Source organism: Rhinopithecus roxellana, chromosome 8 (genome assembly GCF_007565055.1).
Source record: "Rhinopithecus roxellana isolate Shanxi Qingling chromosome 8, ASM756505v1, whole genome shotgun sequence".
In the NCBI taxonomy this organism is placed as follows: Eukaryota; Metazoa; Chordata; class Mammalia; order Primates; family Cercopithecidae; genus Rhinopithecus; species Rhinopithecus roxellana.
This window is the reverse complement of record NC_044556.1, coordinates 139,295,240-139,439,418: the sequence shown is the minus strand read 5'-3', so window position 1 is coordinate 139,439,418 and position 144,179 is coordinate 139,295,240. Positions and strand designations below refer to the sequence as shown.

The 144,179-nt window shown below is 33.9% G+C and overlaps 1 non-coding gene across 1 annotated transcript; it reads left to right on the top strand.

Moving 5' to 3' along the window:
• Positions 1-68,578: 68,578 nt before the first annotated feature.
• On the top strand, positions 68,579-68,685 carry LOC115899379. Its single transcript, XR_004059102.1, has one exon. It is a non-coding gene; the product is annotated as a U6 spliceosomal RNA (small nuclear RNA).
• Positions 68,686-144,179: the final 75,494 nt, after the last annotated feature.

Below are 144,179 nucleotides of genomic sequence, written 5' to 3'. Positions count from 1 at the left end.
TTCATATGGTCTCTGTCATACTTCTGCTGGTATAGTGCAAAAGCAGCCACAGACAATACGTAAATGAGTGGCCATGCCTGTATTTTAATGAAAGTTTATTTGTAAAGATATGTGTTGAGCCAGATTTAGGTCACAAGTATAACTTTTCACCTTTATGCTGTATATCCAGATTGCATCCTAAACTATAGTTGCAAGAAAGTCTGAGAAATATCATTTTCAGTTTTTTTAATGCTCCAAATAGAAGGTGAGAGCCAACAGAAGTACCAAACCCCTCTACTAATTTTTATTTTTTTGTGAAAATTTCCACGTTCTTAGTAAAAGAAAAAATATTCACAATAAATGATTAAACATAGAAAAGAAAAATAAAAGAGTTTAGGAAATAGAATACTTTTCATGCCCTGCTATCCAGTTATAAAGGACGCATTACAACTTGAGTTTTGTATGCTCCTTTAGTGCAAGTTAGGAAGAGATGAATTAGTTAATTAACCAGTCACATGTCCAGTTAATTCCATTAAGGTGGTTCTGAACTTAACAGACGTGTGAGAGCACTTCACCTTTGTAGCGTATTAACTACATTGTGCTGCTTTGGGATAAACCTAAATATTACCAAATAAGTTATAGAACTTTTGTAAACAATGTCTTCTTTAATTAAATCAGCTTAAATATAATAAATCAATTTTCAAGAAAAAACTAATCGCAATACTTGAATAAACAATTCAAAACAGTCACATATGGCAGGGAAATGGAGTAGGAGAGTAGAAAGGTAAAGCAAATATAAAATTAGCAACATTTTAAATAGTCACATCAATTTCCTTCTCAATATTTTGCTATAGCATAAATATGCCAGGATAGCAAAATAAATTTTACAATAAAAACCAATTACTATTAATAACTGGGAAAGCATTTATATGAGTTTACTGACTTACTTGGAATCAAGGAGATTTAAATAAATAAAAATTAAAAATAATGACAACTAATCATTGCAGAAGGCAAAAATCACAAAATAATTATTTCTTATCTTTATTGAGTTTAAATTATTAAAATGAAAATAATGGTAAAATAGTATAATATCCATGTTACATAATTACATAATGTACAATAAAGTAATGAAACACTAAAAGTAAAAGATTGCAATCACTGTATGCAACTTATCATTACAAAGAAGTCAGCCTCATAATTTTTCATTCAAATTTAACAGTAAGACAATGTTAGCACAGATATTTCAATGATATTCAATCTCTGTAATTTAATTTGAGAGTTTTATTAAAATATCTAATATTTGAATTCATATTTTAAATAAGTATACTATTAAATCAAATGAGATTATATTTCATCTCATTCTTAAAATATACTTATTAATAAGCTCCTTTCAAATTTTTCCACTTAGAAGTCACTATGCAAATTTAGTGAAAAATTGGTGGCTGCTTATTTTTCTTAAGAAATATATTTAAAAATAGGCCAAGTGCAGTGGCTCATGCTTATAATCCCAGCACTTTGGGAGACCAAGGGAGTTGGACTGCTTGAGCTCATGAATTTGAGACCAGCCTGGGCAACATGGAGAAAAACAGTCTCTATACAAAATATAGAAATTAGTCAGGCAGATGTGCAGTGGTACATGTTTGTAGTCCCAGCTACTCAGTAGGCTGAGGTGGGAGGATCACTTGAGCCTGGAAGGCAGAAGATGAAGTAAGCTGAGATCGTACCCTTAAACTCCAGCCTGGGCAACAGAGTCAGACCTTGTTTTACCCAATGCTCCCACAAAATACATTTAAAAATAAAGACAATGTCCATTATATGCACTCTTTATGTTGATTTTATTAGAAGTGTGGTATAAGCTGAATATAATTATGTTTAAAATGATGTATTTAGTTTTATTTTCATACACACACACGTGCACACATACACATACATACAAAGATAATCGTGGAAGACTAAATTAGCACTCAAAATTTCTGTTTCCTTAATTATTTTACAAACATACACATATGCAATAATTGATTCATCCTGACTATATTGACCAATTTCATATTTCAGTCAGTATCCTTGATCTTAATCCTCACTGCCTGCACAGTATCTCCTTTAGATTACCCATTAGGGGCTCGATTTTTATAAGTCCCAAAAGGTACGGTCTTGGTTCTCCTTCAATGCCTCTCGTCCTGTAACCCTCCAAGTCTCCTCTTCCCATTTTTCAGTCTTTCCATAAGTTGGTGCCACCACTTATGCAGTAGCCCTAATAAAAGTTGAAGATTCTTTGATTTATTTCTTTTACAACACCTCTGAAATAACCAGCAGCAAAATAATACTATCTTCAAACTATATTCTAAATTCAACTACTCCTTCCCTGCCACACTAACCCAGGGATAAACTTTTATTTGAAAGTATGTCGGAATATTATAACCTACCCAGGTAATTTCTTTATGTCCACTTTAGTGCTTCTTTAAATTCATTTCTAAGAATTAGCTAGATAACTCTTTTACAACCATAAATTAAAGTATATCAGGCTCTTGCTGAAAGCTCTCATTGCTGACTATTTTCATTGGGAGAATATCCAAATTGTTGAGTGTGGGTTAAAAGAGTCACCCAATTTGTCCACTTGATATTCAGGGAAAAATACAATTTTTTTCCTTTTTCTTTTGCTTCTTTTTTTTTTTTTTTTTTTTGAGGCAGAGTCTTGCTCTGTCACCCAGGCTGGAGTACAGTGGTGTGATCTCGGCTCCCGGGTTCAAGCAGTTCTCCTGCCTCAGCCTCCCGAGTAGCTGGGACTACAGGCGCGTGACATCACGCCTAGCTAAGTTTTTGTATTTTTAGTAGATACGGGGTTTCACCGTGTTAGCCAGGATGGTCTCAAACTCCTGACTGCGTGATCCGCCATCTTGGCTTCCCAAAGAGCTGGGATTACAGGCGTGAGCCACCGTGCCCAGCCTCCCTTTTCATTATGCTTCCATCACAGTGCCCTTCTATTTTTGTTCTCAAATAGCCAATGTCTCTTTTTGCCGAACATGCTACATATTAGTTTCCTCTGCCTGGAATCTGCCATCGCATATTTGGAATACCTTGCCCCCATTAATATTGATAATTTACATTTACATAAGTAAATACTTTCTATATAGGGCTTTATTTCAGGCCAATTTGTATCTTCCTTACAGTGCTAAAACAAGAGAAATGAATTTTATGAGCAGCTCTTCTTCATAAAGTAAAACTGCCATCATTTTAAAGCAGAATTTTATTTTCCACTTGCTTCATGCCAAGTGAAGTTCTTGGAAAAGTTTATTAGCTTCATTTTTCTATACTCTGCCAAGTAATGAGACTCAAATAACTATATAAATTCATTAATCTCATAAAGCAATTAGTGTAAAACTCAATGGCTGTTAAATTATTTCAAAATGAATTAGTTAAAACATAACATTCAATTTTCATGAAAACCCTCATTTATTTACACAATATGATAATTCTGATTAAATAAATGCAAAGATGTAATATATTAAACGGAGCAGCCAAAAGCTTGTTCATCTCTTGTAAAAGTGCCTTCTATGACCTATGACTAAGTGAATTAATATATAGGAGAGATGTAGTACACAGGCAGACAGTAGTAAATCAAGAAATGTGCATTCCTCCTTTCTTTATCCACTGTAGAGAGGCAACATGGTTTAAGAATGAATTGAAATTGTATTCTGATGTACTCTAGAGATGTCTCATTTCATGAAACTCTGGAGAAAAAAAAAACTGAAGAAATTTCTCTAATTTTTTAACCTTACTCCCTTTGCTAGTGTACTTTTATAATATACATACCACTCTAGGATTTAAAATCATGTTGCTGGGTAAAAGGAAGGCATTCATATTTGTATAAGATGTGGAGTAATACAAAATGGATACAAAATTTCCTGAATAATTTGAGACAATTTTACATGTCTTAAATCAATGAAAATATTTATTAAGCATTTCTACTCTTATTTACAATGATATAGCACTTCAGACTCTAGAAAAACTATGATAACAATGTATGGAAAATGTAGGGAAAGAACAACATACATTCAAAGAGAAAACTGGATATAAGCTTCAGCTTTATCACTTATCTAAGTAATTTACAATTTTATGACTAAATTCCTCCTAATATAAATTATGAGAAAAATGATGAAAGTGATAATGACATTCTTAAATTGTATCTAGTGGCTATGATTTATAACTAACATAATTATTATAAAAACCTAATAATTATAAAAATCTAACATACGTGGGCAGGGCGCCGTGGCTCACACCTGTAATCCCAGCACTTTGGGAGGCAGAGGCGGGTGGATCACAAGGTCAGGAGATCGAGACCATCCTGACTAACATGGTGAAACTCCGTCTCTACCAAAAATACAAAAAAAAAAAAAAAAAAAAAAAAAAAAAAAAAAAATTAGCTGGGCGTGGTGGTGGGCGCCTGTAGTTCCAGCTACTCTGGGAGGCTGAGGCAGGAGAATGGCGTGAACCCGGGAGGCGGAGCTTGCAGTGAGCCGAGATGGCGCCACTACACTCCAGCCTGGGTAACAGAGTGAGACTCCGTCAAAAAAAAAAAAAAAAAAAACTAACATTTGTGAATGCACTTTGTAATCCATAGAGTAGTTCATATGGTAATTATGAATATTGGTTTGCTATTTTTAAGAAACTACCGTTTAGTTCCTTAAACTAAATCTTGAAAAAATAAATTAGAGAAGTTTTTATTTTTGCGTGGGGCTATTTTTTATTGGTGTTATTAAAAATGGCCAGAGAAAGTGGATGGTGGATGGTAGAATAGATAAGACAAAAATGGGATGTTTTTTCAAATTCTTTTTACGAATAAATGCATTATTTAAACGTTATCCATAGTTCTGTTTCTCACCATGATGAAGTAAAGAGTATTATCCATACTGTTCTCCTGTAAGCAGCTATAAAAGTGGAGAATACAGAAGCTATGTTAAAACATTGAAGGGCTTATAGCACAGGACAGATTCTTGAAAGAAGGGAAATACTTAGGGTAAGCTCTACATTCACCCCAGATTTCTGTCTAGGGGAAATTTCCAAACCACAGAACAGGAAAATACACCAAATAAGGGAATAGCAGTTTTGATTGGTAGATGAAAGAGAAATAAAAGCTCAGGGTGGATGGGGCAGTTGGAATTTTCAAGAATGGGTACTATAGAAAGTGAATTTGAAAAAAAAAGAAAATAAGATATATGGATAGAGGTCTTCTTGGATTTTCAGTTGAATACTAAGCTGCATATGCTGAGGTCTGTGAGTTCTGATTGAAAACGGCTACTAGTAATAGCCTGTGAGCTGAGTGGAGATGCAAGAAGATTAATGCAGCTAAGAGAAGTTAGAATTTTGATTCTAACTGAAATGAAAAGACCCCTTGAAACACACCAAGCATTTCATTGAAACACAAGGAAGACCATACCTTAGAAGTAAGCTTACCCTAACCTTTGAACAGTGGTTCCCAAATGGGGAATATTATGTTTACCAGTGACATTTGGAAATGTATTAGAGACATTTTTGTGGTGTCACAGTTTGGGAAGTACTATTGACATCTAGTGAGTAGCAGCCTAGGATGCTACTAAATACGATGAGTAGGGCAACCTCCAAACCAAAGAATCTTCCAGAGCAAACTTAATTTTAAGGCTGAGAAATTTTAAGCCCTAGTAGAAGCGCTACTCTAGACACAATCAACAAAGTAGCAAAATTCAGACTTCTAACAATATATCATCCCAAAGTTCTTATACAATTGAAATACTGGACATGAAAGGAGGCAGGAAAATGCAACCTACTCAATTAGAAAGGACTGACTCTCAGATGATTAAAGAGAATTAACAGATAGACATGTTAAAACTGATGTTATATAAGTAGAATATAGAATAGTGGTTACTAGAGGCTAGGAAGGTTCTGGGGGTTAGGAAGAGGTTAGTCAATGGATACAAAATTACATCTAGGTAGAATAAATAAGTTCTAGTGCTCTATAGCACTATAATTATGGTAAATAATAATTGATTGTGTATTTTCCAATAGCTAAGTTATTTTGAAAATTGCCAAGACAAGGAATAAATGTTTGAAATGATGGCTATGTTAATTATCTGATTTTCATTATTCATTGGATGCATATATAAAACTATCACACTGTAACCCATAAGTATGTACAATTATGCATGTAAATATGTGTTAATTTAAAAAACACTGCTGCTATAAATATGGTTTAAATTGTAAAGGTAAGGATGAACACAATGAATGATTAATTGGGGAAACTCAGAATTGAAATAAATATTACGTAAAAAAAGAAAGATAAGTATTAAAATTGGAAAAAATTCATTGTTTGGTAAGACAAGTTCACTGGATCAGGTTAATCAGACCTGTGGTCAGGTCAACAGACTGAAGCAAAGAGACAAAAAAAACCTGAAGAACAAAAATATAAATAATGGCACGACAGGCACCTTTGGGATAATATCAGTTTACCCAAGATGAGTGTAATTGTAAATTCAACATGGAAGAAAAGTAAAAATAAAAATCATAAATTTGTTTGCAAGAATGAATAAATAAAATTTATTTTGTATGAATATATAAGTATAACAAATGTAAAAGTAAGTAACATCAAAATTGAAAGCTAAAAATGATATATGAATTCCAATAGTTTATAGATATTTGATTATAAAAAGGAAATGTCATTAGTGAATAATTAAAGTTTATTTTTTTCTTTCAATTTATAAATTTTGTTTTCTATATTGTCTTTTATACTTGTTAAAATCTCCAAAACAATATGAAATAGAGATGATGATACAGAGAATTAGCATCTTCCTAAATCCAGGGGTAAACTTTTCAATAATTCAACTTTTAGAGTAATTTTAGTAATATGAACTATTGGATATAAATCAGCTTGATGAAGCTGTTACTCATGTTACTTAAGTAACATGTCTTGACTTACTTTGCATTCTTATTCTGTTATTCTGCATATTTTTTTAATTTGCTTCATATATTTGTTAATTTTTCTTTAAATATTTGAAGCTATGCTGTAATGTTAGGTGCATACAAATACAGATTTCTTATACATTCTCATTATTGGCCTCCTATTATTATAATTTTTTTAACTTTTGTATATTTAATCCTTTTATAATGATATTTTAAATGTGATAGTAGCCCACCAAATTTATTTAATGATATTTTCACATTATACCTTTATTCATTTTTTGACTTTGAACTTTCAATGCACATTATAACTTTTTTATCCAAGATTTAGAACTCTTATATTTCATTAGAACATTATCTTGCTAATGGCATGGTTTTGATCAGATTGTGTTAACTCCTGACTCTATCATAAATGAGTAGAGCAGCAGAATGGTAGTTAGTGGTTTAAAATAATGCTGTACATTTTTCTAATGTAAGTAGAACAAAATAAAATGACGACAAGAAAATTAAGCATTAAAACTGAAAGGTTAAAGGCCAAGTTTGGAACTCAGTACTTTCAGATAAGGAAAAGAGTATGATTTAGAAAAGTAGCAAAGAGTATGTACTTGTTACCTTTCCAGAGATATAAATTAGATATAAGGAGTATGAAGGCTCAAAGTTGCAAAGAAGGAAGTTATATAAAGGTAGACAGACCTGAATGAGAATTAAAAAGTATCAAACTGTTTAGCAAAAAACCGAACAGTGAAGAAGGCTTAAATTTTAGAGAAGTTAGCTCACTTTAGAAAACCAAGAAATCCAAGGGTTTAAAGGAATGCACTTTATTCAGGAATTGGTGAATTGCTTGAAAAAGCCAGTGAAGTTGCAACAGGTTATAGTCCATTGAGCATAAAATGGGTTTAATGGGTATAGTACAGGTGATAAGAAATATACATTCATTGAAAGACATAAGTCTCATATATAAGAATTATAAAAAAATAAGATGGTTGTATGAATTAGAGTATGAATGCATTAAATTCTAAACAAATTTAGACACTTAAATTTTTTGTCATTCAATTTATTTGGTCAATATAGGGGTACAACCACACCCTCTCTAAATATAAATATTGTTGACTGGAAACAGTTTTTAAAACATTACTTGGCAAAAGCTGAATACTCATATATATTCAGGAATATGAACATTGATACTCTGTTGAAATTTTTGCCTAATTATTAAATAAGAAATAAAATACTATAATTTTAAAATAGTATTTTTTGAATTTTTATGATGTTCATTATGCTTTAATATAAATAAGTACAGTCCCATTAGACAATAAGGCTCATTCAGATGGTAATTATTAATTAATATTATTTGTCCTTCACCATACTTTCTCAAGCAGGGGTTCAATAATCAGGAAATGATATGATGGGGCAAAGCATTATCTTCAATTTTTACCTAAATATATAATATCATCTAGTGTTGATAATTGAATTAGATAATGTAATTAAGTGAAGGAGGCTTAATTGAGGTTTTCTTCTTCTTTGCCCTTGACTTTAAAGCCTAAATTTGTGAAGCAAAGTTCAACTTAACAAGATGATCTCATTGCAGATGGAAGTGAAGTTGTATGTAAGAATTGAATTGTGGGACATTTGATGTACTTTCAGATAAGGAAAAGAGTATGATTTAGAAAAGTAGCAAAGAGTATGTACTTTATTATCTGGAGCAGAAATAATATAAGGAAATCTAGATGATCTTTTTCTGTAGCATTTAACCCTGGTTGCTGGGATAGCAGGACTCTACCCAGTTCCAAATGATCACTCATCAGATTATAAAGTACTGCTCCTATTGTAGATGCTGGTAAGGGAAGTAAACAATGACCATAGTAGTGCTGGTGGGGACAGCGTCTTATCTAACAGCAATAATGTAAAAGGAGAAAACATTATTTTCACATCAAGAATACTTATTCTCTCTCTATATGTATATGTGTGAGAGATCAATAATGTCCATAGTTATATTAGGCTGAGAGACTCTTGTTTAAACTTTTATTTTAGGTTAAATGGTACCTATGCAGTTTGTTATGTAGGGAAATTTGTGTCACGGAGGTTTTATGTATGAATTATTTCATCATCCAGGTAGTAAGCTTAATACCCAGTAGTTACTTTTTCTGCTCCTCTGCCTCCTCTCCTTCCTCGCAACCTCCACTTTCTAGTAGGCACCAGTGCCTGTTGTTCCCCTCTTTGTGTCTATGTGTTCTCATCATTTAACTCCTACCTAAAAGTGATTTAACATGTCTGTACACAGTGGCTCATGCTTGTAATCCCAGCACTTTGAAAGGCCAAGGTGAGCGGATCACTTGAGGCCAGAGTTCAAGACCAGCCTGGTCAACATGGTGAAACTCATCTCTACTGATACAAAAATTAGCTGCCTGTGGTGGCGGGCACATGCAATCCCAGCTACTCAGGAGGCTGAGATAGGAGAATTGCTTGAACCTGGGAGGCAGGTGTTGCAGTAAGCCAAGATCGCACCACTGCGTTCCAGCCTGGGCCATAGAGCAAGACTCTGTCTCAAAACAAAAACAACAACAAAAACAACAACAAATTATAACGTGTAGTGTTTGGTTTTCTATTTCCTACCCTTAGCAATCAGGATAATGGCCTCTAGCTTGATCAATGTTCCTGCAAAGGACGTAACTTCAATTATGTTTATGACTACATAGTATTCCATAATGTATATGCACTATATTTTCTGTAACTAGTCTTCCACTGATGGACGTTTAGGTTGATTACATGTCTCTGCTATTGTGAATAGTGCTGCAATGAACATAAACAAGCACGTAACTTTACAACAGAAAAATTTGTGTTCCTTTGGGTATATATAATGGGATTGTTAGGTTGAATGTTAATTCTGTTTTTTGCTCTTAGAGAAATTACTACACTGTTTTCCATAACAGTTGAAGTAATTTACATCCCTACCAACAGTGTTTAAGTGTTTCCTTTTCTCCACAACTTCACTAGTATCCGTTATTACATTTTTTTGAGTTTTTAATAACAGCTATTCTGACTGGTGTAAGATGGTATCTCATTGTGGTTTTGAATTACATTTCCCCAATAATCAGTGATATGGAGATCTTTTACATATGTTTGTTGGCCATATGTATGTCTTCTTTTAAAAAGTGTTTGTTCATGTCCTTTGTCCACCTTTTTTTTTGAGATGAAGTCTTGCTCTGTCGCCCACGCTGGAGTGCAGTGGCACAATCTGGCTCACCACAACCTCTGCTTCCTGGGTTCAAGTAATTCTCCTTTCTCAACCTCCTGAGTAGCTGAGATTACAGGTGCCCACCACCTTGCCCGGCTAATTTTTGTATTTTTAGTAGAGGCAAGGTTTCACCATGTTGGCCAGGCTAGCCTTGAACTCCTAACCTCAGGTGGTTCAACCCCCTCGACTCCTAAAGTGCTGGGATTACATGTGTGAGCCACCGCGCCTGGCCCCTTTGCCCACTTTTTAATGGGATTTTTTTTTTAATTTGTCTAAATTTCTTATAGATATTGGATATTAAACCTTTGTTGGATGCATAGTTTGCAAATATTTTCCCCCATTCTTTAGCTTGTCCATTTACTCTGTTGGCAGTTAGTTGCTCTACAGAAGTTTTTTAGTTTACTGAGATCTAATTTGTCAATTTTTGCTTTTGTTGCAATTGCTTTTGGTATTTTCATCATGAAATATTTGCCCACGCCTGTGTCCTGAATGTTATTGCCTAAATTTTCTTCTAGGATTTTAATAGTTTTTGGTTTTACATTTAAGTCTTTAATCAATCTTGAGTTAATTTTTATCTTTTTATCTTTTAATCTTCTGCATGTGGCTAGCCAGCACTATTGAATAGGAAATTATTTTCCCATTGCTTGTTTTTGTCAGGTTTATCAAAGATCTGACAGTTTTAAGTGTGCAGTCTTATTTCTGGGTTCTCTATTCTGTTCTATTGGTCTCTGTGTCTGTTCTTGTAAAAGTACCATGCTGTTTTGGTTACTGTAGCACTGTAATATATTAATAGTTTGAAGTTGGGTGGTGTGAGGCCTCCAGCTTAGTTCTTTTTGCTTAGGATTGCCATGTCTATTCAGGCTCATTTTATTTCCATATATATTTTAAAATGTTTTTTCTAGTTATTTGAAAAATGTAAGTGATAGTTTAATGGGAATAGCATTGAATCTATAAATTGATAAATGGCAGTAAGGTCATTTTATGATATTGGTTCTTCCTATCCAGAAGCATAAAATATTTCTTCATTTGTTTGTGTCATCTCTGATTTCTTTGAGTAGTGTTTTGTAGTTCTCGTTGTGGAGATCTTTCACCTCTGCTTAGCTGTATTCTTAGGTGTTTTATTCTTTTTGTGGCAATTGTGAATAGAATTATGTTCTTAATTTGGCTCTTGGCTTGGCTGCTCTTGGTATATAGGAATGCTAGTAATTTTTGTACCTTGATTTTGTATCCTGAAACTTAGCTGAAGTTGTTTTTCAGCTTATGGAGCTTTTGCATGGAGACTATGGGGTTTTCTAGCTATAGAATTATGTCGTCTGCAACAGAGGATAGTTTGACTTCTTCTCTTCCAATGTGGATGCTGTGTTAGTTCATTCTCACATTGCTGTAAGGAAATAACTGAGACTAGTTAACTTATAAAAAATAAGTTTAATTGGCTCACAGTTCTGCACGCTATATATGAAGCATGGCTAGGAAGCCATCAGGAAATACTTACAATCATGGCAGAAGGTGAAGGGGAAGCAGGCACTTCTAATGTGGTTGGAGCTGGAGGAAGATAGAGAGGGGAGCACGTGCTACACACTTTTAATCAACCAGATCTTGTGAATATTCTATTATGAACACAGCACTATGGGAATAGTGCTAAACCATTAAAAACTTCCCCCATGATACAATCACCTCCTACCAGGCCTTACCTTCAACACTGGCAATTACAATTCGACATGAGATTTGGGTGGGGTCAAAGATCGAAACCGTATCAGATTCCCTGTATTGTTTTCTCATGCCTGATTACTCTGGCCAGGACTTACAGTACTATGTCAACTAGGAGTGGTGAGAGAGAACATCCTTGTCTTGTGCTAGTTTTCAAGGGGAATGCTTCCAGGCATTGCCCATTGAATTTATTCTTGGCTGTGGGTTTGTCCTGGAGAGCACTTTTTATTTTGAGGTTAAGTTCCTTTAATGCCTAGTTTGTTGAGAGTTTGTTTTTGTTTTTGTTTTCTGGTATCTATTGAGATGATCATGTAGTTTTTGTCTTTACTTAATGAATCACATTTATTGATTTGTGTATGTTGAACCAACTTTTTATCCCAGGGATAAGGCCTGCTTTTTGATGTGCTGGATGAAGGGGGCCAGCCCCTCCACACCTGTGGATATTTCTTGTCAGGGGGAACAAGAGACTGAGAAAAGAAATAAGACAGAGACAAAGCATAGAGAAAGAACAGTGAGCCCAGGGGACCGGTGCTCAGCATACAGAGGACCCGCACCAGCAGCGGGCTCTGAGTTCCCTTAGTATTTGTTGATTACTATTTTCACTATCTCAGCAAGGGGAATGCAACAGGAGAACAGGGTGATAGTGGGGAGAAGGCCAACAAGAAAACGTGTGAACAAAGGAATCTGTGTCACAAATAAGTTCAAGGGAAGGTACTATGCCTGGATGTGCATGTAGGTCAGATTTATGCTTCTCTCCACCCAAACATCTCAGTGTGGTGAAGAATAACAGAGCAGCATTGCCACCAGCATATCTCCCCTCCAGCCACAGGGCGGTTTTCTCCTATCTCAGAAAAGAGCAAATGTACAATCATGTTTTATACTGAGACATTTCATTTCCAGGGGCATACAGGAGACAGAGGCCTTCCTCTTATCTCAACCGCAAGAGGCCTTCCTCTTTTACTAATTCTCCTCAGCACAGACCTTTCAGGGGTGTCAGGCTGGGGGACGGTCAGGTCTTTCCTGTCCCACGAGGTCATATCTCAGGCTGTCCCAGTTGGGAGAAACCTTGGACAATATCCAGGTTTCCTGGGCAGAGGTCCCTGCGGCTTTCCGCAGTGCATTGTGCCCTGGTTAATCGAAAATGGAGAATGGCAATGACATTTACCAAGCATATTGCCTGTAAACATATTGTTAACGAGGCACATCCTGCACAGCCCTAGATCCCTTAAACCTTGATTCTATACAACGCATGTTTCTGTGAGCACAGGGTTGGGGCTAAAGTTACAGATTAACAGGATCTCAAGGCAAAACAATTGTTCAGGGTACAGATGAAAATGGAGTTGCTTATGTCTTCCTTTTCTACGTAGACACAGTAACAGTCTGATCTCTCTTTCTTTTCCCTACAGCTGCTCAATTCACTTTGTTAGTATTCTGTTGAGGATATTTTCATTTATGTTCATCAAGATTATTGCCCTGAAATTCTCTTTTTTTTTGTTATGCTTCTTCCAGGCTTTGGTATCAGAATAATGCTGGTTTCATAGAATGAGGTTGGAAGGAGTCCTTTCTCCTCAATTTTATAGGATAGTTTCATTAGAAATAGTACTAGCTCTTCTTTATACATTTGGTATAATTCTACTCTGAATCCATCTTGTCTAGAGTTTTTTTTGTTTGTTTGTTTGTTTTTTCCATTAGTAGGCTATTTATTACTGATTCAATTCAATTTTGGGACACATTGGTCTGTTCAGGGAATCAATTTCTTCCTGGTTCAGTCTTGAGAAGGTGTGTGTGTTCAGGAATTTACATATTTCTTCTAAATTTTCTAGTTTGTGTGTATAGAGATCTTTGTTATAGTCTCTGAGGGTTTTGTGTGTGTGTGTATCTCTATGGCATCAATGTTCATGTTCCTTTAGTCATTTCTGATTATGTCCATTTGAATATTATCTTTGTTTTTCTTTCTTAATCTAGCTAGCCATCTATCATTCTTATTTATTCTTTCAAAGAACAAACTTTTGGTTTCCCTGATCTTTTGAATCTCAGTTTCATTCAATTCAGCTCTGATTTTGGTTATTTATTTTCTTCTGCTTGCTTTGGGGTTGATTTGCTCCTTTTTTCTTTTTAATTCCTGTATGTTTGAAGTTAGGTTGTGAAATTGACATCTTTCTGATTTCTTGATATTGGTGTTTTGTGCTATAAATTTTTCTTTTAACTTTGGTTTAGTTATATATCAGAGATTCTACAATGTTGTGTCTTTGTCTTTATTAGTTTCATATAATTTTTTGATATCTGCCTTAATTTCATTGTTTGCTCAAATGTGGTTCAGGAGTGGGTTGTTTAATTTTCATGTAATTGTCTGGTTTTTAGAAATCTTGTTCGTACATTTTTTTTTTGTTCATTTGTTTTTCTGTAATCTGACAGTGTGGGTGGTACTTTTTTTTTTTTAATTTGTTGAAAATTATTTTATGATTGAGAATGTAGTCAATCTTGAAATATGTGCCATGGGCACGTGAGAAGAATGCATATTCTGTTGTTGGGTGGAGTATTCTGTTAAACAGACTTTAGGTCTATTTGGTCAAGTATTAAGTTTAGGTCCCAAATATCTTTTTTAGGAGAACTGGGTTATTTTAATGTAATCAGCAAGTTATGGTGGATTTCAACATCCTTCACAAAGGATGTTGGTTTCAAAATACTTCATAAAAGAAAAACTTATATGAACCTTAAAAACATGTCTCCAGCAAGATTACAGCAGGCCTGGTGTGTTTTCTTCCCTTCCCTTTATTTTTTCATTTTTTTCCACTGATATGTTAAAAAGAACAGCCTCAATTTACCTAATAAATCTAAATTGTTTGAAATATTATAAACTCATTCCTGTAAATTATGGAATTATCTAACTCAAACATCTTAGAGTCTACTATGATTAAAGTTGGATTTATATATTAATTAATTTAACTAAGTAAATGTTAAATACCAGGAAAACTGGTTTCATATTATTCCATCCAAAACCACTATAGGAGGTAAAGCAGAGGTGTTAGCACACAATGTGTCAACAATGAAAAGAACATATAAATATTATTATGCAAATATCTAGTTATTTATTTGAATCATAAATTTTATTTGAATATAATGTGTTGGAGTTATATATTTTTGTTTCTATGAATAGTGCACTCTATTTCTTAAACATTATACTTTCATAAGCTTAATATTGATGGTTCATAATAATTAATTTCAGTATCCTTATCACATTTTAATATACTTAATATAATGTGAGAATCTATTAGATAACTATATGCTGAGTATTTTATGGGAGCATGAAAGAGGATAATTAGCCCTAGCCTGTTAGTGCAAGAAAATCTTTCTGAAAGCAATAATGATAAGGTTGGGTATTGAAAAATTAGTAAGATGTTATCAGAAAAAAGAAAATTTATTAGAGGTAGTAGAGAGCTTATGAAATTAATTTCAATCTTTAAATAATATTGGAACATTTAATGGGTAGTAAACCACCTCCAAATTCAGTACTTAAAACAGCAATTTATTTTGCTCTCAATTTTGTTGCCCAGTTTAGACTAGGCTCAGCTGGAATGGCTTCTGTTTGGTCCAGGTAATGATAGCTAGAACTTCCCTTTGTGTTTGCTCCAGGTCTAGGATGGGTGCTATAGCTGGGGCCTCTACTCATGTGCTTAGTTTTACTCACGTAGCTATTCTGGGCTGTGGCACATGGCAAAAAGTCTCCCCAACAGAAAGAACAAGCAAATACTAATTCATGAGAATTTTACTAGCCTTTGCTGGTATTACATTTACAAAAGTCAGAAAGCCAGGATCTATGCAGAAAACTTTATATGGGCATGGATACTTGGAGACATGAAACATTAGAGACAATTATAGCAATCTACATACGGTTTGACAAAATAAGGGATTAGAAGGATTGTTGTGTAGAGACTAAGGCATGTGGAATCTTGAGTGTTAGTCTTTAATATAAAGGGATTTAATATAACCCTTTATGTTATAAAGGATAATATAATATTCTAGTATAAGTGGCTTTAATATAAACCTTTAATATAAGGGGCTTGGGTTTTTTACTCTAATAAACTGAAAGTCATTGAAATATTTAGGCAGAGGTAGAGGTGTGTGTGTGTGTGTGTGTGTGTGTGTGTGCATGTGTGTGTGTGTTATCTGCAGTGTGTATATAATGGGTTAAAAAACATGAGATAGTTTATTTATCAATTCGTTTGTATTAATTATTCAAAAACCTACTATGTGCCTCTAAGAAATAATTGTATCTCTTCTAATTGTCAAAGGAAACAACACTTAGTGCCATTATTATAGATTTAATATGTGTAGGGATTAAGAAAATTTAGAATGACAATCTTAACAGCAAACTGCTGATGCCAATCCTACCAAAAAAAAACTGCTGATGCTAAGCAATAAATTAATTTAGTATAAAGCTTTAGACAAAAACCACTAATTGGAGCAGGGTGTGGAGAGTCACCCTCACAAAAACAGCCATTTGAAATCCAAAAATAAAAGAGAATGCCTAGGAATATCATCCTGTGTGTAGAGATAAATGGATAGTCCTATGAGAGAAAACAGTAGAAAAAGTGAGAAGCAGATGGAAGAATCAGGAGATGGTAGCATCAACTGAGCCAGGGGAATCATTTTAGAAAATGAGAAATCATGCCTTCAACATAGCAGAAAGCACCAACAATAAAGACTCTCCCAGTTGACTATTATAAAGAGAGGTTATGAACATTGAGTCATCTATTTTTTTTAAAGTAGAAATTATGTTAATCCTTTTGTTCAATATAATAATACAGGTTTGCTCTTGATAGTTTCTCACATTACACAGTTTCCAGATTCTATTTTTCTAGCATTGTTATATTTTGAAATTAATGGGTTTACAATACCATTATTCTCATGGTTTCGGTAAAGTTTATTAGTAACTTCTTTTTGTCTGTGCACATGCTCTATTTTGAGTAGTCTGAATTGTTCGACATATTCAATATGTGAGTTTTATGCATATAGGAATAGATCATAATAACATTAGTTTTAAAATATGTTGACACAGGAATGAGTAGATTCCCACTTACTATCTTTTAATTCCCTTTCCTGTCAGCACAGCTGGAGCCCATCATCTCTTTTACTGGCCAGCTGTCTGCCTAGTCATTTCCCATGCTGATTTTTGACTAGCAAGTAACAGCCAAGGAGGAAGAACAATAGACATGACTCAAGGACACTTACAATTCATTTATCCTTGCAGCTACATTGAGAAATTTTCAAAAAAAAATCAAGTTTTTCTTTTTTTGAATTTGGAAACTTTTCCATATGAAAAGATATTCTTACTCAAAAATTATTTGACCTAAATTTGAGTGATAAAAATATTAGAACATTAATGTTCTAATCAAGTGTCTTTCCAATGAGTAGTTCAAGGTAACTATTAATAACAAGGACAAAGTATTCATTTTTTTAGAGTGTGCGTTAATAAATGCTTTGAAATCTAAGCACTATCTATTCCAAATCATGTATTTCCCTTTATATATACATGCTAAATAAAATATGTTAATTTTTAATTATTAAATATAAATGCTTTTCAAGATTTGGTGGTATACTTATGCATTATATATTATTAATTTGCAGTCATGAGCTATTTTGTTATTTTCTTTGTGCGTGTGTGTGTGTGTGTGTGTGAGCAAAAAGGCTGTTTATTTCACCTGGGTGCAGGCAGGCTGAGTCCAAAGAGAGAGCCAGCAAAGGGTGTTGGATTATCATTAGTTCTTATAGGTTTTGGGATAGGCGGCGGAGTTAGGAGCAATGTTTTGTGGGCAGAGGGTGGATCTCACAAAGTACATTCTCAAGGGTGGGGAGAATTACAAAGAACCTTCTTAAGGGTAGGGGAGAGTACAAAGTACATTGATCAGTTAGGGTGGGGCAGAAACAAATCACAATGGTGGAAAGTCATCAGTTAAGGCTATTTTCACTTCTTTTGTGGATCTTCAGTTGTTTCAGGCCATCTGGATGTATATGTGCAGGTCACAGGGGATATGATGGCTTAGCTTGGGCTCAGAGGCCTGACATTCCTGTCTTCTTATATTAATAAGAAAAATAACACAAAATAGTGGTAAAGTGTTGGGGTGGCAAAAATTTTGGGGAGTGGTATGGAGAGATAATGGGTAATGTTTCTCTGAGCTGCTTCAAGTGGGATTGGGGGCGGTGTGGGAACCTACAGTGGGAGAGATTCAACTGAAGAAAGATTTTGGGGTAAGGGGTGATATTGTGGGGTTGTTAGAAGGAGCATTTGTTGTATAGAATTATTGGTAATGGCCTGGATGCGGTTTTGTATGAACTGAGAAACTAAACGAAAGACAAAAGGTCCGAATAAAAGAAGGAGAAAAACAGGTATTAAAAGGCTAAGAATTGGGAGTACCCAGGTGTCCAATTAGAGTGTCCAAGGGGGTCCAACATTATTGTTTGCTTGGTTGGTGAGTTTTTGGGCTCTATCCTTGAGTTTTTTTATGTTGTCATATACCAGGCCAGATTGATTTTGGTAAAAACAACACTCTTCATTTAAAAATATCCAGAGTCCTCCTTTTTCAGCTCTGAGTAAGTCAGGGCCTCAGTGATTTTGGAGGAAAGAGAAATGCAAAGCCAGCAATTGTTTGTTAAAGAAGGATTAGAAATGGCTGGGCGAGAGAGTTTGATAGTGTGGTGGAGACAGCTGGAGAGAGGTAGAGGGCGGCATAAGAATGAGAACCAGAATAAGAGTCAGTATAAAAGTAAAGAATAGGACTTCATCAGGGTGAAAGTATTGGAGTATACTTTGCCACTGAAGATCTTCTATCCACTTAAAGAGAGACTTAAGGGTGGCAGTTTGAAGTAAAACCAGGCGCCACTGAATAACAAAACCATGAGAAACTGCTTGGGTGATTTAACTAGTAAAGCCAGTCCATTATCAGACTGTATAGAATAACAAAACCAAGGAATTATGTCTGACAGAAGGGAAAAAATGACCATGGTGGCCTTCTCAGATCCTGTGGGAAAGGCCTCTACCCACACAGCGAAAGTGTCTACCCAGACCAAGAGGTATTTTAGTTTTCTGACTCAAGACATGTGAGTAAAGTCAATTTGCCAGTCCTGGGTGGAGGCAAATCCCCGAACTTGATGTGTAGGGAAGGGAGGGGGCCTGAACAATCCCTGAGGAGTAGTAGAATAGCAGGTGGAACACTGAGAAGTGATTTCCTTAAGGATAGATTTCCACGATGGAAAGGAAATGAGAGCTTCTAAGAGGGGGGCTAGAGGCTTGTAACCTACATGAAAGAGGTTATGAAATGACGATAGAATAGAATGGGTCTGTGAGGCTGGAAGGAGATGTTTTCCTTTGTCCAAGAACCATTTGCCTTGTGTGGGAAGAGATTGATAGGTGGAAGTTTCAATGGGGGAGTAGGTGGGAGTGACCGGATGAGAAAGAGAAAAACTGCCATGAGGGACAGAAGTTGGAACGTTAGCTGATGTTTTAGCTAACTATCAGCATAAGCATTGTCCTGAGTGATGAGATCTGATACCTTTTGATGGCCCTTGCAGTGAATGACTCCAGCTTCCTTTGGAAGTAAAGTGGTCCTGAGAAGAGGTTTTATTAAAGAGGCATTAATGATGGAGGACCTTTGTGTTTGGATGAACGGAGGCAAGATGGCTCACTTCCAGGTTCTTCATCCCCCCAACTTTTCCCGCGCGCGCGAAAATCCAGCCGGCGACCCGGGAAGGTGCAGACCAACTAGGCATGCGCCAGGTGATGTCAATCTGAAGAGACCAAGATTTACCTGGTCGCACCTGCGGAACGCCCCCGGACACGCCCGTGCCCCGCCTATCGCCCTCCCACTCCTAGAAAAGCCGCTCCAGAGGATCGCCACGCGCGGACTTCCCAGCTTCCCCACTGCGGTCGGTTCCCCACTGCAGTCGGGACTGTTGGAACTCCGTCCGAGAGCTGTACGGACGACTCTGGGGGCCCCTTTTGTCGGGGGGGCAACAGACCTCTCCCTACCCACCTTCTTCCCTTGAAACTAGGTGACCAAAATAAACTTGCAGTTTTGCTCCTACCCTTGCCTAGTCGCTGGTTCTTTTGTACCCGCTCTGGTGGTCTTAGAAAAACAAATCACTTTGCATAGTAAGGAAACCTCTTTCTGCCTATATAACACCATGGTGGTACAGGATATGGAAGGCATATTTAGAGTCAGTATAAATATTGACGCGTAGTCCCTTTGCAAGAGTGAGGGCTCGAGTTAAGGCAATGAGTTCGGCTTGCTGAGAGGTAGTGGAGGGAGGCAGAAAGTATATGCATCAGGTGTGAGGAAGAAAATAGATTTTGGAAGTTATGAGAACTTTAGAGAGTGAATTGAGCATACTTTGTGATTTTGAGGGCCTCTGAAAGTGTTAAGGCAGCAGCAGCTGCTGCATGCAGACATGAGGGCTAGGCTAAAACAGTAAGGACAAGTTGTTTGGACAGAAAGGCTACAGGGTGTGGTCCTGGCTTTTGTGTAAGAATTCTGACCACATTAACTATGCCTGGGAAGGAAAGAAGTTGTCATTCTGTAGAAGGGATTGGGGTTTGGGAGATTAGCCAGACCTGATCAGCAGGGAGAGCACGTGTGTTTTCATGAGAATTATGCCAAGATAGATAACTGATGAGGAAGAAATTTGGGCTTGACTGAAGTAATGGAGGCTGTCTGTGAAGCTGTGTGGCAGTACAACCCAGGCAATTTGCTGAGCCTGATGGGTGTCAGGGTCAGTCCAAGTAAAAATGAAGAGAGGCTGGGATGAAGGGTGCAAGGGAATAGTAAAGAAAGCACGTTTGAGATCTAGAACAGAAAAATGGGTTGTGGAGGAAGGTATTTAGGAGAGTATAAGGGTTTGGCACCACGGGGTGATTAGGCAAAACAATTTGGTTGATAAGACACAGATCCTGAACTAACCTGTAGGATTTGTCCGGTTTTTGGACAGGTAAAATGGGGGAATTGTAAGGGGAGTTTATAGACTTTAAACAGCCATGCTGTAACAGGCAAGTGATAACAAGCTTTAATCTTTTTAAAGCACACTGTGGGATAGGATACTCGTGTTGAGCAGGGTAAGGGTGATTAGGTTTTAATGGGATGGTAAGGGGTGCATCATTTCTCACCAAGGAGGGAGTAGAGGTATCCTATACTTGTGGATTAAGGTGGGGAGATACAAGGAGAGGATGTGAAGGAGGCTTTGAACTGAGGCAAAAGGTAGCAATGAGGTGTGGCTGTAGCCCAGGGATAGTCAGGGAAGCAGATAATTTAGTTAAAATGTCTCGACCTAATAAGGGAGTTGGGCAGGTGGGGATAACTAAAAAAGAGTGCATAAAAAAATGTTGTCAAAGTTGGCACCAGAGTGGGGGAGTTTTAAGGGGTTTTGAAGCCTGACCGTCAATATCCATTACAGTTATGGAAGCAAAGGAAACAGGCCCTTGAAAAGAAGGTAATGTGGAGTGGGTAGCCTCTGTATTGATTAAGAAGGGTATGGACTTACTCTCCACTGTAAGAGTTATCCAAAGCGTCTGTGATGGTCCAGGAGGCTTCTGAGGCGACCAGGCAGCGTCAGTCTTCAGCTGCTAAGCTGAGAAGATCTGGGAAGGAGTCAGTCAGAGCCTTGGGCCAGTTGGACAGTCCAATTTCCAGTGGGGTCCCTCACAGATGGGACATGGTTTGAGAGGAATCCCAGGTTGCGGGCATTCCTTGGCCCAGTGGCCAGATTTCTGGCTCTTGAAGCAAGATCCTGAGGGAGGAAGTCCTGAAGGAACGCCTGACTGCTGTGGCTTAGGCGTTTTGAAGTTTTTGTGTGCTGGAGATATGGCTGGGATTTCTCTCACAGCTGAGTCAAGTAATTGAAACTCTTCTCTATTATTGTACACCTTGAAGGCGAGGTTAATTAAGTGCTGTTGTGGGTTTGAGGGCTGGATTCCAATTTTTGAAGCTTTTTTCTAATGTCAGGAGCTGACTGGGTGATAAAATGCATATTAAGAGTAAGGCAGCCTTCTGGCCCCTCTGGGTCTAGGGTGGTAAAATGTCTAAGTATTGCTGCTAAGTGGGCCATGAACTGGGCTGGGTTTTCATCTTAACTTTGGGTAGTTTCTTTAAGTTTGTCATAATTAACAGCTTTTTAAGCTGCCTTTTAAAGCCCTTCAACTAGGCAGGAAACCATGTAATCTTGCCTTGTTATACCTGGGGAATCTGCCTGATAGCTCCATTGGGGATCCTCTTGGGGAACTGCTCTAATGCCTTCCTGGAGATCTGACTCGTGGAGCTGGTGGTTGTCAGCGTGAGATTGGGCTAGAGAAAAAACTATTTTTCTTATAGTCTGGATACACAGCAAAATTTCACCTGAATGGAACTTAAAACGTTGATATTTGTTTCATTATTAATTAGTTATTTTATATTTTAAATTTTAAAGTTTGCCAACATTTTGATGTTAAAAAAGACACAAAACTTATGTCTTTTTTCATGTAGATTTAGACAACTTGTGTCCAGCAACTATTGTTGGCATATAAGCCTTTAATGTAAGTAAGGCATGGTTATACATAATTATTTTTAGTAGCTGTTTAGTATTTTCATCTAAACTCAAGCTTAACAACAGCAGAAGAAAATGGTAAAAGGAAGTCAAACTCAATAAAATGACATTAAATTATATTTCATCTATAATAATATGTTTCTAGTTACATGGTAAGAATGTTTCTCTTCCCCTCTTTTAATTTATTGATTTTTTGGCTAGTAAAATGTCACTTTCATTCAGAAAGTCCTTTAGGCACCTTGGTAAGAATTCATATTACTTTTCACTCTACAATGTGATGCCCCAGAGAGTGGAAGCATCAACAGCTGAGTTCCAGAGGGAGAATAACTTACAGCACACGACAACCTCTCATTTATAATCCTACTTGGATATGCAGTGTGAACAAAACTCAGATCATCATAGTTTCAAGCCACAGGAGTTTTTAGAATGTTCAAAATTACAGCATATAGTCAGCATCTTCAAGAAAAAATAGAGACATATTATTAAATTTAACACTTTATTTTGAAGAAAGTGATTTCTAAACTTTTTTCCTGTATTATTAAATGCAGTGAATAATCTTGTATATAATAAACATTAATTTACTCAGAAATATTTATTGAACAACTTTTATATCACAGTTATCTTTTAGGTTCCTGGAATACTTTATAGTCTAGCAGAAAGAAAGTAAAATATCTCCAACCCGTAAAGCATATTATCAGTAGTGAGAGGTGGACAATTAATAGTAAACTATTACAAATATGAAATACGTATTTTTAAATTATGCAGTATGTCAGAAATACCAGTGTTAGCGCAGATAGTTGTGGGAGCCAATTTGATTAGATTAGAGATAGAAATTAGGAGAGATTAATAGGACATGAGGTGAAGATATAATGGCAGGAGTTAGGGAGAACTATAAGAACTTAGGGGCAATTATAAGGACTTTGGCTTTAATTATGAGTAAATTGGATTATCATGGTAGTTTTATATAAGAAGTTTTATATTAATCTAACTGCTGTTTTTAAAAAGATCAACCACTTTTATATTAAAAATAGACAAGAGGGGAGAGGTAGGTGGAAACAGGAAGAATGGGCAGGGAGCTATTTTAGCATCTCAGAGAAAGATCATAATGGTTGAAGTCCAGATGCTAGCAGTAAAATTTGTTAAATATGCTGAGATTTTAAATATACTTTGAAGAAAAACTCAAAGAAATGTGTGTAACAGATTGGTTGTATGACCTAAAAGGAAGAGATAATTAATTACCACAATTTTGCTGAGTGACTGGAAGGATTGAGTTGTCATCATCTATCAGAAAAACAACTTGATTATCTCGATATCTACCCAGCTATTTTTCTCAGTATTCCAAACTATGATTGTCCACATTTAAACTCTATATGTTCATGATCCCACTAAAGCCATTCTTCTTTCTCTATTCTGTCTCATTTAAAGATACTCTGATTACCCCAGCAACTCCATTCAGACTTCTAGATGTCATTTTTAACAGCTTATTCTACTGAACTCTTACATTCAAAAAGTTCCTACAACCACTTACATCTACTCTCTAAAATCTTCTGGAACATTTCTAATTTTGTCAATCACAGCTGTCATGTTGTAAATGCCATCATTATCATCCGGTACTAGAATAACTATATTTTAGATACATGAAGTCGTATTTAAGCTTTCCATTCTGCATGAAGGTTGTATGGTTAAAGAAAAAAATCCAACAATACACCAATCCCAGTTATCACTTCTAGATGCATTAAATACCTAAATGTAAATCAAAAGGCTATTTGCTTAAAAGATAATAAAGGGAAATAACTTTGTCACTTTTATGGCAAGGTAAAATTTGCAAAACATAGAAATTTCAAATATGAAAGAAATATATGTAAATTACATTAAATTAAAATAAAAACATATGTTCTTCAAAAGAAAATGCAAGTGTACAAACAAAAGCTAGAAAATTAGATGCAGAATCTATGTATGTATATCTCAAAAGTAGCAGCTTTCACAGTACATAAAATACATCTAAGGATTAATTAGTAAAAAAATGTGGTTTTAATGAAAATGAGGATAAATGAAGAGAAAATTTATAGAAGTAATTCAAATGGCCAAAATACATAAGTAAAGATGTTCCACACCATTTATTACCAGTAAAATACAGTTTAATGGAAAATGTAATACCCTGGAACATCCACCTCATTGTCAAATTCTGATGATACCCAAGGCTGGCAAGGACATAGAGTAACTGGAACTCTCATCCACTGCTGATGGGAAATTAAATTGGAAAACATTTTAGTCTTACCTAATACATTTGATATGCATAGTAATTCTACTATTAATTTTAAACCCAGAGTGATGATGTTTCGGTAACAACATTATTGGCATTTGGGGCTGGGTGATTCTTTCTTGTTGGGGGAGTGGCCATCCTATACATACTAGGATGCTTACCCACATTCCTCGTGGTTTGTACCAGCTTAGATGGCAATATTAACCCCTAACTCAAATTGTAACAACCTTAAAACCTTTTTATATGTTTCCAAATATATTCTTTTAGGAAGAGCACAATTATCCTCAATGGAGAACCACTGCCTTAGAGAATCTTTCACACATGTGCTTCTGGATATGTGCAAAATATGATCAGAACAACTTTGTTTGTAATAGCAAAAACTATTACAGTATCTAAAGTATCTAAATGACCATCAAAAGTAGATGTAATAAATAAACCATGGTAATCTAATGTAATGAAAACCAATAAAGTCATATAAATGAATTACTAACAAACATAGATGAGTTTCAAAAGACATAGAATAAGAAACTAAACCAAAGAGAAAAAAAAAAACCTCCGATATTTTGACATTGTACAAGGTAAAAATTAGTGAAAAAAGTTAATTAAAAGTTAATTAAAAGGAAAAAAGTTAATTAAAAGGAAAAAATAATAACATAAAACTATGATGTATTATTAATGATTGATACATTAAATTTTTGCAAATTGTCTAGCTTTAAATATTTATTTGAGATAAAATCAAAATAAACTATTATTTAAAATGAATAATTGAATATGTACCTAACATGCCCAATAAATATTAAACTACAAATATCAGGAGACTTTCGTGAAGATAGACATTTCTGTGATTTCCATAAAAGTTGTACAAAATTTTTATTGGCTCTCTCCTGAGCTTTTCAAGGAAAAAAATAGAAAGGAAAATAGACATAAATACACATTGTGTTTAAATCTATTGTAAGTAGATAAAAATATTATTTAGCATGTCTTCTATTTTGATTTCTGAAAAATGTAATCTGTAAGTTAGGGCACACATTAATTGTTTAAGAGTTTAGCCTTTTCTAATATTGAATTATATGACCACCCGTTTCTTGCCTGTATCCATGCAAGCTCACGCCATATCCTTCTTGAAAATGTGTGCAAATTTCTTTATAAATAAGTAATAGCATCATATTATAGAAAAACCTATGAACTTTATTATATTATTCCTATTGATATCAAATAATACCATCTGATTAGTAGAGCTAAACATTTCAAAAGCTAAGTAATTTTGTACACTGTATAGTCAAAGTTATAAAATATATTTTAATTTTTACTTGTTATTTACTGAGATCAACATTTTTTCAGTTAATGCTATATAAAATATATGGAATAACTGAGAGAAAAATAAGTTTCTGAGCTAAGCAGAGGCATCTCCACTCTTTTATTTTTCCCACCTACAGTACATTTTCAGTGACTCCATATATGATTCCATGCACTGTTGAAGGAGGAGACCAGGATGATAACAGATGTGTGGAGAATACTGACAAGCAGATGAAGAGTGAACAACCAGATGTGGTGTCCAAACAGGCAATATAAAAACATATGCATCTGTTTATCATAAATGATCACCAACAGATTGAGGAGAAACATTGTGCACTTTACTATAAAAATATAGGTACTGCAAATTTCTATTGACTTGGAATTCAGAAGTAACTAATTATAATTACAAATATAATTAATTAATTATAATTACTCATATATCTACTTGGACTTACTTTATCATATATTGGTAAGACAAAATAATTTAAATTATCTCTTTTTTCTCCTGTAGTGTTTTGTAAGAGTATTTACTTATTCTCTCACTTTAAATAACCAGAAATTTGGACACTAAAATACAAAACAATAATTTTCAGATGTTACAAAAATAAGTACACCATTATGATTATTAGGAGAAAGAAATCATTGTTCTGGACTTCCAGGAATGGGAAGATAAAGAGAGCCTGGCTGTTTTATTGAAGTAAAGACAAAGTTTAGGCTATCATGGAGTCTAAAAGGCTAAAGTGTGTGGGGTAGAGTACCATCAAAAAGGAACAGTTCAGAAGAACTATCCAAAAATCTATGCCGGGGTCCACTAGAGGCTTTGTCTGATTAATAATCCGTGAATATGTAGCAAGTAATTCCGAAATGTAAGGCACAAATGAACTTCCAGTTAAGTAACAATTACCTAAGAGCTGAAAAATTCTCATAACTCAAAAACGACCAGAAATTGTTGGAGATGTTAAAGCCAAAGTACATAGACATGGTTGAATACATGGGATATTTAATAAAAATATCAGAAGAGTCACATCACAGTAACAATGCTAAACCAGCCACAAAATCAATGCTTCTTTGATCTATCCAAAATGAAAAAAAAGAAATCTCTCAAAATGTGAAAAGTTATGTTCAAATAACTGCCTCACAATAAAATTGCAACTTTTCTTAAAAGAATTCAAAAAAATCTAACATTCAGTAACACAAAATTCACAATATCAGGCATGAAATGAAAGTATCAGAGATGTGAGGGAGGAAAAAAAGCATGACACATAGCAGGAAAGGACCCAGACAATAGAAATGGAAATAATAGGAATAACTGAAAAGAATGTTAAAAAGTTATTACAAAGTTATTAGAGGGTAAGATACCAGAATAATCAGTCACCTGTTTATATTCTCTAAGAACAACAATTCTGCACTCATCCATGGGGGGGCGGGGGGAGAAAAGAAAAGTATTTCTATGCTTTGGTGAGATCCTTGGGATTCAGGTAGGAGGTTGTGAAACCCTGGTGGAGCCTAAGACCATGGAGCAGAGTCTTTTTGAAAGTGAAAACACACATGCAGATGGCAGACCCACAGATTGTGCTTCTAGGTTCAGACAGGGAAATGGCCATGTTCCCTGAAGTGTTTGGCTGCCTCCCCATTTGGTTATGTGCCTGTTATCAAGACTATCCACCAAATGGTCTGGGAGGCATCATGTCTACTAGTGCCTTAGCAGAAAGGCTAGGCGGCCTGCTAACACAAGTCTCAGGAGTGAACTCAAATATCAAGCAGTTTTTTTTTTTTTTTTTTCCTTTTTTTGGGGGGACAGAGTATCTGTTGCCCAGGCTGGAGTGCAGTGGCACAATTTCTGCTCACTGCAAACTCCGCCTCCCAGGTTCAAGCAATTCTGCCTCCGTCTCCCAAGTAGCTGGGATAACAGCCGTGCATCACCTTGCCTGCTAATTTTTGTCTTTTTAGTCGAGATAGAATTTTGCCATATTGACCAGGCTGTTCCTGAACTCCTGTCCTCAAGTGATCCGACCACCCTGGCCTCCCAAAGTGCTGGGATTACAGCCATGAGTCACCACCTCTAGCCTTATTTTTGATGATAATAGAATACAGCTAATAAACAGTAACAAAATAAATTTGGAAAAGTTTACAAATACATGGAAGTTAAATGATATGCTTCTGAACAAGTAATAGGTCAAAAAAGAAATCAAAAGACACAATTTAAAATATATTGAGATGAATAAAAATAAAAACAACATATCAAAACACACATGACACACATACACCCCAGCTAGTAGCCAATACTGAATTGCTATATGCCGTTAATCAGTAATATAGTATTCCTTAATTGTTCATTATTATTCCCTTGCTGTTTTCAAACTAAACATTTTTAATAAGCTCATTTTATACCTTGGCCTTTGATGGAATCCATATTTTGAATTAAACTAGCAACAATTAAATGAAGATGTGACACTGAGAATTCAGAGACAAAACTTAAAATGTGCTTTCCTTTCTAAATTCTCTACCAAACTCTCCACTTTGGTTTTAAATCATTATCCATCTGAATTAGGACAATTATTTTCAGCTTTTGACTAAGCATTTTTAACGTATTTATTAAATACATTGATATATAGTTTCAATATATAGACATATTCCAGATTACAGTCAATGGAGTTTAATGAAATAAATTAAATCTTCCCATAAAAGTATTTCTCTTTTGTTGTTTTCTTGTTTGCTTGTTTGTTTTGTTTGTTTCACTCAAGTCTGGAATATACCATATAGAATTTAAGACTTGTGATTTTGAGTTGGGTTCTGAAGTCTAGTAATGGTCTCTTTGTGATATTAAAAAACAAAAAGGCATTTCACTACAAAGGCAAATTTTTGCAGACATTTCTATTCTATTGTCTTCATCTTCTTGTCATATACTTATGTGTTATCAAGGTAAATCTTAGTTGTTCTCTTAAGAGGGGTTTGAATTTGGTGATCAATTGCTTTAAAATTTGCTGTAATTTGGGACTTGAAATCATTTATGCATAGGACTTACCATAGGCTATTGCTAACTATTCATAGCATATTGCCAGCTTAAATCTCTGTCCTGAGCTTCACCTAAATATGTGGTACTAGATGTTCTAGAGGTTCCCCAAATATAGTATGCTAGGTGGAAAATTCTGTCTATCCCATTCCACTAACTTTCTCTTCTTCCTTTCATCCTTACCTTAGTCATTGAAACAAACATATACTGGGTTTTCAGAACTGAAAATCAGAACATGCTACTTGATTCTGATCACCATATTCTTTACTTCAATCATATTTCCACATACATAGAACTTTCTGTTATGAATATCATTCAAGTCTATTACATTTCTTTCTTTTTGTTTTAGACGGAGTCTTGCACTGTCGCCCAGGCTGGAGTGCAGTAGTGCATTCTCGGCCCACTGCAACCTCTGCCTCCTGGGTGTCCCGAGCCATGAGGCCCGGAATTAGCTGACCTCTGTTGCTTGATCTCCGCAAAGCGGAGACAAGACGGCACATTTCCGGGTTCTTTATTACAAACCTTTCCCGCGCGCACCTAAACCCTTCCCACGCGCGCCTAAACCCTTCCAGCGCGCGCCTAATCCTTTCCCGCGCGCGCGCTAACTTTTCCCGCGCGCGCGCAAACATTTTTCCCGCCCAGGAAGATATGCAGCCTACGGCGCAGGCGCGATCCCGCGCCCGGGAAAATTACAAACCCACGGTGCATGCGCAATTGTAATTTGAGTAAGCCCAGCCTCCTGTCACCGCCCTGGCCCAACCTCTTCCTCTGCCAGCCTATATAAGGCATTGCACAGCCACCATTAAACGAGACTTGATCAGGCTATTTGTCTTGTCTCCATTTCTCCTGTTTTCTTGTCTCCTCCATTCCCACTCCCCCTTCCAGGGTCTGTTCGACTGTCCTGCAGGTCGGGACACCTGGGTTCAAGGAATTCTTCTGCCTCAGCCTCCCAAGTAGCTGGGATTACAGTTGCCCACCACCATGCCCAGCTAATTTTTTTGTATTTTTAGTAGAGACAGGGTTTCACTATGTCAGCCAGGCTGGTCTCAAACTCCTGACTTTGTGATCCACTCACCTCAGCCTCGCAAAGTGCTGGGATTACAGGTGTGAGCCACTGCACCCAGCCTCCATTACATTTCTTGACATCCTTTATTCCCCCTTGATTAAGTTTGGCATTACCTTTCATTAAAATTACTATAAGTCTATTAATTACTCTCTGCTCCCAGTTTTATCTCTCACAAAAGTATTCTCCACCTTGCATCAGAGTAATTTTTTTAATTCAAATTTGATTATGTTACTCTTATATTTAAACTTCTTCAGAAGTTACCTGTGAATCACAGGAAAATGGCCATACTGTTTAGCACAATATAAAGCCCTTCGCTACCTGTTTCTCAATCTTCTACATTTGCTTTCTCTACCCTAAAAATATGATGATCCCTCTTCCTCAACTTTCAACTCTCACTTTCCATGATCTGTACTCCAATCACACACAATTTCTTGGAATTCCAAAGATTAGTCATATTTTATCTTGCTTTCAATACTGTATGCATGCTATTCTGTTTTCTTCAAAACCATTTTTCTGAATGACTCTAATATATACCTTTATTAATAATTTGGTCAATGTTTCTATGTGTTCCTAGATATAGGTTATTTTCCAGCCTATGTATTTCAATAGCATCACACTTATTGTTGTATTCTTTACTCTGATTTATATTTACCTAGCTATTTGTCTATCTACCACTCTACATGTTAATTTACTTAAAAACAAAGACAATGTATTATTTATCATGTATTAGGTATTTCTATATCTAGCTCCTACTTTCATTGATAAACAGATACCAGAAAGAAAACAAACAAATCACTGCTATCAATTTTCTTAACACCTGGAAGAACATCCTTATCTTTTTAGTATCTTATTCCATAATGAAAAGTTGTATGCAGTTGAACTGCATAATAAATGCTGTTCAATTTAACCATAACATACAGTTACAACTATGTAATGGAAATACATGTTCTAAGCTCAAGGAAAAAATTATACTAAAATTAAAACATAGTTAAACCAGTATCAACAATAAAAACTCAGATACACTATTTTCTTTTATGGTAAGTATATTCCTCTGAACTATATGCCTGCTATATCTTGTCAGTTCAGAAGAGATCTCTTGACAGCAGAAAAAAGCTGCAAAACAAGTTGGAGAAATATGTACACTGTAACTGTTTACATTGGCATGGATTATCCATCATTTTGAGAATCTAGTGTACTGAGCAGATGTTTACACATAAAATAATACTGAATACCAACAGAAATTGGATAAAAGTGGCTTCAACCCTTTTATTGTATGTAATAGAGGGCAAGTGTCTTGAACACTGTGAGCTGCAGTTTACTCATCTCAAAATTAAGAATGACATACAACCCATCCCACATGATTTTAATGAGGATTCAGTTAAGAAAAAAAAAAGAAAATAATATGAGTAAAATTTAGCTATTGTATTTACTCAAAAATATTTGTGTTTGTGGTGTTTTGATGTTTAGGATGATAAAATTATTTATTTCCTTTTGACTCTATACCTAACAATTTACCTTTTAACTTTTATTGAACTATCACAAAATTTCATACTTGGTGTGATTTTTTTCTCCGTATTTCAAAATAACTTGTGATAATGTGCATGAACCAAATATAAGTTTGAAAAAAGGAACGTGGGCATAATATGAGCATCTTTGCATTAGCACACATTTTAGACATCATATAGTACATGATAAATATATGAAATGTATATTTGTTAATTTCAATTATTAAAAATTTGAAAATGCTGACTTTAACACCTTGGTGGTACTTAAATATCCAGCTAGTTTATTTGACATGCATTTTTCTTACTATTGAAAGTAGATTTCTTACTATTTTTTAGGAAATAATTTAAAATTAGATATTGTTTCTTCTATACTAGAACTAATAATGATTTGCTATGGATAGTGACATATGATATGGTTATTACGAAATAGCTGAATGGAATAAATAATAAACCAAGAAAAACAATAACCTTTTAAAATGATTACTCCTGCTGAACTTAAAAAACAATATATAAAATGGTTACTGAGGACAATATGTGCTTGCCATGTGTCATCACTTTCCACCATTTTCCTCAAATTAAAAATCAATACTGTATCTGTCAGTGCTCAGTAATATCTTGTTGCTACTTATATCTGGAAGTCATGAGAAAGAAAAAAAAAGATAGATAACTCTGGCTAATGTTAATAGCAACTGATGGATGATTATTTTTCTCAATTTCTCAGTGTTCCTGCTGTTAAGATATCTAATTTGAACTGATATAAAATATCAGGCTTACAGTTTAGAGGAAAACATTTTGCCAGTTATGGTCAGAGAACATCTCTAGTTTGTCTTCTTCTCTGTAAACTCTCCAACACCTAGAACTGTACCTAGCCATAGTGGACACTCAAAAACAATTTGTTGAATGAATGGTAAATGCAGACAAACTAAACAAATGTGAGCAGGTAAAAAAATTATTATTTGATAATATGAAGAACAACAGCAGAAAAAAAGAACATTTCTTTTTTTAGAGTTTTCAAAAATAGGTAAATGTTTATTGCAAAAATTGTGGACTGCATTTTTGAATGTCATTTTTGCCTAGTAGAAAACAAGGGTATCTTTAAGCTATTAATGTAAATTACACATACATTTATATCTAAATTATAGACTGTTGGTGAAAATATCAATTACTTCAACCTTTACAAAAAACAATATGGACATACCTCAAATAACTAAAAATAGAACTCCTGTTTGACCCAAAAATCCCACTACTGGGTATCTACCCAAAGGAAAAGAAATCTTTATATTTAAAAAGACATTTGCACACCATATATTTGTTGCAATGCTATTCATAATTTCAGAGTCATGGATTCAATCTAAGTGTCCACCAATAACGGACTGGATATAGAAAATGTGGTTTATATACACAATGGAATATTACCCAGCAATAAAGAAGAATGAAATAATGTCCTTTACAGCTACATAAATGAAGCTTTTTAGGTTATTGTAAGAGAACTAATTCAGAAACCAAAACATCAAATATCTCATGTTCTCACTTGTAAGTGGGAGTTAAACAATGAGTACACATATAAAGATGGAGACAATAGACTCTGGGGACTCCAAAAGGAGGGAGGTAGGAGGAGGGTCCAGAGTTGAAAATGTGTCTATAGTGTACAATGTTGAATATTTAGGTGACGGAGATACTAGAAGCCCAACCTCCTCCATTATGCATGTAATTCCCATATAACAAACAAGCACATGTAACCCCTGAGTCTAAAATAATATTAACAAAATAAATAAATAAAACAAATGGCAGAAATACTTGACATTGTATAGAGATGGTTTTAAAATTTAAGATCAAATTAAAATGGATTTTCAATCAGTTTCTTTTTGACCACATTTAGATAGTCCTCTTTTTTTAATGGACACAACTCACCTTTCTAAAGTCAAAAGAGTAAAAAGTGCTACAATTTGATAATTTTGTAAATTGTGATACATTGTAATGCAAAATGCTAAGAAATATAACATCTTGTCCCAAACTTATTTTTTCAAATGCATCAGCCATTAAATTGAATTCATGATGTACTGTCAGTTATTTTAAAAGTAACAGGTAGGACACTAAACATTCAAAAATGTTATTGTATTTGACATGTAAATAAAGATGTAGTCATTGTTAGGACTACACTAAAAGGCAATTTGATATTCTTGCATAAGTTAGAAAAATATATCGTAATCTAACAGGCCTGGCTCACTACTGAGGAGTCTGGCTCTTGGTAAAAAACCTGCATGATTTTTCAGACCCGGCCACAGGCAATTGCAGAGGCTTTACCTGACAGTCCTCAAGGAAGATAGCCACCCTCTCTGGAACAGACTTGGTGCACAGTCAGCGCTTTGCAGTCTCTAAAGGGAGTTGCAGTCAAGGACTCAGGAGATCTGGCAGGTGACACTCTTTGCATATTTAAACTCCTATCTCCAGCACCTCCATTTCTTTTCTTTTCTTTTCTTTTTTTTAACCACGACTCTTTTTTTACTCTTTCAAAGAAACAAAATATAAAAAGAATCATGTAGCCATAACTTAGATTGAGCCATTGTTAATCTTTTTGCCATAGTTTATATTTTTTTCTGAAATAAAGTAAAGTACTTTATAATATTTTATCTCTAAACATTTCCTATGTTGGAAATAAGGACATTTCTCAAAAAACTGCACTATTAGTGAGAGGTGACAACGTGCTAGCAGCCCTCCCTCACTCTCGGCGCCTCCTCCGACTCGGTGTCAGCTCTGACCAGGCTAGAGGAGCCCTTCAGCCTGCCACTGCGCTGTGGGGGCCACTCTCTGGGTCTGGCTGAGGCCAGAGCCAGCGCTCTTTGCTGGGGGGGTGGTGGGGGGGCGGTGGCGGGAGGAGGTGTGGAGGGAGAGGCCCAGGCGGGAGCTTTGTTCTTTTGCTCTTTGCAATAAATCTTCCTGCTGCTCACTCTTTGGGTCTGTGCTGCCTTTATGAGCTGTAACACTCACTGCAAAGGTCTGTAGCGTCACTTCTGAAGCCAGCGAGACCTCGAACTCACCAGGAGGAACAAACAACTCCAGACCGGCAGGCTTTGAGAGCTGTAACCCTCACCACTAAGGTCTGCAGCTTCATTTCTGAAATCAGCAAGGTCACGAACCCGCCAGAAGGAAGAAATTCTGGACACATGTCAACATCTGAAGGAACAAACTCTGGAGACACCATCTTTAAGAACTGTAACGCTCACAACGAGGATCCGCGGCTTCATTATTGAAGTCAGCGAGACCAAGAACCCACCAATTCCAGACACGTTAGTATCACATCTAACAAAATTGACATAACCTTCTGATATTATCTGATACTCAGTCCCAGAAAAGTTTTCTACGCTATTCAAAATGAGATCCACTAAAGAATCAATCACTGAGTTAGCTATTATGTCTCTCAAATTTCTTTTCAACTAGAATAGAATGAACACAGTTCCTTTTTTTTTTTTTCCCCCGGACATTATCTTGTTGAAAAGACGTGTCCTGTAGAATATTCGACTTTCCGAGTTTGTCTAATGATTTCTTCATGGTGTCATTTATATTTTCCTTTATCTCCTGTGTTTTCTATCAAGGGAATGTTAGCCTATGAAATATCCCAGCAGCTTCATTTCTAGAGTTTCTTTGAGGCCCAGCAGGAGTCTCTTCAGATGTCTCTGCTGAGGCCTCCATATGGGTGGAGGAGGGAGAAAACAAAGTTGATTTTCTCCACTCTGGTTCAGCACCCAGCAGATTTCCACCCCTAGGCCCTGCTCTGTCACATACCTCTCTTCAGAGTCCCTCCTCGTGGTCCAATGGTTATATCAGTCCACAATCCATAGGTAAAAATGGAACAGAAGGAATCGGCGTTTCTTTGGACCCTTACTTACACCATCAAGGTAAGCACTTAAAGGATTCTCTTTCATTTTTGACTTGTGGCTTTAATTGCTACTCTGATACCTGGTAGGTCAACCTTCTTCCAGCTGAGCTGAGTTTCTGACACCTACCAAAACAAAAACAAATTCAGAGATATACACCTTTTCACAGTTTGTATTGAAATACTATTACTTCTATTAGTAACAACGTGTAAAGGAAACAATGTATATTACTTCATTAATATGCCCATGAAAAACTTCATTGCAGACACAATTGATTTTGTAAAATTCAATGACATTTTTGAAACAAATGGGATGTTAAAATTACATACTGAAATGAGAAAGGTTTTCTTTTCCCCCTAGCAGGACGTCCAATGGAGGTGTCACTCACTTCTTCAGTGCCCTGCTCCTCAAACCTCTAGGGGAGCATACAGGCAGGAAGGCTGTGTGGCTCCAACCCCAAGGCAGGGTCTAGGGATGAATGTTTACAGCTCCTGAAGGCCCAGCGGGTGTACGTTACAGGGTGCTCTCTTAGTTTACCATCTATAGGCAACTTGTATTCACCAACTCAATTAAACCCCCTTCCTTATCACAAGGACAGAGGGATTTCTGTATCCCGGGGTTTCTTGCCTTGGTGTACCTGAAGAATCAGGTCACATACAGGCTTGGAGAATGAGTGCAAGGCTCTCCGCTAATGGGGGAGCCTGAAGGGAGATGGTTTTCCCCTGGAGTTGGGCCAGCTCTCCTCCAGTAGCCCCGGTAAACTCTGCCTCATCCCACCTGTGGATGGCCTGCCAGTGTGCAGGTGTGCTCTTCAGCTGGAGTGCTCTTAACAACCAGCAACTTGAGTCTTCTGCCGCCAATGTGTTCCTCATGACGTCCAGCCACTTATGTGTCTTCCTGCTAGGGTCTTGGGTTTTTATAGGCCCAGGATGAGGGCATGGTGGGCCAGGGTGGTCTTGGAAAATGCAACATTTGGGCAGGAAATGCCTGTCCTCACCTAGGTCCCTGAAGGTGGAGCCCTAGCCGGGGACCATGCCCTCCTCTGCTCTGCATTTCCGTTCCCGGTTTCCATATCATTTAAAGGGACCACACTCTTCCCTTCCCATTCACTTCCATATGAATACCATTCTGGCTTAAAGTTAATATATTCATTTGAATGTTTTTGAAGAATCACCTATATTGGAAATATAAATATGTTTCAGTTTTTTAAAAGGGAAATGCTTCCTTATTGAGAGCCACATCTATGATCCTCACCCACTTGCTTTTTTATTTATTCAATAAATTTATATTCACTATCTAAAATTTGCCAGTTGCTGGACTGATTATCAGATACATAGCCATGTGGAAAGACAGAAAATATCCCTTATCTCATAGGTTTTATATTTAAGTGGCGTATAGAACACAGTTTGTCAAAATTCAGAAAAACCATGTTTTATCAATCCAGGCAGTCACAAGTGTGTTCAAATTCTAGGGTAAGAAACAAACTCTTTATCTGCATGGAATAAATGAATAATAATTTACACCTATATTTTTGTTTGCTTAATTTATTATCATAGTCTTACTAAGGAAGTTAAAAATAGCAAATTACGGCCGGGCGCGGTGGCTCAAGCCTGTAATCCCAGCACTTTGGGAGGCCGAGACGGGCGGATCACGAGGTCAGGAGATCGAGACCATCCTGGCTAACATGGTGAAACCCCGTCTCTACTAAAAAATACAAAAAACTAGCCGGGCGAGGTGGCGGGCGCCTGTAGTCCCAGCTACTTGGGAGGCTGAGGCTGGAGAATGGCGTAAACCCGGGAGGCAGAACTTGCAGTGAGCTGAGATCCGGCCACTGCACTCCAGCCCAGGCGACAGAGCGAGACTCCGTCTCAAAAAAAAAAAAAAAAAGTAGCAAATTACAAGATTTAAAAAAACATTTTTGTTAGAATATTTTGGAAAATACTTATTTATAACTAGGCACCAGATATGAACATTTTTCTTCCTGTAATATTTTTCTTAAATTTCCCACTTCAGAGGGATCTGTAAAAACAGGGGAATGGGATTATATACAGTATGAGTGTTAACGTTTTCCTGCCCCATCTATACCAGGGCTTGATCAGTTGTCTCATTAATAAAGCTGCATTGTGGCTGGGATATAGGCTATGGACAGACACAAAAAGATGGACGTATTGCCACTTTAAAACACATTTTTGTGTACCTTTATAAAAGCAGTGAATCCCATTGATTAAAGGATATATATAGACATATACATATGGATTAAGATGTATATATTAAGATGTGTATATGTATAAGGATTAAAGGATTATCTGATTATCTTCCATTTTTAGGCTTGTCGCTTTAATTGGTTACTCTGACAGTAGCCAACTCTCTGGTGGCTCAACTCTTTTCCAGCTGAGCTGAGTTCCTGACACCCACCAAAACAAAAACAAAGTCAGAGGTATATACCCGTTCATACTTTGCATTGAAATAAAATTACTTCAAACAACATGTAACCTAAACAGTGTATATTCCTTCATTAATAATTCTGTGAAGAACATTATTCTAGATACCATAGATTTTTTTTAATTCGATGATATTTTGCAAAGGAATAGAATGATAAAATCCAATTGCACTCTACCGTGCAATATTTTCTGTAGCTCTTGCAATAAACTGTGAGGTAGGTATTACAGCCATACCCATTTTCCAAATGAGGGAACTGAACCTCAAGGGGAGAAGACGATGGTGCAGATAAGAGCACTAACTTTTAAATTATATATGTGTGTATATATATATGATATATATGATGATATATATCATATATATGATGACACTTGTGTGTATTCATACTTCTTATTACAAAAATATATTTGGATAACTGATTGGCACTTTTACCAGCATCTGATTATGATTTCCTCAGTCAAGGCAGTAAAAGTAGTCAGCAAAAATGTCTGTTTATTTTCTGTAACAATACACATAATTTAATCACCTGATGTTGACTCAATTGATCAAAATAATTTCTATTTCTAAATTATTTTTTATTTAGATATGTTATCTTTGGTTTGCATAAATTATACAAATTAGTTAACATTATATATATATACCCAAATAATTATATTTAGTATTTTGGATGAAAACTCAATTGGTATTATGATAATTATAGTATCTTCTCATCACAAAATAACACATAGGGGGAGTTTTACTTTTCTTACAAATTTTTTTTTTTTTTTCTAATCACAGGTACTCCTACTAGGGACACATATATTAACTCATTTTTATCTCTGCAGTTATATTTTTCTGATATTACTTTTCTACAAAACATAAACACTTTTAGAACATATGTTAGAAAGTTAAAATAAGCATTTCTAAGATTAAAACATTCTTAACTTCAAGTTTATTTGTGTAAAGGGTTAAGGTTGTATGACTGTCATCTTTTTATGAAGTAACAAACTCTAGTTTCATTACTAATTCCCTTCTGTGTAGAATCAAACACTGCATATGGCTATAACATTGATTTCTAATTTTATGAAAATTGCCCTACCAACAGCTGGTCCCTTGAACAAATGAATATGTCAATGGCTGATTACAGATTAATGATATAGCTATTCTTCAAAGGTATAGCAATTCACATTCAAATTTGGTCTCATTGTAGTTTAGAATGCTTAGTTAAACCAAAAACTCTTTAGTTTATGCAATTAAATACCTTTATTTATATAAAATTGAATGCCTTTGATAGACACAGCTTAGAATAAAGAAAAAGATTGAAAAATTTAAATTTAGGTTTACTGAAAAGCACATCTGCTTTCAATGTGATGATTTATCAAGATCAGAATGAAGTAACTGCTAATCAAATTTGCCTTAAAGCATCAGACAATATTACGTTATCTGACACCTTTATTTAGAGTCAATTTTTAAACATTTATTCAACTTCTACAGATGTAAAAGTTCAGTTTAAAAATCAGAAATTGCTCTGGAATCCTTGTCAAGCACATTGAAAAATATGCCACTACTCATTTAAAATGCTATAGAATTTTTTTCAAAAAAGTTTTCCAGATTTTAATTGACCAGTTGTAATTATATGTATTTATTGGGTGCGGTGTAATTTTATTTGACATAGCTACATTGCATAATGCTCCAATCAGGGCTGTTTGTGTATCCATCACCTCAATCATTTATTATTTTTTTGTGGTGAGAACATCCAAAAACTCCCTTTTAGCTATTTTGTAGTACATGCTATTCAGCTGTTAACTATGGTCATGGCACAGTGAAATAGAACACCAGAATTTATTTATCCTGTGTAATTGTAACTTTGTAGTCTTTGACCAGACTCTTACTATCCTCCCTTCTCCCCTTCCTTCCCTAGTCTCTGGTGCTCACTGTTCTACTATCGGCTGTTATGATATCAACTTTTTTTTTCTTTATAGTCCACATGTGAATGAGATTATGCGGTATTTGTCTTTATGGTTCTGGCTTGTTTCACTTAACTAATGTCATCCATTTTCTTCATGTTTTCACAAATGTTAAGATTTCATTCTTTTTTATGTCTAAATAATATTTCATTGTGAATATCCCATATTTTCTTTATATTATATATTCATCCACTGTTGGACACAAAGGTTGATTCAATGTTTTGACTATAGTAAATAGTATTGCAATAAATATGGCAGGGCAAATATCTCCTTGACACACTGATTTCATTTCCTTTGCATATACACACAGGAGGGGGATTGTTGGATCACATGGTAGTTCTCAAAAACAAAACATTTTTTAGGAACTCCCATACTGTTTTCCATAATGACTACATTAATTTATAATCTCAACAGTGTGTAAGTTTACCATTTTCTCTACATCATCACCAGCATTCATTTTATTTATTTATTTTTAATAATAGCCATTCTCTCTAAAGTGAGGCGATATCTCATTGTGTCTTTGATTTGCATTTCCCTGTTGATGAGAGATGTTGAGAATTTTTTCTTATACCTATTGGCTATCTGTTCTTATTTTGAGAAATATCTAAGGCCTTTCCTCATTTAAAAATTGTGTTATTTTTGCTGTTGAGTTGTTTTATTTTCTTATGCATTCTGAATATTAACTCCTTGTCAGATTTGGAGTTTGCAATTTTTTTTTTTTCCATTTTGTAGGTTATCTTTTCACTACATTAAGAGTTTCCTTGTCTGTACAAAAGCTTTTTAATTTGATGTAATTCCATTTGTATAGTTTTACTTTTTGTGGTCTATACTTTTGAGATCTTATTTTTAAAATCCTTGCTCATCCTTATTTCATGGAGCATTTTACCTGTTTTCTTCTAGTACTGTCATAGCTTCTGCTTGATTGTTTAAACAGTTAATCTATTGTGAGTTGATTTTGCATGTGGTTAGAGGTAGTGCTCTAGTCTCATTCTTTTATATATGGATATCCAATATTTTTGGCATCATTTATTGAACACACTGCCATTTCTCCAGTGTTTGTTTTCAGCAGTTTTGTTGAAAATCAGTTGACGGTAGGTGTTTGAAATTTTTGGATGATGTTTTACTACTGATTCAATTTCTTGACTTGTTATTGGTCTGTTCAGATTTTATATGGCTTCAAATTTAATCTCGGTAAGTTGTCTTCATGAATTTATTCATTTTTTTCTAGGTTATCATTTTTTGGCATATAGTTGTTCATAATAGTCTCTTACGATCCTTTGTATTTCTATGGTATGAGTTGTGAAGTCTCTGTTTTTCATCTTTAATTTTATTTGAATCTTTTCTTTTCTTTTTCACTTGTTGGTCTAGCTCAAGTTTTGTCAATTTAGTTTGTTTTCAAAAAATCAACCCTATTTTGTTGACATTTTGAAATTTTTTAGTCTCTATTTTGTTTATTTTTACCCTAGGTTATTTATTTTCTTCTACCAGAAGAATTTTGGGTTTAATTCTTGTTTTTCTACTTATTAATATAAAGTTCTCTCAACTGCTTTTACTATGTTTATAGTTTTGGGTATACTGTGTTTCCACACTTGCTTGTCTCATGGAAATTTTTCATTTTCTTTTTAATTTCTTCATTGAGATTTCTTTATGGTTTAGGACCATATTGTTTAATTTTCACATATTTTTAAAGTTTCTGAAGTTTTTCTGCATTGATCTCTAGTTTTATACAGTTGAAATCAGAAAAGAGACTTTATAGAATCTCTGTCTTCTTAAATGTGCTTATTGTTTTGTGACCTAAGTTGTGATCTACTATAGATAATGTTCCATATGCAGTCAGGAAGAATTAATTGTTGGATGACACATTCTGTAAATATTGTTTAGCTTTATTTGGTCCATGGTGAAGTTTAAGTCTGATGATTGTTGAGTTTTTGTCTCTATGTTCTGTCCATTGTTCAAAGGAGAGTGTTAAAATCCCCTCTTATTATTGTATTGTAGTCTGTATTTCTGTTTAGGTCTAATAATATTTGCTTTATTTAGCTGAATGCTCCACTGTTGAGTATATATATATATTTAGAATCATCATATTCTCTTGCTGAATTAATCCCTTTGTCATCACATAATGACTTTCTTTTTCTTTTATTCTTTTTGACTTAGTCTGTTTTATCTCAAATATATATAGCTAACCCTGTTCCCTTTGGCTCTGTTTCCATGGAATATCTTTTTTCCTTCTTCACTTTCAGTTCATGTTTACCTGTAATCATGCAGTGAGTTTCTTGTAGGCATGATATAGTTTGGTCTTGTTTTTATATTCATTCACTCTATATCTTTTAATTGAATAATTTTGCTTGTTGACATTCAAGGTTATTATTGATAGATACTGACTTAGTCCTGCTAGTTTGTTAAGTGTTTTCTGGTTGTTTGGTAGATCCTATGTTGTTGTTGTTTTTTTTTTTTAATTTCTCTTTTAGGGTTTATTTCTGTATTTTACTGTTTTTCTGTAGTTCTAAGTTTTGTTTCCTTTCTATTTCTTGCATATATGCTGTAATTTTTTTCTTTGTGATTTCAATGAGGATAACATAAAGAATCCTGTAGTTAAAATGGTTTATTTTATACTAAAATCAACCTAAATATTTTCTACAAAAATACTGTACACTTTTTCCTCCGTCAAACTAAATTTATATTTGTGTTGTTTTAAGTACTTTTTCTTAATCATTAATTGTACCTGTTGTTTTTAGGCATTTTGACTTCAAATTTTCATATTAAAGTATTGAACATTTTGCATAGCACAGTAAACCTGTAGGCCTTGTGTGTGTGTGTGTGTGTGTGTGTGCACGCATGTGTGTGTGTGTTGATCTCTATTTTTTTTTTTTTTTTTTTGTTAAGACGGAGTCTCGCTCTGTCGCCCAGGCTGGAGTGCAGTGGCCAGATCTCAGCTCACTGCAAGCTCCGCCTCCCGGGTTTACGCCATTCTCCTGCCTCAGCCTCCCGAGTAGCTGGGACTACAGGCGCCCGCCACCTCGCCCGGCTAGTTTTTTTTTTTTTTTTTTTTTTTTGTATTTTTAGTAGAGACGGGGTTTCACCGTGTTAGCCAGGATGGTCTCGATCTCCTGACCTCGTGATCCGCCCGTCTCGGCCTCCCAAAGTGCTGGGATTACAGGCTTGAGCCACCGCGCCCGGCCGATCTCTATTTTTATACCACGAAAGTCTGAAAAGAGATTATAATCTCTATCTTCTTAAATTTGTTTCGACTTGTTATGAGACCAAGTTGTGATCTCTCCTGGCTACTGTTCCATATGCAGTTGAGAGGATGTGTATTTAAAATTGTTGGATGGCATGATGTTTAAATAAATAGACAATTCTCAAAAGAAGACATAAAAATAGACAACAAACATAGGAAAAAAATGTTCAGGAGCACTAATTATCTGGGAAATGAAAATTAAAACCACAATAAGATACCACCTTACTCTTGAAAGAATAGCTATAATTTAGAAATGCAAAAATAGTGTATGTTGGTATGGATGTGGTAAAAAGGGAACTCTTACACTGCAGATGAGAATATAAACTAGTATAACCACTGTGGGAGTCAGCATGGAGATTCCTTAAGAACTAAAAGTAAAAACACCATTTGATCTAGCAATTCCATTACTGGGCGTCTGTCCAAGGGAAAATAAGTGATTATATGAAAAAGATACATGCACATACATGTTTATAGTAGCACAGTCAGTGACTGCAAAAATATGGAACCTACCTAAGTATTCCTCAAAGAATGGGTGGATCAAGAAAATGTCATATATATACACACCATGGAATACTGCTAAGCCATAAAACAGAATGAAATAATGGTATTCACAGCCACCTGGATGGAGTTGAATGTCATTATTCTAAATAAAGTAACCTAAGAATAAAAAATCAAACATTGTATGTTCTCAATTATAAGTGAGAGTTAAGTTGTGAGGATCAAAGGGATAAGAATGATATAATGGATTTGGGGGAATGAAGAGAAGACTGGGAAGAGGATGAGGGATAAAAGACTAAATATTGAGTATAGTATACACTGCTTGGGTGACAGGTGCACCAAAATCTCAGAAATCACTACTAAAGAACTTATCTATGTAACCAAAAACCACCCTTTCCTCAAAAACTATTGAGATAAAATATTTAAAAGGGATAATTTTTTGACAGAAAACAAAATAAAGCAAAATGAAACCTCTTGGACTGTAAGGTTTCTGCTGAGGAAACTTCTCTTAGTCTAACAGAAACTTCCTATGTGTGACTTGATGTTTTTATCTTGCTGTTTTTAGAATTATTTATTTGTCATAACTTTTGATAGTTTGAGGATTATTGCTAGAATATTCTGAGTTAGATGTACAAATTTTCCTTTACTAGTGAATTGTATACTTTCACATGTTTCTATGTTAATTATTATCATCCTTTTGTTTCAGTTGTAGCACTCTCAAACATTTCTTCTAAGGCTGGTCAAGTGGTGATGAATTCCCTCAGCTATTTCATGGCTGGAAAGGTCTTCATTTATCTCTCATTTCTGAAGCAAAGCTTTGCTGGATACAGTCTTTTGGGCTGACTTTTCTTTTTTTTTCTTTTTTTTTTTTAGTACTTTAAATATAATGTCCTAATTCTCTCTTAGACTGTAAGGTTTTTGCTAAGAAATTTTCTGTGACTCTGATGGAAATTCCCTCATGTGTGACTTGATTGTTTTCCTTTGCTATTTTTAGAATTATTTCTTTGTCTTTAACTCTTTATTGCTTGAGTATAATGTGCCTTAGAGAGGATTCTTTTGGGTTGAATCCAGTTAGATACCTTTGAGCTTTTTAATCTGGATGTTCCTATCCATATAATGCATTGACTGTGGTTTTGGTTCAGTAGTGAGGTCTCCGTGCAGTTTCATTAGCTGTAATCTTCAGTGAAGACTATAATTGCCCCAGTGACCTAAGATTCAGGAGTTTGTGATGGCAGTGGAATTGTTTCATTGGGAGCAGAAGCTAGGGTGATTGTCATGTCAGGTGCTTGCAGACACAAACCGCCAAAAGGCTATTTTGTGGCCCTCTGGGTGGGCTGTGGCTGTCCACAGGCTGACTGCTGGGCCAGGCTTGAACACATACTGCATAGCCAACCTGAAGACTATAACTATATCTACTGGGGGACAGGACTGCCACCAGACTGGATGTTGGGCTGAGTGTGTGCAGGCATAGCAGTACCTGGCGGCCTTCTTGTGGTCTGTCTTCAGGAGAAGGGTCACTCCTAGACAGCTGTCAGGCTAAGAGTGAGGGTAAGTAGGCATGATTGGGCCATGTGGCATTGTGACAGTTTCTCTGCAGGGATGAGGCTGCCCCAGATGGCTGTGAAACCAAATGCAGGAGGATGCAGATGCCGTGGGAGCTCTTTGGCCTTGCCACAGTCTGTCTAGCCACCAGACTGGCTGTTGGTATGTACATGAGTGGATTAGGATGCGGCAGGCCTGGGTGTATCTGAAGCAATCTGGGGTGAGGCTATGCCAGTTATAGGACCTGGTGTTGGGCTAAGTAGACATGTATATGTGCAGCAGGCTGGGTTGACTAGTGGCTTCTGTACTGTGCAGGCCCACCAGTTCACTGGGGTAGTGGTATGTTGCATAGGTTTAGAGGCTGGGGTCTTGATCCTTTCATCTCTTCTAGGCTCCAGGCAGCTGGGGAAGTGGTATTGCAGGCATTTGTGTGAATCTGGGAAAATTACAGTGAAACCTTAGGTATGGAGAGGGTCAGTTGCTCCTAGCCCCGAGGATAGGACACACTCTAGTAGTGGTTTCTGTTTCAAGATGGCACTGAGCCATAGCAGCTTAGGATGTGGGAATCAGTGGTGCTGAAGGCAGACTTCTACTTTGAGGCAATGTAGCTGCATGAATTCCCACCTACTCTCCAAACAGTATCTGGGGACTTTGAGAGCTCGGGAACTCTAATGAAGCAGAAATTGCTAGCATTCACGGCAACAACAGAAACCACTAGGGATGTCTATTATATCTAGAGATCTTTGGTAAGAAGTCCCTTCTGCCTTCAAGCCAATTCCAGCAAGAGAGACAGTGTAGCAGAGGAAGAATACCTTGCTCCCTTCTTTATGGTCCTATCCTAGGCTTTTGTGATCACTGTTCTCTGAGATTTCACTGTTCTCCTAGTTCTCTCTAGTGTACTTCTTCAGTCACTCTAATAAAAATATCATGGTTTTTTTTTCTTGTTTTGGTTGTTTTTTATGAGGAATATGAGCATAAGGTAAGTCTAGTCAGCCACTTTGCTGATGCCCCTCTTAAAATTCTAATCATATAAGTTATCATTTTGAATTGCTACAACATTATTATGCTACCACAGTTTCTGCAGATCCTTCTTGTACATTTTTACATTTCTGCTTATCAGTTACCATCATAAACTATCTAACACTCCATGACCTATATCTTTGAAAAATATCTATGGAATTGGGCCCCCAGGTTAGACAAGAAATGAGGAATACAATAAAGAGACTAAAGCTAACAAATAAACCTGTCTTTACCATTAATATACTACTGTGCCTCTTTGCAATTTTGAATAGTTTTCTTTTTCTGTATTACTGTGATTGAGATATTGAAAGCTGAGCTTCATCTGGATTTCACATCACCTGACATTAGGTTTACAGAAAATTTTACTTATACTAAACTCCCATATATATTTAATGCATATGGCTATGTGAAAGACTTCCAGACTGAAAACCTCCTTAAAAAGGCAAGCAGCTGAATGTTCTTCAACAAAAGATGACTTTATACAATACTACTATTTATTTTCCTATAGAATTTTTTATAGCTGATTAGTGTCCAATTGTATGTGCATAGATATGTATATGCCTAATTTTTTTGTCCATTTATCCTTTGAGGGACACTTATGTTGATTATGTATCTTATCTGCTGCAATAAACATGGGACTTGAACTCTCTCCTCAACATAATGATTAGACATTAAAAAAATGGAAATTCTGTCATTTGTGACAACATGGATAAACCTGGAAAACTTTTGTTAAATGAAATAAGCCAGGAACAGAAAGAAAAATACTGCATGATCCCACTTATACGAAGAATCTTAAAAAGTTGACTTTATACAAACAGAGAGTAGAACCATGTTTACTAGAGGCTACAATAGGTCGGGAGGAGTGAGGATTCAGTAGATTGTGGTCAATTGATACATATTTACAGTTAGATAGGAGGAATAGGTTGGCAAGATCCACTGTACAGAATGGTGACTGTAGTTAATTACAATATATTGCATACTGAAAAATGCTAAGAGAGTGATGTTAATTTTCCTAACCACAAAATTTGTCTTTTTTTATTATACCTCAAGATTCTAGGGTACATGTGCACAATGTGCAGGTTTGCTATGTGTGTATACATGTGCCATGTTGGTGTGCTGCACCCATTAACTCGTCATTTACATTAGGCATACCTCCTAATGCTATCCCTCCTCCCTCCCCCCAGCCCACGACAGGCCCTGGTGTGTGATGTTCCCCACCCTGTGTCCAAGTGTTCTCATTGTTTAATTCCTACCTGTGAGTGAGAACATGTAGTGTTTGGTTTTCTGTCCTTGTGATAGTTTACTCAGAATGATGGTTTCCAGCTTCATCCATGTCCCTTCAAAGGACATGAACTCATCCGTCTTTATGGCTGCATAGTATTCCATGGTGTATATGTGCCACACTATCTTAATCCAGTCTATCATTGATGGACATTTGCGTTGGTTCCAAGTCTTTGCTATTGTGAATAGTGCCACAAGAAACATACATGTACATGCATCTTTATAGCATGTGATTTAAAATCCTTTGGGTATATATCCAGTAATGGGATGGCTGAGTCAAATGGTATTTCTAGTTCTAGATCCTTGAGGAATGGGCAAAAACTGGAAGCATTCCCTTTGAAATCTGGCACAAGACAGGGATGCCCTCTCTCACCACTCCTATTCAACATGGTGTTGGGAGTTCTGGCCAGGGCAATCAGGCAGGAGAAAGAAATAAAGGGTATTCAATTAGGAAAAGAGGTAGTCAAATTGTCCCTGTTTGCAGATGACATGATTATATGCTTAGAAAACCTCATTGTCTCAGCCCAAAATCTCTTTAAGTTGATGAGCAACTTCAGCAAATCTCAGAATACAAAATGAATGTGCAAAAATCACAAGCATTCCTATACGCCAGTAATAGACACACAGAGAGCCAAATCATGAGTGAACTCCCATTCACATTTGCTTCAAAGAGAATAAAATACCTAGGAACCTAACCACAAAAATTTTAACTGTGTGGGTGCACTTTTCAATTAGCTATATTTACGAATTTCACAATATATTTATACTGCAAAATATCATGTTTCACACAATAAATGAAATTTTAGATATCGTTTTAAAACAAATACATTTGAAAAACACTTTTTCTAGACTTTTTATTTCCATTTCAACAAATCTGTGTCATTTTTGGTTACTTAAATGTGTATTTATTTGGTCACATGATTTTTGTTTGTTTGTTTAATTCTAGGAAGAAGAATGCCGACTGAGATCACAAGGACATTTGAAGGAATTTAAAACAAAAATACTCCAAACTGGGCATTATGTGATTATGTTGTATTGAAGATAAACTCTACTAAGTGCGTGTTAGACAAGTCCGCATAAATTACACAAGGTAATGAGGAACACACACACGCACTGGTGAAGTTATGTATGAGTTCATAGATCACCTGTGCAGCAGCAGTCAGGCTCAGTACCCTAAGGTCTGAACCTCTGCTGTTGATCCAAATTGCTTCCCAATTGAGATGACTCAAGAGTAGAGAATATGATTGGTAAAAAATTTATACAATAATGAAATAATGGGCCAAAAATATAAATGTTAATTATGAATATGATTAAGAAAATAATTAAAATTGAATGTTATTAACCCTATTTTTGAGGACTTTAAAGCCATATTATTTTAAAACTTCCCTGTTCTACACATTCCAAACAAATAAAATTGAGAGAAAAATAGTGACTTCAATTATACTTTTTATTTTAAAATTAGATCCAGCAACTTTGTAATTAATTTAGAACATAAACTAAAAATAAAAATTGCTTTATTCATTATCCTTGAGTTAAAAACATAACTGCTGAGACTTTTAAAGAAGTTTATTTGGTTATCTTAACATATTTTGGAAAACCAACAACAAGAAGAACAACAACAAGAGACACTTGTGATCATAGGGAAAAGTAATATACTTTAATTATTAAAATTCTTTTCTATGCACAGGTGGTGTTTATTTATTTAATATTACCCATTTGGATTTGTAAGAGCTATAGCAATATCTTTTAATTAAATACATGGCTGCACTTAATACTTTCTACCTATTATACTTTCTACCTATTTTTTTCTCTTTTTTTCATATACTTATGCAAATATAATTAATATAATGGAATGAACTAATGATATATAATAATTCTTAACTTATAAAATATTTATAACTCTTAAACAAATTTGTATTTCTTTATAATTACTTTAGTAAAAAATATTTTAGTAGTAAAAGTTTTGAGAATCTTGCTACTCAAGGGAAAATATGCATTTAGGAGATAAATAGGGATTAAAAACCCAAATTGACAGAATTTTAAAAAATTTTCCTCAGGGTTAGCATATGCCATTTGTTGAGAAGCTAAAAACAGAGTTCACTATAAAAATGGTCTAATATCACATTACTTCACAGAGAACCTTTATTAATAAATATCAAATATGCCCCCAAGATGTGTTAGTAAACCATTCTGGTTTTCTTACAGAAAATAATATATTTCCAGTGATAAGTTTATGTCTTAAATAGAACAGTAAAATTTGATCCAAGAATGAAATCAACCTAGATATTTATAATCATATAATCTATATGTAAGTGATTTCTGTTTTATTGTAATAGTGAATTACTAATGTTTCTGCCACAGTTTGAGATTTGCAAATTTTCCTAAAAATCTTTTTAATATTTGCATCAAAATTATAACCTTTCCACATGTCAGTACTGCTTATAATATGTGAAGTAACTTGTCTGACTCTGTGTTGTTATAAAGGAATACCTGAGCAATTAATCAATTTATAAAGGAAAGACTTATCTGACTCACAGTTCTTGTTTTTTTTTGTTTTGTTTTTGTTTGTTTGTTTGTTTGACAGAGCCTCACTCTGCCACTCAGACTGGAGTGCAGTGGCACAATCTCAGCTCACTGCAACCTCCACCTCCTGGGTTCAAGTAATTCTTGAGTCTCAGCTTCGTGAACAGCTGGGATTACAGGTGTATGCCACCACATCCAGCTAATTTTAGTAGAGAAAGGGTTTCACCACGTTGGCCAGGCTGGTCTCAAATTCCTGATCTCAAGTCATCTGCCCAAAGTGCTGGGATTACAGGTGTAAGTCACTGCACCTGTCCTGGCTCACAGTTTTCCATGCTGTACAGGAAGCATAGCTCTGGTGAGGGCCTCACGATGCTTCCACTCATGGCACAAGGCAATGGGGAGTTTAATGTGCAGAGACCACATGACGAGAGGGGAGGCAAAAGAGAGGAGAGGGAGATGCCAAGCTCTTTTTAAAAATCGATTCTCACAGAACCTAATAGTAGAGCATGAACTCACTCATTACTTCAAGGATATCACCAAGACATTCATGCAAGATCTGATCTCATGATCCAAACATCTCCCATTAGGCATTCCCTTCAACACTGAAGATTAAATTTCACTGTGAGATTTGGAAGGTATTAATATCAAAAAATATCATAGTATGAGCTGGTTAGGAATTAAAAATACTACTGTAAAATTAAAAATTTCTGGAAGGGTGTATGTATAGCCTATACAAATATTAAAATAATTATAGTTTATGCAGTTTTACTCTTCTCAAAAACCTTATACATGTATATTGCATTTAATCTTTACTTGGGTTACTATGTTTAATGTATTTTCCCAAGGCATTTAATGAAGTTTGAACAGGTTAAAAATAGATGTGATTACATAGAGACCAACTATGTATTACTTGTATTAACTAGTCTTAGTACTGTAATTTCAATCTCATAGCACCATGTAATTATCAAATGCCTTGCCTTCATATGTTCTATTTCTTTCTTTATTTCAAAGTCTTCAATCTCTTCCTCTCATTTGTGAAGAAACACCAGAAGTGATCCTCCTTCTCAGCAAGTCCAAGCAGCCCATAAATTTTAAATACGACATTCTTGACAAGATAATTGCAAAATAAATAAATAAATAAATAAATAATGCAACTTTTTGAAGCTCTCTACAAAATTAGTAACAATAACAAAATAATAGGTATATTTTTCCAGGAATATAATAGAACCGAAAGTGTCAATAAAAATTTTTTTGGTCAGGCTCGGTGGCTCACGTGTGTAATCCCAGCACTTTGGGGGGCCAAGGCGGGCGGATCACCTGAGGCCAGGAGTTCGAGATCATCCTGGCTAACATGGTGAAACCCGGTCTCTATAAAAAGTATAAAATTGCTGGGCATGGTGGCGCGCACCTGTAATCCCAGCTACTCGGGAGGCTGAGGCAGGATAATTGCTTGAACCAGGGAGGTGGAGGTTGCAGTGGGCTGGAATTGTGCCACTGTGCTCCAGCCTGGGTGACAGAGTGAGACTCTGTCTCAAAACAAAAGGAAAAAAAGTTGACAAAATTGTGCTGAAAGAAATACTTTTTTTGTTTGATTGAGAGGGAAACAATGTTGTTTTTACTTGTATCGTTCATGTAGTGCAGATATATAAAGGGTTTTGGTGCCTCATCTTACAGAGAATGTAGATTATATATATTCATAATAGAATAAGACTTCTTTGTGGCTCTCTACTGTCTTAAAGTTATCCTCACCATAGGATGATAAAATTCAACAAACCTGAATGACATTTTCCTTTTCTAAATAAAATACTATATCTAGTTGTATTTTTACTTTAATTATTAATAGATGCTATATATGAAGTTATTTTGACTCTCTGCTCCTCCCATTTGACGGACAGCCACATCTCATGCAGCACCAGCTGCATCCATGAAACACCATAATGAAAGTGAAGGCTGAAGTAAACAAATTTGGCCATATCGAGGACCTGGTCACACATAAACCAATCTCTCTTCAACCACCTCTCCCCACCACCACCACCACCACACATACACCCATCCCGGATTTGGTAAGTAACTCCATGAATTGGCACTCTCTAACTGGCAATGAGATTAAGTTTTCAGCTCCCACATACTAGTGAGAATATGCAGCATTTGCCTTTCTGTGTCTGGCTTATTTCATTTGACATAATGTCCTCTAGTTTCATCCATGTTGCTGCAAATGATCCAACATTATCTTTTTTGTGGTTAAATAGCATTCCATTGTGTGTTTGTGTGTATATAATATATAATACATAACATATAATATACATATTATATATAATACATAATATACATAAATATTATATTTATATAATATACATGTTTATATATACATGTATATAACCTACATATATGAGGTTATATTTTTATATGTTTTATATGTTTATATATATAACCTCACATGTAGAAAACTTCATATATATTTTTGTATACAATCTATATATATGTAAAGCCTCACATATAGGTTAAATATGTCTGTGTTTCTGTATATATACATTTTATATATAAATTATATGTAAAATCTCATATATATACACACACACACACACTCACTCCCACACATACATAGATATGAGGTTTACTTCATCCATTTGTTCACTGACGGATGCTTAGGTTGATTCCCTATCTTTCCTACTGTGAATAGTGCTACTATAAATATGTGATGTGACAGCTTTTTTTGGTTTTGACTTGCCTGTCCCTCATGATTAGTGATATTGAACACATTTGTATATACTTTGGCCATTTGTATATTTTTTTTTGAAAAAAATGTATATTTATTTAGTTTTCTAATTTTAAAATTAGTTTTTTGTGTGCATGTGTGTTACTGAGTTGTGGGAGTTCCTAATTTAGTATTTTAGATATTAACTCCTTATGAGATACATGGTTTGCAAATATTTTCTAACGATACACATCCTGCCTTTTTCATTTTGTTGTTTCTTTTGCTGTGCATAGGCTTTTTTGGTTTAATATTCTCACTTGTTTTTTGGTTCGGCATTTTATTTAGCTGTATTTTTCCTTTGCTTGTCTGATTTTTTTGTGTCATATTCAAACAATCATTGCCAATGTCATTGTTAAGTGTCAGACAATCAAAGGAAAAATATACTTTTTTTCAAGTAAGATATACAAAATGAATAAAACCACTAAGTGTAAGGCCTCACAATGTATTTCATTCTAGAGTGTTGATGTCAGGCTTTACATTTAGGATTTTTATGCATTTTGAGTTGATTTTTGTATATGGTATAAGATAAGGGTCCAAATTTATTGTTTTGCAGGTAGATATCCAGTTCTCTTAGCAAAATTTAATGGAGAGACTATCCTCTTCCCATTGTGTATTCTTGGTGCTCTTGTAAAAAAAATGGTTGACTGTATAGGCTTAGGTTTATTTCTGAGCTCTCTATTGTGTTCCATTAGATTATATGTCTGTTTTATGCCAGTAACGTAATTCAAAAAAAAAAAAAATCACAACAGATGATATGATTTGGTTTTGTTTCTCCATTCAAATCTCATCTTGAACTGTAATCCCATAAACACCATGTGTGGTGTTAGGGTCCTGGTGGGAGGCAACTGAATCCTGGGGCTGTTTCCCCCATGATATTCTCCTGAGTAAGTTTTCACGAAGTCTGATGGTTTTATAAGGAGCTTTCCCCTTCACTCAGCTCTCATTCTTCTTCTTCCTGTCCCCATGTAAAGACAGATGTGTTTGCTTCCCCTTCCACCACGATTGTAAGTTTCCCAAGTCTTCCCCAGCCCTTCAGAACTGTGACTCAATTAAGCCTCTTTCCTTTGTAAATTGCCTAGTCTTGGGTATTTCTTCATAGCAGCATGCGAACAAACTGGTAAAATAGATTTATAAAATAATTTGAAATTAAGAAGTGTGATGCCTCCAACTTTGTTTTTCTTTTTCAAGATTGCTATGGCTTTGCAAGGCCTTCTGGTATTCCATATGAAATTTAGAATTCAAAAAAAAATTCTGAAAAAATTGTTATTGGGATTTCCATAGGGATTACATTTGCTCAGTATACTGCTTTGCGTAATATGAACGTTTTAACAATATTAATTCTTCCAATATGAAGATGGGTTATATTTCCATTTATTTTTGTCCTTTTAGATTTTCTTTCCTTAATGCTTTATAGTTTTAAATGTACTTATTTTTCCTCACTTTCTTCATTAAATTAATAATCTGTATTATTTTTGATGCTATCTTAAATGGGATTGTTGTCTTGATTTCCTTTTTGAATAGATATTTGTTTACATAAACACAACGGTTTTTGTATATTGATTTTGTATCCTTCAATTTTAATAAATTTGTGTGCATGTGGCATCTTTATTTGGCTTTGGCATCAGGGTGATTCTGGCCTCAAAATTCATTTGGAAGTATTCTCTCTACTTCAATTTTCTGAATAATGTAAGAGAAACTGCTATTGTTTCTTTTTTGAATGCTTGCTAGAATTCACCCATGAAGCCATCTGGTCTTGTGCTTTTCTTTCTTGGGAGATTAAAAAAAAAAATATTATAACTAGTTTAATCTCCTTGTTTTATATTGCTTTAGTCACATTCTCTGTTTCTTCTTGATTCAGGTTTTTTGTTTCAAGAAATTAAGCAACCTATCTAGGTTATCAAATTTGTTGGCGTGTAAGTGTTCAGTGCTGTTGGTTATAATTCTTCTTATATATGAGGCATCCTTTGTAATGCCTGATTTTATTTTGAGTATATTTTATTGGTCTACATAAAGCTTTATCAATTGAATTTATTTTTTTTTCAAAAAGCAACTCTTAGTTTCAATGACTTTTTTTTCTATTTTTATTGAATTTATTTTGTACTATTTTTTAAAATTATTTCCTTACTTATGCTATATTTGAGTTTTGTTTCTTATTTTTCTATCCCTTGAGGTATAAAGTTAGGTTGTTTATTTGAGAGCTTTCTTCTTTTAATGTGGTTGTTTATATCTATAGAATTCCCTCTTAGTGATACTTTTGCTTCATCCCATCAGTTTTGGTAAGCTGTATTTTTAATTTTATTTAATGTTTAAAAGGCTTCTTTGTTGTGTGGGTCCCAGGGGATGCATAAATGCCCCTTGCCATTGGTTCCCAAAGTTAGTGGATTTAGAAGCTAGTCCCTCAGTTGGCAACCATAAAATTTGGTGTGTGAGATATGTGAACAATACCCTTCACTACTCAGTGCAAGGCTGGGAATTAGAAATCCACCTCCCCCACAGTTGTGAGGCATTGTGCCTGGGGTGGTGTTTGTGGCACAAGAATGGTTCAGCTTTTTGTTATACTACTGTTTCCTGGCCTCCATAAATTTAGATGACATATAAACTGTTAATCTTGCTACAGGTCCCTATATAAGGTAAATTATATGCTAGAAGATAAACTGCTCCAAAGTCTAATACAATTAAATTTTGAATGTTTTCAGGTATAGTCTTTATGATCATTTTATGCATCTTCATGTATTCCAAGTGGCTTTTTCTCAGCTTTTCTTTTCTGTTTTGTTTTGTTTTTTAGCCTGGTTGTCTCTTAAAAATCTAGCTCATTGACATTTAGCTTGTTGCTTTCATGAAGTCACCAGGCTCCTATTAATTGCTTACAAAATTTCCATTGTTTTCAGCAGTGTCCTTATGCCTTAAATTTCACATGATCTCTTCTAAATAAAACTTATTCCCTTGGGGTGTGCATCAAAACTTTCTCTTTTTACTACCTTCCTTTTTAACTTGTGTAAAACTTTTGTACCACTGCTGTATATGTGGGGTATGGGGGAATCCAATGGTATAATTGGAGTATAAAGTTACAATTGACTGATAATTGGTATATAAAGTATAATTGAGGTATAAAGTTAGGTTGTTTATTTGAGATCTTTCTTCTTTTAATGTGGTTGTTTATATCTATAAAATATAAAATGGTATAATTGTCTCAGATACATCTCTGCTTTATAATGATGGTACTGGGGAAGAATAGTAGCTTCTGATTGTCTCAACTTGTCTCTCTTGGCATAAAATCTACTGAATGAATGATGTCAAGTGAGGATGGTTGGGCCTCAGTGCTCTTGGTTGGCTGTGCCTAGAGTAGAGCTTCCTCTTCAGAAGTGGAGTGTAAGTGAGCAAAAGGTGTTGCAAATCGCTCACCCTCTTTTGTCTGAAATAGAGCTTCTGCAATACAGAGCTGAGGAGAATTAAAAATGCTGTTGTCCTGCCACTTCTGGAGAGATATTGTAGTCCTAGACTGGTATCTGAATGGTAAGATAGTTCTGTAATATTGCCTATACACACTTGAGTAGGGAGTCCAGCAACATAAGCTGTTTGGTTATATTTAAAGAGCAGTGTGTTACAGGTGCCACAGCCACTTGATGGTCTTGTCAAGATTTAGTACATTTTCTTCAATAAGTGTTTATGTATTTGCTGTTTGTCATTAGGACATTCAGAAATATTAAATATTTGCTTTTTAAATAAGTTTCATCAGTTATGGTTGTCTCTCTTGGGAAAGGTATGCCATTCCAAACTTTATTTAAAACAGTTTATATTTTTCAAAAAACAAAACATACCTTAAAAAATAAAATTCTCATTGTTATATTTGAGTAATCATGTGTAAAATATATATTGCAGAATGAACAACTCTACACTACATCATGGTATTTTGTAGATATTAAATAATGAAATACATGTAAAGTTATCTAGCACAGGACTGCATAAAAGTGGTTCTTCATAAATTATTCCTGTTTCTGAATCAAATTGGGAGACACTTTGTGATTATAATAAATTTTAAATTCAAAATAGGTTTAACAATGATTTTTTTCAGTTTTCTGTCCTGTCAAAAAAGAAAAAATCTTTGTAGAAAAAATATTCCAAAAATTACAATATCTCATACTTAATATACAGTATAAATCATGTTCAGTTATATATGTTTTATATCAATAACTATTTTAATGCTAATGTTGAATATGTATATTCTTGTATTTGTTATTTAATTCTTGAGAAAAGCATCTATCTAGTGTTTTTATTTATTTTTTCTTTTTTTTGAGATGGAGTCTTACTCTGTTGCCCAGGCTGGAGTGCAGTGGCGTGATTTCGGCTCACTGCAAGCTCCGCCTCCCGGGTTCATGTCATTCTCCTGCCTCAGCCTCCCGAGCAGCTGGGAGTACAAGTACCCTCAACCACGCCTGGCTAATTTTTTGTATTTTTAGTAGAGACGAGGTTTCGCCTTGTTAGCCAGGATGGTCTCAATCTCCTGACCTTGTGATCCATCCGCCTCGGCCTCCCAAAGTGTTGGGATTACAGGCGTGAGCCACTGTGCCCAGCTAGTACTTTTAATTTTTAATGACCCTTCAATGAACCATGTAAGTAAAAGCAATAAAAGCCTTTAATACCATGGGTGCCAGTATCCTCTTACATTCACCTTATACTTGATGTATTTGAGACCCATCTTGTTCCTGATCTCTAAAGTTGCTTGTAATTTTTCTCTGTCATTCGGTTTTGTGCAGTGACTTAGGTGATTCTGCTTTACAATAGGCAATCATTACCTACATAACTGATATTCACTTCTTGGGCTTTTCTCACTTTTCCCTATTTAGGAGATTGCATTTTAATCCTGGTTTCCCTTAAACTACCATGAGAAGAGGTTAAAAAATTAGACTCTTATATGCACAACTCTACAACCTAAATACCACTTTCCATGCATTTCAAACTGTTATAAACCAAAATAAATTTTAAATGATATTTCTTATATTATTTTAATAAATATATTTGCACTACAGTTCTCAAATGGCCCTAGGTGACCATGCTTTCCTCCCATCTTCTTGTTCATAGTACCTAGAATAACTGTAGGATGCTCAGGAAAGGCAAAATTCTGAGATAAAGAGAAACTATTTGAAAAAGCCAAGGTTTTGATCCTGTCCCTCCTAAAATAGAATGTCCTACAATGCTTGTCCAGAAAGTGACCCTTCCTTCAGGTCATAAAACCCAGGACAGACTGCTTTTATGTCCCTCAGCTGCAGAGCATGTGGGATACACAAAGATGAGATTGTATCCATCCTGGGCAGCTTTTCTGAGCCTTCGGGGACTATCTTGAGATTAAACTCTATGCTTCTGTTATCCCTGCCTGCCTACCTACCTGTAAGTAATAGACCTGTTTTATATGACTTATTATTTGTTAGTATTCTATCTCACTGGATTAAGGCAAGGAGTAAAAGTGCTGCCCAAGATGCAAGTGGGCTAACGTATTTGAACTCCCATTCCTGGTGACTGGCATAGTGATAACATAGTGATAACCTTTTCTATCCTCCATAAAATGGGTATCTTCCTTGGGTCTGGTAATCAGTAACCCTGCTTTGCAGTATTATTTAAAATAGTTTAAATTTGACACCAACTTTAAGAAATCAACTGGAGTATTATTTTCTCTTTATAAGTGCTATAAGAGTTATAGTGAAAACCCCTCTCAGATCTAGGGTCAATGGGTTAGAGATCAAGAAGAAAGTAGCATATAAGATAGACCCTGAAGTGAACAAGTCTGATAACAGAAGAGTATCCTGAGTGTAGAAGTCAATGTGTTTATGTGTAGGTGAAAATATTACTATTTCCCTCATTAGAAAGCTCTAGTGGAGTGGTCCCTACCATTTTTGGGACTCGGGAGTGAAGGGGTGGTTTCAGGATGAAGCCGTTCCACCTCAGATCATCAGGCATTAGATTCTCATAAGGGATGTGCAACCTAGATCCCTTGCATGTGTAGTTCACAATAGGTTTCACCCTTCCGTAAGAATCTAATGACATCGCTGATCTGACAGGAGGTGGAGCTCAGGTGGTAATGCTCCCCTGCCCACCCTCACCTCTTGCTGTGTGGCCTGGTTCCCAACAGGCCACAGGCTGGTTCATGTTCATGGCCTGGAGGTTGGGCACCGTGCTCTAGTGCATGTCATAAAGCATGCTGCAGATATTTAGTGACCAAAGATTTATTAGTGGAAGCTTTGCAAGATAATTTTGAAATACAAATTAAATTCAGTGTGTGGAAAATTTGGATTTTAGAACTTAAAAGTGTCTCTCCTTTAGGAAATAAAGAACTACACATGTTTTACTATTGCTATCATTTCGTTCTATTTTCAGAAATAGAGGAAAGTCATGCATCAGGGAGACTGTGGATATGATGTATCACAGATAAAAGATGCTTGAGATATACCTACAAGTTAGGGGTCAGTTTCTATTATCTAAGAATGAGTTGATAAGGAGCTAAACAAGGAGATAAGTTATAGAAATGAAAAGATGGACAGATCCAGATATGAGAAAATTATGAATCTAGGACCAACAGACATTTGGAAGAAAAAATGAAGTATCAAGCATGATGAAGGTTTTACAAAATTCATTGAGAAATCAAAATAAGTGGTTGATCATGGGGACTTTAGGCCTATGCAATCTATGCACAACAGTTTATTGCTTGAAGGTAATATTCTGCACTACAAGAAGATCTGAAATCTAAAGTAATAAGTGAAGAATGTGGTACACTATATCCAGAGATAATAAAGCTGCATAGCCTCAAGTGTCTGCTGTGAAATTCCTTTATAAAACATTAATTATATGAATATGTCACATTTAACAGTTCTTGGGAAGAATTCTCATGTTCTGCTCAGAAAACTGAATTGATTTTTTTCTACTCATGAACAGTGCAAATTTAGTTAAAATATTGCTTCTCAAGGATTTTACTTTCATGTGTAAGGGAGTATTTAATGTTGGCTATCAATTTAGATAACAATTATAGCCAATGGACAATCTGTTCTTAAGATATATGAAACCAATTAGAAATTATCTGTAGGTGAAATATTTAGTTATGAAGGATACAATTAATTTAATTTATCCTGATAGCTACTGTCTCTGAAATTTTGTAGAAGGAAGAAAGATACATATTTCCCTATGAAAATACATGATGTATCAAAATTACTCAGAGTGAAGAAAATCATATTCTGGAAGTTTACATTTGGCAAAATGTAATAGTGCTTCTGGTTTAGCTTACTTGAAATTTATTATTTTTTATTACTAGAATTAATAATTATGGCCATTTCTACTTATTATTTCTTTCATTACAAATCTCTAATGCATGTTATTAGTCAATTAATTACTCAAGGCTCAAAACATTTTATTGGTTGTGTTAGCCTCATGAACAGTGAAGGTTTGAGTATTTGGATATTAGTAACTGTGGGGATAAAGCAATTAGAAATATAATGTGATAATCTTATTATATTCAGGTTTCCTGATGCCCAAAGCCTACATTTTGGGGCTGCACATTTTTAGAAAAATAAAATTAAAAAGGTACTTACATAGATACAAACAAAAATTGGGATCAAGGAGCGATCCATACAAATGAGGGATGCTAAAAATATACATCACGATAAATTTGCATCCAATAATGACAATTGTCACTGTATTTAAAGGGTAAGACAAACCAATTTTAGTGAAGGAAAAGGTCTTATAAAATGACATACTTGCAAAATTAGATGGAATAATAACCTCTCTTTTTGTTATGTCTTAACAAATCCTGTGGCTAGAAAGTGGTGTATCCCTGTTCTCTGCTTTATGTATTATAAGCAGCCTTATAGAATGTCAACCAAAAAAAAAAAAAAAAATTCTCACTCTTAATACCTTGAACATAATGCCATAGCTAATAATCCACTTTCAATATAGTATCATTTATCATTAAGCAAGTTTTTTTCCTTTGATGATTATAGAAACTAGCTGCAGATGTACTCTTCCTCATCTTTGAGTGAAGAAACAGTTCCTGATGACAATCTAGCCCAATCTAGCTTTTTCACATTTTATCTTGCCTATGGCTTTAGGTCATTTGAGAGTGGCTCTATTCTTTACAGAACTTTTGAAGGTAACTAATTTCCATTGATGTTTCAGATCATTTCACAAGACTGAAGTTGTTTTTGTTCATGTTGTCACTCCATAATTTTCAACTCTTTGATTTCGTATTTGAAAACTTCCTCTCTCAATATTGACTGTATGCATCAATATTTATATTTTCAGATCTTCTATAACATTATATCTATTTATTCCATTCATGTAAACAGATCTGTCAGTTTTCTTTTCTAGCTCCTTAGCTAATGCTTTAATTTTAACTCATGTCTTACATCTAGATTGTAAGTTTTCTTTTTCAGTTTTAGGAAGATACTTTTTAAAAATACACTTTGAGGACACCATAATGACACCTTAAATTTTTTCGTTTCATTGCCTTTAAACTGTTGTAATATTTGAACAAATTGCTTAAGCACATCTAAGTAAATTGTATCCTCTGTGAAAAAAGAAAAATAGGTACACAACTTTCATAGGACCACTATGAGATTTTAATGATATATTATAAATAATGGTTGAAGAATAGTTCGTTGCTCTTTGTATATTTAATAAATAAATAACATGCATTTTAGTAGTTGAAACAAATGATATCTAAATGTCTTTATGTGTTTTAAAACTAAAATAGGCAAATTTATATGTAAATATATGTATCATATATATACATACAACCTTTCTAAAGCTTGTCTAATAAGGCAGCACTTATTCTAGGATAATGCTAGTAACATTTGAACTATATATGGGTAGACGAGAACACATCAGCCTGTCATGAATTGCATTGCTGGCTATATTGAAACTATGTCTGAGCTATTTCTAAAGGTTCCTGTCTATATTCAGTGCATGTTACTGGTAAAATGAAAGTCACCAAGACTCCCTGAACTACTCTTAAGGATTTAGAATCTAGGAAGCAAAAGTGAAGAAAGACAGTAAATGAGTCTTGAAGTAAGGATGTGAATAATTTATATTTGATAAAGTTTGAAGCTTGTAGTTGGATGAAGTTGAAAAATAGGGCCGGTTGAGCCTTTTGAGGTAAAAAACAAAAATAAAATTACATAAATAAGTAACATTTTCATCAAAAAGGTATAAAATGCTTCAATTACATAAAATAGCACTAGAAATACAAAGATTATATGTAAATACCTCTGAAAATTGCAATTCATAAAAATATAAAAAATACATTTTTAAACTCACATATTTTAGAAAATCCAGCTTAGGTATGTAAATTACTTTTTAAAAACTTGTGATCATAAATATCATTTGAAATAAATTAATATGTTATCTTAGTTTTCATTTTTGGACATTTAACAATATTATTCTTTTACCTTATTTTTGATAAATGAAGTTAAATGTAGTTAAAGAAAGTCCTATAGTCAATAATCATTCTATATATAGATCTCGTGATTTCTTTTTTCTCACCATAAAAGTTTTTTAATACTGCCATTTAATTTAGATTTGGAAATATAGAAGGCATGGAATCTAAGCAGTAGATGAAACATTAAATTGTAGTTACATTTTTAACATAGGAATTATATTTTTAATGCATTTGATAAACTAGCGACATATCCTTGGTATCTAAATTTATGTCATGTATTATTGATACCAAAAGCACAAGCAACAGAGAAAATATAAATGTTAAACTTCATCAAAATAAAGAATTTTGTGCATCAAAGACACTATCTACAGAGTGAAAGGCAACCCATGGAATAGAAGAAAACATTTGCAACTCATATAGCTCATAGGGGATTGATACACATAAAGAATTCCTACAATTCAATAGCAAAAAACCAAAATCACGATTTAAAAATAAGCATAGAGTTTTAAAAGACATTTCTTCAAATAAATTATCAAAGTGACCAATAGCATGTGAAAAGTTTACATCACTAGTATTTGGGAAAACGCAAACCAAAACCACAGTGAGACACAACCTCAAACCCATTAGGATAGCTACTATATATTCAAAAACAAAAACCATAAAATAGAAAATAGCTCAGCAAAGTCTCAGGATACAAAATTAATGTGCAAAAATCACAAGCATTCTTATACACCGGTAACAGACAAGCAGAGAGCCAATTCAGGAATGAACTTCCATTCACAATTGCTTCAAAGAGAATAAAATATCTAGGAATCCAACTTACAAGGGACCTCTTCAAGGAGAGCTACAAACCACTGCACAGTGAAATCAAAGAGGACACAAACAAATGGAAGAACATACCATGCTCATGGATAGGAAGAATCAATATCGTGAAAATGGCCATACTGCCCAAGGTTATTTATAGATTCAATGCCATCCCCATCAAGCTACCAATGAGTTTCTTCACAGAATTGGAAAAAATGGCTTTAAAGTTCATATGGAACCAAAAAAGAGCCCACATTGCCAAGACAATCCTAAGTCAAAAGGACAAAACTGGAGGCGTCACGCTACCTGACTTCAAACTATACTACAAGGCTACAGTAACCAAAACAGCATGGTACTGGTACCAAAACAGAGCTATAGACCAATGGAACAGAACAGAGTCCTCAGAAATAATACCACACATCTACAGCCATCTGATCTTTGACAAACCTGAGAGAAACAAGAAATGGGGAAAGGATTCCCTATTTAATAAATGGTGCTGGGAAAATTGGCTAGCCATAAGTAGAAAGCTGAAACTGGATCCTTTCCTTACTCCTTATATGAAGATTAATTCAAGATGGATTAGAGACTTAAATGTTAGACCTAATACCATAAAAACCCTAGAAGAAAATCTAGGTAGTACCATTCAGGACATAGGCATGAGCAAGGACTTCATGTCTAAAACACCAAAAGCAACGGCAGCAAAAGCCAAAATTGACAAATGGGATCTAATTAAACTAAAGAGCTTCTGCACAGCAAAAGAAACTACCATCAGAGTGAACAGGCAACCTACAGAATGGGAGAAAATTTTTGCAATCTACTCATCTGACAAAGGGCTAATATCCAGAATCTACAAAGAACTCAAACAAATATACAAGAAAAAAACAAACAACCCCATCAAAAAGTGGGAAAAGGATATGAACAGACATTTCTCTAAAGAAGACATTCATACAGCCAACAGACACATGAAAAAATGCTCATCATCACTCGCCATCAGAGAAATGCAAATCAAAACCACAATGAGATACCATCTCACACCAGTTAGAATGGCAATCATTAAAAAATCAGGAAACAGTTGTTGGAGAGGATGTGGAGAAATAGGAACACTTTTACAATGCTGGTGGGATTGTAAGCTAGTTCAACCATTATGGAAAACAGTATGGCAATTCCTCAAGGATCTAGAACTAGATGTACCATATGACCCAGCCATCCCACTACTGGGTATATACCCAAAGGATTATAAATTATTCTACTACAAAGACACATGCACACGTATGTTTATTGCGGCACTATTCACAATAGCAAAGACTTGGAATCAACCCAAATGTCCATCTGTGACAGACTGGATTAAGAAAATGTGGCACATATACACCATGGAATACCATGCAGCCATAAAAAAGGATGAGTTTGCGTCCTTTGTAGGGACATGGATGCAGCTGGAAACCATCATTCTTAGCAAAGTATCACAAGAAGAGAAAACCAAACACCGCATGTTCTCACTCATAGGTGGGAACTGAACAATGAGATCACTTGGACTCGGGAAGGGGAACATCACACACTGGGGCCTATCATGGGGAGGGGTGAGGGGGGAGGGATTGCATTGGGGAGTTATGCATGATATAAATGATGAATTGATGAGTGCTGACGAGTTGATGGGTGCAGCACACCAACATGGCACAAATATACATATGTAACAAACCTGCACGTTATGCACATGTACCATAGAACTTAAAGTATAATAAAAAAATGAAAAAAAAAAAAAAAAAAAAGAAAATAGCAAGCCCTGGTGAACATATGGAGAAACTAGAACCCTTGCACATTGCTAGTGGAAAAATAAAGTGATGTAGCCATTGGAAAATATGTCAATTCTTCAAATAATTGAATACAAAATTTTGATATAACCCAGCAATTTCCATTCTGAATGTATGCCCCAAAGAATTGAACACATCATTTGATATCCCTTGAACAGATATTTGTACATTCACATTTATAGCAACATTATTACAATAGCCAAAAGGCGGAAGCAATTCATATCCCTTGACAATGAGTAAAGATGTCTTATATATATATATATATATATATATATATATATATATATATATATAATGCAGTCTTAAAATTAAGGAAATTTGGTAAATGCTGCTACATGAATGAAATGCCAGGACATTATGTTAAGTGGTATAAACCAGACACAAAATAACAAATATTATATAATTCCTTTTATATCGTTTCTGGAGTAGTGAAATTCAGACACAGAAAGAATGGTGATTTCCAGGGGCTGGGAGAAAGAGAATGAATTGTAGGCATTTAATGAGCATAGAATTTCAGTTTTGAAAGATGAAAAGCTTCAGGAGATGAATGGTGGTGATGACTGCACAACAGTGTAAATGTATTTAATGACATCGTACTGTACAAATAAAAATAAAGTGGTAAACATTACGTTTTGAATATTTACCACAATTTTTTAAAAAATCTTACTAAATATTATTGAGAGAAAAGAACTTTAAAGAAATGGAGGAATATACAAGTTCTTGTATCAGTAGACTCAAAATTATAAAAATTTCATTTTTTTAATCAATCTATAGCTTCAGAGCAGTACCAATAAACGTCCCAAGATATCACTTTGTGTAAATTAGCAAATTGAATCTGAAAGTCACGGATATAGGTAGAATGCTAAGATAAACCAGAGAAACCTTAAAGAAAAACAACAAAGCCAAGATTTACATTAGCAGATAATATGGCTATTATGATGTTTTAGTGATTAAAACAGTGTTGTATTGGGACAAGGATTGATAAATAAACCAATGAAACATTATACAGAATATGAACACATACATATATACAAATACATATAGAAAAAATGAATTTTTACCCATATTTCAAAATATACAGAAAGATCAATCCTAGATACATGCTGATCTAAATTTTAAGTTAAAAAACTAAACAAAGCTTCTAAGCTTTAGTATAGAAATAGTTATATTATACACTATTAGTTATCATATAACTAGAGGCTATTTTTATATTCTTGTGGTAGGTAAATGTCATTAAATAGCACATAAAGATAATAGAAGGACAACATTTGATTTATTGAGCTACTCTTAAACTTAAAAAATGTATTAAGAACATTATTAGAAGAGTGAAAATGCAAGTCACAGAGTGGAAAATTATTGGCAACACATGTGTTTGGCAAAAGACAAATATGTCACATTTTTAAAGGTTTCTGCTAATCAGCTAGAAAAAAGATATTAACAGAAAAATAAATGAAAGGCATAGATCTTTGGCTGTTCAAAATGACTAGCAAATATTTAAATAATGTCAGATTAATTAATAATCAGATAAAGACAATCAAAAGAGAGTGTTTAAATGTAATTTGGAGAACAGGGTGAAAAATAGTCTCAATAAAAAAAATAAGTAAAGGTTATCAAAAGTCATTTTTTCTAAGGAAGACATGCAAATGGCCAATAGATATATAAAAACATGCTTAGCATCACTAATCATCAGAGAAATGGAAACTAAAACCACAATGAGATATCGTCTTATAACCTTCAGGATGACTACTATTAAAAAGACAAAAAGTAACAAATATTGGCAAGGATGCAAAGAAAGGGGAAGTCTTACATTGTTGGTGGAAATGTAAGTTAGTAAAACCTTTATGAAAAACAGTATTGAGTGTTCTCAAAGAACTAAAAATAGAGCTAGCATTCAATCCTACAATTTCCCTACTAGATATCTACTCAAAGGAAAAGAAGTTAATATATCAAAAATATATCTGCACTTGTATGTTTATTGCAGCATAAATAAAAAACGTAAAAAACACACACAAAAAAACAAATTTGTTATTGTGATTCCCTTTGTGGAGGAAGAAAGTAGGATGAAAAAGCTTCTGAAGTCCAAAAATGCCTTCTTACTTGATGTCTTGATTATCAGTTACCTTTGTTATTATTTATTCATTTTTTTTTTACCTTTTTGAGTGCTAAGCTGCTTCACAATAAAAAATAATAATAATTTAAATAACTATCAGGAAGAAAAGTAAGGAAAGCTGATTTTATTTTTTTTTTGAGACAGAGTCTCGCTCTGTCTCCCAGTCTAGAGTGTAGTGCTCACTGCAAATTCTGCCTCCCGAGTTCACGTCATTCTCCTGCCTCAGTCTCCCAAGTAGCTGGGACTACATGTACCCACCACCACGCCTGGCTAATTTTTTGTATTTTTAAATAGAGACGGTGTTTCACCATGTTAGCCAGGATGGTCTCAATCTCCTGACCTCGTGAACAGCCCTACTCGGTCCCCCAAAGTGCTGGGATTACAGGCGTGAGCCACTGCACTTGGCCAAGAAAGGTGATTTCAAACACTGTATACTTTAGTGTTTTTTAAAATTATATAAAAACAATAAAAATGGTCATTGCATAGATAGCAATAGGATATTTAGATTATCATTTGATGGTCATATATAATTTAGTGCATACTAAAACGCGAGACCTGCTTATAAGTAGATAGATATTTCAAAAAAAATCTTACTTGAGTTTAAGTTTATTAAAATGAAAATAATTTATGTGTTAAATAATGTGTGTGTGTTTGTGTGTGTGTGTGTGTTTGACATTCATTGCTTAAGCAGGCATAGTTTTTGATTTTGAACTACAAGCATTTGCATTTAAACCAAAAATATTTCACATTCCTCAAAATAGTGAAAAACAATAAGGGACTTTTTAAAAGAGAAAAAATAAAAATATTTTAAAAGCAGTTTCTCTAGTAGAAATGTGGCCTAAGCAGCAATTTGACCTAATGTTATCATTTCCTTCTTGTAGTCATAAAAGAAAGATAAAAGCAGGTCATGACATTTTCAAAAATCCTAGAAAATGGCCTTGTATACTGGGGCTATCCTTTGTTAAACTAGCTTATCTTATATACATGGTGTTCAAAATGTAGGATCTTGATCATGAGTAGTATAGATAAATACATGTGTGTTAGAATAATTTTTTAAACAAATTGATTAAAAATATGTTTAAAACATAGATGTGAATTCTACTGCATGTTAGAATAAAATAATGGAATATTATCTGGCTATTTGTTGAAGCCATTTAAAGATTGGCTGAAATTGGTGGTTTCCATATGCCTAGGAATAAAAAGATAAATGAAAGTAAAAAACAAAATACATATCGTGTATATATTTTTAAGATTAGATAACCATACTATCCTACTGGATGACATGATAATAATAAGGCCATGTTCCTTTTGAAAGGTTAAGGGATAAAGAATTATCACTAACTGATCTTCTCTCTCTCATGTTGGTTGAGATCTACCTTTGGGTCAATGACATACATGATGATGACAAAGCAAAACTTTTTTAGTTTAATAAATTATTAAAATATTTATTATGAAATAAATTATATATGAGCTAGATTTGGGATAGGATGTGTTGTGAAAAATGCCTAAGGTATTTTTCAAAGCTTATATATAATAAGTGTATTTTATGAAAAATCAAAATACATAGAGAAAATAAAAATGTGTACTGGATAAGAAACATTTTAATATTTCTAAATAGTAAAATTCAGTTGTCAGAACAGGTTTGAACCCATCAATGGGAAAATTTTTGATAAACAATCACCCAGTGGCGGTTCTCTTTTATAAAGATTCCTCTCTTTGGTTCTATTCTGGGAGAAATTTCAGCCAAGTAAAAATAACAGAAATGTGTCCACTTCAGCAGCATGTATACTAAATTTGGAATGATGCAGAAAAGTTTAGCATGACCCCTGCGCATGGATAACACACAAATTCATAAACTGTTCAATGTTTTTTTGAGTGGCCTGTTAAAAGAAAAACAAACAAACAGAAAACAACAATGATGACAACCAACATCAACAAAAAAGAACTCCCACAAAAATCCCACTCGAAATCAGAAAGCTCAAAGATGAAATTTAGATAAGCCCACAAAGTTGAGAAAGAGCCAATGCAAAGATGGTGAAAACTCAAAAAGTCATTGTGCCTCTCCTCTGCCAAATGACCACAACACATCTTCAGAAGGGTACAGGGCTAGGCAGAGTCTGGGATGGCTGAACTGACAGAAGTAGGCTTCAGAAGGTGGGTAAATAACAAACTTTGCTGAGCTAAAGGAGCATGTTTTAACCCAATTCAAAGAAGGTAAGATCATAATTAAACAATATAGGAGCTGATAACTAGAATAGTCAATTAATAGAGGAACGTAACTGACCTGATGGAGCTGAAAAATACAAAATGAGAAGTTCACAATGCAGTCACAAGTATCAATAGCAGAATAGACTAAGCAAGGTTAGAAATCTCAGCAATGGAAGATTACCTTTCTAAAGTAAGGCAGGCAGAAAAAAATAGAGAGAAAAGAATACAAAAGAATGAACAAAACCTCTGAGAATTATCAGACTATGTAAAGGGACTGAACTTATGACTGATTAGGGTACCTGAAACAGATGGGGAGAATGGAACCATGTTGGAAAACATACTTCAGGATACCATCCAGGAGAAATCCTTCTCCTGGCATGACCATTCTCTAACCTGGCATGACAGGACAGCATTCAAATTCAGGAAATTCAGAGAACCCCAGTAAGATACTCTACTAGAAAATCAACTTTAAGACACATAATCATCAGATTTTCTAAGTTTGAAATGAAATAAAAAATATTGAGGGCAACCAGAAAGAAAGGCTTGGTCACCTACAAAGGGAAACCCATCAGACTAACAGTGGACCTCTCGGTGGAAACCCTACAGGCCAAAAGAGATCAGGGGCCAATATTCAGCATTCTTAAGGAAAATAAATTCCAGCCCAGAATTTCAAATCCAGCCAAAGTAAGCTTCATAAGGAAGGGAGAAATAAGATCCTTTTCAAACAAGCAAATGCTGAAGGAATTTGTCACCAGCAGGCCTGCTTTGCAAGAGCTCCTGAAGGAAGCAGTAAAGATGGAAAGAAAAAAAAAAAATTATCAGCCACTACAAAAGACACTGAAGTGAAAAGACCAGCGACACTGTGAAACAACCACACAAACAAGTCTGCAAAACAAGTTAGCATCATAATGACAGGATCCAATTCACACATCACAATACTACTTTAAATGTAAGTGGACCAAATGCCCCAATTAAAAGACACAGAATGGCAAGCCTGATAGAGTCAAACTTCATAGGCATGCTGTCTTCAAGAGACTCATATCATGTGCAAAGACACACATGGGCTCAAAATAAAGGGATGAAGGGAAATGTACCAAGCAAATGGAAAACAGGAAACAAACAAACAAACAAACAAACAGGGGTAGCAATCCTAGTTTTTGAAAAACAGACTTTAAACCAACAGTGTTCAAAAAAGACAAAGAAAGTCATTGCATAATGATAAAGAGTTCAGTTCATCAAGAAGAGCTAACTATCCTAAATATATATATATGCACCCAACATAGGAGCACCCAGATTCATAAAGCAAGTTCTTAGAGACCTACAAAGAAATTTAGACTCCCACACAATAATAGTGAGAGACTTCCACACCCCTCTGACAATATTAGACAGATTATCCAGGCAGAAAATTCACAAATATATTCAGAACCTGAACTGAGCTCTGGATCAAGTGGACCTGACAGAATCCTAAAGAACTCTTCACCAAAAACAATAGAATACACATTCTTCTCATCACCACATGGCACTCAATCTAAAATTGATCACATAATAGAAAGTGCAAATGCCAAATGCAAAAGAACTGAAATAAAAACAGTCTCTTACAATACAGCACAAACCAATTAGAACTCAAGATTAAGGAGTCCACTCAAAACCACATAACTACATGGACATTGAACAATCTGTTCCTGAATGACTCTTGTGTAAATTAAGGCAAAAATTGAGACATTCTTTGAAACTAATCAGAACAAAGAGGTACTATACCAGAGTATTTGGGATACTGATAAAGCAGTGTTAAGAGGGAAATTTATAACGTTAAATTCCCGCTTCAAAAAGCTAGAAAGATCTCAAGTTAACAACCTAATATCTCAACTAAAGGAACTAGAGGACCAAAAGAAAAAAAAAATGCTAATAGAAGACAAGAAATAACTAAGATCAGAGCCAAGCTGAAGGAGATCGAGACAGGGAAATCCCTTCAGAAAACAAACAAACCCAGGAGCTGATTTTTTGGAAAAAATAATAATAAAATATAGATAAACTGGCAGAAGAAAAGAGAGAAGAATCAAATAAACACAATCAGAAATGATAAGGAGGGTATCACCACTGGCCCCACAGAAATACAAACAACCATCAGAGAATACTATAAATGCCTCTGTGTATATAAATTAGAAAATGTAGAAGAAATGCACAATTTCCTGGGCAAATGCACCCTCCCAAGACTGAACCAGGAAGAAATTGAATCCATAAACAGACCAATAATGTGTTCTAAATTTAAGATAGTAATAAATAGCCTACCAGTCAAAAACAGCCCAGGACCAAATGGATTTACAACTGAATTTTACCAAAGGTACAAAGAGGATCTGGTACATTTTCTTCTGAAACTATTCCAAAAAATCAAAGAGGAAAGACTCCTCCCTAACTCATTCTATGAGGCCAGGATCATTCTGATACAAAAACCTGGCAGAGATACAACAACAACAACAAAAACTTCAGGCCAATATCCCTGATGAACATCGATACAAAAATCCTCAATAAAATGCTGGAAAACCGAATCCAGCAGCAAGTTAAAAAGCTTATCCACCACAATCAAATTGGCTCTGTTCTCCGAATGCAAGATTAGTTCAACACATGCAAATCAATACAATAAACAGAACTAAAGACAAAAAATATATATATATGATTATCTCAATAAATGCAGAAGAGGCTTTTGATAAAATCCATCAACCCTTCATGCTTAAAATTCTCAATAAACTAGGTATTGAAGGGACATATCTCAAAATAGTAAGAGCTATATATCACAAACCCACAGCAAATATCTGACCGAATGAGCAAAAGCTGGAAGCATTCCCCTTGAAAAGTGGCACAGATGAGGTTGCCATCTCTCACCACTCCTATTCAACCTAGTATGGGATATCCTAGTCAGACCAATCAAAGAAGAGGAAGAAATAAAAGTTATTCAAATAGAAAGAGAGGAAGTCAAATTATCTTTGTTTGCAGCTGACATGATGCTGTATCTATAAACCCCACCATCTCAACCCAAAAGCTTCTTAATCAGATAAGCAACTTCAGCAAATTCTCAGGATGTAAAATCAGCATGCAAAAATCGCTAGCATTTTTAATAAACCAGCAACAGGCAAGCAGAGAGCCAAATCATGAATAAATTACCATTCAAAATTGCTACATATGTATAAAATACCTAGGAATACAGATAGAAAGGAAAATGAAGGACCTCTTCAAGGAGAACTACAAACTACTATTCAGATAAATCAGAGAGAATACAAACAAATGAAGAAATACTCCATGCTCATGGTTAGGAAGAATCAATATTATGAAATGACCATACTGCCCAAAGTAATTTACATATTCAATGCTATTTCCATTAATCAACCATTGACATTTTTCATAGAATTAGATAAAGAAACTATTAATATTCATATAGAACCAAAAAAGAGCCCGTATAGCCAAGTCAATCTTAAGCAAAAAGAATAAAACTGGAGGCATCATGTTACCTGACTTCAAACTATACTACAAGGCTACAATAACTAAAACAGTATGGCACTAGTACAAAAACAGTTCCAATGGACCAATGGAACACAATAGAAAACTCAGAAATAAGATCACTTACCTACAGCCATCTAATCTTTGACAAACTTGACCAAAATAAACAATGGAGAAATAATTCCTCATTTAATAAATGTTGCTGGGAGAAATGACTAGCCATATGCAGAAAATCTAAACTGGATCACTTTCTTACATCATATACAAAAATTAACTAAAGATGTATAAAGACTTAAATGTAAAAAGCAAAACTATAAAAACCTCAAAAGAAAATCTAGGAAAAAGCATTCATTATATAATCATGGGCAAAGATTTATGACAAAAATGCCAAAAACAATTGCAACATAAGCAAAAATTGAAAAATGAGGTCCAGTTAAACCAAGCAGCATCTGCACAGCAAAAGAAATGATCATCAGAGTGAACAGACAACCTCCAAATTTGTTTAAAAATTTGCAATCTATCCATCTGACAAAGGTCTAATATCCAGAATCAACAAGGAACTGAAATACATTTACAAAAAAAATCAAACAAGCCTATTAAAAAGTGGGTGAAGGACATGAACAGACACTTCTCAGAAGAAGACATACATTGGGCTAAAAAATATGTGAATAAAAAGCTCAACATCACTAATCATCAGAGAAATTCAAATTAAAATCACAATGAGATACTACCTCATGCCAATCAGAATGGCTATTTTAAAAAGTCAAGAAGCAGGCTGGGTGTAGTGGCTGATGACTGTAATCCGGGCACTTTGGGAGGCCAAGGCAGGTAGTTCAACAGTTTGAGACCAGCCTGGCCAACATGGTGAAACCCTGTCTCTACTAAAAATACAAAAACTAGGTAGGCATGGTGGTGCATGCCTGTGATTCCAGCTACTCAGGAGGCTGAGGCATAAGAATCACTTGAACCCAGGAGGCGGAGGTTGCAGTGAGCCAAGATTGCACCTCTGCACTCCAGCCTGGGCAACAGTGAGACTCCATCTCAAAAAAACAAACAAACAAAGTTGAGAAACAACAGATGCTGGTGAGTTTGTAGAGAAAAAGGAATAGTTTTACACTGCTGGTGGGATTATAAATTAATTCAACCATTGTGGAAGATAGTGTGGCAATTCCACAAAAACTAAGAGATGGTTTTTGACCCACTACGCCCATTACTGAGTATATACCCAAAGGAATATAAAACATTCTATTACAAAGACACATGCACACGTTGCAGCACTATCTATAATAGCAAAGTCATAGAATCAACCTAAATGCCCAACAATGATAGACTGGATGAAGAAAATGTGATACAGATACACTGTGAAATAATATGCAGCCATAAAAAGGAATGAGACTGTGTCATTTGCAGGAACATGGATGGAGTTGGAAGCCATTATTCTTAGCAAACAAACACAGGGACTGAAAACCATACACAGCATGTTCTAACTTATAAGTGGGAGCTGATCAATAAGAATACATGGACACATGGCGGGGACAGCATACACTGGCCATCTGTTGGGGTTAAGGGAGGGGATAGCATGAAGAAGAATAGCTAGTGGATGCTGGGATTAACAGCTGGGTGATGAGATGATCTGTGCAGTAAACCACAATGGCACACATCTACTTATGTAACAAACCTGCACATCCTGCATATGTACCCCTATACTTAAAATAAAAGTTGAAAAAAAGAGAATATTTCAGCATTAAATTGTATTTATATAGGAAAAAAGAAAAGAAACGATCAGGAACAAGATGAACATTAGTGTAATCTGATTAAAGGATCATTGCAAATGTGGAATTCAGTGGAAATTTAGAGACTAAAGAAATATATATGAAAGGTGACCACACAACATCCTTAAAACAATGAGACTTAAAAATGAAATAATTGCTCTTAATAATTATTCCAGCCAAGCATAAACCTGGAATGTCCTGAGTAAATGAAAGCATACTATCACCTTTCAAATGTAAGTGTTAATGAAAGATTGCTTTGGTGGATACTGGCCAGTGGAGCTAATGTAACCAAGAAGCTCTGTGAAGCCAGAACAGTTTTAAGGATGAGGAAGGCCTTTAAAAATATTCAGTAAAATTATGGACTTGGGTACTTGGGGTCATTGTGTATGTTTCGAAATGTAGCATCTGAAAAGGTAAAACTGCTGGAAAAATATAGTGGAAAAGCTCTATGATGTTGGTCTGGGTAATGACTCTTTGGATATAAACTCCAAAGCACAGGAAACAACAGCAAAAACAAAGCAAAACAAAAACAAGAAAGTGGGTATACATCAAACTAAAATGCTTCTATTTAGCCATGGAAACAATCCATAGAATAAAGAAACAACTTATAGATTGGGAGAAAATTATTTTCTAACATAATTATTTGCTAATTATAGCCATTAAAGGTATAATATAAAAAATAAAGAGACAATTTAGTAAGAAATACTCAAAATCAATAACAACCAGATAAATGAAAATTAAAACCTAAATGAGATATCAACTCATTTCTGTTAGAATGGCTATTGTGAAAAAGATAAAATATAACAAGTATTGAAAAGGGTATGGAGAAGAGAATCCTTCTGCACTGTTGGTTGGAATATAAATTATCACAGAATTATGGAAAATAGTATGGAGGTCCCCCAAAAATTAAAATTAAAAATAAAACTACCATTTGGCCGGGCGCGGTGGCTCAAGCCTGTAATCCCAGCACTTTGGGAGGCCGAGACGGGCGGATCACGAGGTCAGGAGATCGAGACCATCCTGGCTAACACGGTGAAACTCCGTTTCTACTAAAAAAAAAAATACAAAAAACTAGCCGGGCGAGGTGGTGGGCGCCTGTAGTCCCAGCTACTCGGGAGGCTGAGGCAGGAGAATGGCGTAAACCTGGGAGGCGGAGTTTGCAGTGAGCTGAGATCCGGCCACTGCACTCCAGCCCGGGCGACAGAGCGAGACTCTGTCTCAAAATAAATAAATAAATAAATAAATAAATAAATAAATAAATAAATAAATAAATAAAACTACCATTTGATCCAGCAATCTCACCACTGAGATTCAAAGTATTTTGAAGAGGTATTGTACTCTCATGTTAATTGCAGCATTGTTTACAATAGCCAAGATCTAAATTAACCTGGGTCCATTATGGGTGAATGGATTTAAAAACGTGATATATATACACTATGAAATTACTGGTATATACTCAGTCATAGAAAAGTTAAATCCTATCATTTGCAGCAACATGAATGGAATGAAAGGCCAGTGTGTTAAGTGAAAATAAGCCAGGCACAGAAAAACAAATATATGATGTCACTCATATGTGGAATTTAAAAAAGTTGTACTTGTAGAAATAGTGAGTACAATGATGATTATCCTGGACTGAGAATAAGTTGGAGAGATGTTGGTCAAATAATATAAAGTTCTGTTAGGAGGAACTAAGCTCAAGAGATCTATTGTACAACATGGTGACTACAGTTAAAAACAATATATTATTTCCTTAGAAAATTCTAAAATAATAGAATCTAAGTATTTTTTAAGCTTAATTTTTAAAATTTTTTTATTATACTTTAAGTTCTGGGGTACATGTGCAGAACATGCAGGTTTGTTACATAGGTATACATGTGCCATGGTGGTTTGCTGCACCCATCAACCTATCATCTACATTAGTTATTTCTCCTAATGCTATCCCTCCCCTTGCCCCCCACCCTCCAACAGGCCCCAGTGTGTTTTGTTCCCCTCCCTGTACCCAGATGTTCTCATTGTTCAATTCCCACTTAGGAGTGAGAACACACGTTGTTTGGTTTTCTGTTCCTGTTTTAGTCTGCTGAGAATGATGGTTTCCAGCTTCATCCATGTCCCTGCAAAGCACATGAACTCATTCTTTTTTATGGCTGCATAGTATTTCATGCTGTATATGTGCCATGTTTTCTTTATCCAGTCTATCATTGATGGGCATTTGGTTGGTTCCAAGTCTTTGCTATTGGGAATAGTGCTACAATAAACATATGTATGCATGTGTTTTTATAGTAGAATGATTTATACTCCTTTGGGTTTATACCCAGTAATGGGATTGCTGTGTCAAGTGGTATTTCTGGTTTTAGATTCTTGAGGAATAATCACACTGTCTTCCACAATGGTTGAACTTATTTTCACTCCCACCAACGTATAAAAGCTTTCCTATTTCTCCACATCCTCTCCATCATCTGTTGCTTCCAGACTTTTTAATGATCACCATTCTAACTGGTGTGAGATGCTATCTCATTGTGGTTTTGATTTGTATTTTTCTAATGACCAGTAATCTAAGTATTCTTAACACACACATAAAATGGTAAGTATATGAGGAAATGCCTATGTAAGTCAGCTTGATTTATCATTGCATAACGTGTACATATTTCAAAACTACATGTTGTACATGATAACATATATATTCTTTACCAATTAAAATTAATGCTTTTATAAAAAGAAAATTATAAAAATCAGAAAATTATAAAAAGTTATTATAAAAATCAGCCTTGTAACCAGAAGAAAATACTGAAGTTCTCATAGCATGTGGAGGCCTGAAATATATTACCAAAGACAGGTGAACAATAACAAAAACAAAAAAGTAACTTAGAGAACCATTACTGTAGCATTTAACTAGTCCCCAAACAATCAAGATAACAACAACAAAATGACAAAAATATGTTTATTACTTAGAAGGAGCACCAAGATGTCAGAAAAATAAGGTAGTTGGTCAAGCCTAGTAGCCCATTTAGACCCAGGGAAGAAGGGTACTGTCTTTAGTGCTGTGCATTAAAGATCATAGTGCTATAGAAGACACTGTATATCATGACACACACACACACACACACACACACACACACACACACACACACACACATCCAAAGAACATACAAGGCATCTGTGTCACTGGGGATTCAAAGCCTTGCATTGGCATCATGCTACTGGGAGATTTCAAAATCTCATTTTCTTGGCCAACACCATTCAAGCCCCAGGGGAATGTTTCACTTCACTTGCCTTGTAATCTTGACACAGAAGACAACATGCTTCAAATATTAAGAAGTTTTCTGGGGCTTGCTACAGCTGACAATGAAGAACATTGAACTGTTAAATCATTCTGTAACATTATCAAATGTTGAATATAATTCCCACTAAAGTCAAGTATTAAAGTTTCACATTTATTTTTACTCCAATACATTGTTTCTGAAATATTCACAAATTAGTGTTGTATTTTTAACCAAGTTTCTATGGTAGTAATTGCACATATGGGTCAGAAAGTTTTTCAACATTATGTATTCATTTTTTTTAATTTGGATATAAATGTCTAGACATATTAAACCATGAATTGAATCCTTTATACCAGAAAAGAGAATTTCAATTAGTTTTAATACAAAGTTCAAATATCATGAAATATCACATTCATCTAAATAAATTTGATTTTAAACTTTGATATATATTAATTATAACTTGTATTTTAACCTATTAATTGTAATGCAAAATTGTGAATATTTTTGGAGAAAAAAGTTGTTTTTAAAAGCTTGCAACATATTTGAAGTTTTGAGATTTTACATTTACATTAACTAATTTTTTCATAAAAATATTTATATTTTGTACACTTAGAAAACTGTTACAATTTTAAACCTCTATGTCATTACTATTAATATATTGTACAAAAATTTTGATTAGGACAAGTAAAGAATTTTCTGGTAATAGGCAAACAAATAAATTGTGTGAAATAAATAGCACAGATTTATAAATTGTGTATAGCTTTATTTTATTAATACAAACACTGTTAGTAAACAGACCACAAAGACATATGCAGCATTTGTTGCATTTAGTCATTTGATATTTTTCAGACATACAGTTTTATAAAACCATAGCTTTAATCATATTTGTCTATTTTGGTGGAATAAAAGTCTATTTGTCAAAATCTAAGTAAAAAAAATCAATTTTAATAATTTAATAGTTTTACTTATTACTTTAAATTTCTTAGGCATATGGACATTTTTTTTAGACATATGTTGGCCTCAGTTTGTGCCCTTGCACAGCCCAAGGAATGTTAAAGGTACATCTGATTAATGTTTATGCTATTAGTAGTTTCTGAACAATTTAATGTGTGTCTGTTGATCTGCAACTCCAAATGGAAATTTATAATGCGTCCTTATATCTTTTGGGGGAAGAAAAAAAGTTATAAGGAATATAGATCTATAAGGGGATAAAAATAAACAAAAGCAAACAAAACTGTAGTACTGAAGATAGAACATAAAAAACAGAACAGAAGAATATGTGAAGCAAAACAAGAGAATAAAGCTCATCATTTCATCCAGAACCCATTTGGAGTTTTCAAAGAATGCAGTGGTGTGACATAAGAATTGAGTGTTTGCTATAGATAATGTAATTGCTCAAGGCCACATTATTTCTAAGAGTAGAGCTCAGATTCAAACTGTTGTGCCTGGCTGCAAACTGTACTCTTTCCATTATGCTCCTTTTTAACACTCAAGTAATTGCTGTCATAGAGAAATCATTTAGCTACAGCATATTTCTCAGTTTTCTCCATTAAACAATTTTGCCTTTTCTAAAGCTGTAAGTTAAAGACAATGTTTTAAGCCCATGAAAAATGAGACACTTTCATTTGTGCTCTCTAAATAAGTCATATTAAACCACAATTCTATACTTTTCATCCGAGTTATTAGATTAGCGCAAAGGTAATTACTTTTGCACCAAATTAATAGCTAATACTGCAATTAAGAATCTGGTAAAAATGATTGCAAGAGAAATCTGGATACAGTTTTTTAAAAAATTAATAAAGAAGTGTTATAAAAATTACCCATGATAAATCTTAGATCAGTAAAATCTACATTCTCACTTTTGCAAAAATTCTAGTATTGTGATTATTTTTAAATATCAATCAATTAGTATTCAAATAAAGTTATATCTATTCCAAATATTAGCAAAGATTATAGAAAAATTATTGATATCATTGGCCTTTGGATCAATAAAAATAATAATATAACAATAGCATTATAGATCTCAGCATACTTCTCTTTTAGAGCAATAACATAAAAATACTTCTGTTTGTTTGCTCCTGATAAAATTCTAAATAGTAGTGTTTGTTTCCAAATTATAGTAAAGTAAAACACTTTCATGATCTTTATTGTTTTTTATCTTCTGAGAAGATTTCTTTGTTATAAATCTCTCAAAGACTTTCACCTACCCTGCTGAATCAGATTTTATTGTTTATGATATTCTGTTTCTGCTGTTAGAAGGTAAAAGCCGATGCTTTGTAAGATTATAAATATAATAATTATATTTTATTAATAATTTATATATGTAAATATAATGTATAAATATATAATTATATTTTATTTATAATATATAATTTATAACAGCAAATTATAAATAACTGGAATAACATAGAACATTGTGTCATGACATGAATTTCAATTGGATTAAGGAGACTTCAATAAAATGTTTTTTGCAAACAATTTTTATTTTCAAATTCAGTATACAAATTTTCATTTGATATGCTTCCCTCAAAACATGCTCTTTCCAAAAAACAAATATTTATAGAAAGCTCATATTTATTGATAAGAAACAATTCACATAATTAATATTTCCAGGAAAGTTATAAAAATTTTAATAGTTTCTATTACTTAGAATTATAACTGGTTTAAAAATAACATTTCTAAGGGCAATACTTGGAATTTTTTAGGATGATTTGTCATGCGCATAAACATAGTTATAAATTTTTAGCGATGTGTGAAAATCTAATTTACTAAATTAAAATCTTAGATTTTTGAGAACATAGTCTAAATAGCATGTAAATCTGACCATGATAAGTCCCTCGTTTCCTATTTCATTTGATTTACTCAATTATCTATACAAATTATTATTTTACTGTTTGTTTTCACCTAGAAAACACATGTAAGGGATTACTCGTAACATTCCATGGGAAGATTATGTTTCCCATAATACTGATCAGAGAATTAAAGTTTAAATGAGTTAACAAGACTTATCAAAATTAAAAAGTGACATTAGGGTTATAACAATATTGTTCTAAAAACAGGTAACATTATGTTGGTGCAAGGTAACAGCAAAAACCTCAATATTAAAAGTAACAGCAAAAACCGCAATACTTTTGCACCAACCTAATAGTACTTCTCGATTCAGTTTATAAACAACAAAACAGGAATTGGGATTGATATTACTGAACTCAAATTCTGGATTCATATCTTAAAAACCAGGTAGCATACAAAATTTTATATGTTGGCTTCCTCATCTGTAAAAGAGGGAAAGAGTGTTTCTCCCATGGGGTTGTTTTTATAGTTAAAGGGATAGAACAATACTGTTACTGTACTTTACATACATTTACACTAATTGTTTACCATAACACGATGCAAAGTCAGCATTCTCATTCCTATAAAGATGTTTAAAATCAGAAAGTATAACTAATTTGGCCAAGGTGCTACAGTTAAATGTTTACACCATTAATTACAAACTTGCTGTGATTTTACCATTTAATATTTCTCTTAAATTATTTAACTTCTTCTTGTATCACCAGCATTTTAGGAGACAGAAGTGAGCGGATACTTTGAGCCCAGGAGTTAGAGACCAGCCTCAGCAACATGGTTAAACTCTGTCTCCACCAAAAAAAGGTCGGGCGTAGTGGCAGGTGCCTATGGTCCCTGCTACTGTGGAGGCTGAGGTGGGAGGGTCACTTGAGCACAGGAGGTGGAGGCTGCAGTAAACCAAGACTGCACCACTGCACTCCAGTCTGGGCAACAGAGCAAAACTCACTGCAATCTCAAACTCCTGGGATCAAGGGATCTTCCTGCTTTAGCCTCTTAGTAGCCAGGTCTACAGACCCACACCACCACACTCGGCTGATTTTTAATTTTTTTTATAGAGATGAAGTCTTGCTGTGTTGCTCAGCCTGACCTCAAACTTCTGCCTCAAACGATCCTCCTGCTCTGATTTTCCAATGTGCTGGAATTTCAGGAGTGAGCCACCATGCTCAGCCTGCTTCACATTTTATTTTATTTTATTTTTAACTTTTATTTTAGGTTCAGGGGTATGTGTGCATGTTTGTTATATAGGTGAGTTGTATGTCACAGGGGTTTGGTGTACAGATTATTTTACCACACAGGTAATAAGTACAGTACCCAATAAGTAAATTTTAAATCCCTATCCTCCTTCCTGCCTCCAACATTAAGTAGGCTCTTGTGTTTATTTCTTCCTTGTGTCCATATGTACTCAATGTTTAGCTCCCACTTATAGTGAGAACATGCAGTATTTTTTTGTCCCTGTATTAGTTCACTTCTTATAAAAAATGATGGAAGCTAGAAAGTAGAGGAATGACCTAGTCAAAGAGCTGCAAGAAAAAAAAGGATAAAAATTGCTCAGTGTTGAGTCTTATGTCCAGAAAAATTATCTTTCAAAAATTAAACTGAAACAAGGACATTACCAAATAAAGAAACACTCAAGAATGCAATGTTAGAAGAAGTGGTAAAGAAAGTTCTTTAGGCTAGAAGCAAATGACAGTATAAAGTAATTAGAATACACACAAGCAGAGAATGCCAGTAAAGATAAGTATAGGTAAGTATAAGGCAATATAGTTATACACTTCTTCTTTCTTTTCTTAATGGATTTGAATACATTCCATAAAACAATACTAAGAACAACTTCGCCAAACATAGATTATTTAGATGAAATTGGCAAATTCCCAAAAAGACAAAAATCAACAAAACTGAATAGAAATAAATACAAAATTGATTATACATATTATAAACAAAGATATTGAGTTAGTAATTATCTTATTACCATAAATCAAAATTTAGAAAAATATACCTTTATTGGTGAACGCTGCCAAACATTTAAAAATGAATAAATATCTCTTTTACAAGTCTTATAATTGCAGAAGTGTGGGAATACTTCTCAAATCAGTTTTTTGAGGTCAGTATTAATCCAATCATAAACCAGAAAAAGACATAGTAAGAAAAGGATCCTGTAGCCTAATATATCTTAGAAATACATATATAAAAGTGCCTCAACAAAATACTAGCAAAAATAATCCAATACCTTAAAAGAAAGTATAACTACTCTGACCAAGTGGGATTTATCCCAGGAATGAAAGATTAGATTATAATCTGAAAACCAATAAAAGTAATGCACCATTTTAATGGAATAAAGGCAAACCCCACATGATATTAATCTATGAAATAAAAACATTTGAATAAAATCTAACATACTGTCATTGCACAAGCTTTACAAAATATAGAACTAAAGGGAAAACCTGCTAAAAACTAATTAAGTGCATGTATAAAAAAAGTATAGGTAACATCATACTTAATGGGAAAAACTGAATGATTTCCCTGTTACTATCAGTTAAAAGGCAAGAATGTCCACTTTAACTATTTAACTATACTTAAAAACATTGTATTGGTGGTTTAAGCCAGAGCAATTTGAAAGGAGAAAGAAGTACTATTGGGTTTGAAAAGGAAGAAGTGAAGCTATCTGTATTCACAAGTCATATGATCTGGTCTATAGAAAATCCTAAGTATTTTACTAAAAATCTCTCAGAAACAATAAGTATTATATTTAAGCAGTTTCAGGATGCAAGATCAACATAAAAAATGTATTGTATTTTCATGCACTACAAATGAACAATACAAAAATGAAATGAAGAAAACAATTTTATTCACATTTGCAGCAAAAATAAAACTTCTAGAAATAAATTTATCAAAATAAGCTTAAGTTTTATTAACTGATAACTACAACATTTTGTTAAAAGTTAAAGAATATTTAAATAAATGGAAAACTTTTAATGTTCATGGATCAGAAAATTTACTGTTGTTAAGAAGGCAGAACTGGTCAAATTTGTCTACAGATTCAACACAATCAGTATCGAAGTCTCAACTGGAATTATTGGAGAAATTGACAGTCTTTTTCTAAAATACATATGAAATCCCGAGGAACCCAGTATGTCTAACACAATTTGAAAGAAATAAAGCTGTAGGACTCACATTTTCGAATTTAAAACCTGACCTGAAAGCTAAAACAATAAAGTAGGTGTGCTATAATATACAAATAGACATGTAGATTAATGAAATGAGAAATAAAAGTTCCAAAATTGACCCTACATTTATGATCAATTGGTTTTTGGCAAAGGTGCCAATAAAATTCAATAGGAAAAAAAAAATCCTGTCAAAAATGTTTCTGAAACAAGTGTATATCCACATACAAAGCAATTAATATAGATAGCTACCTCAAATTATACACAAATATTAACTCAAGATGAAATATAGACCTGCATGTTAGAGTTAAAACTATAAAATTCTTAGAAAAAAACATAGAATATATTTCCCTAACCTTGAATTTGGCAATATTTTGTTACATATGACAGCAAAAGCACAAATGATAAAGCAAAAAATCTTATACATATTAGACCTCAAAATTAAAATGTTTTGTGCTGCAAAGCATGCCATCAAGAAAATTAAAAATTAAAAAAAACCTCAGAGAAAGGGAGAAAATACTTGCAAATAATATGTCTGATATAGGACTAGTGTCCAGAATATGTAGATACTTCCTAAAATTGAATAATAAATAGAGAAATAACCCAATTAAAAATTTAGCAAAGTATCCAAATAGGTATTTCTTGAAAGAAAATATATAAGTGGCTAATAAGCATATGAAAATGTGCTCAACATCACTGAAAAGCAAATCAAAACCACAGTGAGATGCCACATCACATCTTTAAGGTGGTTATGATAAATTTTTAAAAGGAATAAGTATTGATGAGAATGTGAGGAAATAAGAACCCTCAAGCATTACTAATGAGGCTATATAATGGTGGAGCCACTTTGGATGACAGTTCGATGGTTCCTCAAAACCTTAAACCTAGAGTTGCCATATAACCCAGCAATTTCACTCCTGGATATACTTCTAAAAGAAACAAAAACATGTCCACGTGATTTATAGATAAATACTGATGTGATTATTCCTAACAGCACAATGTCAACCAAACGCAATGTCCATCACCTGCTGAATGGATAAGCAAAATGGGATACATTCATATAAGGGAGTTTTTTGTTTGTTTGTTTGTTTGTTTTTATCACAAAGGAATGAACTACTGATGGATACTACAGCGTGGATGGACTTAAATATTTTACAAAATGTTTCAACAAGTGTAAGAAACCAGTTACTAAAGACCACATATTGAATAATTCAATTTATATGAAATTCCCAATGTAGGTACATTTAGAAAGTTGTAACAGTTTTTTAGTGTTTGAGGGGAGTTGAGAAGGATAATGAAGAATGACTTCTGAGTAATGTTTTAATTTTTGGAGGAAAATAAAGAAAATCTTCCAAAATAAAATTATGGTGAAGATAACAAAACACAGAAATTAATCGTAAAGTTTAAACATGTGAGTTTTATGATATGCAAATTATATCTCAATAAAATATTATATAAGTATATTAATACTTTAAAAAATTGTTTCCTTAAATTAAAAAAAAAGTTATCATACTGATAGAGAATACAATGAGAACAAAATAGGAGCTTAATGAATGGGTTCCCAAAAATGTCATTTTATTGTGTTTTATTTGTTGTCGCAAAAGAAAAATTGGTATAATCAGTAGAGCAGTGATTTAGAATAGAGCAATTAAATTGAAATACTATGTGTGAAAGGTTATTACAAACTATTTAAACACAACATTATTTGCTTAACTTATGTAATATGTAATACACATCCACAACAGCAACACTATTTAGAGTTATTATTTGAATAATATTCTGACCATATGTATGGTATCTGTTATGGGATAGATTTTGTATTTTCATATATAAAAAGTGTCAAAAATATTGAGGCAAATATTTTTATGTTTTCATTAGTAGCAAAATTTATCTAAACAAAAATTTTAAGGACTCTTTTTTACAGATTTATGAAAATGTAAATGTCAGCTGTAAAAATACTACTTTTTAAAAACTGGTAAGACTGCATACAGCCCTCATTGCTCTACACTTGTAAAAAAAATCGTTATATTAAAACAATATTTATTCTACCTGCAATAGGGACTTTATCTTCTATATCTTGTGGAGACCAAAAAATGGTTTGAGAATAGTATATTGTTTTAACATATACAAATGTTCAGTTTCAAGTTACAATTTCCCATCCAAATGATAACATGCTTCTCTGATAGGCAGATGTTTTTCCCCATGACCTTTTCCTCTTATCGTTATGCCCATGGATATATTAACTTAAATCACAAAGGGACTTTCAGCAGATATAATTAAGGTTACTAATCATCTGCCTTTAAGATAGGGAAATTATCTTGGATTACGCAGGTGGATGCGATGTAATCACAGGAGTTCTTCAAGGCATAAGAGAGAGACAGATTTGTAGAACAAGGGAATTTGATGTACTTTGCTTATCTTGGATGGAAAGGGAGGGCAACAAGGGAAGAAAGGCAAGCATTTTCTAGGAGCAGGGAGCAGCCTGTAGCCAACATTGCACAGTGAAAAACATGCTGGCTGGTCTAATGAACACAAAAACTAAATTTAACCAAGAACATAAACTAATTTAGAAGTGGATTCTTGTTTTGAGACGCTAAATAAAAGCCCGGTCCAACATTTTGCCTTCGACTTTGTGAGACCCTGAGCAAATAATTTAGCCATGCCATGTTGAAATTTGGACCTACCCATCTGAGATAATAAGTGAATAAGGTTTTAAGCTGCTAAATGTGTACTAATTTGTTAAATTGCAATAGAAAATTAATATACCTGGTTAATGAGGGTTAAATTTTAGAAGGAATTGTATATGAAGGTCAGTTATGCATAAATAACTATGTTATTCATCTGCTCACTTCAAATTAATCTGAGAAAGTTGGGTCATTACATCTGCTGTTTTTCTTTAGTTATCTCTGAAAACATAACTGCTATACCATTTAATATTTTGGTAACAACATTCATCTAACTAAGTAATATTTTTATTACATGTGGGCTGTTTATTTTTTCACTTTCAAAATTATGTTTGCTTTTATTTATTTGCTTATTTATTTATCTCAACTTTTAGGTTCAGGAGGTACATGTACAAGTTTGTTACATGGGTTAATTATGTGTTGCTGAGGTTTGCTGGGCTTCTTTTAAACAATTGGTACAGTTTCTAAAACTCTTCAACTGAAGTCTAACCAATCCATAGAATGCTGTAAAAAGGAATGAATTACATAATGTGAACAGACTGATATCATCACCACTCAGATTTTTTTTTTTAAAGCTACAGCAGACAAAGCATGAAGTAACCACCTCTATAAGGACACATAAAGCACTGGGTTGTAATTATTGATCTGTATCCTACAAAGCAGGGATTCTCAACCCTCCAGGCCACAGAGTGGTAGAAGTCCCTGATCTGTTAGGAACAGGCTGAACAGCAGGAGGTCAGCAGAGGGCCAGCTAGCTTTACCATTTGAGCTTCACCTCCTGTCAGATCAGTGAAGGCATTAGATTCTCACTGGAAGGTCAGGCAGGGTGGCTCACGCCTATAATCCCAGAACACTGGGAGGCCCAGGTGGGTGGATCCATTGAGTCCAAGAGTTAAGGTCGAGCCTGGGCAATGTGGGAAAACTCTGTCTCTACCAAAAATACAAAAATTAATACAATGTGGTGGCTGCACACTTGTGGTCTCAGCTACTTGGTAGGCTGACATGCGAGGATTGCTTGAGCTCAGGGGGTAGAGGTTGCAGTGAGCTGAGATCGCACCACTGCACTCGGTCTATGTGACAGAACCCCCAAAAAAGTAATAAAAAATAAATAAAAATAAAATAAAAAATATTCTCAAAGGAATGTGAACTCTACTGTGAACTGCACGTGTGAGGGATCTAGACTGTGCAGTCTTTAGGAGAATCTAATGTTTGATGATCTGCGGTGGAACAGCTTCATCCCTCAAACACCACCTCCTCACTGCTCCGTGAGAAAATTATCTGCCATGAAATGGGTCCCTGGTGCCAAAAAGATTAAGGACCACTGCTACAAAGGAGTATGAAATTATCCTGTCTAGTCATGTCTTATACAACTCTCTACTACCACTGCTTAGCATTATAATTGGCATTTGTTGTTACTACACGCCAGGGATAAATAGTAGGGCTGAGCTTTCAAAGATGGGTTAAACATTAAAGAAATATTCTAAGGTGTATAATATAGCCAATTCCCATTTGTACATACATCATACATATTATGACTAAAAATAGAATAAATAGTAGTGTGTCCTGAATTGGTGGGTTCTTGGTCTCACTGACTTAAAGAATAAAGCCGCAGACCCTCGCACTGAGTGTTACAGTTCTTAAAGATGGTGTGTCCGCAGTTTGTCCCTTGAGACGTTCAGATGTGTCTGGAGCTTCTTCCTTTTGGTGCATTCCTGGTCTCGCCGTCAGGAGTGAAGTTGCAGACCTTCGCCGTGAGTCCGTGAGTGTTACAGCTCATAAATGCAGTACGAACCCAAAGAAAGAGCAGCAACAAGACTTATTTCAAAGAGCTAAAGAGAAAACTTTTCAGAGTGTGGAAGGAGACCCCACCTGGTTGCCACTGGCTAGCTTGGGCAGCCTGCTTTTATTCCCTTATCTGGCCCCACCCACATTCTCCTGATTGGTCCATTTTACAGAGAGCTGATTGGTCCACTTTACAGAGAGCTCATTGGTCCGTTTTGACAGAGCGCTGATTGGTGCAGTGTACAATCTTTGAACTAGATACAGAGTCACAGCGTGCTAGTCCTCCCAGTCTCCACTAGGTTAGCTAGATACAGAGTACCAGTTGGTGTATTCACAAACCCCAAGCTAGACACAAAGTGCTGATTGGTGTGTTTGCAATTCTCTGGCTAGGTATAAAAGTTCTCCAAGTCCCCATCCAGTTCAGGAGCCCAGCTGGTTTCACCCAATGGATCCTGCACCAGGGCTACAGGTGGAGCTGCCCGCCAGTCCCAAGTAGCACCTGCACTTCTCAGCCCTTGGGCTGTCCATGGGACTGGGCACCACTGAGCAGGGGGCAGCGCCCGTCAGGGAGGCTCAGGCTGCCCGGCCCACCGCAGGTGGGGAGCTCAGACATGGTGGGCTTCTGGTCTCCAGCCCTGCCCCACGGGGAAGCAGCTAAATCCAGAGACAATTTGAGTGCAGCGCCAGTGCCCGGCACTGCTGGGGGACCACGCCCAACCTCCACAGCTGCTGGCCCGGGTGCTAAGTCCCTCACTGCCCTGGGCCTACGGTGCCGGCGGGCTGCTCTGTGTGCGGCCTGCAGAGCCCGCGCCCGCGCCGGCCTGAACTCACTGCCCCGCGAGCGCAGCCCCAGTTCCCACCCACGCCTCTCCCTCCACACCTCCCTGCAAGAGGAGGGAGGAGGCCCAGGCTTCACCCAGCCCAGAGAGGGCTCCCACGGTGCGGTGGCGGCCTGAAGGTCTCCTCAAGCGCTGCCAGAGTGGACCCCGAGGCCGGAGGCTGAGGAGGCGCTGAGAGTGAGGGCTGCTAGCACATTGTCACCTCTCAGTAGAATCAATTATATCTAGAGAGACAAATAATTTGTGACAAAATAAATCCTTCCAGGCATAGCTCTAGATTACAATAAATTAATGATATGCATTGACTTTTGATCTTTGAGGCTTATTCCATTATCTTTAGCAATAATCACTGTCATTAAACCAATAGCTTCAACATTTTTACAACTTTATATCCTTTCATCTAAGGAAAAATCTGACATTCCCTAATGTATAAAGATCAAGTGAGAAATCATAGTAAAGTAATGGAGTATAACAGCAAACCACTATCCCCTAGAAGACATAGTATTGATACAAATGCTGTTGGTGAATTTTTATGCAACATAATTTATTGAAAGCATATAATATACTAATTTTTAAAACCAGTACATAATAACATCCATGGACATGAACCAACTGAATTCAGGCTTCATGGTTAACCATCTTTAAGTAATAGTATCTATAGCCAGAGGAGTAATTTTTATTTTGAACCCTAAGTAAAAACAGGTTATTACATAAAAATGGCCTTTATATCTTTTGAAATTAAGATTACAAAATTATATCAGCATGATAGACACAGCCTTGAATCTGGCTTAAGGAGACTCATTGAATTATATGAGTCATTTAAAGGCCTTAGAGAAAACTGTTTTTCATATAATTCCACGTATTTGCCTTTTGTGATGTCATTTTTTCCACCTTGAATGACTTCCAGATGTTATCTTTTTTTAAGATTCAAATCATTCTTTAAAATATTGTAAATACGTATTTTTCTATTTACAAAAATCAGAAACAACAAAGCAATCTTGACAATCTTTAGTCCATACATTCTTGATGTTTTTATGAGGATAGAGTCCACTAAGTTCTGAACTACAAATTCAGTCCTTGCTTCCATTTTAATTATATTTTACTGAGTAGTGGTACAGATACTTGAACCAGTAATTTTTAAAAAGCGTAATATTGTAACGAAAATGCTGGATGCTACGAGAATACAATGTAGCGACTCTTAACCTGAATATCAAGATTGGCTTCCTGGAAGAAGATATATGTGAGCTAAAAATAAAGGCAGGTCAATTACAGGGAAAAAGAGGCTCATGTAAGAAAAGCAAAATCTTACCAGACTCAAAACAAATAGAAGAAGATTACACATTAGGTAAAGTGAAAGTAAAGTGTGACTGAAGCATAATATATAATAGTTGCAAATAAGATACGTGATTACAGATAATTTGGGTTCTTTTCAGGCATGGCTTTGTAAAGAACCTTGGAATTTAAATGTACTTTATCGTTGATTGCATATTTCATACGTTTCTAACAATTCTTTCATAAAAAGTAACTTTTTTCATATTTTATAGTACAGAAATGAAGAACGGAAAAATCAGTGTCCATTAAAAAAGCTAATATATGATAACCACGCACATTACACATTATTTAATTCAATCCTCAAACAATCTGCAATATAAAACTTATTATCATTTTTTAGGAAAGAAAGAGTAGGGTTGGAGAGGTTAAATAATATGGTCCCAATGTGATAATAAATACCCACGATGGAATTCCAACCAAGATCTCTGACTCTAAAGTCTATGATCTTTTCACGTGCGCATTTTATATTTCACAAAATATTTTTTGAAATATCAAATAAAATCTTTATCTCTCAATTGCTTATTCATTCTTCTGTTACAGTTTTCATTTTCAGTATTTTGTATTTTGGGTACATGCAATGATGAATATTTATATTTTTATAACTTATAATTATATATTGATAACTTTATTAAAGAAAAATCAATAATTATAATTATATACTTGAATAATAATTATAATAATATATTATTAGTTTTATTAAAACATATCCTGACAAAACTTTTGTCTTCATGTACATATAATATATATATTATAGATTTATAGTGTATTGATACACTTATTTTAAAAATTAAATAGAATCTCCAAATTTTTGTTTTAATAACATACAACCTAAGAAGCCAATACGCAAATTGTACTTATATGATGACAACCTTGAAAATTAGGCTCAAAGAAGAAATTTCAACACAGATCTTTAATTTTGAATAAAAATGAATTGTATTAAGATTTTTTGAACTATTCAAATGTCAATAGCAGAAACTACACCAGTATCTATAATACATTTTATTACAATGATTTTTAAAGGCACAGCTTATATTTTAAGAGTATGTTTCTCCAAATCGTTATTTATGCAAGATTCCTAGATATGCTAAAATGATAATAGCAACAGATTATGGGAACAGATGAGAACCCAAAATGCAGCGATTACCCTATAGTTGCAAATCAAATTAGAGAAAATATGTATCAGGAATGAGTTGTAAAATTTTCAATGTATAAGAAATAAAATCAATTTGCTTATATGTCCCCCCAGCGTATATATGGGCCAGTTTTGAATGCTTTTTGTTCATAGCACAACTTATTCTTCATAGTTAGCATCTCATTTGTGTATTTGACAGCATCATTATATTTTTTTAATAAAGTTGCCAAATTCCTTTGTGCAGATTGATCATTGTGACAGAAAAAGATTTTCAGGAAAATAAACACTTATATTTTTCCAATAAATAATGTAGTCCAAATTATTTTGTGTTACTCTAGTGCATGCTTGCTGCTAATGTTATAACTAATCTAATCACTTATTATGCAGACTGATTTGTGATGGGTCTGAGTATGTCAGCAAAAGAATCAGGCCCTAGAAGAAGACTGTATTTCAATACTGGCTTAACCTTCTTCTTGTTGTGGCATTGAGGAAATCATTTACCTTCTCGTTGTGTTTTTAATTTTATCCATAATGAATGATACTATCTATCTTTTGAATAGCATTAATGCACATATACATTAAACACATATAATATATAAAAATGTGTGTGTACCTGTGTGTATATAATCTTCAAAGATCACCTGGTACTTAGCGTTAGATATTATTATTACTATAACACATGTATTATTATACTTATTTATGAAAACTGTGTTGTTATTATACAATATCTGTGTTTCTATTCTGAATGCAACAATTAGCTTTTATTAGATTAATAGCTTAAATGATGCTAATATGACATCTTCCTTCTATTTATTCTCCTTTTTACCTGATGTATTTTACTCAAATCAGTATCTTTACATTGCATTCATAGGTTTCAGAATAAAATTATTATTTCCCTGCCTTTAATTTACAGTGTTTTGTAAAAGAACCATGATGCTGTACTTTAGGTATGTAGTAGTTACACTTTTATATATTCTTTCTTCTTAACCTATGTGGAAAAACTGTCTTGATTTAATTTTTTTGACAGTAACATTTTGAACTACAGACATTAGGTGAAAAATACGATAATGTGATTTTGAGGAGATAGTGATGTATTATGAGAGGTGGGCATACAAGCAGATCATTTTAATCTCTAACATTTTAATCTCAAAAGGAAGAAAAAGAGTTAATGAGAATGTCAAGTGTGCGAATGAACTGAAACGCATGTCGCTAGGGGAACATTCGAGAAGATACATCTAACAGAATGTTAATACAGAAATAGAGAAAGCAAAAGTAGATTTATTAATTTTTATGTCATTAGTTGATATCATTTGAGTACGTATTATTATTTTATAGATGTTATATACTTTATTCTAAATTACCTTTTAGTTCCTTTGACTTGTGTTTTTTTCTGTTTGAGGATCCTATACCACAGTATATTTAATTAATTATTATTATTACTTTTTATTTATTTATTTTTTGAGACGGTGTCTTCTTCTGTCACCAGGCTGGAGTGCAGTGGCATGATCTCAGTTCACTGCAACGTCCGCCTCCCATGTTCAAGCGATTCTCCTCTCTGAGTCTCCCGAGTAGCTGGTTCTACAGGCCTGCACCACCATGCCCAGCTAATTTTAGTATTTTTAGTAGAAAAATGGGGTTTTTGCCATGTTGGCCAGGATGGTTTTGATCTCTTGACCTCGTGATCCGCCCACCTTGGCCTCCCAAAGTGTTGGGATTAATTAATTTTTAAATACATGTATTCATGTGTTGTGCAATCTCATACCTAATTAGCCTTCTCTGGTCTATAACAGTTTTCCAGACTTTACCCAGTTTTAATGACTAGATAGTTTTGTGGAATATACTGGTTAGATACTTTTTAGAATGTCTTTCAACTTGGGTTTGTCTGATGGTTCTCTTACACCTAGACAAGGATTATGATTTTGGAGGGCAGGAAGATGAAAAAGGTGAAGTACCATTGTTAATATATCCAGGCTGGATGCTGTCAATATGACTTATCTCTGCTGTTAAAATGTATCACCTGGCTTAAGTAGTATCTTTTTTTTTTTTTTTTTCACTGTGAAATTAGTTGTATTTTTTAATCTTTCTCTCCATTTCTATACTCTAGATTTTGAAAACATGTTACAAAGTGCAGTCCAAACTTAAGGAGTGGGGAATTAGGAACATATGTTCTGTAAAAGTCATTAAGAGAATTTTTTTTTTTTTTTTTTTTTTTTTTTTTTTTTTTTGAGACGGAGTCTCGCTCTGCCACCCAGGCTGGAGTGCTGTGGCCAGATCTCAGCTCACTGCAAGCTCCGCCTCCCGGGTTCACGCCATTCTCCTGCCTCAGCCTCCCGAGTAGCTGGGACTACAGGCGCCTGCCACCTCGCCCGGCTAATTTTTTTGTATTTTTTAGTAGAGACGGGGTTTCACCGTGTTAGCCAGGATGGTCTCGATCTCCTGACCTCGTGATCCGCCCGTCTCGGCCTCCCAAAGTGCTGGGATTACAGGCTTGAGCCACCGCGCCCGGCCCCAAGAGAATTTTTTAAAATTAAGTATTTTTTAAGAATAAGCCTCAGACTGGCTGAAAATGTTACCGTCTTTTTCTCATTATTTGATAATTTTTATCATGAACAAATGTTTAGTTTTGTCAAATGATTTCTGTATTATTGATATGATCTCAATTTTTATTATTTTGTTTGTTAATATGATTAATTACACTGATAAATTATTAAATGTTGATCCACATTTCCATTCCATAGATTTTACTCAGTCATACTATAATGCATTTTATATGTTCTTGTATCTGGTTTGCTCATATTTAAATATTATTATGTCTATGTAAGATGTTAATCTGTAATTGTGTTTATTTCTATTGCATTTGTCTGGGTTTGGTATTGTGGCAATGATGGCTGTATAAATTATATGGTGTATGTCCTCAGACTTTTTAATGTCTGAAAGAGACCTTTCTTTTTCTTTCTTTCTTTCTTTCTTTCTTTCTTTCTTTTTTTTTTTTTTTTTTTTTTTTTTTGAGAGAGAGAGAGGGATGGAAACTTGATTTGTCATCCAGGCTGTTTATGTTTTAAATATGTCTCTTGTACTAAAATAAAATTAAATTTTCATTCTTTCTTTCACTCTTTCTCTGTAATTGGAATAATTTACCATTAATATCTTTTTAGTGATAATGTCTTATTTATTTCTCTCAAGTTATTATTTTCTATAATATTCATATGCTATTTTTTCTGTTTTTACTGAGATTGTATTTTCCTTTATTTTATGTTATAAACTCTAATGTTTTAATTACTTATAACATTTAATTTAAAATCTTATCATTATTGTTCTGCTCTATATAGGACTCTTAAATCTCTACAATTCAGAGGTCTCCTTTTCATTTCATATGATTTTGTTCAATTGTTTAGCTCTGTTCCTTTTTAATCACACAGTTTAGATATTCATGTTAAGATTTTTTGTTTTGTTTTGTTTTTGACACAGAGTCTTGCTCTGTTGCCAAAGCTGGAGGGCAGTGGTGCAATCTTGGCTCACTGCAACCTCCCAAGTTCAAGTGATTCTCCTGCCTCAGCCTCCCAAGTAGCTGTGATTACAGGCACCCGCCACTACACCTGGCTTATTATTTTTTTTTTTTTTTTCCGGTAGAGACGGGGTTTTGCCACGTTGGCCAGGCTGGTCTTGAACTCCTGGTCTCAGGTGATCTGACCATCTGGGCCTCCCAAAGTGGTGAGATTACAAGCATGAACCACCAAACCCGGTCTGGAAAAGACTTTTAAGGATTCATGTTACTTCTATAAATGTTTTCGCAGATTTAAAAAAAAAAAAAAAAAAAAATCTGTGAAGGGGATTTTCCTTTGGAAGACTTTTTAACAACTCATTCAATAATTTTAACAGATATGGCTAGTCGGGTTTTCTATTTCTTATTAAGTATGTCTTAGCAGTTTGTGTCCTCAAGTAATTATTTCTTTTTTTTTTTTTTTGAGACGGAGTCTCACTATGTCGCCCAGGCTGGGGTGCAGTGGCCGGATCTCAGCAGCTCACTGCAAGCTCCGCCTCCCGAGTTCACGTCATTCTCCTGCCTCAGCCTCCCGAGTAGCTGGGACTACAGGCGCCCGCCACTTCGCCCGGCTAGTTTTTTTGTATTTTTTAGTAGAGACAGGGTTTCACCGTGTTAGCCAGGATGGTCTCGATCTCCTGACCTCGTGATCTGCCTGTCTCGGCCTCCCAAAGTGCTGGGATTACAGGCTTGAGCCACCGCGCCCGGCCTATATTTGTTTCACATAAGGTATCAAGTTTTCACGCATAAAATTATTGATATTATCTCTATTGTCCTTTTATGTCTATGAAATCATTAGTGATGCATTGTTTTCACTCCTGATATTGATAATTTTTGTATTTTTGGTCTTAACTTGGCTGGAGATACAGCAATTTTACTTAAAAACTCTCTTGGTTTTGGCCGGGTGAGGTGGCTCACGCCTGTAATCCCTGCACGTTGGTAGGTCGAGGCGGGCAGATCACGAGGTCAGGAGATGGAGATCACCCTGGCTAACACCGTGAAACCCTACCCCTACTAAAAATACAAAAACTTAGCCGGGCGTGGTGGTGGTCATCTGCAGTCCCAGCTACTCTGGAGGCTGAGGCAGGAGAATGGCGTGAACCCGGGAGGCGGAGGTTGCAGTGAGCTGAGATTGCACCACTGCACTCCAGCCTGGGCGACAGAGTGAGATTCTGTCTCAAAAAAAAAAAAAAAAAAAAATGGTCTCTTGGTTTTGTAGATTTTCTCTATTGTTTTCCCGTTTTCAATTTCATTGTTGTCTCTTCTAACTTTTTTTTTTTTAAGGTTAATTTGCTCCTCTCTACTTTCTTGAAGTGGAATTTTAGGCTATCAATTGTCGATCTTTCGTGTTCTCTAATATATGTACTTACATAGAGAATATTTTTAGAGCAGTTTTAAGTTTACAGAAAAATTGTGAGGAAGTTACATTTACTATATACCCCCTCCCCACAAAACCATTATCAGCATTCTTCATCGAAAGGGTACATTTATTACAATTGATGATCCTACTTTACACATCAGAATCAATCAAGCTCATAGTTTGAAATTCCTTCTGGTATTACACATCCTATGGTTCTGAACAAACTTATAATGATATGGATCCATCATACAGAGTATTTTCAGTGCCCTAAAAAAAATCTCTGTGCTCTGCTTTTTTATCCCTATCCCCTACTTCCAACCCTGGCAACCACCAATCTTTTTACTATTTTTTGAATGGTCTTTATTTCTTAGAAAAGTAATATATGCATTTGATGCTGCTATAAACTTCTTATAATTACTGCTTTGGCTGTGTCCCACAGATTTTTATAAATTTTATTTTAATTTTGATTTACCTCAACATTTTACAAATATTTTATTTTAAATTTCCTCTTTGACCCATAGACATCTACAAATTATATATATATATATATATATATATATATATATATATATCCAATTATTGAGAATATCCCAGCTATATTTCTGTTATTAATTGAGGAAATATTTTGCAAAATTTCTATTCTTTTAAATTCATTAAGGTTTGTTTTATGAAGAAGATTCTGGTCTATCATCGTGAATTTTCCTCATGTACTTGAGAATAATTGTGTCCTGCTTTTGTCAGATGAAGTGGTATACAAATATTAACTAGGTCAAGCTGGCCGATAGTGATATTCATGACATTTATTTTCTTTCTGATTCTCTGCCCAATTAATTTATTAAGGAACTGAAATCTCAAATTATAATAGTTAATTTTTATGTTTTTCCTATCAGTTGTATCCATTTTTGCCTCCTGTGTTTTGACACTGTGTTGTTAGGTGCATACAGGCTTAGAAATGTTATTTCTTTTTGAAAAATTGACCCCTTTATTATTAAATAATATTTTTATTTATCTCAGAAATTCCTCCATATTATGAAATCTTATTTTCCTAAAATCAATATGGCTACACAACTTTTTTTTTTGATTAGTGCTTTCATTGTATATCTTTCTCTATTCTGTAAATACTAGCCTTTCTGAATCTGAATAAAGAAGTAGGTGTCATGTAACCACCATTTAATTGAGCATTTTATAAGATTCATTTTGTCTCCTCTCTTGATTTATCATTTCTTTTTCTCTGTTTGTCTTTAGTGGTCATTGTGGAGTTTAAAATATGCATTGTTACATAATCTAAGTTCACCTTTGGATATCTCACTCATTCAGTTATAGTCTAGATATGATATAACAAAATATTTATATTTCAACACATCCCCTGTGACATTGCTGTCATTCATCTCACTTTTTATGTGCTATGCACACAAAATAGTTTTTTTTTTTTTAAATGGTAATTTCCATTTTAGATAGAGGGGGTCATGTGCAAGTTTGCTACATGGGTATGCTGCACCCAAGTAGTGGACATAGTACCTAGAAGATAGCTTTTTAACACTCTCCCCCCAAGTAAACCAGTGTCTGTTGTTCCCATATTTATGTCCATGTGTGCTCAATGTTGAACTCCTACTTATAAGGGAGAAAAAGCAGTATTTTGTTTTATGTTCCTGCATTAGTGCACGTAGGATTATAGCCTCCAGCTCCATCCATGTTGCTGCAAAGGACATAATTTCATTATTGTTTATGACTACCTAGTATTCCATGGTATATATGTACCACATTGTTTTTAACCAATATACCATTGATGGGGCACCTAGGTTGATTACATGTCTTTGTTACTCTGAATAGAACAGCAGTGAATGTATGAGTGCATGTAAATTTTTGGTATAATATTTTTCTTTGGATATACACCCAGTAATGAGATTTCTGGGTCAAGTGGTAGCTCTGTTTTTAGTTCTTTGAGAAATCTCCAGACTGCTTTCTACAGTGGCTGAACTAATTTACATTCCCAACAGCAGTATACCTGTTATCTTTTCTCTGCAGCCTTACCAGCATCTGTTTTTGTTTGTTTGTTTGTTTGTTTGTTTGTTTGTTTGTTTTTCCTTTTTCATAAAAATTGCTCTGTCTGGTGTGGGATGGTGTCTCATTCTGGCTTTGACTTGCATTTCTGTGAATCCTAGTGATGTTGAGCATTTTATAATATGTTTGTTTGACACCTGTATGTCTTATTTTGAAAAGTGTCTGTTCATGTATTTTGCTTATGTTTTGATGGGGTTATTTGTTTTTGTCTTGTTGCATTCTTTAAGTTCCTTTCAGATTCCAGATATTAGAAATTTGTTGAATACATTGTTTGTGAATATTTTCTCCCATTCTGTAGTTTGTACATTTACTTGACTGATAGTTTATTTGTTGTACAAAATCTCTCTAGTTTAATTAGGTCCCACTTCTTTATTTTTGTTTTTGGTGCAATTACTTTTGAAGACTTAGTCAAAAATTATTTGGCAAAGCTGATGCTAAGAATTCTTAATATTTTTAATATTTCTTAATATTTTTGTTAAAATGCAATTCTTAGTAATTATTTTCAAATAATATAGTTATGCTACTATATTATCATTACTATTTTTTTTTACAAATACTTCAACATATATAGACACCATGTGCTGTAATCCAAGACCATCAATTACCATGATGGATAAAAAAACAAGGGCTTCTTTAATATAAAAACAACTTCACAGAAATCTGACTCAGTCATTTTCCCACAGTCAGACATTGAATAGGAGATCTGTTAAAGGGTTCTTCATTTGATTTCATCGTCTAAAAATCATTCTATTCAAAAACATTTTAACCTGTGTTAATGACACTAGTTTATTTAGTTTTAATCAGTGTTAGTTGATTTGATTAAAAACAAAATCTAAAAACTATCAACAAAACAAAAACAATTGCAAGTTTCTTTGCATTATAAGACTCAAATGGCATTCACAAAAATTTTGAAAAATAGTCTTAGAGTTCGAATTCACACTACCATTATCTTTAATAAAGTTGAAGTCACCACAACTATAGTACTGCTTCTATTTTTAAAATTATTTGCTTGAATTATAAGGTTATTGAAATGAAATGTTTGTATTAATATAAGTGAATAGCAATTACCTGCTACTGTTTTATTTTAATGATCTTTCTTATGTCTTTACTACTGCTGTTTCTTATTAGAAACTGTGTGAAGAGATTAAAATAAGTGATCCTTAAAATCACTTAAAGCAACCTATCATCTTATTGCCCTGGGATGGAAGTCAGGGGATATGAGTTCTAGATCTCCTTACTTAGCAGAATAACTGAGATTTTTGTCTGACTTTAAATCATCTGGGCTTTATGTCTTCAACTAGAAATTAGAGAGTATTCTTTAGTTATAAAATTATATGAATCTGTAATTCTGTAAGCAATTAGCAATGCTGTTGAAACTCATTATAGACTTATTTTCATGTACCAGGAAATTTCCCAATACTGTATATCACTTAATGTCAACTATTAATTTATTGACATTATTTTGTTGCTGTTTAGGTGACATTGACACATCATATTCTTTTATATTCTATTTAAGAATTATCAACATAATAAGCAATCCTCACATCTCAAATGGTTTTAATATTTGCTAACAGGTAAACATGTCACCAAGTAGCTTGAGTACATGCCTTTACAGTGTGAAAAGACACACCTGTGTCAATGTGTTCAATTCCTAAACATTATTCCCTGTCTCTTGCTCTGTTATTTGAGGTTGTGTTCATTTCTCCTGAAAAGAAGTAAATTGGTACAATCTCAAGGTTTATTAACTAAACTTATTTTAATTCTAAAAGGTTTGTCATAAAATATCATTAGATGAAAAAAGGAAGGTGAAAATAATCAAGATTAAACAATGACAAATGGAACAATTTCATAAACAATTCAGTATCCCTCTCTTAAGTAGTAACAAGAGATAAACTCCTTTCACACTTCTTACATTTCAGATACTCTTGCACAATTTGAATTTTCTGAGGTAAAAACAAATTAAAAGGCCTTTAAACATGTGGGTTTTGTGTAATAAACAAGCTGTGCTGCTGATTTGTAATTTCCTACTTACTCCAAGCCATAAGCCTAACTTCCATAAACATAAATCCTAGTTAGCCTATTTTCCTTTTTAGAATGAAGGTCTGACAGGCAGTTTTCTTAAACAATCTGGATTCCTTCATACACAACTTTTATGCCGTACAATTCCATTAACTATGTATTTTGTTTCAAGCCACTAGAGTTTACTTTGTTGTACACAAACAATTGCAATGAATATTAGCTTTGAACTTCATTTTTACCAGCCACAAAATTTGTGTTAGGATGACTCTGACTGGCTTTTCTTGAAACATCAGACATTTTTATTTTTATGCTTTATTGATGTTGTCAGTGCATAGCTCTCTTCGGAGCATCTAGGACTTGTACGTATACAAGCACAAAAGAAAATTGGTATCAAAATAAATTTTTTTATGGTTGCTTCTGTTCAACTTTTATTTTTACTTGATAAGGATTAAACACTCACTGGACTATTTTTTGTCTAAGCATATTTTTAAATTGTATATGTAAAATTTTATCATGTTTTTAAAGAAACGTTTTGAATGAAGTCAAGTTTTCAAATCATGGATGTCATGTTTCTGGATTTTCATTAAACAAACTTTAAATTATCTCCGAGTCCTAAACTACTAGTTTGTCAGGATAATCAGTGTCAGTATCACTTGTTTTTGCTTAGCCTCTGTAAGGTTTCTTAAAAATCTAGGAGGCTTTAGGGGGTTCCTGAAAATATAACAGACACTTCAATTGTTTTTCTATTATAGTGGCCTTTAATAACAATATTGTTAAAAACTACTCAATTTCTCAATTATTCGGGACACCAAATCCTTTTCATTCATTGAATATTAGGTCCTTTATAGAATATGAGAGTCCCTATGCTTAAAATTGAGACTCCCCAAATTCTCTCAGGGGTCACAGCAAAATTCTCTCAGGAGTCAGAGGTCTTGCCTAATTTTATGTCATCCTCAAAGGCATCCTCCCAATTGTCTTTTCCCTTTCCTTTCTGGACACTTCATATAGTTTGTTCTTGAGCAACATGTTTGGTCTTTATGCAGTTTTCATTCATTTAACCCTGCTTTGACTTGCCTAGGAAAAGACAGCACAAAACATAGCTATCCATTTGAATCAGAAAGAAGGAAATGTATTACAAAATACACAAATAAATTGGTTTGTATTTTAATAAATGGTACTGTGACTACTATTACATTTTGCATTCTACGTTCCAATAAACAACTATATTATGTTGTACAATGTTGAGTCTGTCTAGGAAGTGTTTTTAATGCCAAATTCTATTTGTGTGGTGGAAAACACTTCAGTATTCCTTTCCATATTCTTTTTCAAATATATGCACTTCAGGTTGTTCACTTAAAAATAAAAATGCACAGTCATGAAAATGACAGGTGCCTGTCAGTGTGCTCTTCACTGATGTGCTTCTCTGGATGTCCAGCAGCTTCTGTCTCTGCCTTGCTAGGGTCTTGGGTTTTTACAGGCCCAGATGGGGCCCTGGCAGGCCAGGATGGTCTTGAAAATGCAACATTTGGCTTTGAAAGCAGGAGTGCCTGTCCTCACCTAGGTCCCTGGGGATTGAACCCTAGCCAAGGACCACACCCTTCTCTACACAGAACTTCCCTTCCCCCTTTCATATTATTTAAAAGGACCACTCTCTTCCCTTCCCAGCTCTCCTACATTAGCAGTACTGTGTACTCTATTAGTCATTGGAATGAAAAAGCCCCTCCGATACATTTTAGTGAACAATAAATTATAAGTATTCATATGTTTATGTTTACTTCAATGTGTTTTGAGGGACACTGCAAAGAAAATCATGTATGTGGGGAGTTAGTAACTGTTGAGAGAATAGTATACTAAACACAGTCATTGTTCTTTTCCTGCAGGACTATTCTATCACGCTTGTTTAAATGGTGAGTCTCTTGCAGAGGATACAGTCTATGGACTATTTCCAACCGTATATGACTATGAAATATTTTCATTACAGAACATTTAAAAGGACGTATGTGTTTTTAACATTCCTTACAAAGTGCTCTGATATTCTCTTTAAGAAAGTTCAGGAACTTTTGTCAGAGTCCTTATTTGTTTGTTCAAAAGCCTGACAGTGCTAAATGTGGTACGCTCCTCAAAATTATCCATACATCTTTTGAAGCTGGAACACTGACAAGACAACTATTCTTCAATGTGGGGCTAAGATATGTAACTGCTAAGTACAAATATTCTGTTACAAAGTTTAATATTTTTACTACCTTGTAAAAATATAAAATGTTTGCTCTTTATATTTCGTGTACTTAACAATTATTTATTTTTTATTTTAAATTTTTATTTTTTAAGTTCTAGGGTACACATACAGGATGTGCAGGTTTGTTACATAAGTAAACATGTGTCATGGTGGTTTGCTGCAACTATCAACTCATCACCTAGGCATTATTCCAACATGCATTAGCCATTTTTCCTAATGCTCTCCCTCCTCCCACCCCACTCTGCAAGAGGCCCCAAATGTGTGTTGTTCACCTCCCTGTGTCCACGTGTTCTCATTGTTCATCTCCTGGCTATAACCTTTTTTAGTATACTATTATTGCAATGGTTTTGTTTTTGTTATAATTCTCTCATAGGCAAACTTTTCATAAACTATGTTAACTTCTTAAATGTGTACTTTAAATCTGAGAAGACTGAAAAGATTTAACATGATATTGATAAATGTAAAAAATAGTAATATGTTGATAAACTTTAGCTTGAATCTTTGAATCTAAACATGTCTGTATTTCCTAGTTGGTAAAGTGGGATCTTGCTTTTAAGACAAATTTACAATTTTAGTCTTTTCACATCATGATTGAAGCAATTAGACTTTTCACTAGCATTTTGCTATTTTTTATATGTCTCTTGCCTTTGTTGCTATTTTCTTCTATTACCTTCTTTTACATAAAATAAATGTTTCTTAGCATGCCATTTATTTTCTCTGTTGATTTACTACCTATTTGTCCTATGATTTACAGTATGCCTTTTTGTGTGTTAAAATCTGCTTCACATTAATACTGACTTAATTCCAAAACAACTAGCAAGTTTATTCTCTTATATCTCCCTGTTCATTCTCTCCTTTTATTCTATTGTTGCCATATATATGACATCAATTTGTGTTATAAACCTAAAAACAGTATTGTAATTATTGCTCTATATAATCATATTTTAATAGAACTAAGAAAAGAAATGAGAAAAATTATAAATAAATATACTCTATTTAATGACATGTCTTTCATTCTATAATAGTACTTCTCATTTTTTCTTGTGGATTTGAGTTTCTTGATTGCTCTGGCTAGAGAATGATCAATTTCATTGATCATTTAAAAAAATAAGCAGGTATTGTTTTTATTTTTTCTGTTTTATATTTCCTTTTTTCTGCTTTTATCATTATCATTTCCTTTCTTTCATTTGCTTTGAAATTAGTTGACTCTCTTTCTAATTATTGCTTAGCATGAATAGTTAGATATTTGATTTGAGACCATTCTTTCTTTCAATAAAAACGTTTAATGCTGTATTATCTTTGTTATGGACTGAATGTTTGTGTCTCGTAATATTCATATGTTAAAATCTAATCTCAAAATGACAGTGTTTGGAGCTGTGGCCTTTGGGAGGTTATATGGGTTGAGTCCTTATGAATGGGATTAATGCCCTTTAAGAAAACAGGCCAGAGATCTAGTTTGCTCTCTTTCTGCTATGTGAGGATACAAGGAGATCTTTGCCATCTGACCGTGCCAGCACTCTAATATTGGACTTCCGGCCAACAGAAGTTTGAGAAGTTTTTCTTGTGTATAAGCCATCTAGTCTATGAAATGTTTTTATAGGAGTTGAACTAATATTGTTAAGTGCTACTTTATCTATGTCCCACAAACTGTGATACGTTGTTTTCATTTTTATTCATTTCAAAATATTTTGTAATTTTCTTTGTGAATTCCCATTGAATCCATGAGTTCCTTAAAGGTATTTATGCTATTTCTAGACATTTGGCATTTTCTAGATATCTTTCTATTTCTTATTGCTAGTATGATCCCATTGCATTTAGAAAATACAGTTTGGCTATTTTCAATTCTTTCAAATTTGTTGACATTTGTTTGATGGCCCAGAAAATGTTCTGTCTTAGTAAATATTTGAAAATTATTTTTTTCTATGTGCATTTTGTTTTTGTTTGTTAGATTTATAAATGTCATTTAGGTTAACTTATGTTTATCAGGTCTTCTAAATTTTTCCTGTTTGTCTACTTGGTCTGTTGATTTCAGAGAGAATAATAGAAATAAGTCCAACTATAACTATAATTGTGGTTTTTGAAAATTTCTCTTTCAGTTCTATCAGTTTTTGCTTCATGTCTTTGAAAACTTTGCTAGAATTATTTTATCTTTTTCATAAACTCCTAATTTCTGGCAGTATTTCTTATTCTGAATTTTACTTTTTATATATTTATATAGCCACTCCAACTCTCTTGGCTTCATATTTGCATATTGTATTTTCCACATTATTACTTTTAACATTTCCATACATTTATATTTAAACTGGGTTTCAATATTAACCACAAATAGATGTGGTTTATTAAATCAAATTCAACCTAAATAGCATTAATTGAGTCTTTACCTTGTTTATATGTAACTCAATTATTGACATGTTTAAATTTAATTATGCCATCTTATCATTTTTTATTTCTTTTATCCATTATTGATTCCCTTTTTCTACTTTAGATGCTACCTTTTAGGTTACCTATTCTTTTTTTCTTTTCTTTTTTTTTTTTTTTTTTTTTTTTTTTTTTCTTTTTTTTGAGAAGGAGTCTCGCTCTGTCACCCAGGCTGGAGTGCAGTGGCCAGATCTCAGCTCACTGCAAACTCCGCCTCCCGGGTTTACGCCATTCTCCTGCCTCAGCCTCCCGAGTAGCTGGGACTACAGGCTCCCGCCACCTCGCCCGGCTATCCTATTCTTTTTTTCATTCCACTTATCCTTCACTGTTGGCCTAGTATTTATTTACAGCTTTAAAAAATAGTGTTAAACTTTTAACAGGATAAACCTAATTCTTCTCTCTCTTTCTGTGCTGTTTTAGTCATATATTTTACTTTTATTTCTCATGTTACCACTTAAATAATTTTTACTATGTTTTCTTTATAGAGCTGAATTTTTATAAATAAGGCAAAACTATATATTTATTGTCTTTTTTGCCATTATCAGAGATCGTTATTCATTGAATAGAACCAGATTTTGATCTAGTGTCATATTTACTTTATGAAAGGAGGATTATTTAATATTTCTTAAGATCTGCTGACAATATATTCTCACAGCTTTTATTTGTCTGACAGAAAACATTTATCTCTTTGTTTTCTGCATATAATATTTTGATGCCTTCAAGGTTTTCTCTTTACCATTGCATTTGTTGGTTGGCATATACCGTATCATAGTTGTGTTGTTCTCATATGTTTTTGTGTTCTTCTTCTTCGGGTTTCTCTGAAGTTACAGAATTTTATTTTAAAGTCCTTTACTATTTTCAAAAATTCTCAACCATTATCTTTTGTGTGTTTTTGCTTTTGCATTTCTCTCTTATCATTCAGAGATTTCACTTAAACTTGTGTCTTTGTTTGATTTTTTTATATCTTTAGAACGCTGTAATTTTATAAATCTTGTTTTGTGTGTTTTGCTTTTTATGTCTTTTCCTCACTTTTAATGAATTATTTCTACCTACTTACCTGTACTTAAGTTCACTGATTATTTCCTGAGCTGTGTTTGCAATTATATAAACAATTACTAGAGTGGCTCAGTTGAAAGTGTAATTCTTTTCTACAGCCCAACCTTCCTCATTTGTGATAAAGTTCTACCAGTTTGAAATTTAATTTTGTTAACACAGAAATAATACAAGTTAACAGGTAACAATAATAAAACAAAATGATATATAATGCAGTTAACATTATTTTAGTTGTGAAAAATATTTTTGAAGTAGTTTTAATATTTAAATAAAATAAAATTCTAGTAATGTTTCAAGTACCTTTCACTAAAATCCTTAAAGAGCTCTACAGTGAGGATTTTAAATCAAATAGTTTGATTTGCATGATAAATGGATTGCATTTTGGATAATGTATCTAGTGTGAAAATTCATTAACATCATCTCCAAATTGTGTAATCCCATGATACATAATTAAAATAAAAGACAATGTGAATGGATTTTTAGTTCAATTGTACAACAGGTTTTTTTTTTTAATTTTTATTTTTCAGATCAGGGATGTCAGAGGGTTAATATTGGATTTTTTTGTAAGAAATATTGACCTGGAAGCAGAAACAGAAAACCAAACTGTATTGAGTACTGAGGAATTTTACATATACCATAGTTCTGAGGAGTTGGTGTTATTTCCTCTTTATGGATGAAGAATCTGGGTCACAGTGTATTAGTCTGTTCTTACACTGCTTATAAAGACATATCTGATACTGGGTAGTTTATAAAGGAAAGCAGTTTAATTGACTCACAGTTCCACATAGCTGGGAAGCCTCACAGTCATAGCAGAAGAGCAAGAGACGTCTTACATGGTGGCAGTCAAGAGAGTTTGTGTGCATGGGAACTCCCCTTTGTAGAACCATCAGATTTCATGAGACTTACTATCAAGAGAACAGCACAGGAAAGACCCACCCCCATGATTTAATTACCTCCCACCTGGTCCCTCCCATGACACGTGGGAATTATGGGAGCTATAATTCAAGATGAGATTGGGTAGGGACAGAGCCAAACCGTATCACTCAGAAAAGTATATTAAATTGCCTAAAAATCACACAGATACTAAGTGGCAGATTTTACATTCCAAAATAATGTGTCTTTTACACATAGTAATTGCTTTTACTATTCCGTATGAATTTTGAAGTTAGAAAAGTTATATTTAGAAGCCACATGTAAATTCTATGAAACTTTTAATACCCCCAAATCCATGAAAAATCAACATATGATTAGGTGAATTAATATAAACACATTACTATGTTCACTGCTTGGCCAAAAATCAATCACAGATCCTAAACACTTGAGGATTGGGAGATGAGTGAGTGATAGAATGTGTCTAGAAAAGTGATTGTCAAGGGGACTTCAGAGTTTTGAGTATCACCTCATCACATTCACTCAAACTAAATATTTCTTGCCAACCTATAAAGATTAGTCATAATAATCAATGAATCCAGAGACAAAACAGAACAAAACCAACCCTTGCTTGCAGTTTTGGTCAAGATAACAATTATATTTACATAAAACCGTTTTCAAAGTAATTCTGGTATTCTGCACCAGAAAACACTTGAGTGTATGCTCTTCAAAAGTTAAAAATTCTGGAATGAAGACCATATGTCTATGGGGAACATTCTGGCCTGGAATATGCAGAGTATGATGACTACAATGTTCTTTATTACATTAATCTATTAAGACACCAAATATTTAGTTTAGGAGTAGTTTTAAACATTTTTCCTTAGTACTTAGTTCAAGCTCCATCCATGTCCCTGCAGAGGACATGATTTTGTTAATTTTATAGCCACATAGTATTCCATGGTGTATATGGACCACATTTTCTTTATCTAGTCTATCATTGATGGGCATTTAAGTTGATTCCCCGTCTTTGCTACATTGAATAGTGCTGTATTGAACATACACGTGCACGCAACTTTACAACAAAACAGTTTATATTTCTTTTGGTATATTCCCAGTAATGGGATTGCTGGTTCAAATGGTATTTCTGTCTTTAAGTCTTTGAGGAATCACTGCAGTGTCTTCCACAATGGCTCAACTAATTTAAACTCCCTCCAACAGTGTATAAGCATTCCTTTTTATCCACAACCTTTGTCAGCATCGTTATTTTCTTGGGTTTTTAGTAATAGCCAGTCTCACTGGTGTGAGATGGTGTCTTACCGTGGTTTGATTTGAGTTCCTCTGATGGTCAGAAGGCCATTAGTCTTAACAAACTAACACTGGAACAGAAAACCAAACACTGCACATTCTCACTTAGAAGTGAGAGGTAAATGATAAGAACCCATGGACTTCTAGAGGGAAACAACACACACCAGGGCCTATCAGAGGGTAGAAGATGACAGGAGGGAGAGGATCAGGGAAAAGAATGGATACTAGGCTTAATATGTGGGGGATGAATTAATGTGTGCAACAACCCCCATGACACGCATTTCCCTGTGTAGCAAAACGGCACGTGTACCTCCAAACTTAAAAGTTAAAAAAAAAAATTACTTAATTCCAAACAAGAGTATCATTTTTCAATGATTTGTAGAGAAAAATAGAATTAAAGTGTTAAGTGTACCAACAAAATATAATTCTGGGACCATGCGGACATTTGGATAATTTAACTCCATTACGATTCATACTAAAATAGTTTCTACTATTAGGCACACTTTCTCATTTAAGTACATCAGCCAACGAGTACTGATTACCAACGTTTTACTTGTAATTTCTCTTCTTAAATATTAGGGGGAATCTATTATCTATCAACCATTGTTGAAACTATTAGTAGTTAAATTTGAAGTATTCCTGTAGAGGGTGCAGAAAACAAATCCTGCATTTCTAGTGGTTTCCAAAATATATTTAGTGTAAAATAGTTTTTAAAAAACAGGAAAAAAAAAAAAAAAAGAAAGAAAGAACAACGAAGTGTCATTTAAACAGGGGCAAGCATGATTGCGGTTTCTATTTTTGCCATATACCCATGACATATCTCCAGGAAAGAAAATAAAAACTATGCTTTACATCTTGTTAAATGCACATTTGTTCTATATAAATTTGAGCTTGTTAAAATAATAGCTGACAAATATGCATTTCTTATTTTAAACCTTTAAATTACATAAATGTAAATCTACAAAAATGGAGAGATATTTTCATATGTAATTATCATCAGCAATATAGAAAGGATATGATTTTGTTTGATGCCATTTAAATGTGGATATTGTTATGTTGTGAATCCATCCTTTTTTATGATAATGAAGAAAAGTGAGTAAAATTATTCAAATTTGAGCATTTTTTTCCCCACAATTTGGGAACTACAAATTTATGTTCTTCTTAGAACTGTTAATGATGTTGTAGGCAAGAAAAGTGTTCTACATGATTTAACAAAGGCAGATATTGCATGTACAATTCAGTGCGTTTAAACAATTTTTTGGAAAGATTGAAGGAATTTTTGCCAATCATTTGAAAATCAGAAGAATAAAGCCAATTCCATTCGTTTCTATGCTCAATTTGGTTAATCTCTGTAAATAAATCTTAACTAATCCCATTTTTCTGTCAAGTCCATAGCCAATGGTTTTTAAGATTCATTGTCTACCATATGTTAGCACAAAAAGTTTTCCAGAAGGAGATTTGAATTTCTCGTTCAGAGTACTCATCTCAACATATGTCAAAACATCTGCTCTTCCATGAGGGTAACCAACTCCAATTTTTAAGTGTCTGTATAAGCTCTTAAAATCTCACAGAATATTAATAAAAGCAATATTTCAAATTGTCTCTTCAAAGGTGTTCTAGAAAAGGTCCTGAAACATGTAGTATATCTTTAGCATGTGTAAAGTGCACTGTGGAGAATATGTTAAATCCATCATCCTCTTTAAGTGCACCACCTTTTTATATATAAAAATAAATTTTTAGACATAATGAAACCAAACCCATCTACTATATGAGATTAATTTAAAAATACAGCTATGTATCTATCTTAAAAATTACCTAAATATCTGTAATTCACCTTTCTGACTTATAAAACCATCTAAGCATATGTAAGTTTATTTTTCATGATTAACTGATGATTGTGGATATACCATCACTAATAAGTAACTTACTTATTATGAATAACTTTTTAGTAAGAATTAAAGATATTCTATAGTGAGTAAAAGGATCATGGAAAAAGGATTGCCAGCACATCAAGTTCACTAAATAAATGTGTTCATGTACAAAACAAAATAATTGGTTTAGACAAAGATGTTACAGATTGGCTGTTTCCATGACATTTGTGCATGAATCAGACTTTTAAGTGTTATATTTAAAGGACCATATTAAAGCTACCTTATCCAGGAAGAGGTCTCGCCATACAAAGAGCATTACCTATTACTACTAAGCTCCAGGAGCACTTTCACCTCTCTGGTAACAGTTCTTACTCCTTTTTCCAATAAGGGATACACATGTATTTTCTCCCTCCTGTAGGATGTATCATGTCCTGAGGACTGGAGTCTTTTTGCTAATCTTTGTGCCTTGTTTAGGGGCTAGCAAATTGCTTTGTTCATTTAAACACTGAATACATTTTTTTCTTTGAATTAGATAAATCGGTTTTAAATATTTTAATAAATTTAAGTATTTTAAAAGACTATTTTTTTCTTTACATAAACCAACTATAAATGAATGCCCTACTGAACAACCAGATTTCTGGGTAACACAGGAAATGTATTTAATATTCTATCTGCAGTTAATGAAATATATAAATTCTAAACTCCCACTAAACCTACTGAAGACAAATTCTAGAATTATTAATAATTCACGTGGCCACATTTAGTGACAAGTGTAGGTCAAATAGTTTAGTAGGTTGTGTTTAGTCAGATGGAAGAACTGGCAGATGGATACTAAAGCTACTAGAAAATAGTTTTCAATTCCTGCCATATGTTGTATCATATTAATTAATTTTACCTTGATCCTCTTTTGCCTTTTGAGGAAAATCATAATTGTTTATTATTTGGTTTGCTGATATTTTATTTTGTGTTATTCAATTAATGTTAAGTGAAACAAATTTAATTTATTTTTCTTTCTCATTCTATCCTTAACTGATGTTCTTATTAACATTTATATCTGAAAACAAAATAGATTGTAGACATTTCCTTTCCCTGCCTCTCACTTTTATTCCACCCCCTCTCCCTTTTTTCTTTCTCTGGGTTTCACATTTTTTTGAAGACATTGTAGAATACACCTTAAAAATCATCCAGGTTTTGGTACATGAATATTTTAAATTGTTTTATCATTATTTATATTAATTAATAAATTCAGAGCTTCTATCAACTTATTCAAAAGACAGCTTATAATTATAAATAATGCCTTCGTGCCATATCTCTCGAACACTGCTTTTTCTTTCTTCACATTCCGTCTTTCCATCATCTCTCTCTCTCATTGTCATTTCTCTTTTTCTTTTAATACCAAATCTGTAATTTTGTCCATTTCCACGTTTTTCAAATGTGACTGCTTATCGGAATCACTTGAGAAGATGCAAAGAATTCTGAGGACTGGGTTTATCCTTCAGAGATTCTGATTTGATCGCTATGGAATATGATCTTGGCATAAGATGGTTTGAAAAGCTACCCACGTGATTCTAATGTGTATAGCATGCTTGAGAAAAAAAAAATGATGTTTTGTTAATATTTTACAAGAAAAATTCTGGTTTTGTTAATCTTCTTTATGTTTTCTTGATTTTCCCCATATTAATAAATATTATCATATTTATTATATCTGTTCATCAAATTCTTTAGATTTGTACCATTTTTCCTTTTCTAATTTCATAAATTAAGATGTTTAGATCATTACTTTTTCAGTCTTGTTTTACTCCATCCTTTTAAGACTATGAATTTCTCTTTTTAGTTTTAATAATGCTTTATATAGTTTAAATATAGTTTAAATATAGTTTAAATATCTAAATATAGCTTAAATAATGCTTTAAACTATATTCCCTATGTGATGTTTTGTTTTCATTCAATTCTAAATTTTTCCCACTTTTCGATTTGGTGCCTTCAGAAATATCTGTGTGTACAAATGCATAAGTTACGCATGTTTTACTTTTAAATATAGAAATATTTCCTGGATTTCTCATTATTTACTTCTAATATATAGTACCTTTTAGAATTTAGATGATGTTTTTAGTATTTGGTTAGGTATTTCTTCTGGATTAATACAGGAAAGATAGTTACAAATATATAACTGATGAAAATAATGTATATTAATTCCTTGGTGTAGATTTTGCTATTACAAAATAATATTTATATTCTATATTCTTGCTCTTTTAAATTATAATTTGTTATTTTATTAATAGTGTAACATCGCTTATTGTGTTTACTTGATACACAACTACGTTTATTAAGAGTATTCTCTGAATCAATGATTTCATTATACATAGATTATTATATACAATGTATATATTACTTCTTTGCTTTTTATATATGCTTTTCATTACTTAATAATATTTAACCTGATATTAATATTGTTGCATGAGCTTCTGTCTGTAATTACATTTTTCATCACTTGTGAAAAGCTATTGAAAATGGTTGTTATATATTTTCTCAATATATGAAAAAAAATTCCATTGTATTGACTTCTTTTTCATTTTTGAGATATCTGCTCACATGTTAATTGCCATTCTTAAAAGTGTTCTTTCTCTGTATATTGATTTTAAGGCACCCTTGTATTCTTTTATTTTCTTCAGTTTCACAACATATTGTCATGAATGGCTTCATTTTTATTTCCTTATACAATTTGTGTTGTGAGTTCATGAAGTCAATCAGTTCTAGGAGTCTCAGTTACTTTTTCTCTGAAATATCTTCTACTTTTTCTATTTCTCTTTCTCAATCTTTTTTATGCCTCTTAAGATGTGTTTTATATTATTCATCTCTATTTTTCCTATACTTCATTTTGACTTACTTACTCAATTCTGTCTTCCAGTACAGTTTTGCTCAGGTTTAATAAAGCTTCATTTATTTATCCTATGGCTTTTAAATTACTTTGTCTTTATAAGGTATATTATCATTTTTTTCAAATGCCATTTTGTCCACAATAATTTTTAAAGTAAATTTTGTTTCCGTAAAACTAAACTGTCTTATGGTTTTAAATATATTTTATATGTAATAAGCTAAATATGTTCATTAAAACTCACATCTGATTGCAATTTTGTCACTCATACTTACTTGGTGCATATCTACTCCTTTTTCCTTTTGCTTAGATAACTTGAGAGATTCAGGGATTGTGATCTTAGCACATTTCCAATTGAATAATTGTAAAGACAAGTGCATCTGCCACACACCGATTGAATTGAAAGTGTGTCTACTCCATCCAACTCCCCACTTCCACATCAACTTCTTCTATCCCATAGCACAGAATTACATTGAGTTTTCTTCTGCCTTTCAGGGATCACAATCGTCCTGAAAGTCTTGTCAAAAGATTACATTTGTTCTATTATCCTGTGATACAATTTAAATGCAATAAAACCTAGTGATTCATCATTCTAAAGTACATTGCAGGTCACTGTTTTGATAATATCATTCTGGAAAGACGTGAATGGCGGGAATTAATAGATAATTAATTTAAGTTTATTTTAAGGCACATGCATATTAAGATATGTGAGATAAAACCAAAATGTCACAACCTGTAACCTTAGTGAAGATTATGGAAAGGTGTGTTGCTCTACCTTGCAACCTCTAAATCAAGGTTAAGACAGGTAACTTCATGGCTCTCTGAATATGTTACATACCCATATTAGATAATTTCATGCTGTTCTGACCCATTTGTTGTATAACTCAATAAACAGTAACTTTGTGTCACAAAAGAGGAGATGAATCTAAAAGGAGTCCAGACTAAAATTTCTATCCTTTGGCTTTTATGACTTGTATACACAAGGTTTTTGACATTTACTAAGATATACGTGGAGGTTTTTCTGAAACTATGTCACACCTAAATGTAGAATCATAGAAGTGGCTTATAGTCTTGTAGAACAAAGGCATGCCTTACTGGCAGGTTGCAGGAGCAGTTGAGAATACCTCCTCAATTCTTATTGTTTGTGGTGTTCCTAATGACAGTTAATTGGAGTAGGGTTACTCTGCATAAATTATCAATAACTGGAGATTGACTCTTTCCTAAAGTAAAATAGATCTACTCCTGGATATATCTGAAAGACAGTGGAGAGGGATATCCTTTCAGTGGAGAAAACTAGGTGCCATAATTCATTGCCCATTTCTTTTTGAAGGAGAAAGGCTCTGAAATAAACTCAATACAAATTTAGAATAATTGTCTAATAGATTATTTTTATATTTAAGGTTTTTGGAATGAGCAAGATTAGTGGATTAATGTCCAGAACTTTTAGAGAAGTAGAGAAAAAATTCACAGAGATTAAACGTTTAAAATATGGGTATTTCAATATACTTTGTAAATGTTCAGTGAATGTTGCTGAATATAGGGGACTCTTTCAATTATCTGTTGGAGAAGAGGATTGTCATCTTCACTTGTCTCCATAATAAACAACAGATTCATGAAAATTTTAACCAAGGTAGATGAAATGGAGACTACGCATCAGTTCAACAATAGTCCTGTCATTTCACCTATGCTGTTCTGTGTAATAGCATCACAGTGCAGGAAATTTTCCCGAAGTCATCAACTTTGAGTTCATAAACTCTACAATGGTTATTATATGGACATTGGGGAGCTTTTATTGTATAGTAAGAATCTCTTTTAATTAGATTAAATCACGTTTTTAATCATTATGGGATATGTCTTCCATATAGACATTTTCTCTAATGTCATGTTGATACTATATATAGGATTTGGCAGTGACTACAGATGAGTAGCCTCCACTTGTCACTACCCATTTTCAGATCTCCAGGCTTCATAGAAATTCATATGCTTCCCATAAATCATATTTCTACATAATATAGTCAATTTTATTCTCCATAGCTTTCAAATAAAAACTGTTACAGGTACAATTTATTTTGTCTTATATGCTTGACTAGATCTAGATCACTTATTCTATTGGATCCTTCAGTTCAAAGTCATTTATCATGTGACTTTTATTAATCATTTTTAGGTTCTTGCTATTAATACTTATTAAACATCAGAACTATTCCCGACAGTGTGCAACATTTATGGAAATCAAAAAAATTAATTTAATGCACCAAAACCATTAAAATTTGTTTTGGTAAACTATTTTATTAAAAATAATTGAAATACTATATATAAGAGAATTTGCAATTGAATTATAATTATGAATATTTGACCACCTACTTTGGTACTATCTATAAATAATAAATTCAATACATTAAAATGAACATTGACTATGATCCACTTAATGTTGTTTTTATACATGGGTGCCAGAATATTCATGGATTTACATGAAGCTTTTTTAATGACTAAGATATCCCACTATAGCTTCAATTCACTTTATTTTGTATAAAGAGTTACGCTATTCTATATCACAGATAATGTAGATTTTCATAAGTAACCTAGGTTTTCTAAGAATCAAAAGGTATTATAGGCAAGCACAGAAAGGATCCATTTATTCAATAGATATTATTAATCACTTAGAATGTTCCCAGAAGTAGCAGATTTAATGTGAAACCAATATAACTTCAGCTTCAGATTCTATCACTTTATGTAGTAAGGAATTTAACTTTGCCCAAAGAGAGGTCTAATCTTTGCCCTTGGGTCCTGGGAGGCAATTTCTAAGCCTTTATAATATCTGCCTGTTAAAAGTATCTTTAACCTGAGAGTCTTGGGCCAAGACAGAGAGTCTAACAATGTGACATGTGATTCTTTGGGTCACCTGGGATTAAATCAATCTGGGGAAAAGCTGGAGACTTAGGACAGCCATGTGGAGAGTCAGGCACTTCTACACAACAGAGCTCCACTAATGATTCTGGAACCAAGCCTCAGGTAACCTCCACTGGTTGGCCTGAACATTGTCACATGTTGTTGCCAGGAAAGTTACTGCTGTGTATGACTCCACAGGGAGAGGACAACTGGAAGCTCCAAAAATGGAGCTTTCCTGAACTCTGCCCCAGCTGTTTCTTCCCTTCACTGATTTTAGTGTGTGGGCTGTCATTGTAATAAACTGTAACTGTGAGTGTAACAGCTTTCAATGGGTTTTGTTAGTCTTTCTACTAAATTACGGAAACTAGGAGGTGTCTTGAAGACCCATAAACTTCTTATTGGATTCAGAAGTGATGGCAGCCTTTGGGACCGACAAACCGCACTTGTCAGAAGTGAACGTGGCCTTGTGGGGACTGTTTCCTGATTTTGCACACTCGCACAGAGCCCATCCTACTGGAAGGACCTTAGTAAAATGTTCATATGCTTATAGGTTTTTGTAGAAACTACAAAAATAATATATTTTTACTAAAATTGATTAAAATGTATTTATTTTCTAAATCACCTTGACCTCTGTGGTGCTCTTTATAGAACTGTCCTTAGGAAAGTTTGGAGTCAGTTCAGGTAAATTTGAATGTCAGGATCTCTCTCTCTCTCTCTCTCTCTCCACACACACACACACACACACACACACACACACACACACACACACACACACTTTATACATATACCTCTATATATTTATCCATAAATGTACCTATGTATTTACTGTGGTTTAATATATTTTGTAGTTGTTCTGTAAAAACAAGTTATTGCTAAACCTCCTGGGATTAAATTGCTCTCATAACACTTCATAACACCTAGTGTGTTGTTTCATTTGGTGTTATATTATATGTGTATAGCGTCAAAGGTTGTAGCACAGTATATATGTACTGTATGGTACTTAGCACTAGAAATATGGGGAATATATATATATGCCATATGGTACTTAGCACTGGAAATATGGGAATGATAGAGAATAAACTTGATACAAAGTATTTGGTTATAAGAAGGTGGTATATGGAAAATTCTTCCAATCTTCAGCCTTTTTTGTTTGTTTGTTTGTTTGAGACAGAGTCTCGCTCTGTTCCCCAGGCTGGAGTGCAGTGGTGCAATCTCGGCTAACCACAACCTCTGCCTCCTAGGTCCTGCCTCAGCCTCCTGAGTAGCTGGGACTACAGGTGCACACCACCATGCACAGCTATTGTTTGTGTTTTTAGTAGAGACGGGGTTTCACTATGTTGGCTAGGCTGGTCTCGAACTCATGACCTTGTGATCTACCTGCCTTGGCCTCCCAAAGTACTGATGTTGCAGATGTGAGCCACTGTGCCTGGCCATATACACTTCACATCAATGTTTAGCCAAAATTAAAATCAAAACAGCGAACTCTAAATTATGCAGTGTATATAATTGTAAATATAAATAGTATCTATTATGTTATTTTTTGCTAGAAAATTAAAAAAAAAACTTTATCAGAATTCCTGCATGTTTAAGGCACAGAACTTTTAGAGTAAATACACTGACTTTATTGTAACAGCTGAAAATTAAAAAACAGTAATAAGTTGATAGAAATTTTTCCACTTTTAGCAGTAATATTAAAAACTTACATGACATCAACAAAAACTATTCATGAAAGTCAACAAATTATTCTTCATATGACTAATAATAAAAATACATAATGAGACATATAGAAGACTGACAATATTGTCTGTATACAAATTGTCTTACAAAAGCATTTTCATAGGAAAGACAAACAATAATTAGCAAAAATAATGAAAGATATATGTTAAATAGGTATTTCAAGAAGATGAAAGACTAAAGTTATTTTTCCTTGTGATAATGATTTTGATATTTGCCAAATTTAAAATTGTCGTGATTTTTTGTTCTAATTAGAAACAAATACATGCTTTAGAACTTAATTTTGTATATGCAATAATGTATTCTTAAATAAGGCATCTCTACTTATGGAAGATCTAGTCTTGACAAAATTTTGACCCATTCTAGACATTCACTCTAGACTCCCCTACTTAAACTATATTAACTGTGACATGAAGCTCTTAAGGTGCTAATGATCTAATATTAGGTATAACTCTTAACATATACTACTAGAATGTAGTAATCTTGATGATAGCAATTACCTATTACTCTAACTATGAAGATATACTTCTCCTACAGGGATGAGGATTTGTAGTACTGACATATAACAGCTGTCTAATAAATATATGGTGAATTAGCCAATGTTAGCAGTTCTTTTGTTGACTTCTTTCATACAGTTCTCTAAGAATGTAATTATGAGACTGCAATAGCTTCCAGTGAAAAATGTGGAGGGAAATAATGGTAAAAAAAAAAAAAATCTTCAAAATCTAACTATATGCAGGACTAACTTTGAATTTATGTTCTCTGGATTTTAATACTAGACCCTATGCATACTTCCTGTGAAATTCTGGGTAAGTTATTTAATCATTGTACTTAATATGTAGAATTGAGATAATAAAAGCACCTAGTCTGTGGGGTGATTTTCTACTTTAAATGAAGCAATGAATGTAACAATTTACATTCACATGGTTAAATAACTTGCTGACATTTTGTGCTTCCCTCATATAATTAGGCTGATGCTGTCTGCTTTTTGTTCTGCAGTATTTTTGATAGTTCATTTGTTTTCTTTCTATTGATATTCAATGTATGGAGATGTATCAAAATTCAAGCTTTTCTAAAAATCTATCCTATTGTTAATACACTTGATTACTCTTTCTCAGTATTGAAGTTGTGACCATGTAAGTTAGGTCTATCAATAGGGTAAAATTGTTGTATAATTATTAGCCTAATTCCTGTGCTAAGTGGCTTTCTGGTAGAATATCTCTAATGGACTGAGGAATGACAGTTTCTTATCCTGGCTCATTTTCTGTTTCTCTTTCTGAGCAGATAGAAAACAATCCTTGACATTTATTGTATGAGGTCTTAACAACAAACTTTTCTAAAATCTTGAAGCTCAAGAATACATTCCATTCTGTTCTCTGCCATTCATGTCCCTTTTCAGATGATTACTGAAAGCTACCCTCTTCTGCTAGAAAGAGAAAAAATAACAATGTAGCAGATGTAGGGTAGGTTTGCAGTGAGGAGTAGGAAAAAAAGGAATCACCATTCTAAGAATGTTGATTTGTGCATAGAGGTACAAATTCCCAGGTTTCTAGATTGCAAAACTTTTGCATTTCTAGACAAGCAGAAAAATAACGAAGAAAGGACCTTCCTGGGGCCTCTTATTTTAACAATGCTACTCTTTCCCTGAGTACACTGCAAATGTTTTGTTTTTTTACTGGTGGTATAAACTGCCACCAAAGAAGAAATGCCTTATATGAAATCATGCAACCCTGAGTTATTAATTCTTAAATCTCAGACTCATGTATAAAAACTGAAGTTTTGAACCTCTTCCTTAGCAGCTATACAGGCTAGAATGTTGGGATACGGTTATATACTCTAAGGGTCACTCCATAGAGAAGTTTGTCCATGTGATATGTAGAAATAGGGAGTCAAGTCACGGGAAAGGGAAGTAAAATAACTTGTACTCACAACACACCAATTGTGTTTCAGACATTATTATAAATTATCCATGCAATTTTTTCATTAAAACTTTGTTATCTTCTAAGGAAAGTATTATTATCTCAAATCTTAATTTAAGGAAGCTAAATAAATTGGTCCAAATTACATAGCTGTAAAGAATGCCTGAAACTAAGTAACTATTGTGCAAAAAGGAGAAATCTAAGTTAAATTAAATCTATAATGGGAAAAGAAAGCAAGAAAATGCATAATAAGGCCAAAAAGGTCTTAAAATAATGCAATATAAGTTGTAGCTTTAATAGGAAGGACTCTTTATATAGCTCAGAATAGTGTAAAAGTGTAAACATTTACCATAAATGCTGCCTGCAAAAAAAAAAATACATTTCCTCAACTTTAAACTCTATTGCCTGTACCTCTCATAAATTATATAATCTTTTCAAAGAATTTCATATTCAATTACTACACTTTTAATCAGAGTGTGAAAATGCCTTAGAGATTACAATAATTTTAAAAGTAATAATTTTATCATTAATAAAACATTAATTTAACAATAATATAATTATTATTGATTTAAACTAGGAACTGTATTAACGTATTTTGAATGTTACTCTTTATCTTAGCATCATGTGATTACTCTCTTTACCAGATCCTTTTAACAATTTCTTTAGTGGAGTCTGATAGTGGTATATTCTCTTGGTTTCATTTTTCTGAAAACACTTGATTTTGCCTTGGTTTTGTAGGATATCTTCTTTGAGTATATAACTTCAATGATCATTGCTGTGATGTCCACACTTTCTCGACAGCCTTCCATTTTCTTCTGATTTCTGTCAAAGCCATCTAGCCAAAGACTACCAGGAATACACCCATAGATGATGAAAATTGGATTTACTACTTGTTTCAATGAAGAAGAACACGCACCATGAGGAACTGTGAGGCTTTGGAGTCAGAGGGAGTTAGACAAAACTTAAAGCATTTAGACTTGTGTAAAGTGGCTTTGTGGAGGAAGTAATCCTCTACTCTGGCTTGCAACTGTGAAAAAGCCAGGGTAAATCTATGAATAAGCACCTTAATAAATGTTGACTAGAAAGTGAGAGGAGTGAACCAGGCTAAAGTTGCAATTATTAATGAAAAAGTATATACGAAATAATGCAGTGATATCTAAAGTAAGATATAACTATACGCAACATTGCAAAAGCACATAGTAATAAGCAGCAATGATTATAAATTTTTTTTCCAAAATAAGCAATGTTTTCAAATGTATTTGATAGTATGTCAAAAAACACTGAGAATTAACACAAGAATTCCATTTCTAAAGGAACTGCCCCTAATCTGGGAATAAAATAATTTTATAAATTACTTAAATTTAAAATAATTTTACAATCAAAATAGAGAAAATTTTTAATTTCACTCCTTTCTTACTTTATCCATATATCAACAGAAAATTATTTATCATACTTTCATATGTATGCATTTAGATATACACAAACAAGAGTATTCAAATGGGTAATTAGAAAATTTTAATTATAACTAACATATATGAAATAATGTATATTTCATATTAAATTTACTGTTTGAAGGAACTATAATACTTTCAAATATAATTTTATACCTGTTACCCTGTAAACAATGTATATATTAATGTTTCTCTGTAATTATTATACCTAGTATAACAAGCCATTTTTATTAATTTTCACCACTAAGCAAAGTAATAAATAACCTTTTTTTCTTCAGAACAAAAAGAAAACTTGTAAGTATCAATAATTATTTAATTATTTTATTTGTTCATGGGCAAATGTGTATGAGTGTGCAGGATTGGATGTATATAATTACCCAAAGACACTAAAAGGGTAAATGAAAATCTAAAAATAATAATTTTTATATAATGTCCTTGGCTCTAGAAGGAGCAACTTTCCCCTACCTCCTTTTCCTTAAAATATTTATTTTAGATAAGTTTTTATTTTTTTTCTCTGACCTTTTGAGATCTAAGTGAACTTTTTAAAAAACAAAATAAGCATCTTGTCAGTTTACAGCACAGGAATCTTTTTCTCAGGGACCCAAGGGTCTTCTTATTGAATTGCAATAAAGGAATATAGAACTTTTGTGCCTTATTTTCCATGGGAGATGAGGCACGTAACTTCAGCTTTCATCTAACTTCAAATTGCAAACCTATCTCCTCTCATGAGGTTATGTGAACTTTCGTTTTACTTTTTTTTTTTTTTTTTTTTTTTGAGACAGTGTTTCTCTGTAGCCCAAGCTGCTGGAGTGCAGTGGTGTGATCTTGGATCATCACAACCTCTGCCTCACAAGCTTAGGTGGTACGTCCACCTCAGTCTCCTGAGTAGCTGAGACCACAGGCGTAGTCTTTTTATTTTTATTTTTTATTTTTTTGCAAAGACTGGATTTCGCCAAGTTGCCCAGGTTGGTCTCCGAATCCAACTAAAGTGATGCACCTGCCTTGGCCTCCCAAAGTGCTGGGATTACCGGCGTGAGCCAACACAGCTGGCCTCATTTTCCTTTGATAAAGGCAATTAGCAAACACACATAGCTATTCCAATTACCAGGTGTATTTAGGATGAAATATTTATGCCAAATTGTGTTATTAAGTCTTGTTCCTTGAGCACTGGTTGTTATTTATCTTGAGAACATGTATGAAGTAAGAATACATTTTATATATTTTGCTATATAAAATGGTAAGTTTTTGTTGTTGTTCTTTACAGTCTCTTCAGCTGATTGCCTGTGATGCACTTCAAATTCTAGTTAAAACCTATTCATGAAATGTTTTCTTTCTTCTCTACTTCTGTGGAGAGGTTTTCTGGGCTGAGAGGGAATCTTTTTAAAATTATATTTCCTCAAAAAGGCTGGTGATAAAGACAGGAGGTCGGACAGTTCCTGAATTGAGTGAACCTCTTTCGATACAGCAGTCAGGTGGGAGACCCTTAATTACACAACATCTCCCTTCTAGCTTGCCACTCTTTTGTAATAGTGAGGAGAAGAACCACCCACCCCAAATGCAGGATTTTTACAATCAAATAACCATAGGTAATTGAGGTTCTAAAATTTCATCAGGATGACTGTTGGCTTTGATGGAAAAATGTGGGAAGCCAACAATATTGATGGCAGATCTTTCTCAAAAAAAGCTAATATTACTCTGTCACATTTGGAATGGGTATATGAAAATCCGCTCTTGCCGTAGTCAAAGATAGTTCTTTTGATTTGGATTAATTACCATATTCTCTAGGGTTCTTAATCAGGATTAATTCAAATCAAATGAATTACTAGTATTTACAGAATAAGTATCATTCTAAGAAGAAAAGAATAAAAATGATGTGTACAGCCAGAAGGAAACGTTTTTGAAAATGAAAGAAGAAATTCAAGAATTAAAGGTAGTTTCTCTCTCAGTGAACCATTCTTCTTTCTCTACTGTCCCTACTCCCTTTGCTTCCCCTGCATCTCTTGGCTCAAAACAACTCTTAAGAAGGAGAAAGTGATGCTTTTAGACGTACAGGACCCTTCATTAGTGGATTTATCTGCAAAAAGGAATGAGAGCACAATATTGTTAGCTGGTAAAGAGGATATAGGAAATGCTGGAACAAGGGAATCTGAAAACCCAGAAGGCTAAGGAGCAATTGAAAAATGGTTTAAAAGGAACAAAGTAAGGGAATTTTGGAAGTGGAAACTGTTGATACTCATGCTACTTACTCTGCAATTCCCTTGGTAATTTTGCACTTTTTTGTGATGATAGACACATACAGGATATTGGCATTTTGAGTCAGCCTTTTTATTATTTCCTGCCTAATATGTCTCCTCTGAAGATTCCATAAAGATCAGTTCTCGAAGAAACATGTTTTCTTACTTCATTTTAATTCTCCTGTAATCTCATTGAAGTGTGACCTGCTGGGCAATTTAAGGTTACCCTATTCCATACTCCAAGCAGAGTGTCTATGGAACTCTTTCAAAAAAAAACCAAAAAAGTCACTAATTTGGTTACTATATAATAAGAGGCATCTTATTCGGCTGCATTGTACCTTATGGAAAAAAAGAGACAGGATAGAGAATGGAAGTTTACACCATGCTGAAAAGGTACACCGCGCTGAAATAACCTGTGTTGCTTTTACCCTATAGAATAATGATGCTGGTTTAGTCCAAGATACAGAACCAGTAAAAATAGCTTATCGAAAGTACTAGTCGTGGCCATTTGTTAAGCAATATCCTTTGAAAAGATCTCTATTACAAGAAACAAAGCCAATTCTAATAAGAAAACCAAGAATTTTTTTTCATTTGTATACACTTTTCCTTTTATTTTTAGTTGACACATAATAATAGTACATATTTGTGTGAAGAATTTTTTAAAGTGCACTCACACTGTAATACTGTCATACATCCAGTAAAGTTAAAATTAATAAGGATGTTTGATCACTATGTAGAGTCATATATCATAGAAAAATAAATTTGTTCTATTAACTCCTGTATCTCTTAATCCTGCAAATATTCTGAATTCTTGTTTTCCTTGTTGTCTGCAAAGTTTTCTTTATAAAACTATGTTTCCTTTCCCTCCCTACCTCCTTCCCTCCTTCCCTCCCTTCCTTCCTTCCTTCCTTCCTTCCTTCCTTCCTTCCTTCCTTCCTTCCTTCCTTCCTTCCTTCCTTCCTTCCTTTCCTACCCATCTCTAGCAGATGAATCTAAATTTCCAGATTTGTATTTGCATGAATTATGAAGCAGTGCTCTGCTTGTGGCAAGGGATTCCTCAAAAGTTTTAGGACTCCTAAACTATTTTCTTCAGTAATTTACTGAAAAAACATAAAGAAATTTGTTTTACTAGAGTGATTTATAATAATTCCAATTATTATAAATTCCATATAAATTATTTATAATAATTATAAATTATAATTCCATTATAATTATTTATATTAATTATAAAAATATTATAACTATTTATAATAATTATAAAATATTATAATTATTTATAATAATTATAAAATATTATAATTATTTATAATAATTATAAAATATTTATAATAATTCCATATATAAATTACTTTCTGGTAGCCTCAGAGACTGAAGTCCACTTTGGGTTTATTTCAGTTCCTTACTTTGCAGGGTAATAAGGTTTCACTAGACAAAATGCAACTGCCAAACTGAAGTAAAATATTTAGATGTCTATTTTCAGCTGAAGACCCAATGTGTTATATGTGGGGGTAAGTTGCTTTTGCCAATACAATGGCCTATTACAAAACTAACAAACACATAAAATAAAAAAATAAAAATAAAAACCCAAACCAACAACAACAAACATCAACAATTTGGGAGACCAGTAGATTATTGTATATAGTGAAGTCCAGTTTTGCAGAGCAGATAAATCCTCGGATGGGACAAGTGCATGAGAATTCTTCAGATCCTCTCATATGATCCTTAGAATGTGAAAAGGATTTGCAGAAGTAAAACTGGTAATAGCTTTTCCCTCAGCTTTGAGTATTTTGCATTTTGAAAAACCTTTTAGCTTATTTTGTTATGAAAAATAAAGTGCTGGTAGTGGAATATTAACTCAGAAGCTGTAATTATGCTATAGAGAAAAGCATATTTTTTATTTATTCCAGATGCTCTGGCACAGGGAATGCCTGGAGGCCTCTGAGCTGTGGCAGCATCTGCCACACTCACTGAAAGTCTCAAGCTCTTACTTTGGGTCACTTTATTTGTTTCCATGACCCACTTGCTGTGAGCGCTATTTTGCAAGTGCATAAAACCCAGCATTCTTCAGTTACCCATCAGATTGGCTTTAACAGCATCATTATCCAGCCCTAATATTATGTCTGAGAAATGTGAAGGCCTAAACACTGCTCTTCTCTTACCGGATCCTGATCCAGTAATGATAATGATTGAACAATGGTAATAATGATTGAACAATGGTAATAGAAGAAGTCACTGGGACCCAGGTTAATTTATCTGACTTTCCAGTTCAAAATGCTGATTTAATAATAGTTACTGATGGGTCACGTGTGAGGATAAAAATGGCTAAATTAAATTGTCTTATGATGTAGAGACATCTCATCCAATTTTGAAAACTTGTGTTTTCTCTAGAATTAAACAGCAAAAGTTGCTGAGTTAATGGCAATTACTAGAATTGCAAATTTTGGTCCTGAACTTAAAGTAAATAGATTAAATAGATGGATAGATAGATAATAGATAGATAGATAGATAGATAGATAGATAGATAGATAGATAGATAGACAGATAGATAATATATATGTGTTTGGTGTCTCACGTAAAAAGGTAAATTTGGAAAAATGTGGGAGTTTTTTTACTTCGTTGGTAACTAAAACATTTCATTGAAAATTGATAACTGGTTCATTAGAGGCTTTACAACTGTCTATTCAAATATCAGCAGTTCATGTAGAACTCACACAGGACAGAATGGCAAAATTTCTACAAGCAATGATTTTGCTGACAGAGCTGCAAAGGTTAATGTTGGAATACAGTGGACTCCAATCTTAGGTATCCCTTTTTAATACATCTAGAAACTTTTCTTTATATTTGTAAAACATGCTTCATAAGAAGAAATGGGCAAATAAATTGTTAAAGGGACTAAAATAAACTTTACTTTAAAAAAAATTCCTGTATCATATTTCCTAAAGCTTATCGTATAAGTGTACATTTTCATACATGTAAAAAAGAGCAGAATATATGTTTTTCAGGTAGATATTTTTGACTGTTTATCTGAAGTAGATATTGCTAGAGTGTGCACATATAATGACTAAATTATTTTTTGATCATTAAATCTCTGGCATTTTATACGAGATAGAAAGAGAGAGGTAGAGTATCATTTCAAAAAGAGAGAACCAGCTGCAGCCAAATATAAAATTTTCATTATAAAAGGTTAGTTACATTCCCTCTTCAAGGAAAGAGAAAAAACCTTAGACGTAAAATAAACAGATGTTGACACATATACAAGGTACCTGTTCAGAAAATAACCTAAGTCCTTGAAAATTTTATCAAGCTATATGATTTAGAGGTCATAATTTATTGATTTCTGATGTTTGGAAACAAAGGAGGGAAAATTTCCTACAAAATGATTTTTTTTAGATATACACAGAAATGATCTTTTCAAGAGAATTTCTTCATTTTTCCCCAAGTTATTTCTCAAACATACTTCAAAACTAACCCCCATTGATGACTACATATCATTCCTATTGAAATTATATCATTAGAAAAATAAGCACAATTTAGCATTTTAGTGAGAAAACACGAAGGAAGCAGGTTATTGGCCTCAAAGAAACACAATATTAAAATAAAACCCCATGAAGACTGAAAGTTTTGCAGAGTAGTGCTTTTCAAACTTAATGTTTCTGGATTTTGATCAATGTCCAATTGTCATTAATCAAGGGCTGGATACATTCTCTTAGTTCTGAGATGAAACTGAACTAAGCATTTGATTGGACACAAAGGCATGGCTTAGGGTAAAGGTCATCAAAAGTAGGTTTGAAATTGCCACCTGTGCCAAAATGTGTCCAATGATAGTCAGTCCAATGCATACATAATTAATGTTTGTTGCTGGTATGTATCTAGGCTAGGGGCATTTGTAATCTCAGAACATTATAAAACAGATCAACCATCTTTTATATGAAGAGTGAGATAGTAAACATTTTAGGATTTGTCGGCAAAGAGACAATTCCTGAACTATCTGAGCAAATGTTTTTGCCAAAAATCTAATACTCTTTTCTTTTTTTAAATTTTGAAAACATAAGGAAAAACCTTTATGGCACTGGTCTGGGCAAGGGTTTCTTTGGATAAGACTTCAAATACACAGGAAACAAAAGCAAAAATAGACAAATGGGACTACATCAAACCAAAAAATCTTCTACACAGCAAAGGAAAAAATTAACAGAGTAAAGAGATAATCTGCAGAAAAGGAGAAAATATTCACAACAAACTCAGTAACAACAACAAAAAAGACAAGAAAACAAATGATCTAATTCAAAATGGGTAAAATATCTGTAAATGTTATTTTTTATTAAAATAAGACATACAAGCAACCAACAGGTATATGAAAATATGATTAACATCACTGATCATGAAGGGAATGTGAATCAAAACCACAATGTTATGTCATCTTACTCCAGTTAGAATGGCTGTTATCAAAAATACACAAAAATAATGAATGCTGATGAGGATGTGGAAAAAAAGAATTTCTTATATGCTTTTGATGGGAATGTAAGCTAGTACAGTCATGATGGACCAAAAAAAAGGAGATTCCTCAAAAAATAAAATTATAACCACTATATGATTCAACAGTCCCACTACTACGTATGTATACATAGAAAATGTATCAATATGTCAAAGAGATATCTGCATCCCCCTAGTTATTGCAGCACTATTTCCAATTACCCAAGATATGAAATTAACATCCATCAGTGGATGAACAAATTTTATTTTATTTTTATTTATTTACTTATTTGTTTATTTTTATTTTTAATTTTTTTGAGACAGAGTCTTATTCTCTCACCCATACTGAGTGCAGTGGTACGATCTCAGCTCACTGCAACCTCTGTCTCCCGGTTTCAAGTGATTCTCTGCCTCAGCCTCCCAAGTAGCTGGGATTACAGGCATGTGCCACCATGCCTGGCTAATTTTGTTTTCCGGGCAGGGGAGATGTTTTTTCTTGAACTCCTGGCCTTACATGATCAGCACACCTCTGCCTCCAAAAGTAATGAGATTATAGGTGTGAGCCAACCCCGAATTTTAAATAGTGATATGTATACACAATGGAATACTATCCATCCAATAAAAAGGAATTAAATTCTGTCCAGATGGTGGTTCAGGCCTGTAATCTCAGCATTTTGGGAGGCCGAGGTGGCTGAATCACCTGAGGTCAGGATTTTGAGGCTAGCCTGGCCAACATGTCCCAAACCCTGTCTCTACTAACAATACAAAAATTAACTGGACATGGTGGTGTGCACCTGTAATTCCAGCTACTCAGGAGGCTGAGGCACACAGGAGAATCACTTGAACTTAGGAGGCAGAGATTGTAGTGACTGAGCCGGCATCTTACCACTGCGCTTGAACCTGGGCGACAGAGTGAGACACAGTCTAAAAAAACTAATAAATAAAAAAAATGAAATTCTGTCATTTGCAACAACATGGATGAACCTAGAGGAAATTATATTGAGTGAAATAAGTCAAGAAAAAAAAGTACCACATGATCTCACTAACCTATGAAATCTAAAAGCGTTCATCTCATAGAAGTAGAGAATAGTGGTTACTAGAGACTGGGGAGAGTTTGGGGTAACAGGGATGGAGAGAGGTTGGTTAATGGATACAAAGCTATAGTTGGATGGGAGGATTAAGTTCTGATGTTCTATTACAAAGTAGAGTGTCTATAGCTAACCATAAAATAAGTGTCAAAATAGTGAGAAGAGTCTTGAATATAATCATCACAAATAAATGACAAGTGTCTGAAGTGATGGATGTGCTAATAACTCTGACTGAATAATTACACAATGTGTACCTGTATTGGAATATCACACTGCACCTCATAGACATGTATAATATATATGACTATACATCAATTAAAAACAAAATAAAATGTAAAAAGATAAAATAAAAAGTTTTTGCAAAAAATTAAAAATAAATAAAAATTGAAAAATCATTTATGTCTTACCACCACAAATGTGGTGGGCCCAATTTGGTTCACGGATCGTAGTTTGTAGACTTCTGCCTTAAAGGCAAAAATGAAGAAGCTTCTCAACTGGGCTTTATACTTTTGAGGGTTGACCTTTTTTTGTATCACCTTCATAGAACAGAGCTTTGAGGTTTTATATTAAAAAATAAATTGGTTAAAAGGTACTTCCCTTTGGTATACTCTGATTTCCTTTTATTTTTTCTCCTCCAATTTTTTTTGAGTCTGCTACTAACATATTTGTCCAACTATTGGATTTCTTATAAACTAGTTTAAGACTTAGTCATTGTCTTCAGGGAACAGGCCAAATAACAGGGCATCCCACATTTTCTAGCCTTTCTTACTCTTCCTCAATCTTGACCAGGCAAATCCTCATTTCATTGTCACCAATCTGAAGCAATCAAATGGTTTGTTTGTCGGTTTTAATATTTAGTCTATTTTTGAATTGTTATCCAAGAGACAATTAACAAAAAAACAACCTTTCCTCCCATATATTGAAGTGTAATTAGCAGCTGTATCTATTTTTAGGAGAAAAATAATTTTCACACAAATCCATTATCCTAATGGAATTTTATTGACTCATCTCATTTCAAGATTTCATCAAATGTCTTTATAGAAATTTGAATTTTTTTATACCTAAGATTAAGAAAACATTAAATAGGCAACCCATACTTATTCTGAACTTCCAGAACCCTTCACAATTAGGATACCTATCTCTTTTCCTAAATATTGAGAACAGACATATTTCCTTGCTCTTTGTCCACAGAAATATACACACACTTATATACATAAGTGCACACTGAAATACATGGAATATGTCATCTTTAGAAACGTGTCAATGCATATTTACTAATCATTATATGTTAGGCTATTTGACATGCCCTTAAAATAATACGATCAATCAACTGGTAAGAATTTTCTAAAATATATCTTATTTCGAGCCCATGTAACTGAGTTATTCTTACAATATCTAGTCTTCTTTTTTTTACTCAACTATATTTTGTATTGTAATAAACATTTGTATTTTATGTTTTTCACATAATCTCTATTATGTTGTGTAGATTATGAAAGTATAATCTAATAATTTTGCCACTGTCTCCCGGGACACAGAGGCATGTAAACATATGTTTTAATATATATATTTACTAAACAGCCTCGATTTAATGAATCACTCTGCCTATTAATTTGACAGACATTTACAATAAAGCATTGACAGAAATTGATATATAAGATTAATAATCATTATTTTATTTAAACTATTGTTACAGACCAATACATTATTTAATTCTCAAAATTGATTGCTGTATTAGTTAAGATGGTGTATATTTGTGCTTTTAGGATTCCTTATCTAAATTAAGGCAGAGAAGTTACAGTATTTATATCTGCATGAAACCTCAACTCTAGAAAAACTTTTTTAAAAATTATGTAATCCTCTGGAAACTATTGATATGATACAGGAGAAATTGTCAAAAGTTTATTGAATAAATTAATATCATTTGATAGGACACTCTGGCTTGTATATAAGCAGATACTTTACTCAGACTTCTTGGCTGTACTCTAAAATAATATATGCACTATTCTTCTAAATATTACTAGCTCACCTTTCAAGATGTATATTAATATTTTAATGTCTTGTTTCAATTTGAAAAGCTCTTGAATGTCTACTTATGATAGCCCTAAGAGCTGAGGTAATTATTTCCAGGAGGCTGAATCCATGATTATTAACTGTTCAGCTATGCATGAGCAAGAGAGAATATAACATAAGGGACCATTTCTATGTTAGTCACTTTTTTTTTTTTTCACAGGATACCTATATGAATACAGGACACCTGGGAGGGTAAGGGGAGGACTACTTCTAATTACATTTATAAGCACATATTGATATTATTGAATCAAAACCTATAGCAGTGCTTCTCAAATGGGAAGGGAGACAATGTGTAAGGAGATCAGGAATATCATTAGTCACCTTTCAGATGTTTTATGCATACAGCTGTAACGGAAGGGTTATCAACATCCAGATAGGAAAATGGGAGCAGGCATTATATTCAGTATGTTCGAAAAAAATCTTCCTAGTTGATTCTCACATGCTTCAACTTGGTTAAGAAACAATACTTTAATAGGAAAAGCAAGGGCAACATGAATTTTTATTTCTAAGCTAGATATAATGCAAATATTTACAAGCAACATTGTACATGATATATAATAAATGTCTTTATGAGTAAATAGATCTTGATATATATCCTTGTTAAAGAAATATGTGTAAGATGGCAAGGTTCTTTCTGAACCTAATATGAGTGTTTTCTGCAATGTTTACCATATGAAATTAAGTATATTATATAGTGTATATTTAATATATAGAAAATTACATTGTACATAAAATTCTCCACATCATTATATAATAGGAGCACAATGTGATATCATAGCATATTTTTATCAGAATGACTTATTATTTATTAAAATACATGTATTCAACACTTACAGTTATTTACGTTATTGGCAATACAGATTATGCACCTTAAACTATTTCTGGATTTTTTTAAAACACTTGGCATCAAAGACATAGACACTACTTTCTTCTACATAATGAGAGAGTAGGCAGTTATTCTTTATCTATTGAATATTAAATGCACAACTTCTTAGCCAAGTGGCAACAGACTAAAGGTAAGGTAGTAGCAAAGGGAAAACACAATTCTTATTTCTGCTGTGGGTTACTCCTTGAGCATCCTAACAAAGCAGCAGTTATCAAATATTTTCCAACATACACACAGTCTTATGTTCAAATTAGACCATTGTAGTGGATTTAGTCATTAATATCTCTACTATCTCTGCTAACTGCTACATCTGTATTCCTGAGACCTGTTGTCTGCTAGACAATTCTAAAAATATCTGTGCATGCTGTAATGTATTATAATGTTGTATCTGAGTTTTGTAATGTTTTTCCTCTTGAGTAATATACTTTATTTATGTGGAAACATAAATGCCTTTCTCATATTTTAGATACTAAAAAGGAGGAGATTATATTTTCTTATTCATATTAACATTCCTGTCAGAGAAGTTTCTACACACAAGTGCAAGGATTCTTTTTAAGCAAATGTGAAATTTGAAAAGCAAATTGGCATGTGCAAGCATGTTTAAGCACGTGCACACACTGCAGAGTGATTTGCTGATAAATTATAAATAGAGAAAAATTTTAAGTATATAATGAGTTTAATACATTTAAAAACAAATTATATCGCTGCATAGTATCCCATGGTGTATATGTGCCACATTTTCTTTATCCAGTCTATTATTGATGGGCATTTGGGTTGGTTCCAACTCTTTGCTATTGCGAACAGTGCTGCAATAAACATACATGTGCATGGGTCTTTATAGTAGAATGATTTATAATCCTTTAGGTATATACCCAGTAATGAGATTCCGGGGTCAAATGGTATTTCTGGTTCTAGATCCTTCAGGATTTGTCACATTGTCTTCCACAATGGTTGAACTATTTACACTCCCACCAACAGTGTAAAAACGTTCCTATTTCTCCACATCCTGTTCATCATCTGTTATTTCCTGACTTTTTAATGATCGCCATTCTAACTGATGTGAGATGGTATCTCATTGTGGTTTTGATTTGCATTTCTCTAATGACCAGTGATGATGAGCTTTTTTTCATGTTTTTTGGCTGCAAAAGGATGAGTTAATGTCTTTTGCAGGGACGTGGATGAAGCTGGAAACCATCATTCTCAGCAAACTAACACAGAAACAGAAAACCAAACACCACATGTTCTCACTCATAAGTGAGAATGGAACAATGAGAACACATGGTCACAGGGAGGGGAACATCACACACCAGGGCCTGTCGTGGGGTGGAGGACTAGGGGAGGAATAGCATTAGGAGAAATACCTAATGTAGATGATGGGTTGATAAGTGCAGCAAACCACCATGGCATGTGTTTACCTATGTAACAAAACTGCACTTTGTACACATGTATCCCAGAACTTAAAGTAAAATAATAATAATAGTTATTATTATAATAGATTTTATCTAAGCCAATTAATAATATTTAATGAATTTTAAATGAAGCAAACATTTTGCTGGATCCTAAGCAAAACACAAAAATAAACAGACTGGTTCCTGTTCTAAAGTATGTTACATCACACAAGTGCAGAGGAGACACAAATCACACATATTCAAGAAAGGAATTTTTAAAATATTAAAAAATGGCATCAAAGAAGCCAAAGTGCTCCTGAAACAAAGACACGTGATGCTCAAGTGGATACGTCTTCACAGAACTAATTTTATTTGCTTTGATCCTTGTAAGTGGACAGTCCCAAATCTAAGCCCTATACCATTTTCAGAGAAGCAGCTATTTTGGAAAGTTTTCATCTGTTGGGGATTTTGTTTTGCCCTCCAGCATGTTCAAGGAATGTGCAGCAGGTTTTGTTGATGACTTTCTTACTCACCATAGAATCCATTCAAATCATACTCCCCATTTTAACAAAATATAGCTTCCAAATGCTTTTTAACAAACTCTATTTGTCAGTAACCCTTTCTCTTTAGGTGAAGAAAATGAGAAGTAGAGTACTACCTTGTAAGAAGTCTTAAAAATAAATACAAAATAATTTTATTATGGAAAACATCACCCCCATTTGGTTTCATGTGGGAGGTTATTTCACTACATGTATGTACTTATCTCAACCAAAAGCCTCCTTTTTAGGTAGCCAAAATGATCTATGATCTGTATTGCAATGAAATCAATGGCTACGATCAACGTGTACAATATCTATTTACTAAGATGGAATCAGTGACTATGACCTCTGTTTACTAAGATGGAATCAATGTCTATGATATCTGTTCACTAAGATAGAATCTGATCATGGCAAGAAGAAGAAAATTCTGCAAACTATTACCTCTCTGTTACAGTCATAATCTTTTCCACCTGATTTTACAATTCTCTTGCATGAGAAATCACCATTTCTTAGAGAGAGCCAATGCTGTTTATCACATTTGTTGATGAACAAATACTTTAAGTATGTCAATATTAATTACCTACTTCACAGAATTTGCATTTTATGTAATCTGTGAGTGAAGTGCTCCTCCACCCAATATCCACACCACTTGGTTCTTCAACCTCTTCCAGCCTTTATTTCAAATGCACTTTTTCCAAATGGAGAAATAGCAGATTTTAACTTGTAAAAATTTTATTTGCAGTTTAAAAAGAACTATATTTCCTAATAACCTATTTGCCACAAAATACCCCATCAGATAAAAGAAACTCCAAATCTCTTTGTGTATGACATACCTTCTCATTTCTAGCAAATATTTCTGCTTTCATGGAGTAAATGAAAGACATCACAATGCAGGATACACAGTTATTGTCCATATTTGAGTCTGTGAAAAAGACTAATATGAGTCATTGTTCTTAGAATATAGCTTTCTGCTATTTTTGTCTTCCGTGTGTCTTGCTTTGTGATATCTATGTTATATTAAATAAAAAGAGCTCACAGTTGCACAACAAATGGTCATATTCTCCATGGTATTCTTCTTACTGTATCCAAAGTAATACTTTTATAGGTCAAACAGAAAGAAAATAAATAGAAATATAAAGCAATTTGTATTTCTGAATTTTATTATACAATTGCATCACTAGCAAAATATCTGCTTGCTAATATGTGAAAAATTATTGTACTTAAGTATAGTTTATAAAATATCAACATGTACTTAAAAGGTATTAATTTCCCAAGTAGGGCTTAACATACATAAAACAAAAGAAATCACAACTTAATAATTGCTGAAAAACCTATGCCAGAGTATGAAGTATCATATTCAAAGTTTGTGTAACTATTGGCCACACCTGATACATAGGTACTTAAAACATTAATAAAATGAATACAAGTATTCAATTTGCCAATATTTGCTGCTAAGTGAAAACATTAAAATTTGTAAAAGGATGCTAGCTATATCCCAGTAAAAGTTTAAAAAGCTGATACTGTATCCTGCTCAAGGTTAGACTCCTTACATTTGAAGATTATTGATCTTGCATTTATTTCTACTAAAATTAGGATTTGCTATAAAACAGTTTTATTACTATCATAAATTAATTATCCATAAAACGGTAAGTGCTCTACAGTTACGGGAATAGAAGAATGACAGAATTATGTTGGAATTTTAAAAATTTTCTTAAGCTTTTCAAAAGGGAGTTGCATACTAATTTCAGTTAGTTAAATTTTGCTACAAACAAGAAAAAAAAAACCTACCCTATTACAAAATATTCATTTTTGTATATTACTTAATTAAAAAATGCTTACAGACATCAATTGTACAACATGTTACAGTATGTTATACCAGAACTAAAATGACCTCTATTCAGAGTTGGCAACATTTCAATTAATGCCAGGAATGGAAAATGAACACAATAATTATTATAATCATTATAAATTAAATCTGTAATATTTTATTGGCATGAAAATTTTTAAGAATCCAAACTATTTAAGAATTGTTATTCATACCAAAAAGGAAAATATTAAAAATATCTGATGGAGTCTCTTTTACTTTAGATAATTCAGTAGCATACATTTAAAATTATTGGCACACTTTTCATCATTATTACTTTCAGAATGTATACTAGATTGATGGAACGTTGACAATTATAGCATTAGGTATTTAAACAATAATGTATTATTAGACATCAATTTAACAATATTATGTGCAACAATGGACTTTAACATTATAAAAGCATAATTTATTAGGCAGGTTTATTAGAGATGCATGAGACTTTTTCAGGTTTTTTTCAGCTCTTAGAAAAAAATATATTATGATGAATAAAAAATAAAATTTTAAAACAAGAAAAGGAAGAATAGTGAAATATTCTTTACTAAATGAAATACTTGAGTTTAGATTAAAAAAGTTTTATCAAAAATTAATGATGTTTAAATTCTTTTCAAGTGCTTATTTATTAGTTATTTGTATATCTTCTTTGGAGGTATGTTTATTCTACCCATTTTTGAATCGGGTTGTTTGTTTTACTACTGTTGTTGAGTTTAGGAGTTCTCTGTATATTCTGAATATTTCTTATTACATATATGACTTACAAATACGTTCTCCCTTCTGTAAGTTGTCTTTTTATTCTTTATATTGTCTTTCAACGAACAATTTAAAAAATGTATGAAGTCTAATTTGTCTGTTTATTCTTTTGTTAACTGAGCATTTTATGTCACATTCAATAAATCACTGCAAAATCGAATATCATGATGATTTTTCCCTATGTTGTCTTCTACAAATTATGTAGTTTTAGATCTTACATATGGATATTTGATTCATTTTTCAGTACTTTTTGCCTATAATATTTGTAAGGGACCAAGTTAAATGATGACTAAATGAGAAGACTGTTTTTTCTATACTGAATGGTCTTGTCAACTTTGTCAAAAATAATTTGACAGTATATATGAGGGTTTATTTCTGGGCTCTCTATTTTATTCCATTAGCTGTATATCTATATTTATACAAGTACCATACTATTTTAATTGCTGTAGCTTTGTGATAAATTTTGAAATCATGAAGTGAGAATCCCCAGCTTTGTCTTTCTTTTTCAGTTCTGTTTTGCCTATTCAAGGTGCTTTGAAAATCCATGTGAATTCCAGAAAGAGTTTTTCCGCTTCTGCAAATAAATAAATAAATAAATAAATAAATAAATAAATAAATAACATGTCATTGGGATATTGAAAGACAATTAACTGAATCTGTAGCTTTTTAAAGTAGTATTGACATCTTACCAATATTAAGTCAGCCAGTCTATGAACATTGGACATATTGTTATTCATTTATATCTTCTTTCACTTCTTGTAGCATTGTTTTGCTTTGGTTTTGCAAGTCTTTCATCTCCTTAGTTAATTCTTACATTTTTATTTTTTTATGCCATTGTAAATAGAGTTGTTTGCAATATATTTTTCAGATTGTTCTTTTTTGAAGAAATGTAACTAATTTTTGTGTATTTATTTTGTATCCTCCTACTTTGTTTAGTTCTTTAGCTATAAGAGTTTTTTGTTGAATACTTAAGGTTTCATAATATAAAAAAATCATATCATCACTGAGCAAAGATAAGCTTAGTCCTTACTTCTCAATTTGACTGCTTTTCCATTTCTTTTCCTTTTTGAATCTCTCTGACTAGAAATTCCAGTACTATGTTGAACGGAAGTGGCTGTATTAGTCCGTTGTGACACTGCTACAAAAATACTACCTGAGACTGGGTAATTTATTTATTTGTTATTTATTTATTTGTTTTTCTCGAGATGGGTTCTTGTTCTGTTGCCAAGGCTGGAGTGCAATGATGCGATCTTGGCTCACTGCAAACTCCAGTTCCTGTGTTCAAACAATTCTCCTGCCTCAGCGACCCAAGTAGCTGGGATTACAGGTGGTTACCACCATGCCCATCTACTTTTTTGTATTTTTAGTATAGATGGGATTTCACCATGTGTCAAGGCTGGTCTCAAACTTCTGACCTCGTGATCTGCCCGCCGTGGCCTCCCAAAGTGCTGGGATTACAGGCGTGAGCCACTGCGCCTGGCCAACTGGGTAATTTATAAAAGAAAGAGGTTTAATGGACTCACAGTTCTACATAGCAAGGGAGGCCTCAAGAAACTTACAGTCATGATGGAAGGCCAAAGGAAAGCAAGGACCTTCTTCACATCGTGGCAGAAGAGAGAAGTACAAGCTGGAAAAAAGCCATCAGATAACACGAGAACTCACTCACTGTCATGAGAACAGCATGCGGAAAACCACCCCCATGATTCAATCACCCCCTTCCTCAACACGTGGGGATTACAGGTCCCTCCCAAGATACATGGTGATTATAATTTGGAAGGAGATTTATGTGGGGACTCGGAGCCAAATCATATGAGTGGCAAAAACTGCAATCCTTGCCTTTCTCCTGATCTTAGAGGAAAACGCCTCAGTTTTTCACCATTGAGTATGATCTTGCTCTGAGATTTTCATATATGGCTTTTTCATGGTGAGGTAGTTTCCTTGTATTCCTAAATTTTTTAATTTTTTTTATCATGAAAGGATTTTACATTTTTTTCATGCAATTTTTATGCATTAAGTGAGATGATTATGTGTATTTTTTCATTCTGTTAATATTATGCATTACATCAACATCACTGATCATCAGAAAAATGTAAGTTAAATGTACAATGAGAGACCACCTCATATTGGTAGGCTGGTATTAAAAAAAAATGTGTTGTCAAGGATGTGGAGAATTTGAAACCATTGTGCATTGTAGATGAGATTGTAAAACATCATACAGCTGCTATGGAAAACAATATGACAGTTCCTCAAAATTAAACACAGAATTACCACATCATCCAGTAATACCACTTTTGGGTTTACACTCAGAAGAATTGAAAACAGAGTCTCAAAGTGATGTTTGTACACCAATATTCATAGCAGCATTACTCGCAATAGCTAAAACATGGAAGCAGCTGTGTTCACTGATAGATGAATTAATGAGAAAAATGTGTCATATATACACAATGGAATATTATTCAGCCTTCCAAAAAAATATTCAACATATGTTACAATATGGATGGACCTTAAGGACCTTATTCTAAGTGAAATAAGCTGATAATAAAAATACAAATACTGTGTTATTCCACTCATATGAGGTACTTAGAGTGGAAAAATCATAGCAATAGAAAGGAGAACAGTGATTGCCAGGGAAGAGGAGAAGCTGGGAGCGAGTAGTTATTATTTCATTTTTACAAGATGAAAATTGTTATGGACATAGATGGTAATGATGATTGCACCCAGTATATCTGTATTTAATACTACTGAATGGTATAGTTAAAATGGTTCAGATGGTTAATTTATATTACATATATTTTCCTGTAATAATTTTTTTAATTCCAAAAAATTTATAGCAAAAAATGTGCTTAACAATTTGAAATGTAGTTAGACATAATATTTAACTATGTTAAAGATTTCAGGACAACAAATTCACTTGTTTTTTCTTAAACTTTTTGGTCTTTTCTTCTTAGTTTCATTTTATCTTTCATGTTCTCATGTTGAAGTGTTTCAGAATTTAGTCCTTGAACAATTTGTTAATCTACACGGATACTTTAGGTGATTTCATTCAGTCACATGACTAGAAATATAATATCATCTTATTTTCATGATTCTGAAAATATGTATTCAGCCTTGAGCCCTTGCCTGAATCCAGTCTCATTTATCTAACTATGTACTAAGCAAAACATACTTGAATTTTTAAAAGGCAACTCCCAGCTACACGTTCAAGTGTGAGATCCAAATATGCTTCTTTTGCCATTGCCAAAAATGAAACAACCAAACCAAAATAGAAACAATAATATAATTTCTCACACAGGCTTTGTAATTATAGTTAATGATAGCTCTATTCTGGTATATGCTCAGAATGTAGGCCTTGGCAAAAATTTTTTGTAATACTGTATCCCATGGCCATTATCATTTCCCATGCCATTATCATCTCCCTGAATTTCAGCAAAAGCCATCTAATTGACTTTCTGCTTTTTATTCGTCTACTCTTTATTGTTACTACAGCATCTAGAATGGTCTTGCTATGATGTTAAGTCTTACCTTCTTACTTCAATAGGTATAACTTTCAAATGTCATTCTAGTTTACACAATCAAAGCCTTTAATACGACATACAAAGCTTTCCATGACTGACATCTCCCTTATCTTCCTGTCATAATATTTCACTACTTGTCACAATTATTTTCTTTCTAAAATAATGTTTTTTTAAAAATCACATTTCTACTTTCTATGTTATTTTATTGGACAAAGGAGTCATTATCTTATCCCTTGATTATACATTATTTTATATGAATGAGGTTCAGTCAAGCTATAATATGCATGAGCAATAACAACAAGTATACATTCAGATTATTTTATCCATTAAAGGTGAATTGAGTAATTATTTCATGAACCAGGAATATCTATAAGGCAAGAATGTGACCAACACAAGAAAAAACAAATCTATCTTTAAAACTAAAACAAATATATATTTATTGTTGGGTTATTCTACTTATTTGATTCACTATTCATGTTGGTTGATTTTTTTTCTATAAATTATGCTGATTTAAGTGTTCAATTAATGTATTTTCTTCAAGGTAGAGAAAGTAAAACGTACTACATGTTTAGAAACTTTTGCATGTTACTCCCAACAGTATGCTTTCTTTATTAACTGTAGGTGGAGTTTACTATAGCATTCAGTAACATTATCAGCTAAATTTTATTCAGATTACAGATTTTAGACAGAATGTTGATTTTCTAAGAGAATCAACTTGAAACTTGTCAATAATATAGAGATAGAAGGAGATATAAAGCATGAAAATTCTACTTCAGGAATTGTTTTCCCTCACAGTGAGATCCAATATGACGGACTTATTTTTAATATCATTAACCTGATCTACTAAAATAACTGTAACAATTTAGAGTTTGGTCATAAAACATGCAACATTTACATGCTTTGTTAAAAGGTAATCACCATATCCAACTGAATAATGTATTCAGGATAGTTCAAGACTACCCTGGGCAACATAGTGAGACCTTATCTCTATAAAAATACAAAAATTAGCTGGGCAGGGTGGTGTGCACCTATAGTCTCAGCTACTCAGGAGGCTAAGGCAGGAAGATTGTTTGAGCCTGGAAGATCAAGGCTACAGTCATCTGTGTTCATGCTACTGCACTCCAGCCAGGTAATACAGCCAGACCCTGTATGAAAAATTTAAAAAATAAAAAAGGAAGATCTTAAGGGAATGGTAAACATGGAAACAAAAGAATGACATCTCCTGACACAAAAAACCCACTTAAGAACACAGCCTACAGAAACTATAAAGCAACTACCTAATCAAGTTTACAAAACAAGTTAACAACGTGATGACAAAATCAAAATCATGTACTGATACTAACTCTGAATATAAATAGTCTAACACTTTACCTAAAAGACATAGAGTAGAAAGCTGGGTAAAAAGGGCCTGTCGCGGTAGCTCACACCTGTAATCCCAGCACTTTGAGAGGCTGAGGCGAGTGGATCACTTGAGTTCAGGAGTTCAAGACTAGCCTGGCCAACCTGGTAAAACCCCATCTCTACTAAAACTACAAAAATTAGCCGGGCATGGTGGCACATGCTTGTAATCCCAGCTATTTGGGAGTCTGAGGCAGGAGAATCGATTGAACCCGGAGGCGGAGGTTGCAGTGAGCAGAGATCGTGCCATTGCACTCCAGCCTGGGCGACAAGAGCAAAACTCCATCAAAAAAAAAAAAGAAAAGAAAAGAAAAGAAAAAGAAAAGAGAATGCTGGGTAAAAAGACAAGTCAAACCATCTGCTTTCTTCAAGAGACCCATCCCACATGTAATAACACAGATAAGCTCAGAGTGAAATGATGGAGAAAGATCTATCATGCAAACTGAAAACAAAAAGAGCAGGAGTCATTATTCTTGTATCAGAAAAAACATACTTTACATGAAAAAACAAGAAGAAAGAAGGTTTTTACATAATGATAAAGGGTACAATTCACCAAGAACGCTTAACTATCCTGAATATATATGCACTTAACATTGAGGCACACAGATCAGTAAAAGGAAAGGACTTGAACTATGAAAATATTTAGACAGACACACGATAAAAATGGGAGACTTCAGCACCCTACTGACAGGGTTAGACAGATCCTTGAGGAAAAAAACTAACAAAGAAATTCAGAAATTAAACTCAACACTCAAGCAACTGGATGTAATACACATCTGCAGAATATTCCACTCAACTATTACAGAATATACATTCCTCTCATCTGTGCAGGCAATGCATTCTAATATAGACCACATGCTTGGTCATAAAGTCTCAATAAATTAAAAACAAATAGAAAATATACCAAGCACATTCTCAGACCATAGTTCAGGAAAAACAGAAATCGATCTCAAAAAGATCTCTCAAAACTAAAAAAATACATGGAAATTAAACAACTTGCTCCTGAATAACCCCTGGGTCAACAATGAAATTCAGAAGAAAATACAAATATATATATTTCAAACAGATGAAAACAGGGACACAACTTACTAAAGTCTCTGGGATGCAACAATATCAGTGGTGGGAGGAAACTTGATAGTGCTAAACACCTTCATCAAGAAGAACAAAAGAAAAAAAAAGCCCCCCCCCCCAAAAAAAAATAAGAAAAGAAATAATTAAAATTACAGAAAAACTGAATAAAATTGTGATGCAAAAATCCATACAAAGATAAGTATGAAAGATTAATGAAACAAAACATTGGTTATTCAAAAGAATAAACAACATTGGATAGACTACTGGCTAAATTACCAAAGAAGAAAAAGAGAGAAGATCCTATTAAACACAATCAAAAAACAACAATGACATTACACTCAATCCCATAGAAATGAAGAAGACACTCAGAGATTATTATGAACAACTCTATGTACACAAATTGGAAAGTCTAGAAAAAAATGGATAAATTCCTGGAAACACAAAACTTCCCAGGACTGAGCCAGGAAGAAAGTGAAAAAGTCAACAGACCAAGAACAACTTTTGAAATGGAGTCAGTAATATAAAACTACCAAGAATGGAAAGTCTTGAAACAAATGAACTTACAGCCAATTCTACTAGACATACAAGGAAAAGCTGGTACCAATCCTACTTAAGCTATTTTCAAAAAATTAAAGCAGAGAGGCCCTCCCTAGCTCATTCTATAAACTCAGCATCAGTCTGATGCAAAAATCTAGCACAGACACAATGAAAAAAACAAAACAAAACTTAAGGCCAATATTTCTGATGAACATATACATAAATTTTCTCAACAAATTACTAGCAAACTGAATCAGCAGCACATCAAAAAGTTAATACAGCGTGACCAAGTAGGCTTTATTCCCGGGAATGAAGGCTGGCTCTACATATGCAAATCAGGACAAGTGATTGCCCACATAAACAGAATTAAAAGTAAAAATCATGTGATAATCTCAATAGACACAGAAAAAGCTTTGGATAAAATTTAACATTCATTCATGTTAAAAGCCCTCAACAGACTACACATTGAAATAATATACTTCAATACAATGGTAGCCATCTATTACAAACACACATCCAACATCATACTGAACGAGCAAAAGTTGAAACAATTTCCTTTCTGAAATGGAACTAGACAAGAATGCCTACTCTCACCACTTCTATTGAACATACTATTGGGCATCCTAGCCAGAGCAATCAGACAAAAGAAAGAAATAAGAGACATCCATTAGGAAAAGATGAAATTAAACTCTTTGCCCTGATTATATGATTTTATACCCAAAAGACCCTAAGACTCCACTAAAATGCTCCTGGAACTGATAAATGGCTTTGGTAAAGTTTCAGGATACAAAGTCAATATACAAAATTAGTAGCATTTATACACAACAACATTCAAGCTGAGAGTCAAATCAGGAGCACGATTTTATTTAACATGGAAAAAAAAAAAAAAAAAAAAAAAAAAAACCCTGAAATACCTAGGGCGTAAGACTATATCTAAACAAGGAAGTGAAAGGGAAAGATCTCTATAAGAACTACAAAGCATTGTTGAAAGAAATCAGAGATGACATCAATCAACTGAAAAACAGTCCATGCTCATGGAGTAGAAGAATCAATATTGTTAAAATGGCCATATTGCCCAAAGCAAGGTAGTTTCAACGCTATTTCTGTCAAACTACCAACATTATTTTTCACAGAATTACAACAAACTATTTTAAAATATGAAATTGAAAAAGAACCAGGATAGTCAAATTCATGCTAAGCAATAAGAACAAAGCCAGAGGCATCACATTATCTGATCTCAAAGTGTATTGCAAGGATATAGTACACAAAAACACCGTCATACTGATACAAAAACAGAAACATGGATCAATGGAACACAATGGGAAACTCGGAAATAAAGCTGTACACCTACACCCATCCAACCTTTGACAAAGCCAACAAAATCAATTAAAGGGGAAGAAACTTGCTATTTAATAATTGATGCCTGTATAACAGAGTAGCGATGTGCAGA